Source organism: Eulemur rufifrons, chromosome 16 (assembly GCF_041146395.1).
Source record: "Eulemur rufifrons isolate Redbay chromosome 16, OSU_ERuf_1, whole genome shotgun sequence".
In the NCBI taxonomy this organism is placed as follows: Eukaryota; Metazoa; Chordata; class Mammalia; order Primates; family Lemuridae; genus Eulemur; species Eulemur rufifrons.
In genome coordinates this window covers 28,799,409-28,943,587 of record NC_090998.1, presented here as the reverse complement: position 1 = coordinate 28,943,587, position 144,179 = coordinate 28,799,409, and the positions used below count along the sequence as shown (strand labels likewise).

Below are 144,179 nucleotides of genomic sequence, written 5' to 3'. Positions count from 1 at the left end.
TTATTCAAGTAGAGAAGGTTTTATCAAACTGTGGGCTCTCATTCATTCCTAAATTTACCAATATTCATTCAACAAGCATCTATTTACTGAGAATTTGTTCCATGTGTAGCATTACAAGTTCTCTGAAAGATATATCTCATTATTATTCACCAAACCTTTCTGGCTCTCTGCTTTCAATATACATGGTGATTGTACTTGCTGCCCCCTTTTGAAGTTAAGTGTGGACATGTGACTTGTTTTGGCCAGTGGAATGTGAGTAGGAGGGAAGTGCATTACTTCCAAGCAGAAGTTTTAAGAGTTAATGTGCATGTTATCTCCCCACTGTTTCTGTGATCATGGAAGCACATATAAAAAATCTTCATCACCCTGGGTCCTTAAGTCACTCCACTGAGCCATCCTTCCTGCTGCCCCATGTTGGACATGAAATACAACAGATAAACTTCTGTGTTAAGTGTTGACACAGCATAAACTAGCCTTTTCTATCTGGTACGAAAAAAGATAGTAGCATTTTAGAGCACTAAGTATATGTATGGCACATTATATATTATCACATTTAGTCTTCACCACAATCCCATGACAAAGGTATCTTTACCTTCATTTAACAGAGACAGAAATTGGGTATCAGAGCGATTAAGTAAACTTTCCAAGACCAAGTAGTTGAAAAATGGCAGAGCCACAAATCAAAGCGGCTTCTGAATCCACCTTCTTTCTGCCACCTATGCAGCCTGCTCTTGAGGAAGTTAGATTCCAGTCAGACTAAATTTTTAAAAGATGAAACAATAATTCTGAGACAAAGCAAGTATGTAATATACATAACTGACTAGGTAAAAAAAAAACTTTGCAGAAATAAAAACAGAAAAAGATCAATTTAGAGCAAATTTAACCAGTAATAGTGATATAAATGGGTCTTGAGCCAAATCTATAAGATTTAATGGTATTTTGATGAATAGAAAGGATGGGGAAAGAATAGAGGCTGAAGGCACTGCACAAGCAAAGGGACAGGAAGGAAAGGATTAGAAGACGGGTGCGGTTATAACAGGATTTTTATAGAAAAGAGTGAAAAAGGAGTAAGCAGGCCATAGATGCTTCTTATGGGCTTTTTCTTACAGAACTAATTCTAAAATATGGAGGTAAACCATAAAGTTCCAATCAGCTCTAAAAGGACACATTGAGAAATACATTTAGGGCGATTATAAACAGACTTGAAAATATTACAATCTAAATTTAGATTCTGCAGGACCATAATGTTTTACCTTAGGATTGGAATACGTAACATTCTGTCGCATCTTAAACTCAATTGTAAATTTTCCTCAGTTAAACACACATCAAGGGAGCCCTCTAGGCCAAAAAGATAGGAAGGCATAAAGCCAGGTGTGATGGTGAGCACTTGTAGTCCCAGCTACTAGGGAGGCTGAAGCATGAGGATCATTTGAGCCCAGGAGTTTGAGTCCATCCTGAGCAACATAGCAAGACTCCATTTCTTAAAAGATAAAAATTAAAATTAAAAAAAAACAGAAAAAAAAGAAAGAGGTTACTAAACAGGCAACAAGATCAGATGAACAACTCCATCCTCAACTGGGAGCAGGTGTCATTATCAGAACTCCTCAATCAGGCTTCATCCCAAAACTTGTAGCTTGAAATCTCACAACTTATAGTCTATTTAGAGTAAAAAGTAGGAAATTGAATTATTTCAAATGGAAGAAAGATGAATTTGAATATTTGAAAAAAATTAATTCATAAATGTGCCTTAATGGATGGTAGGTGTTGAATAAATGGACTTCAAATTATGAGAAGCTCCAAAGGCAGAGAGGTAGTGAAGTACAGAGCATGTTCAAATTGCAGCAAAGATTATGGAGGGTCAGAGCAGAAGAGAAAATAGGAAAGTATCTGGCATATATGTGAAAAGAATCAGCCAAGTAACCAATCAGTAAATTATTGTGTCAGAATTAGAATTGATTATGGACGGTTTAAAAGCTGGAAAAGATGTCCCAAAGGTATGGAGAGATACCAGAGGCTTTTGAACAGAGGAATAATATAATTTAATTCATTTATTTCTATACATTACATTTGCATAGTGATTTGTTTCCTTTTATGTTCCCTACAGTGCTAAAAGTTGGTGAAAATACTGAGAAGCAATTGTTTTGAGGTCTTTTTTTTTAATTTAATGAATCCCTTGTTTAAATAATGCTAAAATGTTTTGAATGAAAATAGTTTATTGCAATAAATATACTACAAATGCATTTACTATATTAGATTTAGAAAATGTAATTTATTTTATTTCCTAAGAAGTTATTGGAGTAGCCCCTTAGAGTAACTGTTTTTTTCTTGTTTATTTCAGAATACTATGGGGGTACAAATGTTTTGGTTACATGGATTACTTTTGTACTGCTTGAGTTAAAGTTATAAGCATGCCCATCACCCAGATAGTGTACATTGTACACATTAGATATGATTTCACCCATCCCCTCCTCCCCCCTCCCACTTGCTTGATTTCTGTTGAGTTTTACTTCCACTTGTGCAGATGAGTACTCTTTGGTTAGTTCCAATTTAATAGTGAGTACATGTAGTGGTTTTTGTTTTTTTTTTTTCATTCTTGTGATGATTCACTTAGGAGAATGGTCTCCAGTTCCATCCAGATTATTACAAAAGGTATTAATTCATTTTTTATGGCTAAGTAGTACTGCATGGTATACATATACCACATTTTATTAATCCACTCATGAACTGATGTACACTTGAATTGATTCCACATCTTTGGGACTGTGAATTGTGCTGCAATAAACATTCTAGTACAAGTGTCCTTTTAATAAAATGACTTTTTTTCCTTTGGGTAAATACCCAATAGTGGGATTGCTGAATCAAATGGTAGGTCTACTTTTAGTTCTTTGAGGAATTTCCATATTACTTTCCATAAAGGTTGTACTAGTTTGCAGTCCCACCAACAGTGTATGAGTGTTCTCTTCTTTCAGCATCCATGCCAGCATCTATTGTTTTGGGACTTTTTGATAAAAGCCATTCTCACTGGGGTTAGGTAATATCTCGTTGTGATTTTGATTTGCATTTCTCTGATGCTTAGTGATGCTGATCATTTTTTTCATGTTTATTGGCCATTAGTTCTATTCAACATAGTGCTGGAAGTCCTAGCCAGAGCCGTCAGGCAAGAGAAGGAAATTAAGGGTATCCAAATAGGGAAAGAAGAGGTCAAACTATCGCTCTTTGCTGATGATATGATCTTATATCTACAAAACCCCAAAGATTCTGCTAAGAGTCTCCTGGAATGGATAAATAAATTCAGCAATGTCTCAGGTTACAAAATCAATGTATACAAATCAGTAACGTTCCTATACACCAACAGCACTCAAGCTGAGAATCAAATCAAAGACTCAATACTTTTCACAATAGCTACAAAGAAAATAAAATACCTAGGAATATATTTAACCAAGGAGGTGAAAGATCTCTACAAAGAGAACTCGTAATCACTGAGGAAGGAAATTGCAGATGATGTAAACAAATGGAAAAAACATATTATGCTCATGGATCAGCAGAATCAACATTGATAAAATGTACATACTACCCAAAATGACTTGCAGATTTAATGCAATCCCCATCAAAATACCAATGTCATTTTTCACAGATCTAGAGAAGATAATTCTATGCTTCATTTGCAACCAGAAAAGAGCCTGAATAGTCAAAAGAACCTTAAGCAAAAGGAACAAATCTGGAGGCATCATTTTACCAGACTTTAAACTATATTACAAGGCAATAGTCACCAAAACAGCATGGTACTGGCACAAAAATAAAGACAGAGACCAATGGAACAGAACAGAGAACCGAGATATAAAACCATCTATATATTCCCATCTGATCTTTCACAAACTAGACAGCAATATACAGTGGGGAAAAGTAACCCTATTCAATAAATGGTACTGAGACAACTGGATAGCCACATGTATTAATAGAAGATTGAAACAGGATCCATACCTCTCACCACTCACAAAAATTAATTCAAGATGGATAACAGACTTGAATCTAAGACATGAAACCATAAGAATTCTAGAAGAAAATATTGGAAAAACTCTTCTAGATATCAGCCTAGGCAAAGAATTTATGAAGAAGACCCCAAGGGCAATCACAGCAACAAAAATAAATAAATAAATGGGAATTGATTAAATTAAAAAGCTTCTGAACAGCCAAGGAAACAATAGAGCAAAGAGACAACCTACACAATGGGAGAAAATATTCACATGCTATACCTCTGATAAAGGGCTAATAACCAGAATCTACAAAGAACTCAAGCAAATCAGCAAGAAAAAAATCAAACAACCCCATTAAAAAGTGGGCAAAAGGCATGAACAGAAGCTCTTCAATAGAAAATGTAATTTTAAAAAAGATCCCATTCACAATAATAAATAATAATAGCTTTATAATACCTCTGACTAAACCTAACAAAAGAAATATAAAGGTAACACACATATGAGAATTATATCCAATAAAGCTCTTATCCAAAAAATTAATACAGAAAATACATAGATTTAGAAATAATGTAATATTTTGATATATGTCCTTCAAGATATTTTTAAATAAAATGGAATTACATTACACATGCAATATGAAATCTGCTTTTTTTGGTTTGACATGCTATTTTTTTTTTTTTTTTTTTTTTGAGACAGAGTCTCACTCTATTGCCCAGGCTAGAGTGAGTGCCGTGGCGTCAGCCTAGCTCACAGCAACCTCAAACTCCTGAGCTCAAGCGATCCTCCTGTCTCAGCCTCCCGAGTAGCTGGGACTACAGGCACGCGCCACCATGCCCGGCTAATTTTTTCTATATAGATTTTTAGCTGTCCATATAATTTCTTTCTATTTTTAGTAGAGATGGGGTCTCGCTCTTGCTCAGGCTGGTCTCGAACTCCTGAGCTCAAACGATCCGCCCACCTCGGCCTCCCAGAGTGCTAGGATTACAGGCGTGAGCCACCACGCCCGGCCTTGACATGCTATTAAGACTATTTTTTTCAAATCAATGAACATTAACAGTCATATTAATACCAGGTGCAGTGGCTCATGCCTATAATCCTGTTAATAGCACTTTGGGAGGCTGATGCAGGAGAATCACTTGAGTTCAAGACCAGCCTGTGCAGAAAAGCGAGACCTTGTCTCTGTAAAAATTTAAAAAATTAGCCAGTCATGGTGGTGTGTACCTGTAGTCTCAGCTACTCAGGAGGCTGAGGCGGGAGGATGGCTTGAACCCAGGAGCTCGAGGCTGCAGTGGGCTATGATAGCACCACTGTACTCCAGTCTGGGTGACAGTGAGACCTTGTCTCAAAAAGAAAAATTAATTAATTAATGGTTAAATGGTATTTCTTGATATAGATATATCATAATTTATCAAATCTATTTCTGGGCATTTATGGCATTTTGAAATTTTTGATGTTAAAAGCAATGATGTAAGAATATGGTCAGATTGTTTCTACTGGATATAGTTCTAGAAGAAAAATTGTGGATCAAACGAAATATATATTTTAACATACGTTATGAAAAAAGTTATAGCAATTTAAATTCTAAAAATTCCCCTTTTCACACACATTTGTCTAAATTGGAAATTATGTTATGTCTTTGTCAAGTAAAAATTGGCAACTCATGGTAATGTTATATTGCATTTCCTTAATTACTAGCACATTTCAACAGTTTGGTATACATGTACTCACAGTATGAATTTTTTAATTGCCTATTTGTATCCCTTGCCCATTTTCCTGTTGATATGTTTGTTCAAGTGTTTTTGAAAGATAAATCTAGGTGGGATATGCTAAATAGATTGAGGCATGTGTACTGTCTGAATGCAACTGAAGAAAGATAAGATTTCAGAACATAAATCTGCATTTTATTTGTATTGCTATAAACTGTGGCTTGTTTTGTTTAGGCCCAGAGCCATGTTATAGTCAAAGAACAATACAACCAAAGTAATTTCAATTTTTAACTAAATGTAGTCATAATCATGATTCATGTAGGCTAAAATAATTTCAATTTTTAATCCAAGTCCTTTTCTTCTATATTCTTGAATGCTGTGAAGGAACGAGGATACATACAGTGCCTAACAATACTTGTTAGGGGACCCTCTTTTTCCTCTCCCACCAATGCTCTCACTTAAGAGCTTCTTGAGCCTATTTCTTTCTTTAAAGCCAACTAAAAACTCCTCTTCTCCTAGTCCAGGCAACTTTAATTCCTATCCACTCCCTCTGTCTCACTACTATTTATCATGTTTTGGAAAAATATAATTAAAAACAAAATCTGGCCAGGCACAGTGGCTCACACCTGTAATCCCAGCACTTTGGGGGGCCAAGGTAGGAGGATTGCTTGAGGCCAGGAATTCGAGACTGTCCTGGGCAATACAGCAAGACCCCATCTCTACAAAAAATAAAAGAAAAATTAGCCAGGCATGGTGGCACATGCCCATAGTCCCAGCTACTCAGGAGGCTGGGAGTGGGAGGTTGCAGTGAGCTATGATCATACCACTGCACTCTAGCCTGGATGACAGAACAAGACTCTGTCTCAAAAACCAAAACAAAACTCCTGCCACCTCAGAAAACTTCTCCACAAAAGTACAAGAGAAAGGAAACAGTTTTATTAGCATCAAAGCAGAATGTGACAGGCATCCCACTAAGAGATTGCAAAGATAGAAAGGATTCTCATCCTGTTATAAAGCTAAGCAGACACAATCCATTACCTGCATGTTCTCAAGATAAACAGTAACCACTCGAGTAAGAGGACTGAGAGCATCATTTGTTACACACATCTTAGTTTTACCTGGCAACTGGGCTGGCCATTTGTGTTTGCAAACTGACTTTATTTAAAGGAAAAATAAATTTCTTGTATCTTTGTAATCAGAAGTAGTTTGGGAGGAAAGGCATCCAAGAAGCTAGGCTCCTACCATCTCAAAGAAACTGGGAGATGGGGCACCATATTCCTTGACGATTTCATTTCAAAAAGATAGTGCCCGGGTCCTTTAAAAAAAAATTCCTGGGTTATAAAGCAGACAAGAGGCTTATTTAGATTTTTAAAAGTTTACATACGTCTAAAAGGGACAGAGATAGAATTTACAATTACAAATTTTCTAAAGAAAATGCTAGGAAAGAAAAGGTAGGATTCTCCGTCCCTTTTGCACTAGGGAAATTTTTTTTTTCTTTTTCGTTTTGCATGTTCTCCTATACAAGCAAATTGGCTTCCACTTACTCTGATTGGCAACACCTAAGCTTTCTGCTTGGGGGAGGGAAGAGCAGGCCAGAGTCCTCTATAGTTGAGAACGCAGTGGAAATGCTCCTAAGATGATTAAAGCACATTTAGACCAGCAGTCAGTGGTCTCAAATTCCAATCCTACCTCTCCAATTAACTTGCTGAGTGCTCTGGGGGCAAAGTAATATAACTTCTGCAAAGCTCAGTTTCCTCATCAGAAAACTGAGAGAATGATTATTTATGCTGTTTCTTACAACCACAAAAATTTGTTTTTTATAAGCTGCGCGTAACCCAGAAAACAAATGGCAATGGACTATTCAAACAGGTACTCTAGTAAGAGCTGAAACAGACAAATTTCCAGAAAATTGAAACATGACTTCAAATAATGAAGAGAAGAAGCTGAGGAGAGAAACAGAAGGACCAGGGCACCTCATCCAGAATATTGAGGAGCAATTCACATTAAACTGCCAATAGCCAAGAAGCAACAGGCACAGACTTCACTGGGAAATGTTTGCCAAATCTCTATGCACTGAGTTCTGCTAAGTTACCTCTTTGACTTTCCAGCCACAGCCTAAAGAATCATCATCAATTCAGTCATCTGGGCATCTGATGATAGTGATTCTTAATTACAAAACATTTCAAACACAAAAACTTAGAATGGTCAGCTTTTGCAGATTGACTGCTCTGCTCTTTATTTCCTAATTTGTCAATAAATCTAAATAATATTTCTATATGTTAAATAAAGGTATCTATTGCACAATAATACTGCAAAAAAAAACACACACAAAACCTTAACGTTGTGCAACAATAGACATTTATCTAGCTCAGGAATCTGTGGATTTCGGCTGATCTGGCTGAGCTCAGGTGTACCTGTGTGTTCCACTGAGGATCAGCTGATCTAGAACTCCTGGGCTTGGAGAATTAGGAGAAAACAACTCTGTTCCAAGTGTTTCTCATCATCTGGCAGGCTAGCCTGGCATCCTCCTCAAGACGAGAGCAACAGCAGCAAGTGAAAGTACATTTTCAGCCTTGCTTGGTCACTTTGCTAACTCTCAGGGTAACCTACCAGTCCTGGTTTTCCTGGTCTATCCCATATCAAGGAAACATCCTTGACTCCAGGCAAACCAGGGCAGTCCGTCGCCCTACACCATCCCACTAATCAAAGTAAGTCACTTGGCCAAGCGCAGAGTCACAGCAGGAGGGAACACAGTTACCTGGTAAAGAGCATGGCTAGAGGGAACTGAGAGAATGTGAGCCCTCAGGCGATCAGTCTACCGCACAGGTTTTTACCTTCTTGCTGCCTAAGTGTTCTAATCTTGGGATTCCAATAAAACAATCTGTAGGGGTGGTTTCAAGCCTATCCCAGGCTTGTGATTTCACCTCAGTTCCTACATATCTTAACTGGCTAAGGTATGGCTTTTGAATAGCAAAAGCAAAGATGTGCAAAACTCTCGACTTGATACAAAAGGTGTTTGACGCAGTACAATGGTTTCTAATCTTGGGACGTCAGACCTACAGTGATAGCACCCTTGACAGCTCCTCTTCAAGAACACAGATCAAATCCATCCTAGCTTAACCTATTGATAATTTTCTCGTTAACAAGAGATCTGCTAGAGCTCTACAGCATACTTCCCAATTAAAAAACTTCACATTTGACCTAAACTTCAGAACTATAAACAAAGGTATATGTGACCCTCCCTCCTCAAAAAACAAACAGACAAAAAAAGTTATTCTACCTATACAATCAAAGCACATAGACTTTCATGTGAAGTGTGTAGCATTAGGCACATATTAGCATTACAGAGCAAGAAAATTATTCCATGTTTCAAAAAACTTAAACCTGGCGGGGCATGGTGGCTCACACCTGTAATCCTAGCACTCTGGGAGACCGAGCTGGGAGGATTGCTTGAGGTCAGGAGTTCGAGACCAGCTTCAGCAAGAGTGAGAGCCCATCTCTACTAAAAATAGAAAGAAATTAGCCAGACAAATGAAAAAAAAAAAAAAAAAAACAGAAAAAATTAGCTGGGTGTGGTGGCACACACCTGTAGTCCCAGCTACTCGGGAGGCTGAGGCAGGAGGATTGCTTGAGCCCAGAAGTTTGAAGTTGCTGTGAGTTAGGCTGATGCCATAGCACTCTAGCCCAGGTAACAGAGCGAGACTCTGTCCAAAAAAAAAAAAAAAAAAACTTAAACCTGATATTCATTTTGATCCATCTAGTTGTATTTTATCAAATGGAAAAAAGTCTCACCAGCTCCATAAGAAAAAGGAATTTATTCTTTTCTATGTCCCTACTAAAGTCTCTATTGCACCAAAGATCACCAAGAACTTCTTTCAGGGAAGATGAAGGCCAGTCACAATGGCTCACACCTGTAATCTTAGTGTTTTGGGAGGCTGAGGCAGGGGGATCGCCTGAAACCAGGAGTTGGAGGCCAGCCTGGGCAGCATAGCAAGATGCCATCTCTACAAAAAAACTTTTTTTAATTAGCCAGACATAGTGGCATGTGCCTATAGTCCCAGCTACCCAGGAGCCTGAAGCAGAAGGATTGCTTGAACCCAGGAGCTCGAGGCTGCAGTGAGCTATGATTGCCTCACTAACATGACATTGTCATCTAATTGGGGCTGGATAACTTCTTGGTATCTCATTTAATCCTCATAATAACCTCACACTATTTACTATTATCCATGCTTAATTTTTTTTTTCTTGTTCCATTTCAGAAACTTGAGAATGAGAACATTTTGATCTTGTTCTTGAGGATCATTCTGGTCTTGCCTTCAACAGTTTTTAAATATGTAATGGTTATTCCTCCAGGAAAAGAGATAATGTATTCTCTAGAATAATTCTCGATGACTATGCTTCTCAAACATAGGTGAGACCTACCTGAGATATCTGTAAGAGCAGAGTGGAAAATTTGCAAACCTCTACTCAGCTCAGAGATTTTGTCACCACACAGTCCCTGGCCACCTCCCATAATCTCAAGCTTTTACAGAAATAAAAACTAGTTCTTCATCAGTCTGTCAATTCATACAATATTGATATTAAGTATACTGTTCACTTAGCTAATAATCTCCATATTGAATATTAACAATATTTATTAAATGTGCTTACCCCTCTGTTACAAAGAAAAAACATTAAGACATTCTATTCTTTCCACAATAAAAAGTCAGAGAAATAAACAGATAATTATGCAAAATATAATAAAATTTTAGAAACAGATCCAATCATATATTTTTTAAAAATCATGACAAATATAACACATCAAATCAGTGGGGAAAAGATAGATAAGTCAATAACTGGTGTTAGAAAACTACCTAAAAATAAAACCTAGCATGATTAAAGATTCAAAGGCCAATATGAAAAAAACGGTACAAGGGGAAAATATAAGGAAATGTTTGTAAATAGCAGAGTGAGGAAGAAGTTTATAAACATACAGAAGCCATAAGAGATATGAGATGGTGGAGGAGCAGCAATGTTGTCTGCAAAAGTTTACTGATAAAAGCAGGTGTTAAGGCAATGAAGGAGGGCTCTGAAGGTTTTGTCAGACTAACCTCCCCCCCACCTCCAGCACATCAGCACAGCTATTTGTCTGTAGTTTCTGTGATGATGAGGGGGTGGGTCAGAAGAGATTCATGAGATTATTGACCATGTGCTAGGCACCATGCCAGGCTCTGTGGCTGCAGAGATGATTCCATTCCACAATGCAAAAATTTAGAGTCTTGAGAATCGGATAGATGTCTGTTCATAATACAGGCAGCATGGAAGCAACAAGTTGTGGACAGGCAGCAAAAATCACAGTGTACCAGCCTTGAAATTGGGTTTTACTTCAGGGAAGAAAATATAGATCAGAGGTCCATGAAATGGTGAAAACCAGAATAATGATCTAAAGACACATCTGTTTAGATTTTACCCTGTTCATGTGTATTCTAGAGATCTTTCTGGGATCCTGAAAATTACTTGTTTTGCCCCATTTATGAAGTTCTCAAATAGCTAATCCTTAAGGTTGCTTCTTGTTGCAGCGCTACACACCAGCCTTTCAAACAGCTTCAAAATCATAAGACAGGCATCCAGGCCATAGATCATACCTTGTCCTAGAATGTATGCATTAATCATGTGTGCTACAATGGCTTTAGGTCTGCTCTGTAAGATTTTCCTGCAGCTAAACTGTTTCTAGAATAGACTCTCTCTCTCTCTCACCTTCCTGGGATCCAGGAACTCATAAAAATTTTTCATAAGGTTTCATGGATTTTTTGTGCTACCACTTTTAAATTCCCATAAAGAAATGTGCCTTCTTGTATAAACTCCTTAGAAAATTTTATTTTGCAAGTGCCTAAGTATATAGCTTTGCAAAGACTCTTGGCTAAGAAAACTGGGCAGTGCTTCCTTAAGTACATATGCCGTGTGCAATGGAAAGAGCATTGTCTGGGAAGGAAAAGGCCTGCATCCTTATTTCAGCAAAGTCACTGGCCTACTCAGTATTAGACAGTATCTTACATATAGTGGGCATTCAGTAAATACCTAAGGAATTGAATTGGAGCTGGTAGGCCAGTATTGTGAAGGATTTTGATGTTGTAACACTACCACCTAGTGGGAAATCTGATAGGAAAAAAAATTCAAGGTGTTCCTAAATACGTTCTTTTATTTTTTTTTATTTTATTTTTTTTTTTTTGAGACAGAGTCTCACTCTGTTGCCCAGGCTAGAGTGAGTGCCGTGGCGTCAGCCTAGCTCACAGCAACCTCAAACTCCTGGGCTCAAGCGATCCTCCTGTCTCAGCCTCCCGAGTAGCTGGGACTACAGGCATGCACCACCATGCCCGGCTAATTTTTTCTATATATATTTTTAGCTGTCCATATAATTTCTTTCTATTTTTAGAGGTGGGGTCTCGCTCTTGCTCAGGCTGGTCTCGAACTCCTGAGCTCAAACGATCCGCCCACCTCGGCCTCCCAGAGAGCTAGGATTACAGGCGTGAGCCACCGCGCCCGGCCAATACGTTCTTTTAAACACCTGTGAATCAAATGTCATGGATACATTACTAAACAATCAAATGATCAGCCAGCATTTCTTATGGTATGATCAATGGAGTCACATTATATGCATAGATGACATATGAAAAAAGACATTGTGGTCAAGTAATTTTTGATAACCCAAGGATAATAAAACAAAAATAAATAAACCTTTTTTTTTAATGGGGGGGGTTCTCAAAGGATTTAATATGCTACTTTGCACTTTGACTCTCCAAGAAAGAGAATATTGAAGATAGTCTCAATTCCATGGCATACTTTATTCATCTTGTAATCTTTTTGGAATCAGGATTTGCCTTATAATTAATGCATATATTTAATGTACCAATAGGCTTTGCTCCAAAAGTTATTAAATCAATGGCAAGACTTAAAATTAATTTCCCTTTTATTGAGGATAAATATAGTAATATGCATATTTTACACCTTTATTTGAATATTGGCTCATCTCCACACCACCATCCCCCAGATTAGTGTCTTCTGGATGTTTCTCCTTAAACATTTTATGCCAAAGTTAGCACGAATTATAAACAAAGAGTCACTGTAGATAAATTGGAAAATAAAAGCCATTCTCACTGGAGTTAAGTGATATCCCATTGTGGTTTTGATTTGCATTTCCCTGATGATTAGAGATGTTGAGCAATTTTCCATATGTTTGTTGGCCATTAGTCTTCTTGAACAGTTTCTATTCATGTCCTTGCCCACTTTTTAATAGGGTTGTTTAATTTTTTTTTCTTGTTAATTTTCCTGAGTTCTATACAGATTCTAGTTATTAGCCCTTTATCAGATGTGTAGCGTGCAAATATTTTCTCCCATCCTATAGGTTGTCTCTTCACGCCAGTGATAGTTTCCTTGGCTGTGCAGAGGCTTTTTAATTTGATCAGGTCCCATTTATTTATTTTCATCATTGCTGTGATTGCTTTTGGGGTCTTCCTCATAAATTCTTTGCCTAGTCCTGTGTCTATAAGAGTTTCTCCAACATTTTCTTCTAGAATTCTTATAGTTTCATGCCTTAGGTTTAAGTCTGCTATCCATTGTGAGCTGATTTTTGTGAGTGGTGAGAGGTGTGGATCCTGTTTCAGTCTTCAACATGTGACTATCCAATTTTCCTAGCATCATTTATTGAATAAGGATTCTTTTCCCCAGTGTATGTTTTTGTCTGCTTTGTCAAAGATCAGATGACATTATTATTTTTTCTATTACTTTATGAGATACTCATGAATGTGTGCCTCATGCCAATGTAATGAGACGACGAGTAATTCTATGATTTTTCATCAAAAAATGCATATGCACCATGATTTTAACTATTCACAAACTTAGCTGCCCATCACTTTCCACTAGACATGGATGTTCTTTTTTAAAAATCTCCTGATTGTGATGATTAAAAGTAAAATAAAATCTAAAAATTGATAGATAAGTACCCTGTGGTCTATCAATTATTGTTTAATATAGGCCCTAACTGGTTTCCACTGCCAGGCGACAAATTAAAGAATTAAAGGTCCTAATAAATAATCCATTTGAAGATGAAAATGAATGGAATAAATTGTTCTCAGAAAAAGACTTTGAGACAGAGAGGAAGTAACTTGCTTATTATCACTTTGGAAAACTTAAGTCCAGGCCAGGCATGGTGGCTCTCGCCTGTAATCTTAGCACTCTGGGAGGCCAAGGCAGGAGGATTACTTGAGCTCAGGAGTTCAAGACCAGCCTGAGTGAGAGCAAGGCCGCATCTCTATTTTTTTTCAATTTTTTAATAAAAATAATAATAATAAAAAAAGAAAACGTAAGTCCAACATTCTGCCAGTGCCTATGTCTAGAAAATGTTGTACTTTTCTAGCAATTTCTACACAGGGATTCTGTGCATAGATGTCATGACAGATCACGCCATGTATTCATTGACTGTTATATCTCTCACTGCCAACACCTCTACTAGAACATAAACTATAAATTAGGGGCCTTGTCTGACTTATTCTCCACTGTGTTCTAGTGCCTCTAATGTTGTCTAGCCTATAATAAGTACTCAATTAAAGAAGAAATCAAAGTAATCTTAGTTTGACACAGATTTTTTCCCAACACATATTAAAAAGAACAATGTCAGCCAGATGTAAAATATTAAGTAAACTTTTATAACATCCCTACCACAGTAAAAGCACCAGGTCTTACCAAAAATTGCTCATTTTAATAAGCAATTTTAAAAATAGTGCTATAGATTACCTAAAGACAAGTTAAAAACAAGTAAAATCCAAGAATTTTCTTTTTAAAACAATTTTAACTTCAGAAGTACATGTTTGTGTAACCCTAGCACTTTGGGAGCCTGAGGTGGGAGGATTGCTTGAGGCCAAGAGTTTGAGACCAGCCTGGACAACACAGGAAGACACCGTCTCTACAAAAAATAGAAAAATTCTCCAGGCATGGTGGCACATGCCTATAGTCCTAGGTACTTGGGAGGCTGAGGCAGGAGGACCACTTGAGCCCAGGAGTTTGAGGTTGCAGTGAGCTATGATGGTGCCACTGCACTCTAGCCTGGGCAGAGCAAGACCTTGTCTAAAAAAAAAAAAAAAAAATAGAGAATATGTTTGACTTTATTCAAAAGATTAAGATTTCCCTCCTTGGTACCACCCCACCATGCTTATTTGGAAGCACTTTTCCAGTGTCTAGACATAGGCACTAGGCAAGAATCTGGACTTACATATAAATGGAATCATCCTATACTGTTGCTCTGCAATTTTTTCTTTATGCTTAAAATGAGATGTATTTTGTACCTATTTTGGTTTCAAAACATATTGATCTTTTTTATCTTTTTATGCCCAAGCATCTCCTGAATAAGGGTAACAGCAGACCATAGACGTATCTTTACACTATTGACTGAAATTTGAGAACTCTGCTCTCAACGACCCTGTCCCTCATTTCCAACCTCGTCCCCCAAAACAGGAAAAAGTATACCTCTCCAGAGATAATAAATATCAATTTCTCTAGACTCTCCCATTCCTTCTCAGAGCAGCCATTTGAAACCTTATATTAGTTTGCTAGTACTCCCATAACAAATACCCCAGACGGGGTGGCTTGAACAACAGAAATTCATTCTCACACAGTTCTGGACGTTAGCAGTCCACAACCGAGGTGTCAGCAGGGTTATTTTTTGTGAGGCCTCCCTCATTGGCTAGCAGATGGCCATCCTTTCGCTATGTCGGGACACCATCTTCATTCTGTGCATATCTATGTCCTAATCTCCTCTTCTTATAAGGGCACCAGTCATGTTGGGCGAGAGTCTATCCTAATGACCTCATTTTACATCTTTTTTTAAATTTTTTTTATTTCAGCATATTACGGGGGTACAAATGTTTAGGTTACATATATTGCCTTTGCCCCACCCAAGTCAGAGCTTGAAGTGTGTTCATCCCCCAAACGGTGCACACTGCACCCATTAGGTGTGAATATACCCATCCCCTCCTCCCCCCCCACCACCTGCCCGACACTCAATGAATGTTATTACTATATGTGCACTTAAGTGTCTCTTCTTACATTTTTAAGGATCCTTTCTCCAAATATAGTCACATTCTGGGTAGTGGGAATTAGGATTTAAAAATACAAATTTGGAGGGGGAACACCATTCATCCCATAACCTATATTTAAGAGAACGTTCATGTTTCCATAACATATACATTGAAAGGTTAATTTTAGCAATAGGAACTATGAGACTACAGTACTTTACCAAAATTCTGAATTAAGTAACACATGCAGGAGAACTACAACTCTGACTGCAGTTTCCAGTTATAGGCAGAGATAGAGATGGTTTTGCCTAAGGTATTTATGTTTAATGTATTTATGTTTTTCCATTTGGATTTTAATGCTCATCTATACTTCTATTTATCAGAATGGATGCTTACTGGAAAACATACTTATCTATCATGTTAAATTTTTGTCAGAAAATAATGGCATCAATGCAAGCCAATAGCAGGTGAGGAGACATGATCATCCAACTTTCTGCACTTGATAAAAATGAAGTATTTTAAAAATGCTTAATGCAGCCACTTATCATTCTGTCATCCAGGCATTTCCATTTCCCAGTGAGACTCCAGCCTCAATTGCATCTTCAATTTATGCAATATCTATTACCCATGCCATCTGATATGGCACAACCTTTTCACGAAGCACCTACTGGGGAGTAATTTCTCTTTGCATAATTTCCACATTGATTTCCAAGACACCAACTGCCTGAATAACAATCAAGGTGCAGATTAATCCCCCACTCACCTGAATTCTTTAACTCGGGAATTATTCTCATTTATTAACCTTGGTGTGAACAATCTGAAACACCTAACCTGCAAAAGGTAATGACAGGGACAGAGCTCAGAGGCAGGTTTGAGCTGGTGGGAGCCTCTGTCACAGTGGGGTCACTGACCCACTGGTTTCAGTCTTTTCCTGTGAGCAAAAAGAAAAAGCGCCTGAGGAAATATTTGACTTATTCCATCTGAGAAATAATCTTCCTTTGATAAGGGAGATAAAACAATCCAGTTTATGATTGTCATTGTTTTTTAATTTCCTGGGTATGTGATAAACATAACTTAGGCTCAGGGTATAGAATATATTGGGAGAAAAAGTCCTGAGTAAATTTCTTTCTAGTATCAGAAGCAGAGGGCTGCATAGAGAAAGAGCTAAGAACCTTATGTTGGTGTCTTGTACTCTAATATCTCCTATGATGACCAGCAGTGCCAAGATCACATAAAATTGGAGCCCAGTTAACATGCAGGGACTATTAGAAACCATCGCAGGTGACTTCAGTACCTCAGCTATGTTAGCAGGTGGGAAAGAGGATATTTCAAATGTCTTCTATCCTGCAAAATAACCAAAAAGTAATATACTTGAGCTAAAGACTATAATCACCAGTACATATAAAAAATTCTCCAGGGCCCCCCATTCTGCAGTTGTAGATATTTTCTAAACACAAAGAACACAGTAGTTCAACACTCATGTGTACATATGGTAGTAAAACTCAACAGAAACCAAGCAGGTGGGAGGGGGAGGAAGAGATGGGTAAATTCACACCTAACAGGTACAAGGCACTCTATCTTGGTGATGTGCACACTTATAACATTGACTCAAATGGCACAAAAGTAATTCATGTAACCAAAACATTTGTACCCCCATAATACTCTGAAATAAAAAAAAATAACACAGTAGAATGCAACATCATCAATATTTCAAGAATTAGTTGATTTATAAGCAAAGCACTTCTACAACCAGGAAAATCCATTTCGTTAATGTGGGTGGAAGAAAGTGGGCAGGGGATAGACTCATGTTTGTCTTTTCAAAATTACATAAGCCCTAAAACTTGTATTAAAATCTGGGGACAAAACCTGAAAAACCACAAACTTAAAATGATCGGATCACTAAGACATGACCTTTATCCAACACAAACACATACACACACACACACACACACACACACACACTTCATGTTTACAGATCTTTGCCTTGTTATTCCTGAAACTTCCAAGGCAGAGCTGAGTCTCTGGGCTCTATTTACCAAATGATGACAGACTTTGCACCATACTCCTCTTCTGGTCCTAGACAGACAAAGGAGCACCTGTTAAGTGTGACGTCCTCCTGCTTCGCTCTCCCTCTAACCCAGGAGGACCAGGCATGTGCCTTTTGGCCCAGCCCTGCACCCTAGATCCATGGCCTGCAACAGGTCATGTCCCCCACCCTTCATTTCACTATAAAGAAGCACCTTCAACACTCTGCCTGGGAGTCTCCTTAACTAGATCACCTAGTTCATTAGATATATTTTCTACATTCTGCATTACCTCAGATGACAGCGTTGTTCCATTTTCTATGACTACACAACATGGACCCCCTTTTATCCAGTCTCCAAAGGACATTTTCCACAATTTCCAGTAAGCTCTCACTGCTAGTGGAGTGGCCACTGAATGGCCTTCAAGCTTCTACTAATTAGTCTTTTCAAGACACCTTAGGCTTTCACTTATACTCTCCTCAAACTCCTTCCAGCTTCTGCCCACTGCCAATTGCCAAAGCCACTCCCACATTTTTAATTTTTGTTATGACAGCACTCTACTTCTAGCTACCAAAACCTGTAACAGCTAACTAATGCTGCATAACAAATTATTCCAAAAGTTAGCAACTTAAAATAATGACCAACATTTATTATGTCACATAGTTTCCATGGGTCAGAAAATTAGAAGTGACTTAACTAGGTGCTCCTGGCTCAGAGTCTCTCAGGAGGTTGCAATGCAGATATCAGATAGAGCTGCAGTCATCTGAAACCTTCACTGGGACTGGAATATCTGCTTCCAACGTGGCTCGATTACATAGCTGGCAATTTCATGCCTGTTTGGGCAAGAGGCCTCAGTTCCTTACCACAATAGACCTCTCCATACATCTGCTTGAAAGTCCTCATGACTAGATCTACTCTCCTATCTAAAATAACTGAAAAACAAGACAATATATGTAAAATAATAGTTTTCAGACATTGGACATTAGGCAACATAAGACAGTAATCCTTGAGAGAGGGAGAGCAAATGAAATGAACCCTGCAATTCCTGCCTGCAGAGTTGCCAGATTATAACAGAGGACAAAGAAACCCGAAGCAGGCTGGGGATCACCGGAAGTTGAAGAGACAGAGCTGGGATCCCAGGGAGGCTACGGCAGCTACAGTTCACAGGGAGAGTAGCAGACAAGAGAGCACTGTGTAGAGGAAGATCTGCAGAGATCCACAGAGGGATCCCCTCAAGTCTTGACTGCCAAGTACTGACCAGCACATGTCTGTGAAGAAACTACCTGAGGTCAGGGAAAAAATAACCAGAAGAAAGCAGAAGGAATAATTTCCATAGCTTATGCAGGGCTGGAAAATGTTTATGTTCTCACCCAGTAACATGGCATCAGCAATGGGACAAATTAGCCCTAGACTATGGGCTGCTCTGGTCCTGCCCAGCAAAGGCTAAAATCAAGCCTCAAAATAATTAAACTGCTCCAGATAACTTAACTAAATACCAGAATGAAGCTCGAGAATATTAATAGGAATATAAAATATCCAGTGCTCAACAGATAAAATTACAATGTCTATATCAAAAAATCCAAAAATCACCAGGCATGCAAAGAAGCAGGAAAATGACACCAACAGTGGAGATCAATCATTAGAAAGACTCGGAAAGACCAAAGTGATAGAACCAGTAGACAAGAATATTAAAACATAGGCCGGGCGCGGTGGCTCACGCCTGTAATCCTAGCACTCTGGGAGGCCGAGGCGGGTGGATCGCTCGAGGTCAGGAGTTCGAGACCAGCCTGAGCAAGAGCGAGACCCCGTTTCTACTAAAAATAGAAAGAAATTATATGGACAACTAAAATATATATATACAAAAAATTAGCCGGGCATGGTGGCGCATGCCTGTAGTCCCAGCTACTCAGGAGGCTGAGGCAGTAGGATCGCTTAAGCCCAGGAGTTTGAGGTTGCTGTGAGCTAGACTGACGCCACGGCACTCACTCTAGCCCGGGCAACAGAGTGAGACTCTGTCTCGAAAAAAAAAAAAAAAAGGAATATTAAAACATATATTCTAAATATTACATATTCCTTATGTTCAAGGAGGCAGAGTGAGAAGTATAAAAATGAAAGATATATATATAAAAATGATCAAACTTTAAGACATAAAATACAGTGTCATAAATAAAAAATATATCAACAGAGATTAACAGCAGATTAGATGCCCCCAAAGGAAACATTAATAAACTTGATCATAACAATAGAAACTATTAATATTAAAATGAAATATGGAGAGAAAAAGACTGAAAAATAATTGAAACAGCATCAGTGAACTGCAGGACAACTTCAAGTAGCCTAATATACATGTAATTGAAGTTTTTAAAGGAGGTGAACAGAAAGATTATTTAAATAATGGCTAAGATTTTTTCAGATCTGGTGAAACCTATAAGTTCATACACCCAAGAAACTCAACAGGAAACATGAAGAAAAGTACAGCAAGGAACCACGAAATTCTTAAAATAAATAAAATAGCAATGTTGGCATTCCCAATTCCTGCTGTATTTTCTTCACAGCTCTTATCACTACTGAGCACCATATTTCATTTATTTATATAGTTATTGGGTTACTATCTCTTTCACCCCCTAGATATGAGCTTCACGGATAACAAAAAAAAAGTTTATCTTGTTTATTATAATATATCTACTATTAAGAGCCATGCCTAGCATACAGTAGATAATAAATATATGATAAATATTTATTCAGAGAAGTGAGTTTAATGATTATCTACCCAGTTATGTTAACATGCTTACAGAGACAGAGTTTAGTTTTAGAAATAAAAACATTATTCTAACCAGCATTAATTAAATGTACTGACCAAATTATCTGTAATTCATTATTCATTATAAATCAAAATATACTGAATGCCTAACCCAATTTTACTCAGTATGATCTTGCTTTTTACAATATACTTTGAAACTTCCCACATTTATGGTGACACTTATTTTCTTCTGTCTTCGACTTTACTCCAAATCTGGTCCCCTCTCTATAGGCATACAGACACCACCCTGGGACAAATAGAAACATATTCAGACATACTTATGTACATGTGTGCACACACACACGCTCAGATAGACACAGGGAGACAAAGGCACACAGGGAGAAATACACGCAAGGCAGACACATACAGACCTGATCAAAGATATATAGACACACGATACTGGTTATTATTGTGCTGGGCCTTTTTATACATTATTACCTCATTAATTCTTAAAAAAAATCTTGTGAGATAGTTATTATTTGCTTCCTTTTCCTAGAGATCTGAAAATCGAAACTTAGAGTTCAAAAGACTTAGCTAAGGCTGGGTGCGGTGGCTCATGCCTATAATCCTAGCACTCTGGGAGACCAAGGCAGGAGGATCGCTCAAGGTCAGGGAGTTCGAGACCAGCCTTAGCAAGAGAGAGACCCCGTCTCTACTAAAAATAGAAAAAATTAGCAGGTGTGGTGGCCTGTGCCTGTGGTCCCAGCTACTTGGGAGGCTGAGGCAAGAGGATCACTTGAGGCCAAGAGTTGAAGACCAGCCTGAACAAGATCTATGATGAGGCTACTGCACTCCAGCCTGGATGACAGATCAAAATTTTTTCTCAAAAAAAAAATCCATCTCAAATGTCACCACCTCTTAATTTTTTGATTCACCCAAATAAAAACCCTTCCTACTTCTGAATTCTATAGTCCTTTATCTGTACCTCTTATTTATCTTCTACAGTGCGTTATATTTGTATGCATATTTTATCTCCCCTAAAAGATGAGATTTCTTTGATTGTCTAACTGTGATTACTAACTATGGTTAGTAATTGTGGTTATTTTAGTATCCTATGCCAGTGGTCCCCAACCTTTTGGGCACCAGGGACCAGTTTCATGGAAGACAATTTTTCTGGGGAAGGGGAGTGAGGCAGAGTTCAGGTAGTGATGCAAGTGATTGGGAGCAGCTGTAAATACAGATGAAGCTTTGCTTGCTCTCTGCTCAGCTCCTGCTGTGCATCCGGTTTCCTAAGTAGTTTCATGGAAGATAATTTATCCAGGAGGGTAGGGGAGGGATGGGCAAGTGGGGAGGGAGGTGGAGCTCAGGAAGTGATGTGCGGCCCAGTTCCTAACAGGCCATAGACTGGTTGGCCCAGGGGTTGGGGACCGCAGTCCTATGCCTTCCCCAATGCCTCACACCATGTTAGGACTGTCTGGATGTTCCTTCATCCCTCTGTTCCCAGTGTCAACAATGAGTACTGGCACTAAGTCCAGCCGACGATGGGCTGATCACAAACACAGAACAATTTTATACAAATAGTGTATCACATAAAAGAAAGAATGAGAGTAAAGAAGGAAGCTACACAAAGTAAAAAGATGTTCCAGAGAGAGCAGAACGGGTCAGTGTCCACAAATCGAGAAAGGCCCTGAAGTCTGGGCACCCACTGCCTTTTATAAGCTCTCCAGTTTGTTCTGCCTTTCCTCTGCCAGAATTGGTTGTCATTTCCCGCCTTTTGGGGTGATTGACAGATTGGGGTCATATAACAGGTTAGTTATGTAACAGTTTCCCTTTCTGCGCATGCTCTTCCCCAGAATCCTTCACTAAGCTCCACCCATGTTATGCTAATTAATGTTAATGAGCTCTAGGTCAGTTAAAGTTTACTAACTTTTTACTATGTATGTTCCCACCAGGGAACAATTCTGCAATTTATTTCCTAGCTACAATTTGGTTCCCACTCTCCACCCTGAGCCACTTTACCCCACATACACACCAGACCTAACAACCAGAATCCATGTAAACCTTAATTCCTACCCTGACCATTGTTAAAAATGCATTTCACCCAGCACTTTATCTTCCTAGCCTCTGACTTTCCTTACCCTTGTCAAATATGTTAATATTGACACTCAGCACTGTCCCTCAATCAGCATGTCATAGGTATTTATTATGATCCTGCATGCTAGACATTGGCTAGACCTTAGGGGCACTCCCTCTGTCCCATCATTTGTAGTCCCCAATAATAATTCATATCCTTCCCCTATCTGCAATATTTCAAACTTTCCCCAGTAAACAACCTCTCTGAATTGACTCCACTTTGGAACTCCCCTTTTCCCCACCTAGATACCCTTCTCTTAGACACAGTTTCAATTAGGATACTTTCAGATGCAAGTAACCATAAAAAGAAAAAAATCTAATTAATGGAAGCTTAAACCATAAAGACATAATTTATCATTAACAAAAAGTCTAGAGGTAAGTGGCCCCAAGCAGTTCAGGGTACAGGTGCTGAGAGTCACAGGATTGCTACCATAGAACCAACCAGTACTTTCTCCCACTGGTATACTCAGCACAAAGGAAAGGGAGGCACAAAGTACCTCCTTTCAAAGGTTTTCTCTGTTAACAAGGGGAAAAAATGTTTCTCAGATACCCTCAAGAGGTTTGCCTTCCGTTCCATTGCCATAACTGGAACCAAGCCTACCCTTTTCCCACCACCAAAGAAGAATGAGATTAATGTGACTCACTTTATAAGCCACAGGTTATCTCTTGCACCAAAAGGCAGGCCTCACTTTCCTGAGCCCACTGCTGCCTGTCCAATACCCCAGCAAAAGCAAGGTTCGCTTAGCAAAAAGGCAGAGAGGCAACAGCTGTTAGGTAGATGAATAGCTACATCTGCTGCAAAGCCGTCTGAGCCTCCGGGAGCAGAAATCGGCCCCACGCCAGCCAGTCATATTTGGCTCAGTTAGTTTCCATCACTTTGTCACATAGGGTGCTCAGTCACATTTCAAATGGATGAAAGGCTTAAATATGCCTTGAAGAGGATGGCAAAAAACAAGAACAATGTTTTAGTGCCCAGATGTAGGAGTGAAGAGTAGGAGGTGTGGGAGAGGGGTAGAGGGGGAGTGTGTGTAGCAAGAGGTATTAGGGTTGGATGCAGCAAACATGAGTCACACTGATCTCTGAAAGACTGAATTTTTAAAAACTGAACAAAAGTACATAACACATAACAGATATATAATAATTACTACTCATGTTTCTAAAAAGTCATATATGGTATACACAGTGGTATATGAAATGATGGTTATTTTTAGGAAAAACTTCAAAAGGATAGTAAATTTCCAAAGGGAGTCTGAAGGAAGGAAACAATAAATAAGAAAATGAGTTAGAAGGGAACCCAGGAAGGGGACTGAACTGGAATAAGAAATGTCCAGTAAAGAATGTGTTTTTTTACACCTTCCATTTTTCCTCCTTAATTGCATTATCTTCCACACCTAGCAACCTCTGGCGTTCTCTGTCAAACTTATTTTACAAATAGTCAACGCAACACTACCTCCACTCCTCACTTCCTAGTGGATGCCCAACCCTGGGCAATTTAGCTTTTACCCTCATCATTCTACTAGACAAAAGTAGAAAAGGAAACACCCTTGGAAGTTACTGAGTCTACAAGCCATTTCTTCTCCTCCCACTTATCTATCTCGAAACATGGTAACCTCATCCCAGTGATAAGATGTACAGAAGAAACTTCCTCTGGATGAAGGGTGACATCAGAAGAAATTCTGAGCTCTAAAAAAAATGCAAACCTTGTTATATCCAAAACCATACTGCGAGTAATGTTGTGCTCCTTCAACTCCCAGTGCCAGTTTTGCTTATCAAAATTAGCCCAGTAGACTTTCACTTTCCCTAAATTGATGTGATTAGGAAAGTAGATTAACTCAGAAGAGTCTTCATGAAAAATAATAATAAAAATAGAAGAATACAAGACAAAAGCCTGAGACCAAAAGAAATGCATTAGTGTTCCTAGAGATTGGGCAAATCCCTCAAATTCTTGGGTTTCAGTTTTCCCACACTTAAAACTGGAAGGAGAAAGGGAGTTTGAAGATCTCTGTAGGATTTTTTCAGCCCCAGAGGTTTATAATTTCATGAAAATTTCTGTCTCAAAAAAATCACCAATGATGTTTTTGTTACATGTCATATCCTTTAGTCTCTTTTCATTTTTCTTTGCCTCTGCGGCATTTAGCACTCTTGACCACATTTTCTTCCTTCCCTTGACTTAAATGAAATGTGATTTCCTCAAGAGCAAGCAACACTTAAGACCACTGTATATGGTAGAGCAGGATGGTCATTGCCTAACCCACCACATCCAAAGGGCACTCTTGAAATCAAAGCCATCACATTTATGCATTCACTATAAAACTTTTCCGCTGATGACTGTAAGGACCTTGTCCTTTTGAAAAAGATAACCTTGTATAATTCACACAAAGGATCTCATAGACTGGCAGTAGCATAGGGAGCAAGGCTCATTCTTTTCATGTGCTTCTGCCTCAGCAACTCATCTGCCACCTAGCAGGTCACCAATGATGGATGTTTGGATAAATGAGAATGGAGAGTGTTAAAGAGTTATCGGAAATGAGGTTGAAATCATGGAAGCCTTATATGCTAGTCAATGAGTTCATATTTAAACTATTAAGCAAATGGGGAACCAATGAAACTATTTAAACAGAGCTTTTAAAATTTTTTTCCAAGTTATAATTTTAAGATTATAAACGAACTTGTGTGAGAAAAGTTGAAGGCAAGATAAAACCCTGTGTCGGCTCTAACCATTAGAAGGCCATTGCGATTGCCCCAGCAAGAGAATAAAACTCGGGAAGTGGTTGCAGAAGACAAAAAAGGGAGAAAAGAAATGAAGCATTGCACCATGATTTTCAGCCTGAGTTTCCCTGAGAAACTGAGGGAAGCATGAACCATGGACAATTTTGGCAAAGTCAAGAGGAGGACCAAACACTGATGGAAACAGAATGAGTTCAGTCTTAACACAGCAATCAGGACTTGAAACTTCACCATCATCTTTGATTGTTTCCTCAACAAATGACCAGTATGTCTTCAACTTATTTTGAGCATTCATTTTTTCCAAATTAAAAAATGAAAAGACACAGTATTGGTTCACATAAGCCAACTCTGTTAATTCTATCCTCCTCTCAATTTCATCGGCCATGGCACTGCTGGTCTCCCTACCTTGGGTCTCATCCTCCACTGGTACCTCTTACACAGCACTGCCAGTTATATCTTCCCAAAGCACAGACCTGATCATGTCTTTTCTTTTCTTGACAACTTCCATTTATTGCTGAAGAAAATATAGAGCCATCCATGCCATGCCCCCTAAGTCTATTCTTCCTGCTTTATCTCATGCTTAGTGGAATGCTTTATACATATGCATTTGGGGGTGCTGTATAGAATGACTTGGCAAAGGACAATTATTATTGGCTACAATATAAATCATTATGCTCCAGTCTGTAGTCCCAGAAGACATAATCTTCTTCAATCCCTTTTAGCATCTAATTGGGTAAAAGTGAAGATTCAGTCTTCTTATATGGGACCTTTAGACAATTTCATAGAGATTTATAAAGTTCCCAGAGTTTTGATCCAGGGATACTCTCAGTTTAAGACAAAGCATTCTTTCTACATCTTGGAACTGTTTATTACTCAGAATCTAAATACAAATACTCATTAATCCCTCCCAATTATTCACATATGAATGTGCAATGCAGAGGCATTATAGATTGATGCCTCATCACTTAGTCACAAATGTTAGAACATTTAGCTCAAAAATAGATGATAACTCATAGAAGTTCTCTCCCTGTTTATTATTTCCGATCATTAAATTGTCTATAGCAGCAAGTCCGTGACCCACCAGATCAGCTGGCTGCTGTTTTTAGTTTTAATCTGAATTTTTCTCCTGACAATTTCTAAATGTATCTGCCAACTATGAGTGACTTAAAATTAGTAAGCATTAAGGAGCTAATTGAAGACCAATTCTTTACCCCCACATAGGAGGTGGTAAAAACTACAATTTAAAATGAAACATATTTCCTTTTATTTTCAGATTTCAGAAGCACAGGACAGATATAATGAGTAAAAGATAAGTAAAATGACATTTGAGAAACACAAGGAGGAAAAGCAAAGATGACTTCCTGTGAATTGGTGAATTCGTTCTCAGTTCTCACACTAGCTTAGCTGGCTAATTGTGGCTAATCTAGTTGCATACAGATTGTATTTAACCAAATCTGTTGGTTCCATCTACAACACCATGGTCCCTGGGATCCAGAGTAATCCCATTTCCTCTATTTTTTTTCCTTTATAATTGGGTATTGTTCCTCTGCCAGTGTTTTGGGGTACCACAGGCCAGAGTAACTAAATATACTTCTCTTGTATATTTAGTACATTTATACATGCCAATTAATTGCCTAACTTCCTCTTCTATCCTTTGTTACTGTACTTAGCAAATGCATTCCTAAAAAGTTTGTTTATCAAATGTTTATAAATTTACTTGTAGTAAAAATGCACTGTTGAGGTCATTGTTTAAGGAAATCATTGATGAAAGCTACTATAAGGTAAAAATCCTGAAGGTAACCTCTTAATTTCTCCCCTATAAAATCTGATTTCCACTTATTGAGTTACATAAAGTGGTATGTATCTAGAAACATTTTTGGTCTTTGGAGTAAACAAGCTGCAATGGACAAAATGTATATGTCCCGCCAAAATTGACATGTTGAAATCCTAACAAGGTGACAGTATTAGGAGGTAGGGCCCTCGGGATGAGTGCTGTCATCAAAGAGACCCCAGAGAACTCGTCACCCTGTCTGCCCTGTCTATGAGGAAGTGGGTCCTCACCAAACACCAATCCTTTGATCTCAGGCTTTCAGCTCCAGATCTGTGAGAAATAAATTTCTGTTTTTTATACACCACCTAGTCTATGACCATTTATTGTAGCAGTCTGAACTAAGAAAGACACAAACTTTCCAAATCTACTTTTACTTTGTTGGGTGTTTTTATAAATCAAGACATTTTGAAGGTTGTAATTCTTTGGGTACCTAAGTTTAGCTCACCACAGATGAAGGAGCCTTGACCTTTGTCTTAGTCTCACTGAGCTTTCTTGGCATCAGCCCTCAGTATTCTACCTTTTGTTAAATTCATAGTACCTGTTTATGAGTCAGATCATTTTAAATGCACTGACAGTTTCATCATCATTATCATAGTTTTTGCATGTAGAGTATAATTTAGACTTTCTTTCACTTCACTGGAACCACCTGGCTCTAGAAACAACGAGACAAAGGTGTTTACATTGGATAGCACTCAAAGGATCACATGTCAGGGTCAAATTTTGTTTGTTGTTTTTTCATTCTTTTAGCATTTCTGGCGAGTGAGGTGTACAAGAACAAAGGAATACATTGTCTAACTGATGGGAGAGGGCAAGAAGAAAAATAACACTTTATTTAAGTTAAGTTATATATTAATAAATATCAAGGCCGGGCGCGGTGGCTCACGCCTGTAATCCTAGCACTCTGGGAGGCCGAGGTGGGCGGATCGTTTGAGCTCAGGAGTTCGAGACCAGCCTGAGCAAGATCGAGACCCCATCTCTACTAAAAATAGAAAGAAATTATATAGACAGCTAAATATATATATAGAAAAAATTAGCCGGGCATGGTGGCACATGCCTGTAGTCCCAGCTACTCGGGAGGCTGAGGCAGGAGGATTGCTTGAGCCCAGGAGTTTGAGGTTGCTGTGAGCTAGGCTGACGCCACGGCACTCACTCTAGCCCGGGCAACAGAGTGAGACTCTGTCTCAAAAAAAAAAAAATATCAAAGTCCCAATTGAAAAGGAAAATGCCGTAAACAACCACTTGGTGTCACTGTTGTGTCTCGACTCCTGCTCCGGAGAAGAAAAGTTGGCTCCTTCCTAAGTCAGTCATGGAAAAGAAAAATGAAACGAATACAATTATACTCTATATTACACATTTTATAAAGGTAATGATGTTTCCGTTTTAAATTGAATTATTCCATCGTGTTTCTTTTTCTCGCTCTGCAGAGAGAAGGCAATTAAATGAAGGGACTGAGCAGATACTACTGGACAAAGGCAAATATTTAATGCCCATTTCAGCCATCTCAAATATAGACATGCTACAAAATTCATCTGGAAATCTTTTTAAAAACACAGATCACTGGACTCCACCCAGAGCTGCAGAGAAGAATCTCTGGAGTAGGGTACAGGCACTGCTATTTTCATAAGGTTCTCAACGTGATTCTGAAATTATCAATAGTTAGGTTTAGAAATCTCTGTTCTACTTCACCCTGTGCTTCTCCTGATTTATAATGTTAGAGAACTTAAGCTGACCTGACATTCTATATAATTCAACAATTTTATATTTCACATCTTCATATGTCATGCAAAATGAACCTTTTGCGTTGTCCTCTCTCACTCAACCCTTCTTCCTTCGTGTCACCTCTTTATTTTTCTCTTCTCTAAACATTATACAGTGTACACTCCCTTAATAGCAATAATTATAAGTTTTGCTTTACTTATATATTTTCCAATTGAAGGAAAGCTGAGCTGGTCCTACCTCCCTTCACTGTTTGGTCCTGTCTTCTATGAGGAGCACTGTCTTACTTCCAGCATTATTCCTAATTAAAAATAAAAACAAAAAAAAGAACTCCTTTTGTTCACCAACTATATGCCTGATCTTATATAAGACATTTCACATACATGCATTCTTTCACAAAACCCTATGTGAATAGTACCATTAACATACCTTTACAGATGGAGAAATCGAAGCCAAAATATTTCCTCTCCACCCTTACAACTCAGTCTCAAAGTCAGAAATATTAATACTAACACAAATACCTCGTCTGGTTTTTGCTCTCCCCTCTAGGTGCTGCTTTGTCTTATCAGAAGTATCACCTTGCTACTGACCGATTTCTTAAGAGTCCAGTGCACAGACTTCAAGGAAAATCAGAGTAAAAGCTAAACATAAAAAGCTCTACATGATGACATAATATGACTTCTTGATGAGTCATATTGTTTCTGGTTACTAGGGAAGAAAAGCCGATGGCAAACCACAGAACTGAGAGCCAACTGCTCTTCGATAATACACTAAACTTAGGACATTTCCCAAAATTTTGCTGGAAGTAAGAGAAAGAATATACCTTTGGGCAAAGAACCCAGTTAGTGACCCCCACCTTTGGTTGATAAATTGATGATGTTAATATATTTTTGGTTGATAAATCTGTGTTCTTTCAATAACAGTACATTTCAGCTCTTCTGTAGTAAATGTCAACAATCTCAAGTTTCTGGCTTGCTTTTAGACTTCAAAGGAGATTTATGACTAAAAACAGACTCACCTAACCAATCATTTGTGTAAGAAATACTGATTTGATTTGAGCATACTGCCTAATTCTGCCTTCTTCCTGACACAACAACTGGGAAGAATATCAAAGCAAAAACTGCATTGCTAAGTCTGATAATAGCCAAAATAATGATTATACTAGCACCAGATACTCGAAACACTGCCAACAGAAAGAAAACGGATATTGTTCATTTTGCTTACTTGAGTAAAATCAAAAAAGAAATTCTGAATCCCTGCCGAGTGCCAGGGCCTGTATCTGGTGATCATCTAGCTGTGATATTTTTTTAATTGAGGTGAAATTCACATAAAATTAACAATTTTAAAGTGAACAATTCAGTGGCATTAATTATACTCACAATGTTGTACAACCACCACATCTAGCTAGTTCCAAAGTATTTTCATCACCCCAAAAGGAAACCTATTCCCTAGTTCCTTCTCCCCCCAGCCCCTGACAACCACCAATCTGCTCTCTGTGTCTATGGATTTACCTGTCCTGGATATTTCATATGCATGAAATCATATAATATGGGAACTTTTGTGTCTGGCTTATTCACTTAGCATAATGTTTTCAAGGTTCATCCATGTTATGGCATATATCAGTATTTTATTCCTTTTTATGGCTGAATAACATTCTAACACATGTATATATCATAATTTATTTATTCATCTGTTGATGGATAGTTGGATTATTTCCACCTTTTGGCTATTGTGAATAGTGCTGCTACGAACATGGGTTCACATATATTTATCAGTTTTCAATTCTTTTTGTTATATACCTGCTATGGTCCATATGTTTGTGTGCCCTTAAAATTCATATGTGTGATAATCCCCAGTTCGACAGCATGAGAGGTAATTGGAAAAGAAAGGAATTAGCCTTTTCAGATAACATTGGCATTTGCTTTCATATTACATGAAAATTCAACAAATGGCAGAATCGTAAAGGTTAGTTGGAATCTGAAACTATATTAATTATTCTTTCTTTCTCAGTTATATTAAAATCCATTTGTCTATTTTGCATTTTGAATAGATCTTTCAATCACATAATTGCAACATTATATAAATGTTGGTTCCTTAAGTTATGTGTCTTCTCCTCATGTTGATACATCTTATTATACAATAACAAGAAAATCATATTTGTTAATATCACCATCAGTATCATTAGAAAACTATGGGAAGCTAAGCTTTTTTAAATCTGTTTATTTATTTATTTTATTTCAGCATATTAGGAATGTTTAGGTTACATATATTGCCTTTGCCCTGCCTGAGTCAGAGCTTCAAGCATGTCCATCCCCAAGATGGAGTGCACTGCACCCACTAGGTGTGAATATACCCAAGGGACGGATAGATATTGCTATGGTTTGTCCCCACAGAAACTCACGTTGAAATTTGCCCACCAGCATGGCAGTGTTGGGAGGTGGGTCCTAGTGGGAGGTGTTTGGGGCATGGAAAAGGCTACTTTATGAACGGCTTGGTGCTGTTCTTGAGGTAGTTTGTTCTCATTCTTGAGAGATTAGATTGCTTCTCTCAGGAAGTAATGCCTCCGAGAGTGGGTTGTTAGAAAACGAGGACACCACTCAGGTTTTCCCCTCCTCAAAAGTGTCCGGTTCCTCTTTAACCTTCTCTGCCACGTTTTGATGCAACATGAAAGCCCTTGCCAGAAGCCAGGGCCATGCCCTTGGTCTTCTCAGCCTGCAGATCCATGAACTGAATAAACCTCTTTTCTTTATGGATTGCCCAGGTTCCAGGAGTCTTTTATAGCAACCTAAAATAGACTAAGATACTTGTTTTCCAAAATTCTAATTTTTTACCTAAAAGCTTAAATCTTGTCATTTGCAACAAATACTTGTAGTTGGTATCCTTGAATTAGTATGCTTACTTCATTTATTTTCAAGAATATACCTGCCAGTTACCCATGTCTCAATAATTATATTTTGTCAGTCATTCATACAAGTAAAAATTGATACCACATGAAAAAAGAGGCTGGTTTCACTCACAGCTCAAACAGTTGCACAATTGCTTTTCCTCAAGACAAACTTCATACTTCTATATACCACAGAAGGTCTTTTTTTTTTTTTTTTTTTTTTTTTGAGACAGAGTCTGGTTCTGTTGCCCAGGCTAGAGTGCCGTGGTGTCAACCTAGCTCAAAGCAACCTCAAACTCCTGGGCTCAGGTGATCCTCCTGCCTCAGCCTCCCGAGTAACTGGGACTACGGGCATGTGCCACCACACCCAGCTAATTTTTTCTATTTTTAGTTGTCTGGGTAATTTCTTTCTATTTTTAGTAGAGACAGGGTCTCACTCTTGCTGAGGCTGGTCTTGAACTCCTGACCTCAAGAGATCTTCCTACCTTGGCCTCCCAGAGTGCTGAGATTACAGGCGTGAGCCACTGTGCCTGGCCTACAGCAGAAGGTCTTTATGTGTACATTTTTTTTTTTTTTTTTGGAGACAGGGACTCACTGTGTTGTCCAGGCTGGAGTACAATGTGTGATCAATCATAGTTCATGGCAACTTGAAACTCCTGGGCTCAAGCAATCCTCTTGCCTCAGCCTCCCAAGTAACTAGGACTACGGGTGTGCCACCATACCTAGCTAGTTTTTATTTCTTTCTTTCTTTCTTTTTCTTTTCTTTTCTTTTTTTTTTTTTTTTTTTTTGAGACTCAGGTTCTCTCTATGTTGCCCAGGCTGGTTTTGAACCGCTGGCCTCAAGCAATCCTCCCACCCCAGCCTCCCAAAGTACTAGGATTATAGGCATGAGCTACCACCGAGCCTTTACGTGTACTTCTAAATTTTTCATACAGAATTTTAAAAAGGTATACGCTCAAGGGTCAAGATTTAATAAAATTAGTAGTTTTTACTTTTCCATTGAGGACATTTCTAAATGAAATCAGTAGTTTCTTTTTTACTGAAAGGATGTGGCAATGAAGAATACAGTGACTATTGGTCCATTGCAGGACGACTGCCTTGCCGGCAACTTTACCCCCCATTGCTTCTCACTCTCAGTGCAAATGCCAACATAGTGAAAAAGGGATGATGACATTCCAATAATATTATGAAAATAGTTTTACTTTGCAGAACTCTCTGAAAGGGTCACCGGAACCCCTAAGTATTTGTGGACCATGCTTAAAAAAAAATAATTTAAACTTATAGGCTGGCAGAGAAAAGTATACAGGAATAGCTTTTTAAGGACAAGGCTAGAAATTTGGGTTTCCCAAGCAAATCCGTTGAAAAAGTGTCCCCTTTCAGTTAATTTACATACATTACGTATATCCACAGCTCTTAGGTGTTGCAAGAGTTGCTTGTAGTAAGAGCCATGGGAGACAGAGAAAAGAAAAGAAGCAGCCCTGACCTCCTAAACAATCACTTTTCAAGGTTCTTTTGAATGGTGCGGAACATCCACTCTATACAACAGATGTTTCTGCTACCATTCCCTCTTCTGCGTCTGGCTGAGAAAACACATGCTCTCAACCTCTGAATTCTCTTTATGATCCCATAATTCCTACACGGCACCTGTGGCCTCTTAGTTTATCAACCACTTTCTTTTCTCTCCCAGGCCACTCCAGAGAGGATGAAGATCGGTGTCTCAGAATCATAGCTCTGAGCACTGTCACTCCCCAACACTTTCTATGACTCTCCACTGACTTCTGTAGTTTTCTCATAGGGTCCCTAGAGACATTTTTCCCTTTAAATAATACCCATATATATTCCTCAAGTTTGAGAAATGTTGCTGGATAAAGTCCACGATCTTAACATTCAAGGCCTTTGGAGATTGGACTTCAGTGAAATTTCTTGCTTATGAACCACTAGGAAAAAAGATTTTTACCTGTGGTTCCCAAAATGGGCTATTCATTAGAATCACCTTGAAAGCTTTTTCAAGCTACAAATTCCAGACCCCACCCCTTAGAGATTCTGATTTAATTGGTCTACAATGGAGCTCAGGAATCTGGAGAATTTTTTAAAGTTTCTTCTTTGATTCTAATGTTCAACGGAGCCTGGGAACACCAGGCTGCATTACTCTAGTCAGACCGGTTTGCTTATCAGCCTTCCAACCATCACCATCTTCCACCTCCACACCTCTGCTGTCCACCCGCTTGTACCCTGTACCCACTTTCCACCTTTCAAATCCTCCCCACCCTCCAGACCCAGCTCATTAAACACCCAACCAGTCTCTACAAATATCCTCCCCGACCACAACCACCTGACAGCAACCTCTTACTTCTGGGACTTCAGAAATGCTGTTTATCTTTCCAATGTATTTGGCAGATCATCCTGTAGCTTTCTTTATTGTTGCTTTGAATCATTTTTGACATGCTATTGTTATTTAACTTTTGTCATATTTTTATTTTATAGGAAGACAGATTTTGTCTCCCTAACTACAAAGAGAGTTCCCCAGGGCAACAATGTGCCTTATCCTCTTTGGATGACAGGTTCCTAGCTATTGTGCTGCATGTTGCTGGCTTTAAAATAATCTGTTACTTTGATGGCACATATATAAAAGTTCTAAAACATGCAAGATAAGATTTAACATTCACATAGTGCTTTATGATTTATAAAGAATTTTCACATCTGTGACTTCACTTGTTTGTCACATTAACCCTATTAAATGTGTGTTATGTACTATCCCTATCTTCCCAGGATACTAAGGCTTAGATAAGTTTAACAACCTGACCAAGGTTAAACAAGTATTAAGTAGCGGAATAAGGAAAATAATTCAGGTTTATCTAACCCTAGAGGTTATGCTTTGAACCATTATGCTGTATTTCTTTATATATCATGCATTTATTATTCATTTTAAATCCCTCAGTTTTTATTTTCAGTATGTTATATGTGCAAGCAAACATAGAAGAGGCAACTTTCTTCAGGACACAAAGCTGAGCTCTTTTAAAACGTTATCTCATCTGATTCTCAGGAGGCAAAAGCAAATGGTTCTAAGAAGTTTAGGGTGTGGGACAAGGAGGAACCAGTGAAGTCAGTCTGCTAAGTAGAGGGAGCATGAATTGGACCTTAAAAATGGGTAGAAATACACTAGGTAGCCCCTGAAAATAAAAGGAAGAGAGCACCAACAATTTAGGGTATGATAAGAATTTTGGCCTGGCCCTTCAGAATGTTTATGCTGAAGAGTTCCATACTGTGAGATAAAATCAGCTTGGTAGGGTGAGGCCGAGGAGGAAGATCTTGGAATGCCAGGATAATTACTGCTGTCTTGATCCCTCAGGCAATGGAGAATTAATGGGGTCATTTCCTCATTTAAGTACTTTCCTGATAACATCCTTGAAATTTGGTTTCTTGAGTCAATAACTGCCTTGTTATTCATGGCCCAAAAGCTTGATTTTTTTTCCTGCTGAAATCCACAAAACTGAAATATTATCAGGGTTAATTAAAATACCTAGCAAATCATCCGAACCATTTTCAGAGGCGCTGTTGCCACAGTCACAACTTCAAAAGAACTTTCTTATATCCTCTTCGTATCACAAGACAACCCTCTAGAATTCCTTCTTCACTGTGGTTCTATGGCCAGAGTATTTCTTCAAAAAGTGTCCTGCTACTGGAGATGGAACACTTTAAGCCTAAAATGAGCAGAACTGAACAGGTTCTAAATCTGAACTAGTTTAGTTCAATCCAGTGGTGTTATTGAGGAATTCCAGTTGTTGCAGTTGTTGCTTGAGCTGTACAGATAAAACAAGTGACCTCAGAGGTTCAGAATTATGTCTTGTCTAGACCTATCCCTGAAACCATGAAAACCCAAAGTTTTCCAAAAGGCCTTTGCCCCTTAGAGGATTGCCACAGAAGCCTGAACTAAAAGGGGGTGGGGCTCAGGGAGATTTGCCAGAACTCAGCAGTAAGCTCTAGGTCTCAGGTTCCAGGATCAAAACGAATTGTGAAAACAAGCAATTGCCCAACCTTACCTTCACCTAACACATTGTTACAGCATTAAGTTAAAAAATAATAACGAAATATAATATATAAGTCTCAGAATCTAATTTTTCATTATAAACCATCTTTCAGAAAAATATAAAAAGATTTGTCCTCACATTTAAACTCTATTTAAAATGAGAGGAGTAGGCCTGTGCAGTGCCTCATGCCTGTAATCCTAGCACCCTGGGGGGCCAAGGCAGGAGGATTGTTTGAGCTCAGGAGAACAGCCTGAGCAAGAGCGAAACTCTGTCTCTACTAGAAATATTAATAGAAAAAATTATCTGGGCATGGTGGTGCATGCCTGTAGTCACAGCTACTTGGGAGGCTGAGGCAGGAGGATTGCTTGAGCCCAGAAGTTTGAGGTTGCAGTGAGCTAGCATGATGCCACTGCACTCTAGCACCATGGTGACAGAGTGAGACCTTGCCTCAAAAAAAAAAAAAAAAAAAAAAAAGAAGAAGAAGAAGAGAAAACTAAAATTAAAATATTTTTCTGTTATTTACTTAACAAATCTTGTGAGTGTACTTATATGTATGGATTCTAAGCACAACAGATGAATTGGTGAAAAAGACAGTTTCTGCTTGTATGGATCTTACATTCTAGAACAAGAGATAACATGAACTTGTATACCTCTGTAAACAAGAAAATTATCAGGCTGTGGTGAGTACTTTGCAGAGTGTGACAAGGTGGCTACTTCAGACTGGTTGGCCAGGGAAATTCTTTCTGAGGAAGAGATATTTAAACAAATCTAAATGACAGGAGGAAGTCAATCCCATGAAGATATGGGGAAAGCATCTACCACAAAGAGGAAATAATTAATGCACAGGCATATTTCATGAAGAAATAAAAAAGGCCACTCCTGCCCCCCAACCTCATCTGGACAATTTTTAAATTAGGGTCTTACTGTAGACCTAATAAAAGACCATAGAACATAATGGGATGACAATGTAAAATAATGGGATTGAACTCATAAATTGCTCTTATTCTAAAATATAATAACTATAGTCCAAGTGAATAGCACATTTTCCTTCTTACTATTGTAAAGGTGTCATGTATTTTTCTCTTACCATAAGTAGAAATATCACGATGAAAGTAAATTATACTATTAGTCACTTTTGAGGTTCAATTGTGCATTTTATTAATATTGTTACTTATTAATGAGTGTACTCTGAATAAAATCCAGGATGATGATTGTTCAAGCACCAGTGACATCACTGAGATGGACAAACTGGAACTCCACTCACTTTTGAGCCAGTGGAGGACCAGCAGGGACTGCCTCTCGTCCAGTGAAATATGTCATGACTTCTAAAGACATCTAAGGTTCCTCTGAATAGAGCTTCAGCTCCACTGATAGGCAGAGAACTACGTTCCTAAACATATCTAAACATGTGTAAATCAAGATTGCCTTCCTTTGGCTTATTTCCTCTAGCCATTAAAGGTAATAATTATCCTTCCAACCTCTGAGAGATATGCCAATTCTAAATAGTAATAATAGCTACCACTTATTGAGCACTAAGGTGTTAAGATGGTTTGCAAAGATGGCCACATAACTCCTCCCATCTCTGTATGCATAGTCCTAGTAACACAACTTTGTGCTTTTTCCCTTAACAGGTGGTATCTCCTTCCCTGCCCCTTGAATCTGGGCTGGTCTTGTGACTTCCTGTAACCAGTAAAATGTGGTCAAAATGACATTTTGGCCAGAGCCTAGGCCTAAATAGGCCTATTGCTTCTGGTTTTGCTCTCTTAGAGTGCTGCTCAAGACCTCCTTGTAAAGAAGCCCAAACTAGCCTACTGAACATGAGAGGCCACATGGAAAGAGAAGCTCAATCATCCTAGCTGTTCCAGCCACACCAGCTACAGTCCTGCACGTGGCTGTCTTAGACTATTCAGGCCTAGCCAAGGCACCAGCTGACCTTAGCCACATGAGTGAATTGAGATCAGACCCAAAAAAGAACTGGGTCAACCACAAAATTATGAAAAGGAAATTGTTTTCAAGCTCTTAAATGTTGGGATGGGTTTTTGTTTTTGACAACTATAGATAACTGATACATTATTAACTAGGAGATCTAAGTGATTTATATTTTATATCTAGGTGAATCTTCTACCAACCCTCTGAGGCCAATACTATTAATGACACATTACAAATAAAGAACTTGAAGCTCAGTGAATTTATGTAACTTGCGCAAGATCACATAGCAAAGCAACAAATCAAACCCAGTTCTTTTTGGCCTCAAGAATATATTTATATCACTCTATCATTCTATGATGATGTTTTAAATTTGTGAAAGAAAAAAGGGGGGCCAGGCACAGTGACTCATGCCTTTAATCATAGCACTTCTGGAGGCTGAAGTGGGAGGATTGCTTGAAGTCAGGAGTTCGAGACCTGAGCAAGATTGAGACCCCCATCTCTATTAAAAAAAAAAAAATAGAAAAATTAGCTGGGCATGGTGGCATGTGCCTATAGTCCCAGCTACTCAGGAGGCTGAGGTGGGAGGATCACGTGAGCCCGGGAGTTTGAGGTTGCTGTGAGCTCTGATGATGCCACTGCACTCTAGCCTGGGCAACAGAGTGAGAAACCCTGTCTCAGGAAAAAAGAAAAAAGAAAAGAAAAAAGGAAGTTGTGTCTGTGTGTAGATGGGGCTTTTAAAATCCAATCCAGATTAATAGTGTTATTTTTCTATATGAAATATATTACCTTAGTTTTTAGAATTTCAAGGAAACAATAGTGTATACAGGGGAAAAAAGGAGACAAATTTAAAATGCAAATAATTTATTTGTGAATGAACATACAGGTATATCAATCAATAGCTTATATTCAGATAATATCCAAACAATTCAAAAAACATAGTACAATAATTTTTAAACAATGCATGACACTGAGGTGTAAGATTCTCTACAAAGTTATAAAAATCCATCCTACTAAATTTCTCTGATACCTTCACAAACTTAGAAATCACTAAACATTGTGCTCCCATAGCCACCCAAGTCACTTTGGCATTTTGTTTCAAGCCAGGGGACTTCCTTCAGGATGGTTCCTTTTGCTTGGCTGCACCTGGGCCCACTCAGGCAAATTAATTAATTGAATACCTATAGGTGAGAGGTTACACTCAATCCACTATCTATTGAGCACCTGCTAGCTTTATCTCCATGCACGGTTCTATGGCAGAGACAAGTGTGGACCATGGTCTCTAATAAAGCCAAGAATGTATGATAGGACTCGGCCATGTTCCCTTCCTTCAGCTTCTGTGGACATCAGGTGAAAGATCTGACAACCATTAAGGTAGCAGCTGCGGTCATCCATCCAGAAGGTAATCACTTTAACTGATAGGCCATGCTCAGACGTGCCCATGAGTCATGATTAAAGGGACTGTTTTGAAGCCTTCCCGTGACTGTGAGCAAATTGCTCATTGCCAGCCCTCAGACCTGCCCACCTGATTTCCACCTCCCACACCGTACGTACGGGGATTTTTTAAAAGAATAGGTTTCACACACTCACAATATATCCAAAATTGCAGGCAAAACGAACATCTGAATTAGAGATAAATACCTTAACCCTCACAGCTACTGAACATCCCCATCAGAGAGTTGTTTACAGCACCTACATGCTCATAGCTTCTCTTTCTAATCCTGATCCGGTTTCATTATATGTGCCTAATGATAAAACTGCTACTGATTGCCTTGGCAACATATCTATTTGCTAAAAGAGGAAATAAATTCTGAGATTTATTTTAGATTTTCTGCCAGTTCCCTTATACTAATGTGGTAAATATTTCTAAAAAGCAATAGACATTAATAGCCTAGAAATAGTAGCAGAAGATATTTCATGTGAGTCGAACTTTATGAAGATGTTAGTTTATTTTTTTAATACGAATCAAAGAGTTTTGGTGTCATCAATGTTCTTTAATATTCTTCATTAAAATACTATTTCTGCTCTAACACTTAGACTATATTTAGTCTCCTAGTAATATCCTGAATTTTTGCATATTGGAATTTCCCACATAGGAATGTATATATGGTTAAGTAAAGATTACTCTGAGGAAGACTTAACTGTAGATTTGAAAACAAATGATTAGTGCTCCAAGGCAATACAGTATGTAAATCAGATAAAAATGAAAGTTTAAAACACAAGAATTTCTGAATCCTTATTATAGGTTCACAGCAAAAGGAACTGTAGCCTTATAATTTGGTTATCTGTTATTTCCATTTCACTTCAACATTTCTCTGATTTTGTTTTATCAGATTCTGTTGGTAAATGAAAAACAAAACAAATGGTCATGTTTTAAAAACTGAACACAAATACTAAAAGATAGCAAATCATGGAACAGCCAAATACCACAAAAGGATTTATAGCATTTTATTTCCATGCTTCAATTTGCTGGCTAGAAGCTACCTCAGGATTTACCCACAATTTAGGAAGTTAGGTAGGCAGCTTTCCCAAGAAACAAGAAGAACGTGACAGGGCCTGCATTCTGTTGGAATATAAGCATATCTAGACTACCTTTGGGGGCATAATGCCAGAGCACCAGAGTCTGCATAATTCCTCACCCTGTAATTAACGTTTGCAATAGGAGTCTCACCTCCAAAAGGATCCTTTTAAGGAGTTTGTGTGTTTACCTTATTTTCAAAGGGATTGTTCTACTGAATCATTAAATTATGTGAGTATTCAAAAACTAAGAACTTTATCTTGGTTTAGTTTGGTTTTTATTTATACGGAATATCACACAGCTAATTAGTAGACTACCTAGAATACATAATATCTATGTGACTTGTTAAAACATAAGTTATCGAAAGTTTGAAAGCCTAAGTATTACTAACAGTTGTGGAGCACTCATTATATGCCATGTAATGTTCTAAGTGCTTCTATGCATGATTCATTCATTCATTCATTCAATATATTGCTATTGTCTACCTATTCTAGGTCCCAGAGAACAGTGGTGAACAAAACAAAATCCTTGCTTTTGTGGTGTTTATATTCCAGTAGGGAAACAACAATTAAATAAGTAAAACATAAAGTATGTGTGATGAAGATAAATGCTATGGAGAAAAATTAAGGAGAGAAGGGAGATAGTGAGTGACTCTGTGTGTGGGGGGGAAAGGGTCTCATTTAAATGATAGGTTGATATAAGCAGAGACTTGAAGGAAGTGAGGGGGTCCAAAACTAGATTTCTGGGGAAGCTGAATACTTCTTAAGTACTACTCATTGTTTAATCTTTACAACAACAACACTATGTGATAGATACTTTTATTGCTCCCATTTTACAGATAAGAAAATGTAAAGAGGTGTAAAAATATAAAAAAACTTGCTTATGGCCACACTAATTACAAACAGCAAGCTAAGGTTTGCACCTAGATCTTCCTCATTCACAAGTTATGCTTTTAATAACCCTTCTCTCATCAAATCATGCAACTATCCAATAACAAGATTTCTATGTGCCCAATTACTGGTACCTCCTCAATAGGGTAATCAATTACAACATCACACTTCAAAAGAAAAAAATTGATTTGAGAGGAAAAAAGTATTTGAAATTTGGCTCATTAAAATAAATAAATGAGAGACATGCCTCTCCACTACCCTGGGAAGTGCTCTAGGTGGAGGCAAACCTGAACTTTAAGTCATGGTTCTCCAGGCACAAAAAACAAGGGTTGCCCCAGCTCACCCTGTAGGGGTAGATACTGAAATTGTCTTTCAAAGCAGACTCTGATCTGCCGGAAGAGGCCATGAAAAGCGAAAGACTGACAGGAAGGAGGGACCAGGAATGGAGTTTGTTGTTGGAAGTCTCTATCCTCACTTCACTTTCAGTTCCCCCCTCTCTTTTAAATTAAATCTCAGCATTAGGGTTGGTTGTTTCTATCTGGCTATGTAACTGAGCTTTACACAAGGTGTAATTTACCTCAAGACTGGCCCTGCTGGGGTGGGAGGAATTGCTTCCAGGAACCTACCTCCATATGGCGCCCATTGAAGCACTACATTTCACAGGGCCTTAGCCATGTGGCCTGCTGACACAGGGTGGCAGAACTATCACCACTCTGTTGTCCAGGCTTTTAGTCTTTTGATTTCCTCCCTACTCCCTGGATGCTCACATAAAAAGGGAGGCCATAGGCCTGTGCATGAAGTGTGTGTGTAAGGGCAGAAGGGTATTTGTAGGAAAATGGGGAAGAGGGAAGCCGTGTTCTCCAACCACTCCAGACCTAGGAATAAGTAGGGTTTTGCAGCAATGGACTGATTTGAGGGAAAGTGAACATACAAACCCAAGCTATCAAAGGGAAGCTTATCTTGCTTAATACCAGGGACAGATGGTTTTCTTTCTGCCTCTCAAGTTCAAAGAGGAAAATCGGGACAAGTGGCTTAGGCTGTAAACTTTAAGGTGAAGAATCCTTTCTGTTGAGCTTAGCCCTCAGGTTCTCAGTAGTCAATTGCGTGTGAAATATAATTAATAGCATGATAAATACAAGTTGTGGACGATTCGATTGAAAGTCGTAGGCCCCTTCCATGGGTCCCCCTACAAACAGTCTGTCATAAAGAGGACTTAATCAACGATGGCAGGACTATTAAAAAGAAAGTATCACCTATTAAAACCCAGCTCTTCTCTAGCGCCTCTTACTGGAGTTTCTCTGTGTGGGTGTGTTCGTAAGAGAGGAGTGGGTGAGCACGCCTGCACTGGGTACAATTTGTGTATCTGCAAGAGAAAACAGAAGCTCTCAATGAGGAAGAACATATGTTGCTGGGACCGCATCTGTGCAAAAAGTACACAGTCCTGAAGTTATACTAAGAAAAAAGCTCTTTTCAAAAGTCTTTTATTTCGCGCATGTCATCTTCTTGGCACATGTGCCTCATACTGCCAGGTATGAAAGCCTGACCTTTCTCACCCACAGGTCCAAGAAAACCACAAAACGTTTCGAACAGTCCGACAGAGCCTGACTAACCAGATACACCACTCACTCGGGGATTCCAGAGGCGAACCTCAGTCCAGGAACAGAAGTGACTCCAGGGCGCACCTGCCTGGAGGGCAGCCCCTCCCGCAACCGAGCGGAAATCACATCCTTTCCGAGAGCCGGGCAGCGGCAGAGCAAGGCACCCGAGCTGGGTTCCGCCCTGCCACGCAGTATCCGAGGTGCCTCCGACGATGTGTGCGACCCCGGACGGACCGCGCACCTGTCCTCACTTCCCCGTGGGCGGGCCCAGCTCGCCAGGTGTCCGCGCGCAAATTGGGCCCCGCCCCCGCCCGCGGGCCTGAGTGCGCGTGCCCGGCCGGAGCCGCGCCCCCGCCCCCGGGGAGGCCGCGCTCCCCCGGGTCCGGGCCTCTCACCGGCGCGGGGGCGGGGCCGGGGGCGGGGCCGAGGGCGGGGCGGGGCTCGCGCTAGCGCCCCCAGCTCCGCAGCGGCTTCGCCCGCAGGTTCCGCGGCAGGCGAGCGGCTCGGTCGCCCCCACCGGCCCCATGGCAGACCCCGGCTCCTCAGCTGAGTACGGCTACATCCGGACCGTCCTGGGCCAGCAGATCCTGGGACAACTAGACAGCTCCAGCCTGGCTCTGCCCTCCGAGGCCAAGCTGAAGCTGGCGGGGAGCAGCGGCCGCAGCAGCCAGGCGGCCAAGAGCCTGCGGATCCAGGAGCAGGTGCAGCAGACCCTGGCCCGGAAGGGCCGGAGCTTCGTGGGCAACGGTGAGTGGAGCCCCGCCTCTCGCCCGCACCGCCCGACCCTGCCCGTGGCCCCTCTCCTGCCCCTCCTTCACCCTCGTCGCCCGGCTCGCTGCGTTCCGGGCGTGAGGACCTGGTGTTCTGCCCACCTGTTGCTCGCAGTCCCTTTGTGTGACCTGTCCGCGCCGCTACGCTCAGACCAGCTTTCTTGGAGAAAGCACTCTTTTGGCCATAACCTCTTACTCAGCTTTGTCATATATGTATCTATCTATATTAAATACACATATTATCTATGTTAAAGAATTTAGTCCAGAATTTCGCCCCTTTCTTTGCTTACTCCGCCCATGTCCACCCCCACCCGTACCAGGGACTTACTCTGGGGGTCCAGAGAGTCTATGAACACTTTGAGACTCCATGCAGAATTTTGTTGTACATGATCATTTTTCTGGGAGAAAGTGCCCTTAGCTTTTATTAGATATTGCAAAGAGTCTATGACCTCCATAAATAGTTTGAAAAAGGAAAAGCTGAAAGCACTGGCGCTCCTACAACCTGTAAATTGAGATTACGTTGCCTCGCCCAACTACTTTGGAGCCCTCCACCCAGTCAGTGTACACGAGGGGTTGATCTAGGAAAAGAACAAATTGGGTAGGAGGCTTTGGTCCAGAGAACAACCACCAGCCGAGGAGGAAGAGGAAGGGGACTTTGGCCCGGCTGGCAATAGTCCTGCTCGCCTAGCTGCTCCAGGCTCTTGAGCGCCGGCTGCACTCTCCCATCCCCCAGTGCAGGCGTGGGTGCAAAGCTGGTGTCTCCAAAAAATTAAATTCCGAGATGAAAGAGACTTAAACACACACATGCACACACACGCGTATTATATTAGTGATTGATAGGGGAGGTGGAAGGGGAAGATGACAAACCAGATGTGAAAATTAGAGAACATGATGTATCCTTTTCTCCCCTGTTAAAACTGGGTGATCAAAACTACACAATAACTCTTGTATTAGTTGTTTAGTGTGTGTTTGTATATGTGTGTGTTTCCATTGTGAAAGTACTATATAGGCTTATTAGAGCAAAAAGAAGTGGAAAGAAATTGAACAATTAAATTGGGATATCGGTTTGTTTCCTGCAATGTTGAACTGTTTCTGTAGGAAGTAATTCGTGCAATGTCGAATGTAGAACCCATTAGGAAAATAGAAAAATGCTAACAGACCAGACCACAGATTTAAAACAGAAGAGTCTGGGAGGCTGCACTGTTTTTAATTTGTGTAAAAGAATCCTAAGAGATCAGGCAGTCAATGTTTATATACTCCAAAGGTAAAGAGATGATGTTCAATGATTGTATCTAATGTAACTGAGTACCTACTGTGTGCCGAAAATTGGGCAATGTCACTTGCATTTATTATATTACTTATGTATTTTTTAAAAAAACTTATAAGCTAGGTATTTTAATCACCATTTTATATATGAGGAAAATAAGCAGTTGAGTAACACTTGAGTCCTCACAGACAGTAAGTGGCAGCGCTTACAGTCTCCCAAACCTGAATTTATAAACCTCTCACCAGTTTTATCATTAAGTTTTTTTGGTTTTTTTTTTGAGACAGAGTCTCGCTTTGTTGCCCGGGCTAGAGTGAGTGCCGTGGCGTCAGCCTAGCTCACAGCAACCTCAAACTCCTGGGCTTAAGCGATCCTACTGCCTCAGCCTCCCGAGTAGCTGGGACTACAGGCATGCGCCACCATGCCCGGCTAATTTTTTCTATATATATTTTAGTTGGCCAGATAATTTCTTTCTATTTTTAGTAGAGACGGGGTCTCGCTCTTGCTCAGGCTGGTCTCGAACTCCTGACCTTGAGCGATCCACCCGCCTCGGCCTCCCAGAGTGCTAGGATTACAGGCGTGAGCTACCGCGCCCGGCCTAAGTTTTTTGATTATTAATACAAAGTGGGATTTATTAAACCCTAAGCCTCTCTGTGGCCCCCTCCTGTTTTTCTCTAAATAAAATTGAGGAAGTTCAGAGAGTGTGGAGAGGTCTGGACAACACAGAACTGCCACAGTACATTGGGAAAAAGACCTTAATTTTTTTTTTTTTTTTTTTGAGAGAGTCTCATTCTGTCACCCTGGGTAGAGTGCCATGGCATCAGCCTAGCTCACAGCAACCTCAAAGTCCTGGGCTCAAGCAATCCTCCTGCCTCAGCCTCCCGAGAAGTTGGGACTACAGCCACACACCACCAAGCCCGGCTAATTTTTTCTATTTTAGTAGAGATGGGTCTCGCTCTTGCTCAGGCTGGTCTTGAACTCCTGAACTCAAGCGATCCTCCCACCTCAGCTTCCCAGAGTGCTAGGATTAAATTTTGATTTAGGAGTCTGACTAAAGACTCCATGATAACTACGGTCATTCCTTAACCAGCAGAATCATTATCCCCTTTCATTCTGTGTACCCATAGGTCCAGTGCTAAATTGAAACCAAACAAGCTTCCTCTGTTTGTGGGATGCACTGGATGCATATTAGATATTTTTTCTTATCCTATGGGAATGGCCAGCCAGGAAGAGCAACCAGATATCAATTCAATAAATGGGGGGAAGAGAGCCATGAACATAAGGAAAAGGAGCATTGCTAAGCATATACTATGTACTTGACCTTGTTCTAGAATCTTCATGTGATTGCATTTCATTATATCCTTAAAATAAGTAGATCTGAGAATCCATTTCATCTATGAAGTACGGTTCTGTCCAACATTTCTTGAAAGTTTAGTCTCAACCCCATACATGATCTGTCTTCTCTACAACATAGTACATCAACTACTTGGTGACTTCAATAACCGTCAAATGAGTATGTACTTTGTGCAGGTGCTGAATTAGGCACACAGACTCTACTTGCTTTAAAGCAAGAAATTAAAAGTCTGAAGAAGGAAGCCTACCTCTAGAAAAATACATACCAAATAAAAAGTAGTAAGTGACTCAAAAGAAGAACAGTTAACAAATTATGGAGTTTTGAAGTGTAGGTTGCTCCTAGCTAAAGGAAACGTTGAAAAGCTTCATGGAGGAATTGGGATTTTAGATCTCAAAAATTCAGTGGGATTAACATAGGGAGGTGATTGGAGAAAAAGCATTCTAGGAGGGAGCAGAATGAATATTTCATAGTTCACAGAGTTGATATGGTAGAACAAAGGGAACTATCTTGGTACTTCTGCAATAATACTTAGGACAACTACTTGAGTGGCTCTTCCAACTAAGGAACAAAGCCTTTGAAATATTTTGATTACAACTGCAGCTTCCCCGCAAGCTGAAATACACTCTGCAACCTACACAGAAGTGCAAATCAAGCAGAGAGATAAGGCAGCAAACAACACCTACTTACTTTAAAGCCTCAGCTTTCTGAGACTCAAAAAGGAAATCGGCTTCAAAGGAATGTAACATTAGCATGCCATGGAACAATTACCAGGGGTGGTTCATATAAGTTGTTTAATTAAAGTTCTTTGAATAGGTCTGGGGGTTCATGATGCTTGTATTATTTTTATTTCCTTATTACTATCCTGTCTCTAAAGTTGAAACAGACAAGCAATTGTTGAAACAGTTCTTGTCTGGAAAGAATCCTGTATCAACACAAGAAATTCCAGAAAGAAAAGCCCCTGACATTAACTGCTGTTAGTGCCAGAGCCCCGGAGAATTCTGAATTGTTGACAAACCTATAAGGTTGAGGCAGCAGATAATCTGCTGCAGAGATGAGATAAATTTGACTGTTTTATTGATAAAATACCTTGCAAGTGTCTTTAACTCTCTGACTTCTTTTTAATACCTTAATATAGTTGGGTAGTTGTCATTGTAAATCACTCAGTGGCTTTTGGTGTTATTTTAAATTGTGCTGAATATTTTAAAGTTGGCTGTAACTCTTTGTGCAGGGCAGTCAGAAGTACATAGCAGCATTGTGAAATGAGTTTGTATTATAGCTAATATTTAAAATCCTTTTCTAAAAGTCACAGAGAAGACATTTAAAAATTGCAAGTATTAGCAAAGGGAAAAATTAAGTGTCCATATCCTATTTATTATGCTTGTCATGCAAGTAAGTACTACTTTACTTGTTACACAGTTTCTCTTGAGTGCCTAAGTAGAAAGAAAGTCATGTTTTAAACCGTCCTATGTCCTACTTATAAAGTGCAATGAACAATCTCCTAATGCAATTTACAGCATCTTTGGAAAGCTATTATAAAACTTGGGGCGTACTATTTATCTAGAAGATTTCTCTGGTAAAGCTGTTTTGAATATCTCCGATCAGAGTGAATTCTGAAGAGGAGACTGAAAATTGGCTCAGGGTAGCAAAAAAAGGCAGTCATAGGTGCCACTGTAAAAAGAAAAGAAAAAGTTAGACATTGTTTAAATTCTGTATGAATTGTTTGTTTGCCAAAAAGGAATTCCTTGGGATGAAGCAATTCTGGGAGCAAGGTGACTAGTCATTCAGAAAGTAGGAGGGATCAGAAACGGAGGGGAAAAAAAGAGTGAGATGGTGGGATGGCAGGGATATGGCCTTGCTGCTCTGAATGTAAGTAGGTGTCAGTAGCACGACTGGATCTAATGTTCCTCCATGTCTGCCTAACGTAGCACATGGGCCACTTTTTGTTCAGGGTTTAGCAGATTGAGTGTGCAGTAAGTAAAAAAAAAAAAAAGTGAGGTTTTCTTTTTTTTTTTTAGAAATACTTCTGATTATAATTAGTCAAATGAAATAGAATGTTAACAAAACGGTGATTAGAAAAAAATAAACTTCACACCCCTAGAAAGGGTGAGGACACATCTTTTATGGGTGAAGTTTTGAGTGAGGGTGTGGTATGGATGCTTCAGAATCAGTGGAACTGGAAGAAACCACAAAGGGCCAGAGAAACAGTTTGATTGTAAAAGTATATTGTTCTATGCGTCACAGATAAGATGCAGGAAATTACCTGCAGAACAGGTAATAAGAACAGAAAATAAGACTGTTCACTTAGATTTTTTAAAAGACTGTTAATGTTATCGTTATTGTTCACACTGACTCATTGTCCTGAAGTGTGTCATTTTAGATGTCAGCTTTAAATTTTTTTCTCATTTATTAAAATAAGGCCATACATACATTATTTTATCTTCACATAAATTTAACATTGATTTTACACTAAAATTGAATTTCTGGTCTGATCAATAAAAATTATTAAAAGTTTTTATTTATTTTTCTTCTCTTAAAGAACAAACATCTTATTGGCAACCTATCCATAATAATGAAATAAAATATGTTGCTAAAACCTCTGGAGTTTATAAATCAATCTTGATTAATGTGGCCTATCATGAGATCATTTAGTTCCATTTCAGATGATGCTCAAGAATTTTAAATTATACAATCTGAGGCAAATATTAGACTCGAGCTATTTTGTGCATGTATACAAATGTATGAAGACAAATACCATATTCCTCCTAGAGAAGTAAATAAGCAGTAAAAGGGAGCACGGCAATTGGGAACAGACAGTAAATTAGGAGAAAACTTAATCTTTCCATTAGAGTAAGCCACCTTGCTCTCCTGACTCATTAGAGTAAGAATAATAAACTATCGGCCGGGCGCGGTGGCTCACGCCTGTAATCCTAGCTCTCTGGGAGGCCGAGGTGGGCGGATCGTTTGAGCTCAGGAGTTCGAGACCAGCCTGAGCAAGAGCGAGACCCCATCTCTACTAAAAATAGAAAGAAATTATATGGACAGCTAAAAATACATATAGAAAAAATTAGCCGGGCATGGTGGTGCATGCCTGTAGTCCCAGCTACTCGGGAGGCTGAGACAGGAGGATCGCTTGAGCCCAGGAGTTTGAGGTTGCTGTGAGCTAGGCTGACGCCACGGCACTCACACTAGCCCGGGCAACAGAGTGAGACTCTGTCTCAAAAAAAAAAAAATAAATAAAAAAATAAACTATCAAGTTCTCATATAATAGAAATATTAAAAATCTATCGTGTATCTTGTATGTAATGCCGTTAATGGTGATTAGATATGGTACATAAAAACAGTTGTAATGTTCTTGCAGTAAAGTTCTTTTTTTTTTTTTTTTTTTTTGACAGAGTCTCACTCTGTTGCCCCGGCTAGAGTGAGTGCCGTGGCGTCAGCCTAGCTCACAGCAACCTCAAACTCCTGGGCTCAAGCGATCCTACTGCCTCAGCCTCCCGAGTAGCTGGGACTACAGGCATGCACCACCATGCCCGGCTAATTTTTTCTATATAGATTTTTAGCTGTCCATATAATTTCTTTCTATTTTTAGTAGAGATGGGGTCTCGCTCTTGCTCAGGCTGGTCTCGAACTCCTGAGCTCAAACGATCCGCCCACCTCGGCCTCCCAGAGAGCTAGGATTACAGGCGTGAGCCACCGCGCCCGGCCTAGTAAAGTTCTTAAAGACAGGCTTGGGAGCTCAATATGTAGACCTAGATGAAAATGCACACTTGGAAAAGAGAACCTTGAGCATCTGAAAACACAACCCACCATTACCATTAAGAGAATCCACATATTTATATTCTTGGAATAATCATCTTTAGTAGGCTTAACAATATTAGTTAGCCAACATGCTCCTTAATTTCCAGAATTTCCAGAAGAAAACATTGCTCATTAGAAGTTTGATAGATTATTTCCCCTGAATCTTTTTTTTTTTTTTTTTTTTGAGACAGAGTCTCACTCTGTTGCCTGGGCTAGAGTGAGTGCCGTGGCATCAGTCTAGCTCACAGCAACCTCAAACTCCTGGGCTCAAGCAATCCTTCTGCCTCAGCCTCCCGAGTATCTGGGACTACAGGAATGCGCCACCATACCCGGCTAATTTTTTTGTCTATATGTTTTTAGCTGTCCGGATCATTTCTTTTCTATTTTTAGTAGAGATAAGGTCTCGCTTTTGCTCAGGCTGGTCTTGAACTCCTGACCTCGAGCGATCCTCTCGCCTCAGCCTCCCAGAGTGTCAGGATTACAGGCGTGAGCCACGGCGCCCGGCCTCCCCTGAATCTTAAATCTCACTAATGTGTCCACGGGCTGGGGACGGGGAGGATCACATTAAGATTATTGGATCTTGATTACCTTTTTTCACTCAAGGACAAAAACAAATGAGAACTTTCCTTGAGAGAGAATATGAACTTATTTTAGACCACCAAAATATTACAGATAAATGTACAAGCAATACAGATAAAAGAATGATGGTAAATATATATTATCCAAATATAAAATCAACAATGCCAAAATGAACAAATTCAGCTTCTCTGTTAACTTAGAAAGTCTGCCTATATTTTAGGGGAAGCAACTTTTCTTCCTCTTCATATACCCAGAATGACAGAGGAACAATAGAAAATATTTGAGCACCTTCCATCCACCGCAAGGTAAAAGCAAATATGCCACTACTGTCTTCACATTTGGCTCCACTCTGGTGAGCCACAGAATAGATCTGCAGGATTCAGTGCAAACTGAATTTGTGTAACTAGGGTATTTCGAATGTTAAGCATTCTGACTAATCAACAATTAACTTGTCAAGTGCTGAAGCTGGCTTATGCTAGAAGTGGCAATGTAAGATAGGATTCTTTCTGTCAAAGAGGTAAACATCTCCATGGAAGATAATATAACCTCTTCCTGCTTTCATCTGGCCCCACTCCAGTCCGTTCTCCACAGAGCTCCTGGCGAATGAACTTTCTAAAATCTCATCGCATCATTTCCCGATTAAAATTCCTTCAGTTCCTCCATGTTATCTGCAGGAGAAAATTCTTATTCAGCATGGCATTCCAAGTCCTGCATGATCTGATGCCTGCAGCTTCTCAAACTTCATCCCTATCTCAGCTACCCCTGCTCTCCCGAAAACACACGCTGCAGTTTATCTTGCTTGGTTCTCCTCCCCTCCCCGACCCCCTCCCTTCTCTTGGGCCTGTTAACTCCTACATGCCCCTCAAAACTCAGTTCAGTTGTGTCACCTTATAGGCAGCCTTCCCCTACCCCTCTCCTCTGCCTCATATTGTAGAGGGAGATCTTGAATGCAAGTTAAAGAATTTGATAATTGTGAGTCACGGGTGTTTCAGCACGGGAGAAACGAGAAAAGTGCAGAGGTTTTGTGAAAATACATTTGGCACATTTGGTGGATTTGAAGTAGGAACAGTAGTTTTGAATCAGTTGGGAGTAGTTAGCCCTGGCAAGTGAGAGACTGGGCCCCATGTGGCCTTCTGGATCCTTGAGTGCAGCCTTTTGACTGAATCCAAACTTCACAGAACAAATCCTTTTAATAACAAATCCTTTTAATAAACGGATTTGTTCTGTGAAGTTTGGATTCGGTTGAGGGGCTGCACTTGGGGATCTGGAGGGTCACATGCGGCCTTGAGGCCACAGGTTCCCCACCCCGGGTTGCTGGGTGAATGAAAGGACTTTAGAGTCATTACAAAGAAAACCTATTGTGAGTTTCTTAAAGCAAAAAGTAATTTGTGAGCTCTATAAATTTATCTTTTTGACATCATTTTGAATATAATGTGATGTTTGTCATTGCCGTTCTAAAGTCTTATAAGTAATCATTGTGGGCTCAGCACATGAATTGGCAGGAATGCCAAAGCAAGCAGACAATGTTGCAGGAATTAATAGATTTGGACACTTCCAGGATATATCTACTCAATACTTCACCAGGATGCTAAATTACCAGTTTATAATCACAAATTCTGACACCTCAAACAAAATATGACATAGACACCTGTGCCATAAAAGGGCCTTTTAAAATGTATTTTTTTGGTTATCTAGAGCAGTATTTTGAGGATTATCCCCAAAATGCCATAAACTGGTTAATATCTAAAGGATAGTTCTCAGACTGCTTAGGGAGCTTCTGGAAAATGAGGACTTCTAGTCGCTGGTATATTATGTGAGTGATAACAGTGAGTAGTCAGCCACACACTGGCACTTAGAGTATGTGGCCCACTCCCCAGGAGAGCTAGTCAACTTTGTAAGCACTCATAGCTAGTACTTCCCAGTATATACCCCAACACTGTGTTGTGTCTCCTAGTTGATTATATGAACTATGTTAACTCATCACAAAGTACAGCACTGCACAACTTTTTGTTAAATTTTCAATTATACAAAACATATTAGACTTTGATCTGCGTTAAAACAATTCTTCACCATAGTTTTCTAAACCAACAAAGTCCACTCATTTTTCAGCCTAAGCAAATGCTTACCCGGGCTGTATGCAAGATGTAGAATTGTGGTTTTTATAAGTATCTAGTCGTTTTTTTTGGAAAGTAAGGAATAGAAGATAAAAGAAGCATTTTAAAAAATATATAAATCCAGGTAAATGAATCCTATGTTATATGCCAACACATGCAAAAAAATCCTTCACCAACTCAGGAGTACTAATATATTGATGAATCTTGACATATTTCATGCTTTCTTTTAAACTCTTACTTTTGTTAGTAAATGACTGTAAGGAGCCATTCAAATATGAATTGCTATAAAAATGCCTCCTATTAAGTTTCAAGATGCCATGTCTCACCTGAAATAACATGCCCCCAACTTTAATGAAGAAGTTAAATCTTCTTAAGGTTTACAGAGAAGAAGAGCTATTCCTATCCAGAGATTACTGTAGAAAGACCAACTACAGGAAGATGATAAGCTTTTAGACTTTTAGGCTCTCTTTCCATCCAAAATACCATCGTGAATCCACACTGTGAGGACAATTGCTTGTAGTTGTTAGCACTATTAAATGTAGCATTTAAATCAATACCAGGAGTGAACACCTGCTGATTCCTATGGGTACGTTTATCCACACCTGTTTTTCTGGGAACCTCTTCACATATCTTTATCTCTAGGAATCTTCTTTTAGAGCTCAAGGTGAATCAAATCACTTTTTTAAGCAAGCTCAGAGAGTGCTAGAAGATTGGGAAAAAAAGATGGTTTCCTGAATATGAGTTTTCGTCTCTTCTCTCTAATAGAAGCAGGTTATATATATATAAAGGTTTTGTTCGTTTAACCATTCTCTAGCACCTGCTTACCATAAGGGAAGCTGTAGTTGAATTTTTAAAAAATATTCCCAGATACAGGTAATGGAGCCACGGTAGAGGCTTGTCAATTTGATTTCATAAATGTATTTAACCAATTCGGTAATAAAGCTGTTCACAAAACTGGGATTATGGAAATCAGTTTAGTGTTTTTAACCCTAACAATAATCCATTATTTTGTCAATATTAGCATAGATGACCAAAAACAAAGATATTTTTCCCTTAACAGCTGCTTAGGTATCATATCATTCTGATGAACATTCAGACCAGCAAAGAGAGAAAATTCCATTATCCTGTGAGATCTACATCTCTGCAATCTTTGGAGCAATTCGCAATCTTTCCACCATCACAACTAACCCCCTTCACCATTCCCCTCACTCCTACAATTGCTTTGACCTGAATTGCTTGTTATTTGAGAAGGGTGGAGCTCCTCTGCGAATTACCTACTTTATTTCCCTTTAAAGTGGAGCTCCATAAAATGGGAGAAAAGATTTAGATAATGTTGCCTGAGTCATTATTATTTTGAAATACTCCCTAGTAAACCATCACCTTCTTTAAGAAACATCAAAAGCACATTATGCACTGTGCACTTAAAACGAATGGCTGAAAAACTCACAATCATGTCATTGTGATCCTCAGTAGCCGGGTCAATCAAAAACAACCAGAAAAAGTCAAATTTAGCACCAATGGTAAACTTAGCAAGAAAGAAAACTTCTGAGCTACAACACAGTGTAAACTAAAGCTTGCACACTAGTTTATCCCTCTTTCTAGAACAGATTAATTCATGAAAAATTGTGAAAAAGAAATTTTTATGATTCAAATTCTATTTAAAAAACCGTATCTCCTTTTAGCATATTGCTTTTGTAGAGGAGAAAAGATTTCTTTGCCCAATGGTCTCTAGATTTATGGCTGACACCCCTATAACAAACAACAGATTAACAAGAGAAAAGCATACAAATGTATTTAATATAAGTTTTACATGACATGTGAGCCTTCAGAAATGAAGACCCAAAGAAACAAAGAAAGCTGTATATTTTCATGGACAGTCATGCAGAAGTATGATTGGACAAAGTGGGGGCATGATCCAATGGTAATAAACTGGGGGAACTTAGCAAGGCCTGTTTGTTCAGATTCTTCCCTGTGTGACATTCTTTTCCTCCAGGTATAGGGAGGACCCCTCTGGAATGAGAGTTTTATGACCTAATTCAAGGGAAAGTCAGTTTGACTTTATATGATCTGCTTCAGAGGAAAGGGTGTGAGAGCAAGGTGAGGGTGAACCTCCTGCTTCTGTTTCCTCAGATGCCAAGGTGCCATGTTTTAGGATGGCCTGTCCTGAAACCCATCGCTTTACAATTTTGAGAGTATTTGAATGTATGCTTTCTCAAGTAAACCTCTTTCTCAGAAATTTTGTTAGTAGCTGGAATTATGGGAAACAGGCATCTAAGTGCTCTGTCCAGACACACAAAAAGGAGTGGAGTGGAGGCTGCAGAGCGAGTCTACAGATTTCTTCCATTTAGAGAAGATACCTGCCACCTTTTCTGAAGTAAACAAATCCTTTGAAATAGAGTCACACCTTAATTTTCAGTGTAAGAAAATCTGGATTTTCATGTTAGATTTATTTAAAGCAGGATGCACCTGTATGTATAATTTGTTTTTGTTTGCTTTCTTGCTTCTGTTGGCTGAAAAGGACATGGCCAAGTTATTTTACATGCTCAACAGACATATTATTCTCTGATTGAACAAAAAATAGCGGCTTCCCTTAAAGAAGTTAGTTTCCATCCTCATTAATATTTACCTTTTTTTAAAATCTATCCAGTCTAAAATTTCTTTAAAATCTTAGGACACAGCTCTTAATTCACCTTTAATCCACCATACTGATCTCAAACTCATGACTGCCGAGGCAAATTAATCGGCATCATTTGTTGTTTGAGATTGGTCGTTTAACCAGAGAAGCCAGACTGCAGGTTGAATGTCAGGAATCACATCTTGCATGTGTATTCCACAGGAGAGTCTATGGTTTAAAAAAAAAAAAAATCAATCTCATTTATTTCCCTGTTTCCATCTGCCGTGTAGTTATTTTGAGAATCAATCCGGTCTCAGTTCATTCATCTGAAAACTGAGGAAGCAGCTTGCTTGTAAGAACTTATGTTGGCAAATGTAAAGGATTAATATTTACAGAGTATTTCGAGTTGTCCAGGTGAAGATTCTAAAGGAAAGAGAGAATAATTGTTTTTGGTCCTCATATAAAAAACTATGATAATAATCCCTCCAGGGTGGAACCCGGAGTTCAAACCCGACTATTAAATCTCTTTGCAATTTAAAGCAAGTAATTTAAGTTTCCCTATTTATAAATAGAGATGATAATAGCTGGCTCTGCATCACAGAATACTGTAAAGAAACATAAAATAATTAGAGCTACTTAAAGGAAAAGTATTGAAATGTGAGGAATTCATATAAAGTGCTTTGAAAAACCTTAAAACTCACAGCAACAGTGTGAATGTTTAATATGTGAGTTAAACATATTAGTTCAACAAGCCAGACTATAAAACTCACTGATTAATTAGCTATTTGATAGGATATACTGTTTCACTGGGTCCTGTCCAAAGATTCTTATATATTCTAAACATCTTTGCAGGAATGTCAGCGTACAGATGGAAGTAGTCCCCTGTTAACTGTTCCTGAATATCTACCTACTCCTAGAAGTAGGGCAAGAGTAATATTGCAGGTGATGGTGGGCTACAGGGGCCCCATTTGCAAAAATTTTTTTTGGTTTCCTAAAATTACATGCTTTCCTCATCAGCCATTTTATTGTAGAGTAACAGGAATTAATGGTTCCAGCCTCCATGTATATGTGACCATTAGTATTTTCCCATTCTAGATTGTCCCTGACTTTCATATATTCAGTTTTCATGTGGTCTGAAATTTTGAACATGGATAACCCTAAACTAATTTTTGAAAAGATGGTAAATTTGGTTTCTTATGTGTCAGCCAACCATTTTGCTGCCTGGCCACAGCCTCTGTAGAGAAGGCTTGTTTTATTGGGGGTTGGGTAGTTTGAGCACCCTCCCCCACCCTTTCCCTTTCTCCACATTCCCAGGGCTAAGGGCACCCTGGTCCCCAGAACCTTCAGGATTAGAACCTTTTTGTCCTTGTACCTGTCCTGCTAGCCTCCTTTCCCACACCAGCAGGGCCCTTGGTAGCCTGGGGATGTGGATGGGGGAAGAGAGAAGGAACAGTGGGTGCAGAGTTGAGGATTAAGGGTTAGCACGTGCCTGAGCCTCACAGCCAGGCATTAAGAGTGGAGTCCTAAATTCTCACCTAACATTTGCTGTGGGGTCATGGCAAAGAATCCTTTCCATCTGGGTGCTGTGGTGCACACCAGTAGCCCCAGCTACTCAGAAGGATCACTTGAGCCCAGGAGTTGGAGTCCAGCCTGGGCAACAAACTGAGACCCCCATCTCTACAAAAAGAATTAAAAAAAAAAAAAAAAAAAAAAGAAAGATTCCTTTCCCTCATTCAAGGTCCAGGTTTCCAAGCATTCTTTGTCATAGAGGTTAAAAATTAAGGGGCTGCCTGACCTTTTGCCAACCCTTGTGGAGAAAACAGGAGATGCCTGGCTTATCTCAACTTCCCTTGTCTTTAGGATGACAGTTACAATCCTGTCACTGCCTCCCTGAAGTCCTCCTTAAGGCTTGGAAATTGTTTATCAGCCAGACTGTTTGGCTGCAGGAAATAAGGACACATGTACAAACAAAATTTGGGATGGATGCAGACTTTTTAGCTCTCTGCCAACAACAATTTCCATTCTTCCTCCCCCTCAGAATATCTTGTGACTGTATTGTTAGCCTTTTGAAATTTTTACTTTATAACAATTTGTTGGAAAAGTAGGTTATGTTCCCATTGTATCGGAAAGGGACTGCCTGTGTTTTATTCTCAGCATCTTTCATGAGTCTCTGAAGCCTAGAAGAGTTCATTATTCTTCTTCCCTCAGATTTCTAAAAGAATGCTACGTGACAGAAAAAGGAATTTTGGTTAGGATTAGGGAACTAGAAATTACCCAGGTTTTGGAGATCTTTGATTATTTTGATTAGCCTTTTTTTTTTGATAAGGCAGTAAGAGATTACGAAAGAGGGGGGGAAGGCTGAGAGAAGGATAAAGGAGGCAGAAGAGGGGCACGATGCTGCCTTCCATGGCCCTCCTCTCAAAGAGATGTATTTTAAGATGGTTGTCTCCTGGCAGTGGCAGCGTTTTCGGGAGAGTGGGCTGGCTGCTGGACCCCCAAACAAAGGGTGAGCCAGGTAATTCCACAAAAGCAGTCATTTGTAGAATAGGGGTTGACTTCCTCTCCTGCCTAACTCTCAGATTGCCAAATACCTCAACCCCAGCCTTGGCCGTAAGTGGATTCATGTTTTCTTTGACTGCACTGATCCACCTTGTTGTTTACACAAGCCGTCTTATCTAGTAATGTTGAGTCACCATTATATTTATTGCCTGCACCTACCTATTACAAAAAGCTTCTGCGTTCCTGCCCCAGGAACAGAGTTCTCTGACTTGAGAAACTGAACTTTATAGTACAGACCACCTAAATGAAAGAGCGATTCCCAAATTCCTCAGTATGGTGACAGCTAAACATTTTTGGATTTTTGTGAATCCCTTCTCCCTTTATCTTTTTTTTAATTTTTGTTTTTTAATTCAACTTTCATTTTTAAAAACTTGTAGAGAATGTTTTGCTAACCTTTGATCATTTGCCATATCCAAGGGTGGTGGTAAACCAGCATTTAAAAACATTAATATAAACTTAATACTTGTTATTGGCCTTAATTGATTAAATTTAAAAGTTCAATATACAGTTGTTATACAGTCTGTAAGTATTGATTGGCCCACGTATATTCTGAGTTGTTTTAATATTTGCTTGACTGCAGGAAATCTCCACCGAACCAGTAGTGTTCCCGAGTACGTCTACAACCTACACTTGGTTGAAAATGATTTTGCTGGAGGACGTTCCCCTGTTACTAAAACCTATGATGTGCTAAAGGTAGGAGGAGATCAAAGAACGTAACCCTAGTTATCAGATTACTGTGAAAACATTTCCAGACTTCCTTAGATTGTTTTTTAAGGTTTGCCTTTCCCCCAAGTATTATATTTCCTAAGTGAATTTTGAGAAAATTGATTTTGTAAGGACACCATGGAAAACTGGGGACTTTAAACACAGTCCCCAGTGCCACGTCCTAGTGCAAATAAATATGACTCATGTCAACCAAGTCTTGTTTGAAAAGTGACTACCCAGAAAGGGGCCACCTTCTTATCTGATTCAGAGAAACGGACACCTTCTGTAACAGTCTTCAACAGAGATGAAAACTGATTTGTGCCTCATTGAAACTATTTCTGTCCTGCGCAGGCTGGCACAACTGCCACTTACGAAGGTCGCTGGGGGAGAGGAAAGGCGCAGTACAGTTCTCAGAAGTCGGTGGAAGAAAGGTCCTTGAGGCAGCCTCTGAGGAGACTTGAGATTTCCCCGGACAGCAGCCCGGAGAGGGCTCGTTACTCGCTCAGCGATTACCATTACAGCCAGAGGAGCCAGGCCGGGCCTGCCCTGCATCACCAAGAAAGCCGTCGGGCCACCCTGCTCATGCCACCGAGATACGCTCGCTCAGAAATCGTGGGGTTCAGCCATGGCGGTGCCGCAAACAGGCAGCGCCACTATGACACTTACCACAGACAGTACCAGTATGGATCTGTTAGTGACACCGTTTTTGACAGTGCCCCTGCCAACCCAGTGGTGCTCACGTACCCCCGGCCGGGGACCAGTCACAGCCTGGGCAACCTCCTGGAGAAGGAGAACTACCTGATGTCAGGGCCTGCCGCCGGGCAGGTGCGGCCGCTGGTGCCCCTGCAGCCCGTCCCTCAGAACAGGGCCGCCAGGTCCTCCTGGCATCAGAGCTCCTTCCACAGCACCCGCACGCTCAGGGAAGCCGGGCCCAGCGTCGCCGTGGATTCCAGCGGGAGGAGGGCGCACATGACCGTGGCCCAGGCCGCGGCAGGGGCAAGTGGGAATCTGCTCTCAGCGGAGAGAAGCACTTTCACTGACTCCCAGCTCGGGTGAGTCCCCTTCTGAATCTGCAGCTCAGTCGGTGCCAGCACATTCTGTTCCCACAGCCCTGACAGCGTAAGCTGGCACTTCTGGGGCTGGAGAGAAAGGCTTCCAGAGATAAGTGATTAAAATAATGACCTTTCAGGCAGCTGCCTAATTGACAGATCAGCCTATTTACCTCGGGGACAGGGGCCAAGCTACCTGCTCACATGGCAGCTTTGTGGGGAAGTGTGACATTGAGTCCAGCGGTTCCAGGTTAGATGCTGGCTGAAGGGATCCCTCTCCTGCATGAAAATCTGCTCTGAACAAGAGCAAACTCCACAGTAGACCAAGAATGTGCATTTTCTTAGTCATTCCTTGAAATAAAGAAAGGAAAAGGAAAAATGCTTATTCTTAGTGCTAAGCGTGGACGTCAGATGCTGTAACTACTACCATAAAGAGACTGTGAGAACTATGGAAAGGCAGCGATTTCTAGATGTCTCTTTCCTTCCTTTGATACTTGGTACCTTCACTTTTTAATTTCCATCATTGGTGATTTGGAGGGTATTTTTTTGGAATATTGAATGATAAAAGTAATTTTTGAAGCCGTTCCTTTGCCTTTCCTATTTACTTTATGGCTTAATTAAATTAGTTTTGGGAATTAACCTTTATCAAGTTTAATACTAGAGGACAAATTTTGTAAACTGAGAAGGTCACTAAGAGAAAGGTTGAGAAATGAATGAATGATTAAATCAGTAACTCTTGAAATAATGATCTTCTAGTGTCATTAGAGTAAAACGTTAAATATGTCATCGTTGTTTGATTGCTAAAGTTGCCTAATGGTACTTGTTACCTCTGAGCGTCCCTTTAAGTGAAACTGCAGCGTACCCATTGACTGGGCAGGCACTGGCGATAAGCTACTTCTCAAGATGTTGGGGCTAATCTAATCTTGAAGCAGGAAATATTTTTTATAAAGTAAAATTCAGCATGAGACTTCTAATATTTCTTGTAGTAAGATCTTTGGCAATATGAACACACTTATAAAGAGGAAAAAATGTATCAGGTAAGTATTTATGGAGGAGAAAGTTGATAAAGTCTTTTAAATGGATAGTTTAAAATTTATAGAATGCCTACTGTAGTCTAGGATTTGTGATAGGCGCAGTTTTTTTGGTTGGTTTTTTTTTTTTTTTGAGAGAGGGTCTGACTCTATCACCTGGCTACAGTGCAATGGTGTCAGCATAGCTCACTACAACCTTAAACTCATGGGCTCAAGTGATCCTCCTGCCTCAGCCTCTCGAGTAGCTGGGATTACAGGCACACACCACGATTCCTGACTAATTTTTCTATTTTTAGTAGAGACAGGGTCTCACTCTTGCTCACACTGGTCTTGAACTCTTGACTTCAAGCAATCCTCCCACTTTAGCCTCCCAAAGTGCTAGGATTACAGGCATGAGCCACTGTACCCAGCCACCCCCATGCTTCTTAAACTACCCTGTCACGTCCCAGTCTCTCAGCCCACTGCAGTAGTGCTTTCACCACACTTTAAAATCATCGTCAGGGTAAGGGAATTTGAACTTACCATGCATCTGACACTTGGCAGGAGCTCTCCATTTATTACTTTATGTTTGCTTGGCCTTCAGAGGTGTAGCTGAATTCTAACATCAGGGAAACCCGCCTGGGGCAGGGCTGTGTTGTTAGTAGCAGGAATGCTGGTTACTAGGGGATTGTACACACAAAAAAACTACTGTTTTCTATTTTTATTTTTTACTTTTTTTGTAATGTCTCATTATAAGACATGGTAATATCAAATTCCATTACCTGACCAATGGTATTTTACACTGCTTCCTCTTACATTATTTTCATTTACCTGGACACTAGTTTAACATATTATTTAATAACTGAAGTTAAAAAGATTCATTCTGGAGTATATGTTCAGGGGACAGTGAGGCCAGGGAACAAATGTTCTTCCTTATCCTCCAGCCCCAGCCCCAATCCCATCTCTCAGGCCACATTCATGCTGGCTTCACGAAGTGTTTTATAAAGTGAGTGGGAAAGGAAGCAGGAACGAAGGAGGAGGGAGAAGGAAGAAAAGGAGGAAAGACGAAGAGAGAGAGAAAGGGTTGGAGGAGAGGAACACTGCAAGAGAATAGAGGAAAAGAATAGCACTAGCTGGGGATGGGGCAAAGAGAAGGTTTTACAGAAGTCATGATATTTGAATTGAGTCTTGAAGAATGGGTAAGAATTAGGTAGAATGATAAGCTTCCTAGAAAAATGCAAGAAAATGGCTTGTGAAGGGACGGTGTTTAAGAAGGATTAAGGCCAGGCGCGGTGGCTCACGCCTGTAATCCTAGCACTCTGGTAGGCCGCGGTGGGCGGATCGTTTGAGCTCAGGAGTTCGAGACCAGCCTGAGCAAGAGCGAGACCCCATCTCTACTAAAAATAGAAAGAAATTATATGGACAGCTAAAAATATATATATAGAAAAAAAAATTAGCTGGGCATGGTGGTGCATGCCTGTAGTCCCAGCTACTCGGGAGGCTGAGACAGGAGGATCGCTTGAGCTCAGGAGTTTGAGGTTGCTGTGAGCTAGGCTGACGCCACGGCACTCACTCTAGCCTGGGCAACAGAGTGAGACTCTGTCTCAAAAAAAAAAAAAAAAAAGAGAAGAAGGATTAAAAGTCCCATGTGATTGAAGGGTGGTACAGATGATCTGGGAAGGGGAAGAAAAGGAGTTGAGAATGGCAGGAAATGGGACCAGACTGGGGTCAGACAGAATGTATGCCATGTTATGGAGTTGGATTTTTTTTTTTTTTTTGAGACAGAGTCTCATCTCACTCTGTTGCCCAGGCTAGAGTGCCATGGCGTCAGCCTAGCTCACAGCAACCTCAGACTCCTGGACTCAAGCGATCCTCCTGCCTCAGCCTCCCAAGTAGTTGGGACTACAGGCACACGCCATGATTCCTGGCTAATTTTTCTATTTTTAGTAGAGACAGGGTCTCAGTCTTGCTCAGGCTGGTCTCAAACTCCTGAACTCAGGCAGTCCTCCTGCCTCGGCCTCCCAGAGTGTTAGGATTACAGGCGTGAGCCACCGTGCCCAGCCTGGAGTTGGATTTTATAGACAGTAACAAAATAAAATTTATGCCCTGACAAATATAGCAAACCTTATTGAGGAAGTAAGTCTTCATTTAGTTTAGGAATTGTTTTTAGTGATAAAGTGAAGTAGCTTTGGGTCATCTGGGAATAAATGCAAGGCTTCTTTGTGAATCACATTTAGGAAAATAAAGGATTAGAGTAATGGAATTATTTGTGGGTGTTGGAGACAGGAAATTCAAACTTTCCTGAGTCATTTATGGCTTATAAAATGGATTAATTGCTGAATCATTTTTTTAAAGCTGCATTAAACAGAAGGCTATTCTTATATTATGAACAATCTTTCATCAGTTAAATCACCTATAGTGATGGTTGATAATGACTTAACTTTGCCATTGAGCTTGAGACTTGGAGAATTTTGATTTCTCTCCAAGGCATCAGAGTCATGCATCCAAAGTATTTCCATCTCTTTTAAAAGCGATGTTTATAATATATTAAATAAAAATGACTCAACGTCTAGTTTTAATGGTTAATAGCCTGCATTTTTTTTTGCCAGTTAAAATTAACTCCTGAGGCACAACATTTTAAAATATGAGATCATTATATAATTCACAGTATAGATGACAGAAGTGTTCTGCTTCCTTTTTAATATCCTTATACTCATGAGCTAACACTTCTATGTTTGAACAAGTGTTTCAAAAGCATAGGTATTAGTTTTTAGTCATGAGGTCCATTACTCCTTATCCTCTCACCTGCGTCACACCCACCCACACGCAGACACACCCTTTACAGCACTACTCACATCTGTACACTACACATATGTTAGTGGGTTTGCCTGATGGAAAAAAGAGTTTAATTTACTCACTGTGCTTCCTAGCAAATATAAGAAAACACTTTCCCAGGATGTCTTCAGTGTCTCCATTAACTGGAATGAATCAAATGTAACCCTCTTGGAGCCAAAGAAGCGTCCTAGATTACTTTTTAACCATGATCTTAAGATGTTGCCATCCTGATTAGGCTTCTCTGAGGCATTGCCTACAGGAGCACTAATGTGCTAGCGTCCACCTTGACAAAAGACTGCCTAACTCAGTCACCTTCCACGTAGAAATAAAAGGGGAGGAAAAAACATAGTTCAATGAGGCATTTGGGAGTTATCATTTTTTACAAGTGGCAATTTTATTTGTCCTCTATAAATTATCCTCTCTGTGTCAAACTGCATCAGACTTCATCATCACTTGCAATAGTAAAGGACAAAAAAAGTCTGCTATTAGGATAGACAAACTGAATGTCATTGTAGCGGCAAAGCAAATGGTAACAGAATGTGTATAAATTTGTTTTCCTTAAGAAAGAGCATATTTATAATTGCATGTAATTATTATTTTTCCTGATGTATTCTAGCAAGCCAGCATGACTTATTTTAACAAAACAAAACTCAGTTTTCCTGGCTTTCACTGTTTACATACTATTACATGTATTAAATAAGAACATTTTAGAATGCTTATATTTTTAACTCATTTTCAGGTGAAATAACAGATTCTGAGCAGCTTTGAGAAAAATCTAATGACTTTTGAGAGGAGATGTTTCCTCTGTATGTGTGATGTTATCAGGGTAGAAATAATTTTTAGTTTCTGTGAACAAATTTCTTTTAAATTCCATCTAAAAAGTTTTATTGTGCCTTTAAAGACACTTTTTAAGGTGTAATTATCATGCTATACACATTTATCTTAAAAAAAGAGTTCAGTATTTTTCTTTGGTATATGTTATGATTCTGTTTTAGTCAGTGACATCTTCAGAGGCTAGTCTGATCAGAGCTGGAGTATTTCTGCCACTGTCTTCCTTATACTATCTGACCTCCGGTGCTGGTTTTTCTTTTGGCTGAAGAAAAGCCAAAGCTCAGATGTTCTAGGTGCTACCCAATGTTAGCCGAGTCATCTCTGGAGGATCAAGTTGGTAGGCAGGAGGGAGCAGGTTTGGCATCTTGCTGAATCTGTGACTCTTTGTCCAGGAATGCAGACGTGGAGATGACCCTGGAGCGAGCAGTAAACATGCTTGATGCAGACCATACGCCACCATCCAGGATTTGTGCTGCAGCGACTTTCATCCAGCACGAGTGCTTCCAGAAATCTGAAGCTCGGAAAAGGGTGAGTGTCTTCTGAAGTCCAGTGTAAAACCCAGTATAGTTTCACATCTATTGTGGTGACCCGGCAAACTGAAACCAATAATCTGAATATTTAAAAACCTTCATTGAATTAGCCGGGCTTGGTCCCAGCTACTCAGGAGGCTGAGGCAGGAGGATCGCTTGAGCCCAGGAGTTTGAGGTTGCTGTGAGCTAGGCTGACACCATGGCACTCAATCACTCTATCCCCAGCAACAGAGCAAGACTCTGTCTCAAAAAAAAAAAAAAAACTTCATTGACTTTTTTCATTTAAAAGGAAATATACACTCATTGCCAAAAATACTTCCTGCAATTCAGCAATTTAGAAGGTAAGTCACTACACAGACCTCCCCCTTCGTTGCCTGTCCCCCAACTCTCCATTTAGAACTATCCCTAGAGGCAATTGTTGTCAATAGTCTATGTACTTAGAGATTTTTGTGAGAGAGAGTGAATTAGTTTTAGGCTATTGTTTTCTATATTTACAAAAACATATTAAATATAGCAATGTTTTGCAACTTTTTTCCATTAAATTATTTCATTAACATGTAGTAACAATTGTTCAGTGAATAGTTTTGTACATGTATCTTTTGACACTTCCCCAAGTGTTCCTATAGGACAGATCCCTAGAGATGGAATCAATAGGTTACTTTACATTTGTTTTTAAAAATGATACATTTGGGGTGTGTGTGTGTGTGTGTGTGTGTGTAGTGGGGAATCATAGTTCCAAAAGGTATTCAGTGAAAAGTAAGTTTCTCCCACCCCACACTCTAGCCTATACCTTCCTTCTCTCCCTCCCCGCCAAGCAATTCTGGGGTATCTTTCTGCACATAGAAATAATTGTTGGAAGAGTTGGTTGAGTGTCCTTTTTTGTTTAAAACAAAATCACAAATGGTAGTATATTGCTTATAGTACTTTATTTTTTAACATTGTGTCTTGGAAATCTTCAATATATATTAGCCCTATCTCATTCTTTAAAATTGCTGCATAGATTTCTATCATCTAAATGTACCAGCTTTGTTGGTTCAGTTTTAAGCAGCTTTATTGAGGGAAAAATTGACAGTTTTGACATACCTTTTGATACTGCGAAGCCATTAAGATAATGACCAGATCCATTACCTCCAAAGTTTTCTTGTGCCCCTTGGTAATCTGTATATTCACCTCTCCCTAGTCTACTTTCATCTTGCCAACAGAACCCGTGATCTGCTTTCTGTCACTATACATTAGATTGAATTTTCTAGATTTTTTTTTTTTTCCCAGAGACAAAGTCTCGCTCTGCTGCGCAGGCTGGAGTGCAGATCATAGCCCACTGCAGCCTTGAACTCTTAGGCTCGGGTGATCCTCCTGTCACAGCCAGGGACTACAGGCACACACTGCCATACCCAGCTAATTTTTTTATTTTTTGTAGAGATGGGATCTAGGCTGTTCTCAAACAACTGCCTCAAGCAATTCTCCTGCCTTGGCCTCCTAAAGTGCTGGGATCATATGTGTGGGCCATTACACCTGGCTGAATTTTCTAGAATTTTATGTATGTGGAATCATATAGTATATATGCTTTTTTTGTCTGGTCTCTTTTACTCAGCTTAACTCTTTTGAGACTCATCCATGTTGTATGTATCAAAAGTTTTGGCTCTTACAAATAAAACAAGTGGACATTTGTGTACAAGTCTTTGTGTAGACATGCTTTCATTTCTTCTGGGTAAATACCTAGGAGTGGAATACCTGGATGATATGGTAGATGTACATTTGACTTTTTAAGAAACTGCCAAACCATTTTATGCATTAGCTATGCCATTTTATATCCCCACCAGCAATTTATGAGAGTTCCAGTCTCTCTACGTCCTAACACTTGATATGATCAGCCTTAATTTTAGCCTGTAAGTTTGTAGTGATATTTCATTGTGGTTTTAATTTGCATTTCCTCAATGACTAATGAAAGTTGAACATCTTCTTATGTGTTTATTTGCCATCTATTTGTTGTCTTTGGTGAAATGTGTGTTCAATTCTTTCACCCATTTTTCATTTCATTTTTTGTTTTTTATTGAATTATGAAAGTTCTTTATGTATTCTGGATTCAAGCCTTTTTTCACACTTATGATTTGGAAATATTTTCTTCCATTTGTGCTTTGTCTTTTTATTCTCTTAATAGTTTTTCATTTTAATGGAGTCTTAATTTATTACTTTTTTTCTGTATGAATCATGCTTTCCATGGTGTATCCAAGAAATCTTTCCCAACTCCAGGGTTAGAAAATAATCTCCTATATTTTCTTCTAGAAGCTTTGTAAGTGTTATAGTTGGCCTCTGGTCCATTTGGGGTTAATTTTTTTATATATTATGAGATGTGGACTGAAGTTTCTTTTTGTTGTATATGTAAATTCCATTGTTCAGGTTCCATTTCTTTTTTTTTTTTTTGAGAATAGATGCATGTGTGTGTGAGATTTCCCTTTTTGATTTTTTTTTTTTAATTTTTTGTTTGTTTTTCAGCTCATTATGGGGGTACAAAAGATCAGGCTATATACATTGCCCATGCCTCCCCATCCCCCCGAGTCTGAGCTTCAGTTGTGTCCATTCCCTAGACAGTGCACATCACACTCATCATGTAGGTGTGCACCCTTCCCCTCCCCCCACCCCATCCCCCCAGTCAGAACTTCAAGTGTGTCCATTCCCCAGACAGTGCGCATCGCACTCATCAGGTAGGTATACACCCATCCCTTCCACCCAGCCCCGACCTCTGTCCAACACCCAATTGGTGTTATTCCCAAATGTGCACTCAGGGAAACCAGTTTGCTGGTGAGTACATGTGGTGCTTCAGGTTCCATTTCTTTTTTTTTTTTTTTTTTTTTTTTTTTTTTTTTTTGAGACAGAGTCTCACTCTGTTGCCCAGGCTAGAGTGAGTGCCGTGGCGTCAGCCTAGCTCACAGCAACCTCAGACTCCTGAGCTCAAGGGATCCTCCTGTCTCAGCCTCCCGAGTAGCTGGGACTACAGGCATGCACCACCATGCCCGGCTAATTTTTTCTATATATATTTTTAGCTGTCCATATAATTTCTTTCTATTTTTAGTAGAGATGGGGTCTCGCTCTTGCTCAGGCTGGTCTCGAACTCCTGAGCTCAAACAATCCGCCCACCTCGGCCTCCCAGAGTGCTAGGATTACAGGCGTGAGCCACCGCGCCCAGCCCTGGGTTCCATTTCTTAAACAGACTTTACTTTCACTACTCAATTGTCTTTGTACCTTTGTTGAAAAGGAATTGATTGTGTATGTGTGAGTCTATTTCTGGACTGTTTATTCTATTCCATTTATCTATTTGTCTATTTTTATGCAAATAACACACTGTCTTGATTACTATAGTTTTATAATAATTCCTGCAATTAGGTAATATTAGTCCTCCTATTTTATTTATTTATTTATTTATTTTGAGGCAGAGTCTCGCTTTGTTGCCCGGGCTAGAGTGAGTGCCGTGGTGTCAGCCTCGCTCACAGCAAACTCAAACTCCTGGGCTCAAGCAATCCTACTGCCTCAGCCTCCCGAGTGGCTGGGACTACAGGCATGCACCACCATGCCCAGCTAATTTTTTCTATATATATTTTTAGTTGGCTAGATAATTTCTTTCTATTTTAGTAGAGACGGGGTCTTGCTCTTGCTCAGGCTGGTCTCGAACTCCTGAGCTCAAACAATCCACCCGCCTTGGCCTCCCAGAGTGCTAGGATTACAGGCGTGAGCCACCGCACCCAGCCTTATTTTATTCTTTTTCAAAGTTGTTTTGGCTCTTCTATGACTTTTGCAGTTACATTTGAATTTAGAATCAGCCCATCAATTTCCAAAAAAAAAAAGAGAAAGAGACTGCTAGGAATTGTTTGAGTAACATTGCATCGAATCTATAGGTCTCAACATAGACTTGACACCTAAACAACGTCGAGTCTTCTGACCCATGACCATGGTATAGCTCACCATTTATTTAGGTCTTCTTTAATTTCTCTCAGCAGTATTTGTAGTTTTTACTCTTGAGGTTTTTTTATGTCTTTTGTCAGATTTATCCCTATTTATATTTCTAGATGCTTTTACAAATGGTACTTTTTTAATTTCAATTTTTAATTATTCATTGCTAGTATATAGAAAGACAATTGATTTTTCTGTATTGATCTTGCATCCTAAGATAATACTAAATTCACTTATTAGCTCTGGGAGCATTTTTGAACATTCCATTAGATTTTCTGCACAAAAGATCGTGCCATCTGTGAATAAAGACATTTGGTTTCTTCCTTCCAAATCTGGGTGCCTTATGTATCTTTTAGTCTTTCTTTTTATTTTTTTCTTTTTGTACTGACTAGCACCTCCCCTACAATCTTGAAAAGAAATAGTGAGAGTAAGCATGTTATCCTGTTCCTGATCTTAAAGGGAAAGTATTTAGTCTCTCTTTCACCATTAAATATGGTGCTACCTGTAGGTTTTTTATAAATGACCATATCAAGTTGAAGAATTTCCCTTCTACTTTTAATTTAATGGAGTTTTTTTCTTAAATCAGGAATGGATGTGGATTTTGTCAATTGCTTTTTATGCATTGAAATGTTTCTGTGGTTTTTTATTTTAATTTTGCTATTATGGTAAATAACCTTGATTGATTTTTTTTTTTTTTTTTTTTTTTTGAGACAGAGTCTCGTTCTGTTGCCCGGGCTAGAGTGAGTGCCGTGGCGTCAGTCTAGCTCACAGCAACCTCAAACTCCTGGGCTTAAGCGATCCTACTGCCTCAGCCTCCCGAGTAGCTGGGACTACAGGCATGCGCCACCATGCCCGGCTAATTTTTTGTATATATATTTTAGTTGTCCATATAATTTCTTTCTATTTTTAGTAGAGACGGGGTCTCGCTCTTGCTCAGGCTGGTCTCGAACTCCTGACCTCGAGCGATCCACCCGCCTCGGCCTCCCAGAGTGCTAGGATTATAGGCGTGAGCCACCGCGCCCGGCCCCTTGATTGATTTTAAAATGTTATCCTATTCCTGGGATAAACCTCACTTGATTATGATGTACTGTCACATTTTTATTTTTGAATTATATTTGCAAAATTTTGTTAAGAAATTTTGTACCTATATTTATAAAAGATATAATCTGTGATTTTCTTTTTCTGTAATGTCTTTCTGTGATTTGGGGATGAGGGTAATGCTAGCCTCATAGAATGAATTGGGAAGTATACCCTCCTCTTCAATTTTCTGAAAGTGTCTGGTTAGAATTAGCATTATTTCTTCCTTAAATGTTTGGTAGAGTTCACCATTGAAGCCATGTGGATCTGAGGTTGATTTTTGTGAGAAAATTCTTAACTACAAATTCGATTTCATTAATTGATAAGGGGCTATTTGGGCTAACAATTTCTTCATTAGTGAGCTTTGGTAGTTTGTGTCTTTCAAGAGATTTGTCCATTTCATCTAAGCTGTTACAGTGTATCTTCATTTCTTTGTGTAGATGCCATCAGTTAACCATTTCCCTTTCCTTGAAGAATTTTATTTGACATTTATTTTAGTGCAGAATTGCTGGTGATGAACTATTTCAGCTTTTGCATGTCTGAAACAGAATTTCATTCTTTGCTTTTGAAAGGTATTTTCACTGGTTATAGAATTCTAGGTTGACAATTTTTAAATATCAGTATTTGAAAGTTGTTGCTCTACTGTCTCTCGGTTTCATTGTTTCAGACAAGAAATCTCCTGTCATTTTTGTCTTTGTTCCTCGGTACATAATGTGCCTTTTCCTCCCACTTCTGCCTTTAAGATTTTCTGTTTATCACTAGTGTTGAGTAATTTGGTCACATGTGCCTTAGTGTAGTTTTTCTTATGTTTCTTGTGCTTGGGAGTTCATTGACTTGCTTAGATTTGTGAATTTCTACATTTCATCAAATTTAGAAATTTTTCAACCGTTAGTTCTTCACATATTTTTTTTCTGTTCCTCCTTTGGGAACTACAGTTACACACACATATTAGATTGCTTGAGATGTCTTTTTTTTTTTTTAGTCTTTTTTCTCTGTGTTTCTTTTTGGATAAGTTCAATTGCTATGCTTTAAATTTGCTAATCTTTTCTTCAGCAATGTTTAATATATCATTAATCTCAGTGTATTTTTTAATTTCATGCGTTATAGTTTTCATCATTAAAAGTTAGATTTGAGTATTTTTTCATATATTCTGTGTTTCTACTTAACATGTTCCATTTTTGCTCAAGATTTTTGAACATATGGAAGACAGTTAAAATTGCTGCCTTAATGTCTTTGTCTACTAATTCTAATATCTGTTTCTATTCTGGGTAGCTTTTGATTGATTGGTATTTCTCCACATCATGGGTGATATTTTTCTTCTTCTTTGGCAGTTTTTATTGGATCTCAGGCATTGTGAATTTTATCTTGTTGTAGGCTGGATATTTTTTTATTTCTGTAAATATTGTGCTTTGCTCTGGGATGCAGTTAAGTTACTTGGAAACAGTTTGATCCTTTCAAATCCTACTTTGAAAATTTGTTAGGTGGGACCAGAGCAGCAAGTATTCTAGAGTTAATTAGTCCCTGCTTTTTAAAGCAAGACACTTCTGAGAACTCTACCCTAATGTACTATGAATTTTGAGCTTTTTCTGGCTCTTCAGGCTCACTGGTGAGAATAGTCACTATTCCTGGACCTGTGTGAACATGAGGAGCTGTTCCCTTAAATCCTTTTGGGTGGTTATTTCCTGGGCCTCAGGCAGTTTCCTTACACACATGCACTAATTAATACCCTACTGAATACTAGAGGGAGACCCTCTGCAGATTTCAGGTGTTCTCTTTCTATGCAGCTCTTCTCTTTGGTACTCTTTTCTGCAAACACTAGCCCCTTTGGTCTCTCAGACTCTGAGCTCTGTGTCCTCAGCTCTGCCTGCTGGTTCCACTTAGATTTTCTCTCTCTGCCCCATAGCCTGGGAACTCTATCAAGGCAGTGATCTGAGGCAGTAGCAGGACTCACCTTGCTTGTTTTCTATCTCTAAGGAATCGTTATCCATCATTTACTCATATCCAGTTCTTGAAACCATTGTATCTTTTGTTCAGTTTTTTAATTGTTTCAGGCAGTAGGTAGTAGTTGACTGCTTATTACTATTGAGTCATTTTTAATTTTAATAAATAACTTCCTGATAAATCCTCCCCAAAATTGTTCAGATTTACACTCCTAATATCAAAGTGCCCATTTATATGTACCATTACTACCACAAGATATTATTCTTTTGTTTGTGTTTGTTTTTGTTTTTCTGATAAACAAAAAATGGCATCTCATGATAGTAGAAATTTTCCTCTATTTTGAAATCAAGGCCATTAGTTGTTGAGTTTACTCAGAGTTAGAGAGAAAAATCTTTTTAAAAATTATATAAACATACTTATAGACTCTTTTATAAAGTTTTTCATCATCTTTCACGCATAAACTATGCCTATTATATATCATCTGCCATTTTAGTTAAAGTAGAACGAGAACTTAATGGCACTAATTGATTGGATTAAATGATTCTAGATTTTACATTTTCCCTAGTCTCATACATTAATTTCATCCAGAACTGATTACAGAGTGTTTTTAAGCTTTTTACCTTTATCTGTTTTTTTCCAAAGCATTCAGATTAATTTCCAGAGAAATACAAACTCTTTCCATACTGATATTTTATCCATTTACAGAATAGGTAAACAAATTACATTAGTATAACAACAAATGCAGTTGACATAAATGCATTGGGAAACCAACCTAAGTTACTGTTGGTAAACACGTAACTCAGCTGGTAGAAACAGAAGTGCAGAGGCCCACATGGAATAACCTACCAGCTTTAATGGTGCTCTGGGAATCGAGTAGGTTTCACAGAGGGTAAAGAGAATGTGGTTGGTTAACCCTGTAGATCAGTTAAGTAGAGGTCAAACAAGAGAGCTTGTACTGATGTTTTTCACCTCTATTTCTTCAATCGATCATGAAGTGGAGCACCTTTTGGTATATTTCTTGAGCTTGTATTTCTTCAGTTAATTGTCATTTTTTTTATCCATTGTATATTTTTCCTACTAAGACGTGTGTCTCTTTCTTAATGATTTGTAGGAGTTCTTTCCCTGTTATGTATATTAATCCGTTGTTACGTGTGTGGCAAATATTTTCTCCTGCTTTATTTTTGTTGTTGTTCTTTAACTTTGCTTATGGTGTCTTTCATCATGAAGGATTTAAAAATTATTTTGAAGTCAAATTAGTCAATATTTTTCTTTATGGCATCTGTATTTGAAGTGTTGCTTTGAAAGACCTATCCCCACATCTAGATTGCTTTTGGTTTCAAAAGTTATATAATTACTGAGTATTTCTCACGGATCCTTTCCCTATCTGTTTGTTCCATGGGAACAATAAGTAAGGATTTTTAAAGATATTTGCTAATAATGAACCTTCTTTTATATCTATTGGTGAAGTGAACTGAGCTAAAAATTGGTCCTTTAGAGATAGTGAGATAAAGGTTTAAATCTTATTTTTTTTCCCCCCAGTTTTCAAAAACTTGGTGTTACTACATGCATTTCCGTTTTGTAATATGGAATTACTTGAATCTTTCTTTTGTTACCCAAGTTGGGCTAGATTTCCACTATATCTTAAATTACTAATTTGATTACAAATATCATTTGGCTTACACATAGAATTGAAGCTGTGCTTGCCAGCTTTTATTCAGACATAAGTTAGACAAAGACTGGTTTTGAGAATAGTGAAACATGAAAATTATATACAAAGCTAAAAACAGATATGCTTCATAGAGAATCTAAGAATTATAATGTTGTAACCCAAGAACGTTCACAAAATTCCACTTATATTAAGCATGGTGCTATAGTTTTTGAATTTATGTATGAAAGACAATTATAGACATAAAGATCAAAACTTTAAATCATAAAGCCAGTGGCAGATTTTCAGTTCTCATTTTATTTGAGTAGAACTCTTAGTGTTTGACATTGTTGATCGCTCCCTCCTTTTTCAACACTTTCTTCTTTTGCCCCACAGTCTCCTGGTTCTTTGTCCATCTCTCTGGCTCCTCCAAGTTTCCTCTGTGAAGAATTTATCCTCTACCTGTCCCATAAACATTCACATTCCTTAGATGCTTTCCCCAGGACTTTTCTTATGCGACACCATCTCCTGACCTGCCTCATCCACCCCCCTGGTTTCATTTGTCATCTAGATACTAATGACTCACAATCTCCAGCCCATACCTCTCCCCTGGGTTCCAAACCACATGCCCATCAATTTCCTGGATGTCTCCACTGAACTTAACATCAGCTTATCTAAAAACAAACACATTGTCTTCTTTTATTCTCTACCCCCCAAACTTTCATCTAAACTTGTTCTTCCTGCTGGGTTGGGAGAAAGGATGCTGGTGGTTTGAGCACAGACTCAAAAGTCACTTGGAGCTGAGTTTGAATGTGACCACCCTAATTACACGAGTGCCCTTGGGCACGATATTTTATCTCTCTCAGCCTCAGCTTTCTTATCTATAAAGTAGAAATGGTAGTCCTACTACAGTTGTAAGAATGCAATCAGATAATTGTACACCACCTACCCCAAGGTAATAACTCAGAGCATATCATTTCTTCTGTCAGCGAATGGTAGTTTACGCAGGTAGTTTGATGCCAAAACTTGAACAGAGTCTTTGAACTTTCTGTTTTCCTTATCTCATATTCACTCAGTCTTCAAGTCCTATTAATACTACTCCTAAAAGTGTCTTGAATCTACCCATGTCTTTCCCTCTCTACTCAGTGCCACTATCCTGGTCGTGTCACCATTATCTGTTAATATAGCTGTCCCCTGATTAACATCCCTGACTCCATTCTTATCCATTCCTAATACAGTCTCCTCACAGCCCCCAGGGAGAACTGTTCAATAACTGCCTCTCTTGCCTGCAGGATAAAAGACAAGTCCCTTAATTTAGTCTATAAGACCCGTCTTAAAATGGTCTCATTTCTGAGTATTCTTCGTATCTCATCACCAAAGTAACGACTGCCATAAATGCTTGCAGAATCTTATTATGAAACTAATTCAAGCTGGACGTGGTAGCCCACCTGTGGTCCCAGCTACTTGGGAGGCTAAGGCGAGAGAATCGCTTGAGCCCAGGAGTTTGAATCCAGCCTGGGCAACATCACAAGACCCCCATCTCTAAAAAACAAACTAAGTTCATTATAAGAAATTTGAGAAATTAAAACAAAAATAAAATGCAGCCATAATTCATAATCCCACCATTGTCAGCACTTGGGTATTGTTCTCTAATTTTTGTATGTGTATGTGCATGTGTGTGTAAAGAGATAGGGTTTCTCTCTGTTGCCCAAGCTGGAGTGCAATGGTGCAATCATAGCTTACCGCAGCCTTGAACTCATGGTCCAGCAGTCCTCCTGCCCTCAGCCTCCTTTGTAGCTGGGACTACAGGTGCATGCCACTGCACCCAGCTAATTTATTTATTTTTTTAGAGATGGGGGGGATCTCACTATGTTGCCCATGCTGGTCTTGAACTCCTGGTCTCAAGCAACCCTCTCACCTGAGTCTCCCAAAGTGCTGGGATTATAGTTGTAAGCCACCACACCTGGCATTGTTCTCTAATTTGTTTTGTTTTGTTTTGTTTTTGAGACAGAGTCTCTGTTGCCTGGGCTAAAGTGTCATGGCATTAGCCTAGCTCACAGTAACCTCAAACTCCTGGGCTCAAGAGATCCTCCTACCTCAGCCTCCCAAGTAGCTGGGACTACAGGTGTGCACCACCACGCCTGGCTAATTTTTTCTATTTTTTTAGTTGCCTGGCTAATTTCTTTCTATATTTTTTTTTTTTTTTTTTGCTAGTAGAGACAGGGTCTTGCTCTTGCTGAGGCTGATCTCGAACTCCTGACCTCGAGCAATCCTCCTGCCCCGGCCTCCCAGAGTGCTAGGATTACAGGCGTGAGCCACCACGCCTGGCTTGTTCTCTAATTTTTAATGCATACATTGACATATGTGCAATCAAATTTAATATTCAGCTTTGTGGAGATTTTTTTTGTTTTGATTTTTAAAAGCATGCAGAAATGTAGGCTTGTTTAACAATATAGAAAATGGCAGGTCCTGTTCACGACTCAGACCTTCACCACTTCTCCCAAATCCCCTAACCTCATTCCCTTTATGCCTGTGTTTATGAATAGAAATGCATAGATATTTTATTCCATTTTTCCAAAAACAAATCATGAGAATTTTCTTATAACATTAACAATATTTTGTAAATTTCAGCTTAATGGTAACATGTTAATGGTGATAATAGTAGCTACCATGTGTTGAGTAACTACTATGTGCCTGGCATGTAATTGCTAATTTTACACAATAATTCCCATTCGACTGATGAGGGAACTGTATGACTGATAAAATGTCTATGCATTCAAACACTGCTCTGCCTCGTCCATGGATACCTTAACGTGTGGATATGTGACAATTAACCATCCACGAATTTTTCCCCCTTGTTGGATATTTATGGTTTCTTATTTTCCACTGTTATACATGATAGTTACTATTTTTATATGTTAGTCTGTGTCTGCATTTCAAATTATTTCCTAAGAAAGGTTACGAGAAGTGAGTATTTTAGAAGTTTTGACACAGTGCCACTTGCCTTCCTGAAAGGTTATGCCAATTTACAGGGAGTGATTAATTCTAATGGGAGGGAAAGGAGAGAAAGGGAGTGACATTTCACAGAGGAGTTGACATTTGAGCTGGATCACACAGGATGCATAAGGCTTTGTCAGAAGAGAGGCAGAACCTTCCAGATGGGAGGGAGTGAGAGCAAAGGCTCTGCGGCATGAGAGAGCCTTTGCATCAACAGAGTCAGTTTGTTCCCTGTGCTTATTTGCAGCCAGAAATCCTCATCATTTCCTTATTTTATAGTTAGCAGGGAAGAGAATCAGAATAAAGCCAGAGAGAAAGTTAGAATTCTAACATGTGATTCTGCCCTTGCGTATATTTAGAAACCATCTCAAATGAAAGCTTTTTTGAAGTTCTGAGATGGTCATATTAGTCTTTCTTTTTTCCTTTCCCCAAAGTGGGGAAAAATCTGGTGAGGATTCAGTATAACTGGGAAACCCATTAGCCCTCTCTGGTCCCAACTGCTTTCCTGAATTTTAAAGGACAGGAGCAGCATATTTGACATTGGTCCTCCTGTATGTAGGATTGATCACTTACCGTCTTCTAGTTAAATGCAAGGAGGAGTGTCTTCAATTTCTTACATGGAACAGGATTTTTAGTCACTTGCTTGATAAAATGGATAAAAGTAACTAAAGTCTATTTTAAAATTTAGGACACGTGCCAGACACTAGGGAGTCAAGGTATACAGTAAGGAGAGCTGTAGCCAGATTTCAGCCTTTATCTGGCGCTGGTGTGTCTGCAGTTCCCTCTTTCCGGGTTGCAGCAAGTGCTGAAAGCCAAGGGGATAAAAGGGACAGGGTAAGAGAGCAGGGCAGAGCCAGGAAGGCTTCCTCATGCCACTGTATGCTAATCCTGTCATCGCAGCTCAAAATGCAATATGGCCAGTGAGCCATTTCACATCAGATTCTGAAGAAGGCAACTTATAAATTATATTATAAATTAATAAAATATTTCTAAAGCTGCCAAAGTACCCCGGGACAAATAGGATTCTCTTTTTGCACCTGACGTATATACCGCTACTATGAAGATTTGGTCTAGCGGGAATTCATGAAGTTTGTAAAGTATGAATTTAAGCCCCTTAAAACCTAACTATGAAATAAAAATTGAGGGAATTAGGGAAACATGAATGACTGGCTGTTTTAAAATAAACTTTGGGTTTTTTTGCTTTTAAGGAAGGTTAATACAGTTTGAATATTCCTAATCTGCAATGCTTGGGTCCAAAAGTGTTTTGAATTTCAGGTTTTTTCAGATTTTGGAATATTTGCATTATACCGGTTGAGCGTGCTCAATCTGAAAATCTAAAATCTGAAATGCTTCCTTGGAGCATCATGTTAGCACTCAAAAAATTTCAGATTTTAGAGCATTTCAGATTTTCAGATTAGGGGTACTCAACCTTTAATGGGAATAGATGATCTGTTGAACCACATTTAATCGATAGCTAAGAAATATTTATCATTGTCGTTGTCATTGTCATGCAACTACATTCAAATGGTTTTAGACATAGTCCAACAAAATTGCGGTGGCCAGTCTCCCATCTGTCTGCTGTGCTGCAAGCATCTCCTCAGAAGGGAGCCAGTATGTGCTAGTGTCACCTCTCAGTACTACTAGTGAAGCCGTAATGGTATCAAAACGGTATTTTATTCCTAAGGTTCTTGCAAGCTGGTAGATAATGTATATAAAACTCTTAATCCTAGCTGGCACTTCTTAATGACAGAAGTAGGAGGAGGAAGAGTTGATATTTTTGCTTTACTATTATTATTGTGGGTTGTTGTTATGGTTATTATTTTTATTATTTAGGTTATTTTACAACCTTGACTTTTAAAATTCCTGCCTTGCTAGTCTTCTCCCCAGTCCTAACAAAGAAAGATGTAAGATTGGAAGTCTCTGTTCTCAATTCCATTTGTCTGTCTGTGAAAGGGAAGCTGAGCTTGATACACAGAGAATATGCACAGTGTCCCTGGGCCAGGTGTGCAGCTCTCCCCTGAGCACACACTGCTGCCAGTTAGGGAGTCAGTCCTTCATGACTGATGAACTTCGTCTGAGAGGGAAGCTCCTGCCCATCCATGAAAAGCTGTTTCTTCAAAATTTCTACATTAAGATGGTAAAAATAACAGATCTTTATCAACTTCAAAATTCCAAAATCAGATGCAAATAGAAGCCTATAAGAAGGAAATCCTTCAGTTCACAACTTAAGATTTCATTTCCCCAACCCTGTGTCTACCTCTTAATTTATTGAGTTCACATTTGCAGCCTAAAGCACAAGATCACCTCACTCAGATTGGCATTATTTGGCCTCTTCTTTTTTTTTTTTTTTTTTTTTTGAGACAGAGTCTCACTCTGTTGCCCAGGCTAGAGTGAGTGCCGTGGCGTCAGCCTAGCTCACAGCAACCTCAAACTCCTGAGCTGAAGCGATCCTCCTGTCTCAGCCTCCCAAGTAGCTGGGACTACAGGCATGCACCACCATGCCCGGCTAATTTTTTCTATATATATTTTTAGCTGTCCATATAATTTCTTTCTATTTTTAGTAGAGATGGGGTCTCGCTCTTGCTCAGGCTGGTCTCGAACTCCTGAGCTCAAACGATCCGCCCACCTCGGCCTCCCAGAGTGCTAGGATTACAGGCGTGAGCCACCACGCCCGGCCGAATTTGGCCTATTCTTACATAAATAACCATAAGTGTCAGAATCTAAACCATCTATTTTTTCCTCCCATTCCTAATTCTGCCCTTTCTCTAACAGCATGCTCTTTCTTGCATATTTGAATAGAAGAAATCTTTTTAAAATAGCACATTAAAAAGTGAAAAATTGGCTGGGCGAGGTGGCCCATAATCCTAACACTCTGGGAATCCAAGGTGGGAGGATCGCTTGAGCTCAGGAGTTTGAGACCTGAGCAAGAGCAAGAGTGTGACCCTGTCTCTACTAAAAATATGAAAACATTAGCTGGGCATGGTGGTGCATACCTATAGTCCCATCTACTTGGAAGGCTGAGACAAGAGGATTGCTTGAGCCCAGGAGTTTGAGGTTGCTGTGAGCTATGAGGATGCCACTGTACTGTAGCCCGGGTGACAGGGTGAAACTCTCTCTCTCAAAAAAAAAAAAATTTGCAAAATTACATTATTTACTTAAATTAAGATGCTTGCATTTTATATAAATCTACTTAAATACTCAAAGTAATTGATTATAAAAATACCCTCATTTATGATTAGCTTGCATTGCTACTGAGGTTGCCATGGTAAAAGAATTTTTATTTCTACTATTGATGAAGGCAATTTCTATAATATTTTATATTGACTATAAAGTTTTGTCCTACAAAAAAACTTATATATTAAATAATTTGGGGTTCTCCCATAAAACTTTCTTTGTTCCCCAGATTCCTAGTTCTCTTCATTTTTATTGTGCTCCAGGCTTTTATCACCCAACTCTCTCTATTTAGCTGGCACCTATGCACTCTTTATCACTTAATTTTCCCCTTCAGTTATTTCATAGGTTTCAGTCTTAACTTCCCAAATGTATTGTATGCTTCTTGATCACAGCTACTGCCTTATCGTGGGGGTATATTCTACGCTGTGAGTCTCAATTGTGTCACAGGCAGTTGTTGACTAAGAAGAGTTATAATCAGCACAGTGAACTTCATCTGTTCTTATGACGTTGAATGTCCTGATGCCACATCAAAATTAATAAATATCTGAAATATGCGTCTGCTTCTTCCCTAGGTGAATCAGCTTCGTGGCATCCCCAAGCTTCTGCAGCTCCTAAAAGTTCAGAATGAAGATGTTCAGCGAGCCGTATGCGGGGCCTTGAGAAATTTGGTATTTGAAGACAATGACAACAAGCTGGAGGTGGCTGAACTAAATGGGGTCCCTCGGCTGCTCCAGGTGCTGAAGCAAACCAGAGACTTGGAGACTAAAAAACAAATAACAGGTAGTGCATACGGAATGTCAGAGCATAACCCAGTGCACCCCAGCCAGATGTTATGTCATCTGCTCTACTTCAGTTTCCTGGGACAAATGCTTGATGGGCTCATTGTTACCCAAGAGATGGCTTTAAAAGAACATTGTTACCTGCTACTGGCTTAGACCCCAGATTTGAGCCCTGTTTGAATTCCTTTTTCGAAGGGGAAAATACTCTGAGGCTTTTGCTTAATATTTTTAACTAGAAACTGTATGCACCTTTGACTAAATGTCTTTAAAACAACTTCCTGACAAGACTAACTGCATGCAAATTCTACATAAATTCACTCACTGATAGCCCGCTTTGTAGTTTGAGAACATGTGAGGTTTCAATATCATGCCAGGTGTCCAAAACATTCTGAAGAAATGACAAAGAACCACACCCAGTTCTTTTTATTATTTACTCAACAATCAGCTTGCTGGATCTATGCAAAGAAAGTGAAATGGAGAATCAAATAGTTAGTTTCCCAATGTAGAGGATCAATTTGATCAAATTAGTCAAAATATCAGAAACTATTTTTCTCAATATTTTCACCACCTGGACTCCTCTCAGTACCACCTACCTAGCTCACCTGCCTCTCAGTCCCCCCCCCCACCAAAAAAGAGAAAATTAAAAGAGTGGCTGGATATATATTTTTAGTTCTCTGCTTCATATTTCTGTTCAAATACTGATTTGAACAAATATATCTTCTCTGCCCAATGAACTGGAAAGATGAAATAAACGCGTAGAATTAAAGCAACAATTTTAGTGGTATGTCTTCAAAGGGTGAAGAAAGGGGACTAGTTTCCTTTAAATGAGTAGTGCATAGTATTGGAGTAGAGGAGAAACCCTCCCTTCATTACTGTCAGCTCCCTGCTCATGTTCTCTGGACGCAGGACAAAGAGTGCAGGAAGCATTACTGAGTGCAATCATGAGGAAACTGTTATTAAATATTGTCAGTGTCTCAAGTGATATACATACATTTTTAAATTTAATTATGACAAAAATCTTAGGTTTCTGGATATCACTGGGTATTAATCAGAATGTTACAGATGAGGAAACCAAGGCTCAGAGAAGTAAGCACTTTGCCAATATTGCATATAAAAGTTTTTTTAAAAAAATAACAATAATAGTTTTTTTTTTTTTTTTGAGACAGAGTCTCACTTTGTTGCCCAGGCTAGAGTGAGTGCCATGGTGTCAGCCTAGCTCACAGCAACCTCAAACTCCTGAGCTCAAGGGATCCTCCTGTCTCAGCCTTCCGAGTAGTTGGGACTACAGGCATGCACCACCATGCCCGGCTAATTTTTTCTATATATATTTTTAGCTGTCCATATAATTTCTTTCTATTTTTAGTAGAGATGAGGTCTCGCTCTTGCTCAGGCTGGTCTCGAACTCCTGAGCTCAAACGATCCGCCCACCTCGGCCTCCCAGAGTGCTAGGATTACAGGCGTGAGCCACCGCGCCCGGCCAACAATAATAGTTGACTGTGTTCTGGTAAATACTTTAAAAAGAATATTGTTTTGAATTGAATGTATTTTGCATTTCTGCCTTCCTCACTTTGTTATACAATAGTTTTCATTTTTTTCTATAAAAATTTTGTCATATCATCTCTACCTATTTACATCTTAAAATATCACATTTTACATTTGGATACATTTTAATTTTTATGAAATTATATGAAGGGTCGTATCATGCTACCCTTCTGCCAGCATGCCGTCATATCCCATGGGAGAGTTCTTTTCATATGCTTGACTTATATAAGAATACCTGCAAAACTTAAGAGTGATTGCATTCATTTAACCAACTTTTGCAGAGCAACTTTCAGGTGTCAGGCACTGAGAATCACAGCCTAGGGAGGGTGTGGATTTTGTTCTTCCATCTGCTAAAAACATGAAAGATTATGTGATGGTTGGCATTAAAATAGACCAAACCTCACTCTTCGAACCTAACCTTTTCTTCATTAAGAGGTAGTAATGAACCACAAGAGAGAATCAGATTGTCTTGTTTTACAGCCAGAAAAAACTTCACGAAGGAGGTATATTTCATAGTGGGCCTTAAAAGAGGGATGGCCTTGGATTGGTGTTTTGAAAGAAAGAATGAAAGTTATTCCTGGCAAAGTGAGCATCGCTAACAAGCAAAGAGGCAGAGAGAAGCTGCTGGTCATTTAGAAGAGACTTGGAAAATAGAGTGATTAGAGTTGGATGCATGGTGGTTGGAAAGCTTGGGAGGGCGTGTGTGGGAGGGTATCAAGGGAATGATCCATTGAACCACGCTGTCTCTTCTCTTGCATAGGCAACAGCAGGCTAAAGTCCAGGAACGTTCTGTGAGATTGATGCCATAGAAACCATCTGGGCATCATTAGATAATCTATAGAGCTGATAAACAGGAGTTGATTGTATAGTACCCAGGATTTCTAGTGCAAGCCAAACATCCCTACTGGAAGGTGTTCATTACATGCCAACTAAACTGAACTGACACTTGAACATGTGATACAAATCCCTCTAAATTACTCCCTTTAGCTCTGCTAATAGAAGAACTATGTAAGTGCTTTCTGGGTTTTGGAATTAAATTGTTGACCTAATATGGACCTATTTATATCTTTGCTTAGAAACACAAAACAAGTAAGCATATATGTGAATCTTTTCCTATTGGTCTATTTCTTAGACTTTTTTGGAGCCCTATTATGTGTTAGTTACTAAGCTAGGGCTTTCCGTTTTTCATCTGTTTCTCCTGACAACTCCATAAGGGGTGGCAGCATAATTGACGATTTACATGTGATCAGTGTGAGGCTCACAGGGGTAAGTAGATTGTCCAAGGTTACACAACCAGTAAAGAAAAAAGCCCAGCTTGGAACCCAGTTTTATCTGGATGTTTTGCTATATCATCCCACCGGCTCCTGTTGGGGTGACTCATTTGTGTACATCTTTGGGAAGGGGCTTGTCTTTGAGAGCTCTACCTCACTCCCTTTTTGACCCTTCCCCTCTCTCTCCTGTCCTCCGCCTTGATTCAAACCATCTTCATCTCTGTGCTCTCCTCACTCCTGCAGTAGTGAGTAGAGGCCTCTTACCTGGCCTCAGTGATTCAGCATTGCACATTGCCAGTCTGTCCTCTGCTCTGCTTCTAGTGATCTTTATAATAAGTACTGTCCCAGCATGCTCCCTGTTACCTGTAAGATTAAGTCTATACCCTGTAGTATCCCCCCACACAAAGATGTTATGATGTGAGCCCGATGGCCGCTGACAGCAGAGTCACCTCTCATACCCTTCTAGCCCAGGTTCTGAAATCCTGAAGACCTGCTAGTTTGCTCCATGTCTATTTTCTGTCTTGGTATCTTTGTCTCCGCTCTTATTTTGGACTGGAATCCTTTCCCACACCTAGACTGTTTGGTGAACCTGCTCATTCTTCAATAGCTGACTCAGCTTCACTTCTCTGAATGCAGCATTTCCAGTGCTGTCTTCCTTTCTCTCCCATCAGCAGAGTTTTGAAGGAAGGGGCTTCTCTAAACTACTTTTTTTTTTTTTTTTGAGTCGGAGTCTCACTCTGTCACCTGGGCTAGAGTGCCATGTCGTCAGCCTAGCTCACAGCAACCTCAAACTCCTGGGCTCAAGCGATCCTCCTGCCTCAGCCTCCCGAGTAGCTGGGACTATAGGCGCACGCCACCACTCCCAACTAATTTTTTCTATTTTTAGTAGAGACAGGGGTCTCACTCTTGTTCAGGCTGGTCTTGAACTCCTGACCTCAAGCACTCCTCCCACCTAGGCCTCCCAGAGTGCTAGGATTACAGGTGTGAGCCGCTGTGCCCAGCCCTCTAAACTACTTTTGCATCCTTTAATATTAGGTTGCCACTTGTGTCCTGCCTGTATATTTAATTGCAGTACCAACTGCGGTGTTCATGTAAGTTTCTCAACAACTACAGATGTCTAACCAAATGTGAAAAAGAGGCTTGTGGCCTAAGAATATCTACATTACATACAAATAAGAGAATAGGGTGTGTTTTGAGATAAAATCCTGATTTTTCTGGCCGAAACATAAAAAATGAACCATCTGTTTTTATGTATAATGAGAAGTGCAGCATCAGAACTTTGTGTACTGAGAAAGAACGTAAACTCACTGACCTTTCTGGCATTTTCAGTACCAGCCTAAAAGGGAAGCTCTTCTCTCTTCTAATGAAAGGACTTCAGAATCAAAGACTTTCCCCCATGAAATTGTTCTCTCTCCTCTACCAAGTGAGTGTGATAGTGTCACTTTAATTGAAATGAGAACAGCACATCCTAGTCTCAGAAATTCATCTTCAAGGTCACAGAATGGTTAGCGTTTGCTGGAGTGAGCAGGGCAATGCCTTGGGTTAAAACTAGTCATTATAAGAAAGAGGCCTGGGTTCTTGTCCCTCCGAGGCATATTACATAAGGACGAGTCAGGGGGTGATTGTCTGTGTCATTTGTTTAAAATGCATATTGACCTCTGCATATTTTATGGAAACACTTAATTGGATTGCTGCATTTTAATAAAATATTTAAAGTATTTTGCTATAAAATATTCATTATCCATCTTCTTTGGGCAATTGTATATTATTTTATTTTGCATTCATGATGTACAACAAGATATCCTGGGTTTATGTATAACTTGGAATAAATGGCCTTTCCAATAATCTGATATTCTAGGTAAGATCTGCAAAATTTAGGTAAAGAGGGAGTATATCTATGGAAGGAAGTTGTAAAAACATATTCCTCCTGCTCTGTGACCACTTTGAAAAACAAGGTTAAAAAGAACCAGTTCTCTTTCTTGTTGTCCTTGTTGTATTTGTCATTGCCGTCATTTTTTCCTCCTCCTCCTCATTCTTTTTCACTGAAGATAGGGATTTATTTAGTCATAAGATTTGTAAGTTTTGCTACCTAAGTGTTAATGCAGATTCAGTTAAACGACTATATTTCCTGTCCTAAAAGGGCAATATTATTAAATGTGGATTTTAATATTTGAGACCCCTTTACTAGTTAGCTATTTTTTTTTTTTTGAGACAGAGTCTCACTCTGTTGCCTAGGCTAGAGTGAGTGCCGTGGCGTCAGCCTAGCTCACAGCAACCTCAAACTCCTGAGCTCAAGGGATCCTCCTGTCTCAGCCTCCCGAGTAGCTGGGACTACAGGCATGTGCCACCATGCCCAGCTAGTTTTTTCTATATATTTTTAGCTGTCTATATAATTTCTTTCTATTTTTAGTAGAGATGGGGTCTCGCTCTTGCTCAGGCTGGTCTCGAACTCCTGAGCTCAAACGATCCGCCCACCTCGGCCTCCCAGAGTGCTAGGATTACAGGCGTGAGCCACCTCGCCCGGCCTAGTTAGCTATTTTTTGCAAACATCACATTTGGCAGTATATTTCTGGATAATGTAGCTATTATTTCTCTTATAATTGATAATTATTCAAATTATGTCCCTTAACCCAGTGGTCCCCAGCCTTTTTGGCACCAGGTACTGTTTTCATGGAAGACAATTTTTCTACAGGGACTGGGAGGTGGGGTGGGGGATGGTTTTGGGATGATTCAAGTACATTACATTTATTGTGTACTTTATTCCTATTACTACATTGTAGTATATAATGAAATAATTATACAACTCACCATAGGTTGGGGACCCCTGTGTTAAAAGAATCCAGTTCCCTTTCGTTTTGGCTAGAATGAAAGCCTCATGGTAGAAAATTACAGGCAGACCAGCTGCAACAAAGAACTATAATAATAGGTATTTAGGTACAATGAATAAATTGACTAAAAGTTAAAGGTGAGAAATGAAAACTTAATATTTAGGGAACGTAGAATCTGATCATTGAATGAGACATCTATTTAGAGTCACCTAGTACCTTGGTTTCCTAATGTCAGAAATTGGAATCATTTTTTAAAATAAAAATTCCTAGAATCCAACCTGAGATTCTGGCTCAGTAAATTTGAGGTGTGGCCCAAGACTATGTGACTCTGATTTGTCACTGGGCTCATTTGGAAACCGTTCATCCAGTCTAACGCTCTAATTTCAGGATAAAACCCCTTGTCAACATTTTGATAAAGGATAAGCTAATTTTTATTTGCTTCAGTGACAGAGCTGGATCTTGCAAGTTAAATCTTTCAGTTTTCTTCAAAGCTCTCTTAGAAGTTTATCCTTTCAGCCAGCCAAAATCTCCTTCCTTGTAATTTTCACTTGTTGGTTCTGGTTTTGCCTTCTATAGTCACTGAAACTTACATCCAGCTGTTTAAGTTTGTGTTTCTAAGTTACTAGAGAACATGCATTCCTACGTACATTAGCCCCTAATATCTTTTGGTTTTGTTTGTTTTTTTTTTTTTTTTTCTTGAGACAGAGTCTCACTCTGTTGCCCAGGCTACAGTGAGTGCCGTGGCGTTAGCCTAGCTCACAGCAACCTCAAACTCCTGAGCTCAAGCGATCCTCCTGTCTCAGCCTCCCGAGTAGCTGGGACTACAGGCATGCACCACCATGCCCGGCTAATTTTTTTTTCTATATATATATTTTTAGCTGTCCATATAATTTCTTTCTATTTTTAGTAGAGATGGGGTCTCGCTCTTGCTCAGGCTGGTCTCGAACTCCTGAGCTCAAACGATCCGCCCACCTCGGCCTCCCAGAGTGCTAGGATTACAGGCGTGAGCCACCGCGCCCGGCCATCTTTTGGTTTTGTATTAAGTATTTTCCCAATTTTTCTACTGATGTTTCATTTTTTAATGATATATAAGAACTCTATATATTAAGAGTATAAACCCTTTGTCTCATATTATTGTACACATTTTCCCAATGTATAGTTGGTTACTACTGATTTTGTATGAGTATGTGAGGGTGTATGCATATATACCGTGTATAATCCCAAATCTCTGTTGAACATTTTAGTTTTTTTCCCAGATTCTTGCCACCCAGAAGTTTGACAGGCATGACATTTCTATGCAATATCCTACATCAAAAATTATGGTAAAACTACCCAAACCATATACTTATGTAGAAATAATACAGCATGCCAAGCTCTAAAGGATATTGACTGTTGACAGAAAACTCCACTCCCTTTGTTCAAATTAATCCTCTCTGCTTTTTATTGTAAGGTGTACTTTTCCTTTGAGGCCCTGTGTGGTCCTTTTTAAAAAGAGTTGAAACATCATTATGCTTCCCATTTTTAAGCTTCTGGAAGGCGGAGGCTGTTAATTTGTTTACTTATTTAGAACTCAGGAAGCTTTTCTTTCTAACTTTCTTTTGTAGCTTAGTAACCAAAACTCAACCTCAGACCTGCCTTTAAATTGTTTTCAACCACCTTCTGAGTTTTATTCTCTCTGTCCCACTTCCAGGGCCTCTTCAAAAGAAGTGGAAGGAATGAAGTCATTGTGTTGCAAAACCTGTAGCTGAGGGATGCTGCTCATGACTAACCCCCAAGGCTAGTTTGATCGGGGAAAAGACCTTCCCATAAGCCAGAAATCTAGTCCTCACAGATACCAGACCCAGGGGCACTGTGTGTAATGGAAGCTGTGTGTACACTGCAGTGGAGATGTGGTTACTCTTTCAAAAATAAGTTACTTACACACAGCCAAAGCAAACCATTGAAGCCCAAAAGACTGCTTTAGGCCTGACGTGTTCTAATTGATTGGGCCAGACATAACTATGGTTGAATAATTACCAAGCTCTAACTATACAGACTATTATTTCAGTCATTAAAATCAGAAGAGATTATAATCACCACATAATTCCACCAAGACCACCATGTTTGCTTTTTTCATAAAGTAGACTTCCCTTTGTATCTGTGTGTCCTCTTTCCATCGTACAGACAACGCAATTTCAGAAGTGGGAATTATCCACCAGGCAGTGAGGAGGACAGGGTAGAAAGGGAAGAGTCATCCCTTCTTTCTGTCTTTCCTCTTTTCACCTGTCCTGGGTGATAGTGAGTTAGGGTAACCTACTGAGGTACGAAAGATGGCAAGGTGACTGTACACCTGCTGGGAGTCACCAGAATAACAAGCCATAGGTATATAGCCTTTCTTCCACCGCATCAGAAGTAATTGAAGGGAAAACAAATACTGAATGCATATGCCAGGGCTGGCTTTAGCTCAACAGTTCCTTCGCCAGTGCTTTGGTAATCTCTGAATGTATATGCCACTGCCTGTTTTCCCTCAGTACCCAGCTTCACTCTCTATGTCACAAATGTCCTGGAAAGTACAGTATGCTATTATCTCGATTTCTTCCACATTGGCTTATATGGTCTTTCTCTTTAATGTAGGAGGTTCAAGAGGAAAGGGAAAGTGAAATGAGTAAATGTGCTACTAGTCTTAGATTAGTACTTAGACCATGCAAGTTGGCAGACAGATAAAATACTCGTCTGTCTTTTGCTGCCAAACTATAACACAAAAAATACATGAGGAAGCCGGCATAATTTGCTGGAGGACATAAGCTCTGTCATTGGGTAGGAGTCAATAAACATTAATGGGTGATGTTGATCCGCCTCCTGTAGACAGACATAGGAAAGGCTTTCTGCAGGCCCTTCCTGCTGTTATTGGGAGAAAAAATGTCAGGTGAAAGCTCCAGGTAGTGAGGAAAAAGGTGTGGGAGAAGATATTTCTACAGGAGATGACTTTTAAAATGCTGAAGTCTTAGTTACAATAAGACCATTTCAAGACTCCCTGTTGGTAAACCCAGAGTTTATTATCCCAGTGAGGTCAGCTTTGTGGAAGGGCTTTTTGAGAGAAACAATAATAAATGTTTAAGTATTTCTGCCTTTCATTGACATTCCTGATTCACTTACGCCTGCACGATTTTGTAGCATAAGCTATATATTTACCATTTTTATAGATCAGCCTTTACGGCCATCCAATGAGCTCTAGGTAGGCTCTTTCAGTTGAGGAAGGTGCCATCGCCACCCTCCCCCCCCCTTTTAATAACTAGTTGTAGTTCTGGAGGTGATGGCCTAAACTGGACTTTTTAGCCGTTGTTTTGACCCCACCCTGCACTGTTTTCATGGTAACTCTGTGCTTTTCTAGGTTTGTTGTGGAATTTGTCCTCTAACGACAAACTCAAGAATCTCATGATCACAGAAGCCTTGCTCACCCTGAATGAGAATATCATCATCCCCTACTCGGGGTGGCCTGAAGGAGACTACCCCAAAGCAAATGGTTTGCTTGATTTTGATATATTCTACAACGTCACCGGATGCCTAAGGTAACGCCACCCTATACCTCGCCCAGGTAGAAGATGTCATCAAAATTAGGCAGCCCAGAGGAAGGCGGGATATATTCTGCCTTTGGATCCTTTCTCTAGTTACACAGTTCATTTTTTGAGAAACTCTGTTTGGATGGTAACTGAGAGAATGTGTTATGATAAGGTGTTTATTTTATCTCCACACCTGATCACACAGTGTAAAGCATTGTGTTAGCTATTGAGGTTTGTACAAAGATAAACAAGAAAATCCTTAAGGAATATTTAATCTAGCAAGGGATACACGTAGGCAAACAAACTGGAATACAGCTACAAGAAATGGGTGAGAGCAGTGGTTCTCAAAGCGTGGCCACTAGACCAGCGGCATCAGCATCACCTGGAACTTGTTAGAATTCTCAGGCCCCAGCCCAGACCTGCTGAATCAGAAACTCTCAGGGTATCTAGTTTTAACAAGACCTCGAGGTGATGCTGATGGACGCTGAAGTTTGAGAACCAGGATGTCAGAGGTACAAGTGCGGCGCTGCGGAAATGCAGAACAAAGGGCTATTGATGCCATCTGAGTGAGATCAGAATGGCACTAGGGAAGAGGTGCCAAGTGAACTGGGCCTTGTCGGACTATTTTGGTAGTCAGAAATTCTCTAAAGGTAAAAGACCAAATTCTTAAAATGCATAAAAATGAAATGCTAACTGGTCTCCCTTGAGTCCATGGGAACTGCTTTTCTAGTGCACTTCATTTTTTTTTTTTAAACATGGGTGGGTTTTTTTAAATTTATTTCAGAATATTACTGGGGTACAAATGATTTGGTTATATAAATTGCTTTTGTCCATGCCTGTCCCCCAGATGGTGTGCATTGTACCTGTTAGGTGTGATTTTACCCATCTCTTCCTCCCCCCTCCCACCTGCTTGATTGCCATTGAATTAATTATTTCCATATGTGCACATAGGTGTTGATCAATTAGTTCCAATTTAATGGTGAGTACGTGTGGTGTTTGTTTTTCCATTCTTGTGATACTTTAATAGAAGAATGGGCTCTAGCTCCATCCAGATTAATACAAGAGGTGTTAGCTCACCATTTTTTTTATGGATGAGTAGTACTCCGTGGTATACATATACCACATTTTATTAATCCACTCAGGTATTGATGGGCACTTGGGTTGTTTCTACATCTTTGCAATTGTGAATTGTGCTGCTATAAACATTCAAGTACAGGTGTCTTTTTTATAGAATGTCTTTTTTTCTAGTGCACTTTGATCTATCACTCACCTGTTGTAAACCTTTTGTGTCTTAAAATTTTTCTGTAGTGGTTCCTACTGCCTTACCGTGTTAAACAGACGTGTTTGTTTGTTTGTGGGTTTTTGGAGACAGAGTCTTACTCTGTCACCCCAGGTAGAGTGCAATGGCATGGTCATAGCTCACTGCAACCTCAAACTCCTGGGCTCAATGATCCCCCTGCCTCAGCCTCCAGAGTAGCTGGGACTACAGGTGTGCGCCACCACGCCCAGCTAATTTTTTCTATTTTTGGTAGAGACGGGGGGTCTCACTCTTGTTCAGGCTGGTCTCGAACTCCTGACCTCAAGTGATCCTCCCACTTCGGCCTCCTGGAGTGTTAGGATTACAGGCGTGAGCCACTGCACCGGCCTTAAACAGAGTTCTTAATATGGCTGATGTGTCAATCAAGACTCTTTCCATTGAAAATGGCAAAAACTGAATTCAAACTCACTGAAACTAAGTAGAGACTCACTGGCCCATGTGTCTGAGTTGTTGAAAGTCACTTATGGAAGTAAAGGAAGCATACCAGGGCCTCATCCCCTTTCTGGAACAGAAATCCAGCATCCGTGGGACTCACTCTATTTCTATTTTTATCTCGTCTCTGCTTGCCCTTCTTTTTGCATGTTGGGCTCATTCCCTACAAATGCAAACGAGCCTTCTCTACTGAGCAGATAACTTCATCACAGGCAGCCCTTGCTTACCCACGAACAGAAAAAGTGCACATCTTTCTTCAAATGACTGTGCCAGTCTCAGGGAGGGTTTATTCCTGGCTCTGCTTCAGAAAGGTGCACATGATTTGAGCCACCGTTGCCTGGATTGGCCAATCCTGGATCAGATACCTGCTTTATAGCAAGGGTGGAAAGGTCTGTTCTAAAACAAGAGGGGTGGAAATACTTGCTAGGCAAACAAAGCAAAAATGGAAGACATCTTGGTCCATCACAGCATACACACTGTTTTCAGTTTATCCACAACCTTTTTTACCATCTTTTTCCCCATAGGTATACTTCATACCCACTAAAGTATTTGCTTTTCCTTAGATGTTATAGGTACTTTTCATGTAGTCGAGGTTTTATTTAAATTTTATTTGCCTGGTAAACATTTTCTATTATCTACCTATTGAATAATACTTAATCTCCTAATTGTTTAACACCAAAGATAAAGTTCACCTTTTCTGTGAAACATTGTCCAGATTCCCCAGCAGAAGTCATTGCTTCTTCCTAAGGGTTCAAAAGGAATTTACAGGCGAGTCACCATTGTTACAGATTTTATCACATTGCTGGTTTATGATGAGTTGTTTACACACCTTTTCTACTAGATTGTGAGCTCCTTTAAAGCTAAGCCCATGCATTTTTTTTAATCTTTAATCTCTAACACCTAGCAGCGTTTCTGGCATATAGTAAGTAAGCATGAAGTATTTGAATGAAACGAACAAATGAATGAGTGAGCAAATGAAAATACATGGTGAATTAGGTGAATAATCAAGTCTGGCAAGAATATGGAGCTTTGGGTAGAAAGACATCAAACCAAAATTGGAAACATAGGCTAAGGCCAGATTGTGGGGGCCTTGAGGATCATGTCGAGTTCTTTTTTTTCTCCTATAAGCAAAATTAGCTAGTGTGGAGGAAAGAAATAAGATCATTTTTGTGTGAAAAGAAGGATAGTATCAACGGGAAAGGTGTATTGTGAGGATGAAAACCTAAAGGCAAAGATGTTAGTTACAGTCTCTTCCTGTAGTCTCCCGTTACGTTGAGGAGAGAAGATGGACATAGTTTGAGTGAAGCAATGCCCTGGTTGGCACATAGTTTTCAGAACATGCAATAGCTGAATACGCTCATTCAGCCAGTCAGAATGACACCATTCTAAACTGTTTCCAAAACAATCCAAACCACTCATTTGAACTGCTTTCAAAAGCAGAATATAGCAAAAACCTGGGAAACTACATGCCATAGTATATCTACTTACTAAAATATCCATTCTTATTTCATCTGTGTATCTAATTCATAATAATAATAGCTAACATTTATTGTGTATTATGTTCTAGAAACTGTTCTAAATGCTTTATGAGGATTTTCTCAGTTTCTTCTCAGCAGCAGCCTTCATAAAGTAGGTTTTCCCCACTTTATTGATGAGGAAACTGGCTCAGAAGGTGAAGTGATTTCCCAGTCATGTAGCTAGTAATAGAGCTGGAATTCAAATCCAGGAACCCTGTCTCCAAAGCCAAAGCTCTGTTAATATAGCAGCGTGCTGGATACATTAATGTTTGTCACATGTCCACGGACTGTGCTCATGTGCATAAAACCTCTGCCCTTCACAATCTCCCGGCATCAGAGGGTCAGAAAGACCAATCTACAGCCATATTCATTTCTCGTTATGGGCATTGCATCTGCATCTCAGTGCTTTTGTTCTGGAAGTTGTGGGCATGTGGAACTCTGTGCCACATTTCATATAGTCAAGAAAGACACAAAGAAGCAGCATATGAAGTGGAATGTCTTTCTGAGAGAGGAGATGGCAGTGCAGACAGCTTCAGGCTAGATGTCACAATGTGTGAGAATGTCACCAGGTGAATATTCAGGATATGAGTCAGAATGTAAGAAAAGACCTCTAGGGAACCTACAGTCAAATAGTGTCCATTTCCAATAGAGGTATTTGCTCAGTAGTTGCTTATTTATGTCTCCAGCTTGCTCTAGAAAACTTTTAAAACAGATTATTGACTGGTTCGTAAGAGTTACTCTTAGCTGAATAAAATGATCATAAATGTTAGCAAATACCTTAATTGCTACAAATTCATTTGAGGTATTTCCTCTCCTAATGGGTTCAGAGCCAACAGTGAACTGAATTGGCAACATGAATAGTGTAGTATTTTTGACATTGTGTTTGACTTCGATTACTGCAATGAATTCTTTCAATCTACTTTGGAGAAAAACTTCTGTATGGTTTTCCCCTTTACTAGAGTTGACTTTTCCCCTTTCCTAGAGTTGACAATTGAGATCATTTCTGGTCTGCACATGGCAATGGTGCTGAGTAAATCTGCTCTGCAGGTGCAGTGTTTGCTTTAGTAATGAACTTGTGGCAGTGATGCCAGTTCTGCCCACCTGGGGCTGCTACGGTGAGATCAGATTCATACAGGAGAACATGTACAGCTTATCCTTCAAGAAAACTTAACACTTGTCAGGTACACCGTCTTTGTCAGGTATCAGATCATTTATCTATAGGATTAGCCTCTGCCTGCAGCAGCATTTACCTTGGGCCTTGGTGGTTTCTTTAGGTCCCTTTGGAATTGTATTATTTTCATGATTGAAGTCCCTCACTGAAAGATCATAAAATTTTGTAATCGAGGCCGGGCGTGGTGGCTCATGCCTGTAATCCTAGCACTCTGGGAGGCCAAGGTGGGCAGATTGTTTGAGCTCAGGAGTTTGATACCAGCCTGAGCAAGAGTGAGACACTGTCTCTACTAAAAATAGAAAGAAATTAGCTGGACAGCTAAATATATATATAGAAAAATTAGCCGGGCATGGTGGCGCATGCCTGTAGTCCCAGCTACTTGGGAGTCTGAGGCAGAAGGATTGCTTGAGCCCAGGAGTTTGAGGTTGCTGTGAGCTATGGCACTCTAGCCCAGGCAACAGAGTGAGACTCTGTTTCAAAAAAAAATTTGTAATCGAGATAACAATGTGCTCATGCAAGTTTCAACTTTTTTTCTTAAATGATATTATATTAGTATAATGAGTAATAACATCCAGGTTAGGAGAGGAAAAATAAATTGCACACTCCAGTGTGTGCTGGAGCCAGCAAGTAAGAATGATTGTTATAATCTCATCATAACTCCATATTCAGTGACATCATGTTAGTAGCTTGAAACCAGTCACGATGGGAGTATTTTCACTAAGAAATTAGCAAATGCAAACCAGGCACGGTGGTGTGCACCAGTAGTCTCAGCTACTTGGGAGCCTGAGTTGGGAGGATTGCTTGAGCCCAGGAGTCCAGCCTGAGCAATGTAGTGAGACCCATCTCTAAAAAAAAGAAAGAAGAAGAAAAATTGGCAAACACTACAAATCAGATATCTCCCCTTACCCCTGGCTCTAGAAGACTGGTCATTAAACATTTACCAGCACACCACTGGCACTGAATTTCCACTAATTGATTAACATCAAAATGAAGGTAGTTAAATAGGCATAATTCTCCATAAACATCTCTTTTCAAAGTAGAAATAGTCACTTTGTTACTTTGTTTTCTTGGAAGCTATTATGAAACTTCAACATTTTTCTTTCAAGTGGAGAAAACCTGCTAAAATATCTCATTCTTTTTGCAATATTGTCTTTATTTACTTGGAATAAGAAATATAACATAGTTAAAATATTTATCGCAATTAGTGGGATACTCTTCCAAATATTTCAAATTCCAAAAGATTTATGTGTCAATCTTAAAATTGTAAATTACTGAAAAGGCAATACCTGTCTTCCTTGAATCTATATCCCTACTCCCGCCCACCCACATCAATTTTGAGCCCTTTTTTTCTATTTAGTATGAATTCATACTATGATTCATAGTACCAGTTCCCTGGGAATTGGTATGTCCTGTTAAATCCGTATGTTCCACGTTACTGGTTGGAAAACGTTGGGATGTAGCATAATTTAAACCAATGGTTATTGTTAGGGATAAGTCTGAAATTTCTGCATTCTTATACCTTCTTTCCTCCTCTTCCTTCCTTTCCATCTTTCTTTCTTTCTTTCCTTTCTTCCCTACTCCCCTAGTCCTCTTTGTTCTCTTAAAGGACAAGAAGTGGGAGCAATTTAGAGGTTAGGAGTTAAAATGCCTCAGGGCTCAGGCAGACACTTAAGTGTGAAGGTGTAAGATCTTGAGAAATGGTCGGGGCTCTGTGAGACTAGGGAATGGAAAAATGCTTGCCCAAGAGCAGTGAGAGTCAGTGTTTTAGAAAACACTTCAGGCCAAACACAACCCGTCTGGGCTGCTAGCGGTCTCCTCCTTCAGGTGAAGAAATTAGGTGCCAGAGACTCTTCTACAATTGTAGAGTCAGTTATCAGAAATTTGAAAATAGCAACTAGTCTGGCCTCCTTGTGTTTGACACTGATCTGACCTTACTCTTGCTCTTGTGCAACCCAGTGGTGGTTCCTTGAGTGCTTACTGAATGCCTGCTGTATCCAAACCACTGTTCACATTTCTGAGATGTGAAAAGAGAATGGGACCCACCGTTGCCCTGGAGGATCCCAAGGTTTAGTGGAGGAAATAGACACCTGAACAGATAATGACAATACATTTGATAAGAAATGTGAGAGAGGTATGAAGAGACTGTTAGGGAGGTATCCTTACCTAACATTGCCTGGGGGGTTGGGAAATTTTTCTGGAGAAAGTCACACTTAAGGAGCTGTTAAAGGATGAATAGGTGTTTGAACGTCCTTCTTAGTCTTCTAGCTCATCATTCTATCACTAGTTCATCTCCATCATTTTTAAATACCTTAGTCATATTAGAAATACACATTCATGAAGCCTGGAAAAGTCATTTTCCTGAGTTATAGTTCGTTAACTGTTTACTTAGGAGAAAGTCTTATAAAATTGCCACCTTAATCCTACTGACATATCTGTTTCTGCATTGTGAAGGCCACCCCAGAATTTGATTCATGACACATTATAAAACATATTCCTTTTTCTCATTTATATTTTATGCCTATATGTGCCACTTAAAGGGGAGAAGCAATTGGTAATGCATTTCTCTTACAAATGCCTTAAACTTCACTTTTTTCCATGAGTCATAGTGTAGTAAATGTGTTTTGATGATTATATGATACCCTTTTATGTACTAAAATTTGTAACTGTCTTAAAAGAAACTTGCCCTATCACTTATCACTGGAACTTTTAACTGGGGTGGGGAGTGGTCAGAGGAAGCAAACGGTACCTTTAGAAAGAAAGACTATCACTATTAGTCTAGTCCGTTAGCCACAGCGTTAAGGGCAGTTTTTTTTTGGAATATCAATACCAGCTGCTCTCTGGAAAAAGAATGTCTCCATGTAAATTTTTAATGTATCCAATCATATCTATCTTCTCCAGCACACACACACACAAATATACTGAATTTAATTTTTATATATGTCTAAATACCAAACTTTGGAAATTTACTGCATCTACATTTTTTAAGTTATAATATTTTCATTCTATCCCTTATTCTGAATATTCATGACAGAAAAGGACTTATTTGGTCTAGCTTTGTGCATAATCCCGGGTAATTTAGAAGATTCTTAATTAAATGAGGGTGTAATTTTTTTTTTTTTTTTTTTTTTTTTTTTTGAGACTAGGGTCTCACTCTGTCACCTGTGCTAGAGTGCCATGGCGTCAACCTAGCTCACAGCAACCTCAAACTCCTGGGCTCAAGCAATCCTCCTGCCTCAGCCTTCCAAATATCTGGAATTACAGGCACATGCCACTATACCCAGCTAATTTTTCTATTTTTAGTAGAGACAGGGTCTCACTCTTGCTCAGGCTGGTTTCAAACTCCTGACCTCAAGCAGTCCTCCCACCTCAGCCTCCCAGAGTGCTAGGATTACAGGTGTGAGCCACAGTGCCCAGCCAGGGTCTAATTTTCTTGATTATCACATAACTACTTTTCTATAAGAATGTAGATCCCAAAACAGACCAGAACTTACTTTTTAAGATAATCTAAATATAGTTACTTCTGGGAAATAATTTACTATAAAACTGAGACAGTGTAAGCAAAACAGAAACTTCGTAAAAGTATCTAGAATCAGGGGTGGGGAACCTGCAGCCTTGAGGCCACATGTAGCTTTCTAGGTCCTTAAGTGCAGCCTTTTCACTGAATCGAAATTTTACAGGACAAATCCTTCTATTGAAAGCAGCGCAACAGAGAAAGATGAAGCTTTTCCTGCCTCTTTTGGTGCTTAAAAAAATCTTGAAATCAAAAGGCTGCTCTAGATAGTTCAACGCAGAGACTGACTTTTCTAGAAATAGAGAAATTTCAACCTCAGTTATTTGGCTAATTATTTAAACTCTTCATGTTTGATGTGCAAACATAAGCAAGATGAAGTTCATAAATAATAAAATTGACAATACTTCTAATATTATACTGCCACCTTTTATGTTGGTTATTTTAGATATACAAACAAATATGTGCTTTAATGAATTAAATTACCTTGTAAATTTTTCTTTTAGTAAATTTAAAAGGTATAAATGATATTTAATGGGTAAATAAGATCCTGATTTTTTTTTAATGATTTTTTTATAAACTAAGCCTGGGGTGGGGTTAGGTCATTATTTTGAAATCTCTCAACAAATCTTAAGTTGTTAAAGCAAACAAGTCAATCAATCAATCCAAACAAATATGGCATGCTTACCTGACCACTCTTCTCTGGTCTCCTTGAACCCAGTGTGTTTAAGAATAAATATCTTATGAAAATTGTCAAGCAGCACATCTGCAACCAAACAACCCCCTTGCAAAGGTCCCTACTCTTTCGACTAAAATTTTCCACTCTCCTATTTATGTCTTTACTAGATCGGCCCAGATTAAAAGTTGTACTTCACAGAAATTACATAACATTTCTCTAAGCTAAAGACACTCTTTATTCTTATCAATCAGTGCATAAATACTGACTGCCTAAAAATAGGGACAATATGAAGGAAGAAGAATCAGCAAAGGAAGCAAAAGAATAATTTTTATTTATTATATCAAGAGAACTGTTTTTGCTGGTCTTTCTGCATCAGTTAGTTTATAACTGAGTTGAGTCTTAGAAAAAGAAATTCTGAAAAATGTCTTTGTCAGAGATTTTTAATAGCAACCCTCATGTTTAAAGAAAAATATCTATGTATAGCTCAAATTAGAGGTGGTATTTTATGAAGTGTATCTTATGACACTGAAAGTCTTTTTCCCAAAAAGTTAAGGCTCTCATCATAGAATTACTACTAAAATTTTTAAATTAATTATTATTAAAAAAATGAGCAGGTTGATATTGTCTGGATGAAGCAACTGCTGATGTTTTTTACTATCCTGTGGTTGAAATCTGTGCTTATCTTAGAGGTACAAACTATCTGAGCAATAAATTTTTCTAGTCTAAGCCTTAAACATCTTCATTAATCCTAGTCTGTCATTCCAGACATCTTCTGTAGATGCCAAGAATGCTTATTCAAGTTGCAGTGGCTCCTAGATATATTTCTAAAATTACAGTTTGCCGTTTATAATTGATGTTAAATGAAATTTGGCACCCTGCCTTGAACAACCTGTTCCAGCTAAATTAAGAGGAAATGAATGTAGCCTACCAACCAGATGATTACTTCCTGAATTGCCTATTCAGAATGCTTTTGAAAGACCCAAAAATGCAGGAAAGCAGAGCTAAAGGATTTTTAAGGTTAGATTTTCTCCACCACCTTCTAGTTTCTTGGTATGTAATAGATGCTGATGTACTCTTGTTCGGCTAGTTTTCCTTGTCCTGAAAGGAACAAAATGCATAGGTTGTAGGTCTTGTTCTACCTCCCACTGTTGCTCTGTTTGCAGTTGACTTTGGCTGGTGTTTGCTGATACCTTCAGGAACTAATGTTGACTTCAGGGTAACAAGCAAGCCCTTCTTTTGGCATAGAGGTTTTGTTCCTCTGCCGGTTCAAATGAGGCTCCCCTTTTGTTGTGTGGAACCACAAGCTGCCTCTGCTGCTTCTCTTGGTTAATCACAGACAAGACCCAACTGTTTGATATGTATCAGCTGAGAGTTCAACAAAAGCCCAGACCTAAATCTCAAATACCAAGAGGAAGAAGGATGTCTCCTTATCACCCAGTGTCTTATCAAGTACCTACTCAGTCTTGGAATGAATTCTGACTCTGCCTACCAAATACTTAATTGACTGGTACCACTTGGGGCCTTACCCCACAATTTACATCACACAGTATTAGGAAGCCTTTAATTGTTGGTGAACATAAAGGTGAATCCACAATTTTTAAAACCACTGGGGTGAGGTGATCACTAGTTCAGTATGCTGGTTAGACCTCTAAGACTAGTCCCACAGCCACCAGGCCTTGTATAAGATGCGCACTAGAAACTGTGTGTTAGTAAACCATACCCATTATCAAGTAGAAATAGCTCCCATTAAAAAAAAATTATGCTTCTTAGAATTACTTGTTTTGTTGGGGAAAGTGCCTTGAAAAGATGCACCACAACCCTGTTGTTTGCCATTCTCGTGTCCTGGAAACTTCAGTGTAGCCTTTTACTATAAACATCCCCCCTCAGCTCGTTGTTTCCAAAGGCCAGTTGAGCATATGCTATACACTGAGCTTGTAGCAAATTTCCTTTCAGTGCTGGTAAACTAGGCCTATTTGACAGCACGTCTCAATGTAGCCACACACAGACAACCTTATGTGGAGGGGCCAGTAAAAATCCTATTAGAAGCAGTTAATTCTGATTTTCAGTGAGAGGCACTCGTCAGAATTTCCCAGAATGCAGTACTAGGGTACCCCAATATTAGGAATTTTACAAAAATTACAGATCATGATATTTGTAAACTGCCTACCATAATGTCTAGTACAAACACTAAATTGCAGCAGTTTTTATCATTTAACATTGCCCATTCTTTGGTTACCATATGAATTTATGGGTTGGTCATACTGTCATTAATCTTAACAAAGACATACCATTCTTCCTTTTAGTTTTAGCAAAGTCCGGGGGCGTTTTGTTTTCTTTTCTCTTTTTCATTGTGACACTCAGGAATGTGCGAGATAAGTGGTCCAGGAGAGAGTCAAGAGCCACAGATTTGCTTTCAGATAAAACACCTGAATCCTCCTAAATATGTGAAGCTCTGTTATCATTTCAGAGACTTACAGAGGTTCAGATTCTATTTCTTTGCCTCCCCACCCCAATACACATCATATTGCTAAAAAGAAATTCTCCCTAATAGCAAGCACTGGCTACAGGTCAGGCTGGTGTCCTCCCATCTGAGCCCACTGTAGGTGAAGAAGCCAAAACAGTCCTGCCTTCATGTGTAAAGGGGCTCATCTCCTTCACTTCCCTCTCTCCTGCCCCTTCCTTGTCTTCAACCCCCAGTCCAAGGAACTGGTTTTTAAATTTCAGTACACAACAGTATACAGTTTTAGTATACTTAAATGTACTCATGTGTTTACTCAGATGTGGGCTAGATTACACCAGGGGAAATAAACCCATCATTTAATCATATTCAAACCATTAAACATTGTCAATATAGTGTATTGGTAACTTTGATAATCAATTTTTATTGAGTACTATGTGTGCTTATTGTCTTTTAATTTTCAATAAGATAATTGTTTCAGTATATTTAATTTCTAGTTTTGAGGTATTTTTCTATCAAACCTCCTTTGGGTTACATATAAGAAACAGTAATCAATACATATTTCTCAGTATTCAGGAGATACTTATAAAAAGATCAATTCTGTCTAAGTATAGTCATGTTAATTTTCTGATTCCTACAAGCTTAAGTATTAGCTGTTGAAAAAATACTTTAAGATGGATATATATATCATTTTCTGTAAAAATTAATTATTTTCAGAGTGGTACAATAACAAATTACTTTCTGTGTAATGATTTCTATTCATGGGTGCAGTGGTATAAAACAATCTACCCTTATTCATATTTCTGGGTAGTTGAGTAAGGTGGGAACTATTTTTGATATGCAGGAGCAAATACTGAAGCAGTGGGGTTCCATGTACTTTCTGTCAACAAAGGTATCAACTGCCAGAAACCACTGATAAGTCCCATTTCAAGCAAGTAGAGTCTGGATAATACCAAATGACAAGACAACAGTTAGTGCATGTGAACTGGCAGTGCTGCCAAATTGAATTACCATTCTGACCCAAAATAAACACCCTGAAGTTAAACAAAGCTAAGTCATCCATCTGCAAGGTATGTGGTGGGTTTAACCAGTAAGAAAGACAGACCTTTTGATTTGTCAAAGCAATTGTAAACGACTGCCGTTTCTCCAGGCCAGAGGTTGAAAAGGTCAAAGGGAAGCTTTAAAACATGATAACAGTGTCTTGTTGTTGGGGACGTATGGTATTTGCTAAGCAAATGGTCTGGAGCCACCTGGGTACAGAATAAAGATCAGCCCTCTCTTCCTGAACTCACCACTAATTTGCTGTCATCAAGGAAAAGTAACTTAAATTCTTTGGATTTCATTTTCTTCCTGTGTAAAATAAGGAGAATGAAAAAATAGGCTTTTTCAGTCTCTACCAAGCTGCTTACGTTCCATGATTCTTAAAGGGCTCACAGGGTAGACACTCTTTGTTCAAATGATCATTTCTTGAGAAAAAGTGATAGTAAAAATGGTTTTATTTACAATTTATAAACACACATTCATTATCTTTTTTTAATGGACAAAGTCTCGAACTTTTTCAGGTGTAATAAAATAAGAACGATATTCTTGAATTAGAAGAGTAAAATGAGAACCCAAGTTACAGAATGGATTTTGTTAAAATCAAAAATTTCATTATGTCAATTCAGCAACCATTAAATTGTTAATATTCTTGGTTTTAAGGTGTTTTAGTGTTATCTCCTCCACTATTAAATTGAATAGTGAAACTGCCATTTTTGTAGGTTAAAAATAATCAAGTATTGTAAGTTTCCCAGAGTTCAACCTATAAATGTGATCTCCATGAAAGTAGGATACAATATTGTATACTCCCCCCATTCCCTTTAGCTAATGCTGGGCACATTTGTTTCTTTGCCAAGTATACATTGAAAGCAGATTTTGGGGCAGAAAGCCTTTTTGAAATCACTTACTACCATTATATTATTTAAAGATGAAAAAAATAAGACCCAAAAAGGTCTCGAAGTTATAGTTATTTTTGATGTTCAGAATGAAACTAAGACATTGTAAACAAAAAGTCTGGAATATGCTTTGGATAGTCTACCTACCAGTAAAAGAAACTGGTCTGATACATTTTATAAGAACATTTCTTAGCAACTAAAGTTGGCAAAAGGGGATAGGGGTAGTTCTCAAGTTCTAAAATACTGAAGGCAGTCTTCTTTTGCCATTCTTGTTGACTGATGTGTTAACATTTTTGGGGAAAAAAAATATTTTAAAATGGTTAATGCTAACAAGAAAAACTTAATCCAAAGGAAGGTAGTAATAGCAGAACATAAATGTGATCTGAATTTGCAATGTAAACCCCAAATGCATTACATTGCTATATTTGATAAACTTCATTTCTCTATAAGGAAGCAACTTCCAATTATAGATTCAGTTACTGTTTATAGAAAGGTATCATGCCTTAACAAAATTAGAAATAGACTAAGTGCAGAGATACTTATAGGTCAGGCTTTTGACTTAGGTCTTACACACTGGGAACTGTTTTCTGTAACATCTCTCTGCCATTTTAATTATAGAATCATCACATTTTAGAGCATCTGGTTTAATATTTGTCAATAACAGTTTATACGAAACCTACAAAACCCTAAAATAATGTAGTCCAATACACTGTCTTTAGAAATGAAGAAACTGAGGCCCAGAGCAACTTTAAGTTATTTAGAGTTAAGACATGGAGCAAATTGGGACTTGGACATCCAGTATATTGCTATGACTGATGTACCATTTATTCTCCTGTTAGTTGGAAACTAACTCATATCTATCCTCTCACAGCTACCCTCTCGTATCTACACTTCAAAAATGGGGTGAGGATTAAGTAAATAATAAGCTGACTTTGGTACTTGGAGTGAAGTAGACAGAAGACTTTTATGACATGGTTACACGTTGTATGGATGTATTTACAAGTTGCATCTAGATTTGGTAACCATTGGGCAGTTGATTTATTGACCGTAGGACAAGTCTGTCACACTTTTACAAGTTTGCCAGTTTCCAAACACCTGGAAGAAATATCAAGTAAAGCTCCAAAACAAAGGCCAGTTGGATACATGGCCTAAGATTATGGGGTTTCTTTGTTTTTCCTGACAGAAACATGAGTTCAGCTGGCCCTGATGGGAGGAAAGTGATAAGAAGATGTGATGGTCTCATTGACTCACTGGTCCATTATGTCAGAGGAACCATTGCAGATTACCAGCCAGATGACAAGGTAATCCAACAGTTAAATATCTCACACATTGAGTTACCTATTTTGTCTTCCTAAAATGCTTCAAAATATTCTTAAAGTAGCCGCTTGGGTTTAGATTTATTCACTGACTCATTTGCTGAGCATAAGATTTCCCATACATGCTTAAAAATATTAAAATATTAAAATTAAAATATTAAAATCTACCTTAGCCCTATTTTTCTAGACCCAAATTTCAAATTACCTGTTGTTTATTGATTCTGTGGATGTTTGAAAGGAGCTCAGATGCTACATGGTTAGCGGTGAACTTAAACTGATCTCTTCCTTCTTCCCCAAACTTGCTCCTTCTCTGTATAATCCTCTGTATAAACCATACACATGTTGCCTCTGGAAAGACTTTCAGCTCATCCACTCCACTCTAGTGCTATTGCTGTGGTCCCATTCTATGCATCTTCCACACTGATTATTGCAATAGCTTCCTAATTGGTTCCTGCAAACAGTATCTCTTCCTCTTCTCCAACTCGACATGGCTACCCCAAGTTACATATCTAAAATATAGACTCGTTCTGGACACACTCTCTATAAAGTAAACTAGAAAGGCTCTCCATTGTTTTAAGAAATTCAGCTTCTGCTTCTTAACATTGTATTCATGACCATTCATGATCTAACCTTAGCCTTTCTATCCATACTCATTCCACTTCTCCAAGGCAAGCCACAGTCCAAGCACCTAATTGCATCCAGTAATCCTTGTAAGAGCTAAAAGCTACGCCCTGTGATAACATACCTGCAAAGGATACCTATATGTGTGTGATCAATATGCATGTCCTGTTGTCGCAGGCCACAGAGAACTGTGTGTGCATTCTTCATAACCTCTCCTACCAGCTGGAGGCAGAGCTCCCAGAGAAATACTCTCAAAGTATCTATATTCAAAACCGGAATATCCAGACTGACAACAACAAAAGCATTGGGTGTTTTGGCAGTCGCAGCAGGAAAGTAAAAGAGGTATATTGGGAGGTCTTTGAAAGAATGAGAGAGAGAGTGCGTGTGTGTACGTGTGTTTCTGAGAACTTAGTATATGTTGGACACTATTTTAAGTTCTTTTAATCCTTATGTCAGCCCTTTGAAGTGTGTATTATTAATATCCTCATTTACCAGTGAGGAAACAGAGGTGCAGAAAGGTTAATTAACTTTCCCCAGAATAATTCAGCAAATAAGTGGAGGGGATCAAAGTCAATCCCAGGCAATCTGGCTCCAGATTTGCACTGTTAGTCATTGAACTATAGGGCTGCTGCATGCCCTTGTAGGTTAGGAAAAAATAAGCTTAATGCAACATGACCAATAGTATAGAAATTGTTTTAACATTAAAAGCAGCCCTGATATTTGGCTTTGGGCATTCTGAAAACAAACTTTGGACATACTAAAAGAAAATCTCATAGTAAAGAATACACATTTATTTCCATACTGATGTGAAAACTGAAAGAATGTGACTTCCTTACTCCTCTGAGCATCACAGTGTTTGTGAACTTGGAGAACAACTGATAAATTTAGAACCCTGATGTTATCCTGGACACCCTCCCTAGACTCCGGGAACAGGCCTGCTTTTCTTATCTTCAGGATGGTTGTGACTAATTTAGCTTTTATAATAACTCAACAGCAGCCTGAAAAGCACTCTAGAACGGCCTATACTTAATTCCCTGAATTCTCTCTCACTGTGAAATGTCAAGTTGGTGGTACCGGGGGGTGGGGAGTGTTAGTAGGAAGAAATGATCATCGTGGGCTAAAAGTTAATTGGAAATTATATATGTTTGCTTTTTAAGTTTCTATTTCAAGGGCTTCTTATGCAAATTATTAGTCTTTCTAGACAGTATTTCTGGTCTCTTGGTTTGGGTGTGGAATTATAGATACCACTTGCAGTGCATTAATTCTGGGTTCTGTTTGCATGTGGGGTCAGCAATACCAGGACGTGCCGATGCCAGAGGAAAAGAGCAACCCCAAGGGCGTGGAGTGGCTGTGGCACTCCATCGTGATAAGGATGTACTTGTCCTTGATCGCCAAGAGTGTCCGAAACTATACACAGGAAGCATCTCTAGGAGCTCTGCAGAATCTCACAGCAGGAAGTGGCCCAGTAAGTATCGTGCCCATCTTTCCACTTTTTAAAATAGTGACACTGTAGACAAACTACATTGGGTTCAGAGACGAAACAATGAGGTAAGGGCAAACGTTTTTTGACTTTAGTCAAGGCAGTTCTCAAGAATTATCAGAGAATGATTCAGTTTTCCAGGACTTTTGGCCTCAGTTTCTGCAAAGCCAAGTCATACTGCGGGGGAAAGACTTACGGATGGATATTGGTGTCAGTCAGTACTCTTGTCAGTAACAGGTTTCAGAATCCTGCCTTACACTGGTTTAAGCAAAAAGGAAGGTCTTGGCTCTTGGAACTGAAGAGTCCAGGGTGGGTCATCTTTGTGTCATGATCGTATGTAGGTGCTATAGTGACTATCATCATGATGGCTTCCATCTCTGGGCTTTGTTTTCCTCTGCTGGAAATAATAATAATTGGAGATTGGCCATATAGCAGGCAATTTTGGGGGAGTTTATTCTGATGATTTTATGATCACTGTTCTCAAAGGCTCTGCCCAGATGGTAACACAGAGAACCATGAATTGTTTCAGGCTTACATTTTTACCAGCCCGATGTCCCCACAAGAAAAAAACTACCGTTTTCCCAACAGTGCTGTGAAGAACTCAGAGAATGTGCCTCACTGGCCTGATTTGGGTCTCTTGCCCATTTTGAACCAGTGCCTCTGGCTGTGAGGCTGTGATGCTCTAACTGGCCAGGTCTGGGTGACATGCCCACATGGTGAACTTCAGGGACATGGGTTTGATTGGGCAAGGGTCACGCCACTTGTACCATATGCACTAAAATGGTGAAGGAGCAGTTCCCTGATGGAAAATCAGAGTGTTATTACCAGAGGAAGGAGGAATAAATGCTGGACAGGCAAAAACAGCAGATGTCTACTGCAATATGGAACAGGAAAGGACATCTGTGCCTTTGTGTCCTAGAAATTCAACTACAAAACAGTGAGCTGATTCTCTTTCTAGATGCACTGAATTATACCAGCAAAGTCAAAATATATAAAACACTAAAAGTTTATTCCATTCCCCATGTATTTCATATCATGCTACATATTTAGGTGTTCTATAAATTCTTAATTATAGAACTTATAGAATTCTTAGTTATATTAAATTCTTATTTAAACTAAGCTTGTATTCTTTGCCTTGATCATAAAATCATTAGAATAAACTCCCCCAAAATTGCCCGTTATATGGCCAATCTCCAATTATGTAGCCCCATAGAGGAAAGCACTCTTGTAGGTAACAAAAATATTACTTATTCTTTACTTGAGAATCCATATTTATTCTTTAATGTAAGTGTGTTTACACAGAAGCTTGCTCTCTGTTTTAAATAAAATTGTAAAATACTAAAACCAGTATTTCTCTTATCGTAGCACTGTGTTTAAGAATATAACCAAACTTTCATCTCTTTGAATTTCTGCAAAATGTCCGTGTGCACAAAGAGAAACAAAGTGGGAACTACCAGGGAGCCCTTAATGACACAAGGACATTAATCATCTTATGTCCCCTTTTCCTATGCTTGGTTTCCCCAAACAATTTCTTTTACTTTGCTGAACTACAGAAGCCCTCAGATGACTTAATACTCAACTGACTTAAAAGAAAATATTAAATATCAGAAATTAAATTGGGGGTGTGTGTGCATTTAAACTTGCTGTGCTCTGAGTATGGTTCAATAAAAGGTAACCCTTTAAGCTTAGATTTTGGCTTCTTCCATTGCAAGAGCCTCGCATGGAATCCAAATAGGCCAGGGGTGCTTTCATGTTCCTGAGGATACAGGGATGTATGTGCTACTTAAGCTCTGATTATGTAGTTTATTACATAGATCCTAAGTTCCTTCATTCATTTACTGAACAAACATTCTTCTGAGCACCTGTTACATAACAGACACTAGCGGTGTGATGCCTGTTACACAGTGGTAAATAAGACAAGTTCTTGTGTTAGTGTAATAATCTAACTAGGATAAAAAAAAAAAAAGAAAGAAATATAAAAATACTAGAAAAAATTTAAGGTGCTAGGTCCAAAAAGGGCCCAATCAAGGAAGGTATCTTTATAACTGTCCTAATTATGTCAAGGCATTTAGAATCCTTCATAACCTTAGATTAGTCCAGTCCCCTGAAGAGTCAGGCACAGTGGCTCACACCTATAATCTCAGCACTTTGGGAGGCCAAGGCGGAAGGATTGCTTGAGCCCAGGAGCTCGAGACCAGCCTGGGCAACATAGGCCCCATCTTTTCAAAAACATGAAAATGAAAAATTAGCCAGGCATGATGATGCGTGGCTATAGTCCTAGCTACCTGGGAAACCGAGCCAGGAGAATCACTTGAGCCTGGGAGTTGGAGGTTGCAGTGAGCTGTTGCACCACTCCACTCCAGTCTGGGTGGCAAAGCAAGACCTGGTCTCAAAAGAAAAATAAAGGGAAGCCTACACTAAACTGGTATTGATCCATACTCAAGTTTGCTAGAATTGAACTTGACTGGAGATTTATAGGAGAAAATCATTAGCAGTATGGGATAATGATTTGAGGACCCTTTATTCTTTTAAGTTATAAAATGCTTTTTATTAAAATTTTGACTTATATATATATGTCGTTTCTAATTATTATTAATACTTCATTACTTTCCTAATTTTTCATGCTTAGATGATGTAATAAAGATCCTTAGTTTATAATTTCTAAAAGGAATCACTGAATAGAAAAACATGAAAAGTAGGTCATTAAACATAGTGCCAGAAAATATCCAGTCCATTGACCATGTGATTATAACTGAGATAGGGCTAAGCGATTAATGACCACATGCCTTAAATGGTTAAGAACCTAAACTGAAATAAATAGCTTCCTAAAAGACAGATTACATAATTTAAGTATAAAATTATTTACTAAATAGTAATTATTGTACATTATTAGTTCAGCTATGTCATTTTAATAACAAGGAAAAAGGATGGATTGATAAAATTTGCCCATGTAGCAAGCTCTTCAAGTACAGTATAAATTAAAAGATTAAACATTGCATAGTGACAGTTAAAAGTCATTGAAATAAACAGTTTTCAAGTTTCTAAGGCACTTTAAAAGTGGTTAATTTGATATCCATTGGAAAAAAATGAAATGTATCTCCTGCCTTACTCCTTACCCCAAAATCAGTTCCATCAGGAATGAGATCTAAATATGAAAGGTAAAACAATAAAGATTCTAAACAATAACATGGAAGAATAGCTTCATGACCTGGACTAGGGAAAGATTTCTTAAAATGGACACAAAAGGTACTAGCCATAAAGTAAATATTTGTTAAATTGGATGCATAAAATTAACAACTTAGGTTATCAAAAGATACTGCTGAGACAGTAAAAGGGCAAACCAGACAGTAAAAGGGTAACAAAGTTGGGTATCCAGAAAATATAGAAGAGACATCAAGTTAACAATAAAAAAACAGATAACCCAATAGAAAAATGGACGAGAGACTTAAACAGACATTTCACAAAAAATATTGAAATGACCGGTAAACATTTGAAAACATTTGCTCAACCTCATTAGTAATCAGGGCAATATAAATTAGAAATGTTATTTGCAAACAGTTGACCAACTAATTAACAGTCATTCTCACATACTCCCAAAGCCGGAATACAGAATCTATTTAGTAAACTTGATAGTTTATTTTCCTTATTGAGCAAATTCTAAAGAACATCCCACATCAAACTTTCCTGTTTCCTTCCATGAATCAGAATTAATAAAACTTTGCTATGCTTTCCCCGAGCAGAACAAACATGTCACTCATCTAGAGTTCCAGGTTTTCGATGATCATTTTTGCAAACTAACATTAAAGCTCTTTATAATATCCAAGCATACATCATTAAATGGTATAGTATGATATATAAAGTAAGATTTTAATTCTCAAAGCATCTCATGTTTTAAAAGAAAAGAATTTTAAGAAATATCATGTGACTTTAATTTATCTTGATTCCTCATCTTGTCATCAAGCACCTTCTGTGATGCTAAATCTTTAGGGAAACTTGATAGAATATTATTCATACAGTTCAGTTCAATAAATATTTATATAGGATGCATCATGTGCAAGGCTCCATACAGGGCACTGAGGGTAGTAAAAAGATGGATAAGGGCCGGGTGCAGTGGCTCATGCCTATGATCCTAGCACTCTAGGAGGCCAAGACGGGAGGATCACTTGAGCTCAGGCGTTTGAGACCATCCTGAGCAAGAGCGAGACCCTGTCTCTACAAAAAATAGAAAAATTAGCCAGCGTGGTAGTGCATACCTGTAGTCCCAGCTACTCAGGAGGCTGAGGCAGGAGAATTGCTTGAGCCCAGGAGTTTGAAGTTGCTGTGAGCTATGGTGACACCACTATATTCTACCCAGGTCAACAGAACAAGACCCTGTCTCAAAAAAAGAAAAAATTTTTTTTTTCTCTTTTCAAGGAGCTTATAGTCTAGTAGGAAAGACAGACAGTTTAGGATAGTTGTAACCTAGAGTATTAGGGAGACATGGTAAGGAAAAGAAGGAAAAAAGGTGCCAGGCTGTGCAAGACTGTGTACGCCATACTAAGATGTCTGAACATCATTCTGAAGGCAATGGGGAGTCATTAAAGGGTTTAAACCTGAGATGGAACATAATTAGATTAAATTTTAAAAGGATGATTTTTGGTGTAAGGCTTTAAAACCCCCACTGATGTTTAAGAAACAGCAAGTTGACTAGCAACATTTGAGTCCCTAGTAGAAACTGGAGACCATATATTTGCTCTGGCAATATTTGGTAGCCAAGTATAAAATCAGAAAAGAGAAAAAGCTAAATGAACCCCTTATTGCAGTTTTGATGGATGGGTAGAAAATAAGCTTGAATGACAAGACTGTTGAGGATATTAGAAAGATAATATTTGATGTGATGGTTTGGGCACGCTAGTATAAATAAAAAAGTTAAGACAGGAGAGAACTGATAACTTAAAGTGTGGGGAGTAAAGGTTGGGGTAAAGGGACTGAAGTTCTTGATGAGGCTGAAGAGAAATATGGTAGGAGTAAAGGAGGGAGAGCAAGAACAAGATGCGTTCAGAGCTTGACACTGCTGAGTTTATGTTGTCATAGGAAACACTTCTCTGGGTGAACACAGGTTGTGTGCGACCACAGAAACAAGTGGCTAATGTATGGAAGAGATGAAAGTCAATGACTTTGGGAAGTCTAGGAACCGTGAAGTAATCAGTTTGGTGATCTATGTGGATAGGAGGTAGAGAAGGCTGTGAACCAAGCTCCAAGGCCTCCAGTGAATGTTGAGGAAGGAACAAATAGACCTTAAGGTCGCAAAGAAAATGCCATGGGGGTGATAGAGCTGGACGGCTGTAACTCAGGAGAGCAGGGCTTTGCATGTGAGGGAAGACATAATTGTCTAGAAGGGCCATTGGGAAGAGAGAGTAATGCCAAACTATTCCTCGACCCAAGATACAGGAGTTACAGAGAATAAATAGCCTCCTGTCTGGATGGGTACAGGGAAAGGATTCTTCTCAGAGGAGAAAACATAGCCCAACAGAATGTTCTGCAAGTTAATGAAGGATAAATTGTAATTTATTTATAGTAGAACAAACATTTTAAAAGAGTAAACTTCTTTGAGTCATGGACACTTTGAGAGTCTAATAAAAGTTATGGACTGTCTCCCTGGGAATGTTGACTTTAAACACAAAAATAGTTTTAGGGACCTCCCGTCCTCTCCCTGAAGCCTATCCTAGACCCCATATTAAGAACCCCCATTCTAGAAGGTAGAGTGGAGAAGTATGAGAAGGAGGGGAATACAGTGGAAAGTAAGAGGGCCAGAGGGTAAGCAGCATTTAGGTGAGATAAACAGAGAAGATAAATACTCCAAAGAATGGCTAAGAATTATAGGAATTTTTTGCGTTGTGGCCTTGAATTAGCTTTAAATAGAAATTTAATATAAAGTCACAGGCACAAGCTCTAAGGCCTCGGTGCTGGAGGATTATTGTTGCTAGGAAAGGCCTGGTTAGTGTTCAGACCCCAAATAAGATTTGCCTCTAGTGGACTTAGACCTAGACCAGCAACTTGCACGCCTAGCCTCTGATTCAGAGCATAGAATTACTAGCAATACTTTTTTTCTTAAAGAGCCCAGTGTCTCTTTCAGAATAAACTGGATTTTGTTTAGAAATAAATAAAGTTTATTGAAATATGTAAAAGGCCAAAACTTGAACAAGAAATAGAAATTGAAATGATAATCAAAGACATTGCCCTTTAAAATTTTTTTCTCAGCTCAGTTAGCTTTCTGGGTGAACACAGATTCCGTGTCACCAGGGAAATGAGTGGCTGATGTACAGCTATGTAGGTTGACCATCCCTAATCCAAAAATCTGAAATTCAAAAGGTTCCAAAATCCAAAACTTTTTTAGCACTGACATAATGCCACAAGGAAAATTTCACACCTGACCTCATGTGATGGGTCACAGTCAAAATACAGGTGCACAACACAGTTTAATGCAGCATCCCCAAGGGAAAAAAGACCCTCCCAGCCTCTTCAGCTGCAGTATGTCTTTTCCACTCATACCCAGATTCCCCCACACAAGCACGTGCACAGAGGGTAATAAAATGGCATGGGTGCAGGCCAGACGCACCTACGGCAGGTTCCCCGCCATGCCCCCTACAGGGGGCCAAGACCTACATCTGTTATTTACTGTGGTTTTTTTGCTTATTATCTATTTTGTGGTGTAAAGATATTGTTGAATATGTCAGAAACGTATGCAGTTAGTCTAATGGGTAACAGTAATAGGAAAAAGAGGGAACATTTATGTTTATAGCACAGAAAGTCAAGCTGTTAGAGAAACTGCACAGCAGTGTGAGTCTGAAACGTATTACAGAAGATTACAGTGTTGGAATGATCACCACGTATGACCTGAAGAAAGAGAAGGAATAAACTGTTGTAGTTCTGTGCTAAAATTGATGAACAGAAGTTAATGGAAATTAGAAAAACACTGCATAAAGCTAAACTTGAAGATCTCAATCATGCATTGAAAGAGTGAGTCTTCCAGCATCACCGTGAACACATGCCTCTTAATGGTATGCTGATCATGAAATAAGCAAAGATCTATCATGATGAACTGAAAATTGAAGGGAACTATGAATATTCAACAGGCTGGTTGCAGAAATTTAAGATAACATATGGCAATACATTTTTTAAGATTTGTGGCGATAAAACATCTACTGATCATGAAGCAGTGAAGAAATGCTTTGACACGTTTGCCAAGGTCATCACTGATGAAAATCTAATGCCAGAACAAGTCTATAATGCTGATGAAACATCACTGTTTTGTTGTCATTGCCCCAGAAAGACGCTGACTTCAGTTGATGAGACAGCCCCTACAGGAATTAAGAATGCCAAGGACGGAAAAGCTGTGCTGGCATGTGCTAATGCAACAGGCACGCAATCAGTGTAAACTTGCTGTGGTAGGCAAAAGTTTGCATCCTCATTGTTTTCAAGGGGTGAATTTCTTACCAGTCCGTTAATAGGCTAACAAAAAGGCCTGGACCACCAGGGACATCTTTTCTGATTGTTTTCACAAACATTTTGTACTAGTGGCTCATAAGCAGAAATAAATGAATTTGAAATAAAAAAATACTAAGATCAATGAAACAAAAATGTTTTTTCAAACAGATAAACAAAATTGACACACCTTTAGTCAGACTAAGAAAAGAGAGAAGACCCAAATAAATAAAAGCAGAGATGAAAAAGGACACATTACAACTGATTCTGCAGAAATTTGAAGGATCATTAGCGACTGCTATGAACAAATACATGCCAATAAATTGGAAAACCTACAAAAAATGGATAAATTCCTAGATACATATGGCCTACCAAGATTGAATCAGGAAGAAATCCAAAATCTGACTAAACCAATAACGAGTAACGAGATAGAAGCAATAATAAAATCTCCCACCAAAGAAAAGCCCAGGACCCAATGGCTTTATTGCTGAATTCTACAAAGCATTCAAAGAAGAATTAATACCAATCCTCCTTAAACTATTCTAAAATATCGAGGAGGGAGGAATACTCTCAAATTCATTCTCCAAGGTCTGCATCACCCTGATACCAAAACCAGACAAAGACACAGCAAAAAAAGAAAACGATAGACCAATATCTTTGATGAACATAGATGCAAAAATCCTCAACAAAATACTAGCAAACTGAATTCAGCAACTCATTAAAAAGATTGTTCAGGCTGGGCATGATGGCTCACGCCTGTAATCCTTGCACTCTGGGAGGCCGAGTCGGGTGGATTGTTTGAGCTGAGAAGTTCGAGACCAGCCTGAGCAAGAACAAGACTTCATCTCTACTAAAAAAATAGAAAGAAATTAGCTGGACAACTTGAAATATATATAAAAAATTAGCCGGGCACGGTGGCACACGCCTGTAGTCCTAGGGATGCAAGGATGGTTCAACATACAGAAATCAATCAATGTGATATATCCTATCAACAGAATGAAGGACAGAAACCATTTGATCATTTCAATTGATGCTGAAAAAGCATTCAATAAAATTTAACATCCCTTCATGATAAAAACTCTCAAAAAATGGTATAGAAGGTACTTACCTCAAGATGATAAAAGCCATATATGACAGACCCATGGTGAGTATCATGCTGAATGGGGAAAAACTGAAAGCCTTTCCACTAAGATCTGGAACAAGACAAAGATGCCCACGTTCACCACTGTTATTCAACACAGTACTGGAAGTTCTATCTAGAGCAATCAGGTAAGAGAAAGAAATAAAAGGCATCCAAATAGGAAGAAGTCACATCCTTGTTTGCAGATGATATAATCTTACATCTGGAGAAACCTAAAGACTCCGCAATAAAACTATTAGGACAATAAACAAATTCAGTAGGGTTGTAGGATACAAAATCAATATACAAAAATCAGTAGCATTTTTATATGCCAACAGTAAACAATCTGAAAAATAATCCCAGTTACAATAGCTACAAATAAAATAAAATGCCTAGGAAAAAACTGAACCAAAGAAGTGAAGGATCTCTATAATGAAAACTATAAGACATTGATGAAAGAAATTAAAAAGGACACTAAAAATGGAAAGATATTCCATGCTCATGGATTGGAAGAATCAATATTGTTAAAATGTTCATACTACCTAAAGCAATTCTAAAGCTTCAATGCAATCCTCATCAAAATACCAATGACATTCTTCGCAGTAATAGGAAAAATAATCCTAAAATTTATATGGAACCACAAAAGACTCTGAATAGGCAAAGCCATCCTAAGCAAAAAGAACAAAACTGGAGGAATCACATTACCTGACTTTAAATTATACTAGAGAGTTGTAGTAACCAAAACAGCATGGTACTAGCATAAATACAGACATATAGACCAACAGAACAAAATAGAGAACCCAGAAATAAATTCACATATCTGTATTGAATTTACCTTTGACAAAGGTGCCAAGAACATACAGTGGGGAAAGGACAGTCCCTTCAATAAATGATGTTGGGAAAACTGGATATCCACATGCAGAAGAATGAAACTAGACCCTTATCTCTTGCCGTATACAAAAATCAAATCTAAAGACTTAAATCTAAGACCTGAAACTATGAAACTACTAAAAGAAAACATTGGGGAAATACTTCAGGACATTGGTCTGGGCAAGGACTTCTTGAGTAATACCCCCAAAGCACAGGCAACCAAAGCAAAATTGGACAAACAGGATCACATCAAGCTAAAACACTTCTGCACAGCAAAGGAAGCTATCAACAAAGTGAAGAGACAGCCCACACAATGGGAGAAAATATTTGTAAACTACCTGTCTGACAAGGGATTAATAACTAGAATGTATAAGGACCTCCAACAACTCAATAGGAAAAAATGCAAATAATCCAATTAAAAATGGGCAAAGGACCTAAACAGACATTTCTCAAAAGAAGACAGGAACAGCCAACAGGTCTATGAAAAAATGCTCAACATTATTAGCCATCAGAAAAATGCAAATCAAAACCACAGTGAGATAGCGTTTCACCCCAGTTAAAATGGCTTTTTTCAAAAAGGCCATCACAAATGCTGGCAAGGATATGGAGAAAGGGGAACCCTCGTATACTGGTGGTACAAATGTAAATTAGTGCAACCATGATGGAAAACAGTGTGGAGATTTCTCAAAGAACTTAAAATAGAACTACCATATGACCCAGCAATCCCACTGCTGGTTATATATCCAAAGGATAGGAAATCAGTATATGGAAAAGATATCTGCACTCCCATGTTTATTGTAGCACTATCCACAATAGCCAAGATTTGGAATCAGCCTAGGTATACATCAACAGATGAATGGATAAAGAGATTCTGGTACATACACACAATGGAATACTATGTAGCCACAAAAAAAGAATGAAATCCTACCATTCGCAACAACATGGAGGGAACTGGAGAACATTATGGTAAGTGAAATAAGCCAAGCACAGAAAGACAAGTCTCACATGTTGACATTCTTATGTGGGAGCTGAATGTTAAAAACAATTGCTGTCATGGAGACAGAGTAGAATGACAGTTACCAGAGTCTGGGAAGGGTAGCAAGGTGGGGGCATGGGGGAATATTGGGGATGTAAATGGGTACAAAAACATAGTTAGTTAGATAGAATGAACAATATTTGATAGCACAACAAAGTGACTAAAATCAACAATAACTTAGGGTATACTTTAACTAAAAGAGTGGAATTGGAATGTTCCTAACACAAAGAAATGTAAAATGCCTGAGGTGATGGATACCCCAGTTACCCTAATTTGACTAATTTACATTGTATGCCTGTATCAGAACATTACATGTACCCCATAAAGATATACAACTATTATGTGCCCATTATAATTAAAAATATAAAAGAAAAAAGGAAAAAAATATATCATTTGGAAAATAATCAGCAGAACCCAAACCTCCTTCGGTGAGCAGTTTGCAAAATGTGGTCATTTCCCCACCCCGGCTAGACTTATGCATTAGTCTCATGCATAGTCTTTATGTAACTACAATGTGACACAGATTCATCTATTAATATTTCAAAGATATTTAAACTTCAGAATTTCACTAGGGCATTGAACAAGGTGAGTCACACTGGGCTGACTGTGAGATCAAAAATCCAGGACTCTAAAAATAAATGATGGACTCTTTGTGAGAAGACAGCATAAGAAGAGGGTGTGGGCTCTAAAACGGGTAAATGTTAACAGGTAAATCTGAGTCAAATATATGCTGTTCTTTGTACTTTTGGGGGGCAACTTTTTATAAATCTGAAGTTATTATCAAATAAAAAGTAAAAAGGAAAAAAAAAAAAAGACTTTGTTATTCCTTGACAACTGTCCTGCTCATCTTCCAGCTGAAATTCTGATCAAAATAATGTGCATGCCATGTACTTCCCCCCAAAATGTAACTTCATTCAGCCATATGACCAAGGTATCATAAATTTTAAAGACTCCTTATTGAATAGCATGCTAGCAGCAGTGAACAGTGAAAGAGAACTATGTCTGGAAGGCTCACAAAAGTTTAGCATGAAGGATGCCATACATGCTGTTGGCAGTGCTTGGAACAGAGTGACGAAAGACACAGTTTGCATGCCTGGCACAACTTCTGGCCTTGTGGCTCTGTTCAGTGATAATGATGAACAAGGTGGTGACTTTGAAGGACTCTGTATGTCACGTGAGAAAAAAAATGATGTCTGACCTCCTTACATGTACAAAAGATATACCTTCAGAGTCCATCAGTAAGCAGGAAGGAGTAGATGTTGAAGTTTTAAACATCGATAATGAGACTCCAGTTGTTCATTCACTGACAAATAAGTGAAGTAGCTGAAATGATTCTAGATCAAGGTGTTGGTGATAATAGTGATGATGAAGATGATGTTAGTAACCCTGCAGACAAAGTGCCTCTAGGTGACATGGTGAAAACGTGTGATGGGCTTAGTGAAAGACTAGAGCAGTTGTACATCAAGAACAGAACAAGAAATCATGTCAGTTTATAAAATCAAAGAGAGACTTCTAAGACAAAACCACTGTTAATGTGGCAGATGACTCTGGAGGAAACAGTTTAGCCATCCAGCAGCATGCCTCCTCATCCCTAGAGGACACACTTCCTGGTCCCTCAACTGCTTCTCATGTTTCTTGTCACCAAAAAATAAAATAAAAAGCAGTGTGCAGCAACCTTTTAATCACAACACAGCATCATAGAGACTAAAAGCCCACTGTTGCTTGTGGTTACTGTTGTTTAATAGCTGACACAGGTATCTGGTGATGCTACTATGCTTAGTTATCCTGAGCACAATTTTTACTGTATTAATGGTATGTCATTTTTTTCTTTTTTACTGATAAGTACTTATGTGTGAATAAGTGTAAGAAAATGATTGCTTATTGGTAGCATATGAATTCAGAGTCACGGATAATGGTGACGCTAAACAGCACAGATGGTCCACGTGGGTAGTGAGGTAGTGACACCTTTGCTTTCTGTGACAGTTCAATGTACACAAACTTTGTTCCATGCGCAAAATTATTACAAATATTGTATAAAATTACCCTCAGTCTATGTGTATAAGGTATATATGAAGCATACATGAATTTCATTTTTAGACTTGGGTCCCATCCCTAGACATTTTATTATGCATAAGCAAATATTCCAAAATCTGAAAAAATCCAAAATCCAAAACATTTCTGGTCCCAACCATTTCAGAATAAGGGTTATTCGATCTGTATGGCTAAATTCTACCCATCCCACAAAGATGAGATTATTCTTATTAAATATATTACACAAATAGTTCAAGGAGATGGAAAAAGAGAAAACACTACCCAACTAATTTTATGGTATTCATGTAACCTTGATTCTAACAGGAAAAGACAGACCTATTTTACTTACAAACATAGATCCAAAAAATACAGTAGCTCACCAAATCCAACATTGCATTTAAAAATACTGAATAAACTGTTTTTATCTAGTAATCAAATTGAAAACCTAGTAAGAAACTTAAAAAAAAATATCTTTAGACTGGTTTCATCACAGTTCTAGTTTTTAAAACATCTTCCTTAACCTCTAGTAATCTGCAGAAAACTCAATATTACCGTGAAACCAAATGCATTAGCACTTATAGGACATTGTCTCACAAAACAGATGCCGACGTCAGTAGCTCAGACGGTTGTTCAGAAGGAAAACGGCCTTCAGCACACCCGAAAGATGCTGCATGTCGGTGATCCAAGCGTGAGAAAGACTGCAGTCTCCCTGCTGAGGAATTTGTCTCGGAATCTTTCTCTGCAGAATGAAATTGGTGAGTCAGTCAAAGTAGCTCCATGTGATATGTACCTGTTGAAAATACAAATGCAATAAAACGTTGTCCGTATCATATTCTTTTCACAACAATAAACTGGAAATGTGAACAGAGAACAGAAGGTGACAGACACAGGCCTAGCCTCTGTGCAGCCGGATGTAAAGTGCAGGCTTTGCAACTGCATCTCAAATAGGACGTTTTTAATATCTAGCATTTAAAAAATGTCTACAGAAGACAAATTTCAGACCATACTGAATTAACAAGGTAAGCAATGTGTTTGGCATGTTTCATCCCTCAGCCACGCCAGCCAGCGAAGCCTTTCTGATCCGTATAGCCGTCCTGCAGAATGCTTTCTCTGGGGCCTGCGCCAGCCCCACTCTCTAGGATGTCGGAAATACACGTGCAGCAGTTGTTTGCCTTAGAAGCTTGGCAGTGTGTTGAACTAGAAAAAAGATGGGTAAACACATAATCACAAGAAAAAGACGAAAAGGAGTCACTAAATATAGATTTGGCATAGAGGGTTTTTAGAGTAAATATGATGAAACACATGTGCCTTTTGGGGGGGCCCCATATTATTGACAGAGAAGATAGCTGTGTTACATGATCAGATAACATAATTTTTCATTTATTTGATTATACCAAGAAGTGCCTGATAAATGTTTATTGAATCAAGTAAAAAACTATAAAATGAGATAAAAGGAAGAGAATGCTAAAATTGGGCAAGTTTTCTAATGTTCCATAAATCGGTCATTTCTAACAACCTAAATTCGGTTTTTCACAAAATCCCACTAAAGTTATAAACAAATTATTGTTTTTAGTGGATTAGATTTTGGGGTCTGCATACACACAGCATGAGGAATATTGAAGTCTGCATTTACATTTTAGAAATGTCATTTTCAAACATAGCCAGCGGCGTATTTGACAGGAGGTTTCAGACAATGCTTTCATGCCTATTATAAATTTAGAGCCTGGAAAACGTTTAGTGAAATCTAAAAGAAACTTTGCCATAGGCACTTTCAAAATTATTAAAATGTTCTCCTCATATTCTTTTGTGCTGAACTTCAATAGAGGCATATTATCCTTTAACTTTTTTTTTCTTCACCCAAATAAAACATTGACTCCATCTTTAAAACATTGCCAAGGTAAATATCTGCACTGCACACATCATGCACACACCTTCAGGACAGAAATACTGCCGGTGTCCGGTTTTGTGGCCCCCTAAATATTGGGAAGGTATAGCTGTGGCCCCATGGTTTGTATCAGATTATTCTGCTGAGGTTTAAGGACAACAGAGAGAAGAGGCATCAGCAAGGCAAGTGCAATTTTACAATTCCAAATTAGCTTCATGTCAAATACATAATTTAAATAAAAGGACCCATCTTGATTCAGAATTTTAACAGCCAAGAATAAATGAGAATCAGTTTGAATACATGCTTTGTGAGTGATTTCTAGGCCAAGTAACTTTCCATGTGCTCACCTGAAATAAAGTCACCACATTTTACCTACATTTACAGAAATAAACTTGAAACTTAAATTTTCTCAAAAACTTGAAGATAGGCAGTCTGGCATGGTGACAAAATAACCGATCTCACACAGAAGATATGGGTCTGCATCCCGTAATGCTACTTTGCCAATGCATGTTACCGTGTTCTCAAGGCCTTTCTTCCTATGGTTTAGCCTATAAAAGAGGAAGCCTTCTGATAATAACAAGCATCTACTGAGAGGTTCTACATGCAAGATGCTATGATGCAATTAACATGCATTGACTCCTTTATTCCCTCAAAACAACCCTGTGAAGTGGGTGCTATTATTACCACATGTTGCAAATTAGGGAACTGCAGCATAGAGAGATTAAATCGCTCATCCAGGCCGTTAAGAAACTAAAGGATCTTCAGAGGCTGAGCCCTGAGCTCGTAACACTATGCTGTGGTGTTTGAACAACGGTAAAAAGAGAGCGTGTTCAGGCCTGTGAGCAGAAGGTATGTCCAACCTGTGACTCAGGTCCAGGTATTATCAAAGGATGATATATCATTCAGTGCCTTTTATTGAGTACCTCTCTGTTTCAGGAATAATGATCAATGTTAGAAACACAGAAATAAGTAAGATCATTGGCTTCGGGGAGCCCATCACCCCATATGAAATTCAGACCAGCATGTAACTAATTGCAATCCAGTGTTAGAGATAAGTGTGGTTCAAGGTGCCACCTGAATCCAGATGAAGGAACAATAAAATTAATCAGTATTTGTTACACATCCATTATGAACACAACACGTATTAAGGAGCTGTGGGGAGCAACAGAAGCATACTTTCTATCTTTTAAGAAGAGTCCAAAGTAGTTAAAGCAAAGAAAAATAAAACATATGTGAAAATAATTATTACAACAAATCAAGTGAATATACCATAGGACAAGTTAAAGTGGAACTATCAAATATTTTCTTATTGATACAAAGAAAAGCCAAATTCAAACCTATAACCAAGTAGTTACATATGTAGTGGAAAAATACATTTAATATAGTTTATTTCTTTTTCCAATAGTAGTAGTATTAATGTATTGAAAAAAATTTGGGAAGTACAGATAATTTTTTAAATGTTTTTAGTTTATCATTAATGCTATTGTAGAAAAATCGCTCCTATTAACATTTTAGTTTATTTCTCCTTGTGTTTCTTATGTGTATTTTCTTTTATAATATTACAATATTATGTTCTTTATATAAATAAGTATACTCATTTTTCACATAGGATATTAAAAATATTTTTTATTATACATGCTTCATAGATATGTGTTCAGATGCACAATAATCTTTACAGGTGTCTTGTAGTTAATCATATTCTTATTGGTATATTTAGGCTTTTCACTTATATATCACATTATCATAAAGATCTCTGCAAAAAGCTTTTCCATTTTTAAAGTGATGTCTTTAAGGTGTATTCCCAGAAGTGGAATTACTGAATTGAAGAATATGAAAATGTTTTAAATTCTTGATATTTCTGTCAAATTGTATTTTGAAAAGATTTTCAACGTACTGAGCACAGAGTATCCTTTTTTTTTTTTTTTTTTTTTTTTTTTGAGACAGGGTCTTGCTCTGTCACCCCTGGTAAAGCACAGTGGCATCATCACAGCTCACAGCAACCTCAAACTCCTGGACTGAAGCGATCCTCCTGCCTCAGCCTCCTGAGTAGCTGGGACTACAGGCATGTGCCACCAGGCCCGGCTGATTTTTCTATTTTTTGTAGAGCTCGAACTCCTGAGCTCACATGAGTCTCCCACCCTGGCCTCCCAAAGTGCTAGGATTACAGATGTGAGCCACCACACCCGGCCTGAGTAACCTCTTTGTAAAAAATCTTATTTTTAATTTGATTATTACAGAGGTTATATCTTCCCATATATTTGTTAACCAACTGTGTTTCTTTTCAAAAATGTGTTTTTACCAAAAATGTATTGGGACCTTGGGATTAAGAAACAATCAATTTAATCAAGTGTTCTTTTTCTTTTATCTTGTAGCCAAAGAAACTCTGCCTGATTTGGTTTCCATAATTCCTGACACAGTCCCAAGTAGTGACCTTCTCATTGAAACTACAGCCTCTGCCTGTTACACGTTGAACAACATAGTGCAAAATAGTTACCAGAATGCACGGGACCTTCTACACACTGGTGGCCTGCAGAAAATCATGGCCATCAGCGCCGGCGACGCGTAAGTCCTTTAGCATCTGCCCATCAGCTGTGTCCCTTTCCCCACCACCACCCCTGTGTGTAATAATCTAGTTATGAATATGCAGTCATGAGCACCATGGGCAACACGGCCACGAACAAGCCATAAAGCCGAGCCAGATCATCTAGTCGGTCCTTGCTGATCAAGGCAGGAACTGAATCGGCCAAGCCATAGCTGTCCCTTCTCTTATGAAATATCAAGAGAGTCAAACTCCATAGCTTCTCGAGGTACTGCATCCCAGCATTTTATTGACCTAGTAAATTAGTTTCCCAGTGCCACCACTGTGATTGAAGAACCGCAGAATACAGGCAAACTGGGAGTCCTCTGGCCAGGGAAGGTCCTCGCTTACATCTGGGGAACAGATGGCAGCCAGGCGGCTCAGAGGACGCAGTGATAGCACAGCAGGAACAGGGGGATGTGGCCTGACGAGAACGTCTTGCTCTCTCAGTTTTTCTGTCTCGTCTCTTCCACCTCTCATTCCCTTTTGAGAACAGAAGTTCTAATGAACGTAAGTCATCCCACTTCCCTGTTCTTGTGTTTTTAACTTTTCCCCATTTAAAAGAAAAAGTGGGGAAGAGAATGAAAACCCTTGTGTAACCTAAGTATTGCCTTTAGTTAATTTAGAGTGATGGATTAGAAGGGGGCTTGAAGATTATTTTTTTTCCTCTTTATACAACTCTGAATTCCTTGATATGTTACAAATACAAGTTACTTTTGTAGATAGCCGGAAAAGAAATGCTATTATAGCCTAGTTGTGATGAGTTGCAAAGCAGACAGACCTCACCTCTAGCAGAGAAAGGTGCACCTGGCTGTACAGGGGTGGGCGGGGGCCCGTGGTGTCCCGGAATAAGCGCACATCACCTCCATCATGGCCCCTCGTGCCTGCAGCCCCCCTCTGCAAAGCACACAAGGAAGAAAAACTACACTCAGAGTCAGGTGATTAAAAAGAGCTGAAAGCACTGGCTAAAATGTCAGTTTCCCAAAAATATTCACCTGTTTCCCAGAGCCTGGCAGATAGCAGAGCAGTTTCTCATTCTCCATGGAAAGAATGAATTATTGCTGCAAAACTGAAATGACTCTCCAAAGTCGTCATCCAAACTTCTAAGCAAATCACTATAAGACAGTATGATTGTAATTATTCGAGTATTTGGACATAACAATTGTCTCACAGAAGACTATGCCATCATGTTTGGAAATTTCTTGTAGCTTAGCAAGATAGAGAGATGTGCCATTACTCTGTTACTTGCTTGTTGTCCCAAGTGTCTATTTGTGAGTTCGTCCTTACATGCCCTGTTTAAAAAAAAAAAAATAGAAATCAACAAGAAGCTTCTACCAGTTGTGCCTGCTGCTCTTTCCTTACTAGAGTGTTGTATATCTGACCTATAATTTATGGGCTAGCCTGGGAACTAATGATCGTTTACAGCAATTTAAGAACTTTTTACAATCTTGACTAGTAGAGACCCGTAGCTTTCGTGGATTTATTTTACTTTGGTGATTACCAGGTGACTCTGAAAAGTCCCTGAGGTGCTCAAATATCTGTGAGGTGCTAATTTGCCTTCCCCTCCCTGCCAGGCTGGTATGGGAGAGAAAGGCTTTCAGCTGGTGAATGAACCCACCGTGCTCCGCTTCATACCGCTCTGCACGCTTTGTTCATGGTTACATGTTTACAAATGCCTGTGATATGAGGGGGGAAAAATTCTACTCTCTGTTTTTTGTTTAAAAAACAATTCAGCCATGTGCTAGTCAGATGACAGAAGAAAAAAAGATTAAGAAGGCACTGATCTTGAGCTAGAGATGGGAAGTTTAGGACAAATTTAAAAACAGACTGCTAAAAACTAAGTACAGTGTCAAATTCAGTGGCAAGTTGGATTTATAACAGGAATAAGTTTTCCATTTGCTCTACACTAAAACATAAAGTGATTTTGAAACTGTTTTAACAGGGGCTGCCACAAGAATTTCTTTTATTGACTTTAAAATTTTCTTTACTCCTGCATTCATAATCACAAAGTCATATATATTTTTCAGTCATACTTTCCTGCATTTGTCGTCTCTAAATATACATCGTAAATATACAAATATAGATTGTATTCTGTAAATAAATTTGAAGCTTTGTAGCATATCTAAGGATGTATTCCTTATAAATATCCGGGATTTGCTCTATAAACAATTTATTAGCACTGTGTTCGTGGCTTAAAAAGATTAAAACAAAAGCAAATGTGGTCCCTGCCTTCCAAAGCTCACCATGTAATTGTCTTGTCATCGAGAGTGGCCTGAGAGGGCTACTGGGGAACAGCAGTTAAAGAAGATTTACAGAATGCTGAAAGGTGACGTCCAGAAGCCTCGCATGTTCTCCCTGATCCCGGAATGTCGTTTTCTTTTCAGCTATACCTCCAACAAAGCAAGCAAAGCCGCTTCTGTCCTCCTGTATTCTCTGTGGGTGCACACAGAACTCCACAACGCCTACAAGAAGGTAAGAACACAAACAAGGAGTGTGTTGTAGTTCACGGAGCCCGATAATAATAGCCCATGTGACTTGACCCTGGTGAGAAATCACGACAGAACTGCATTTTCTTGTGTGACAATTTTATTACCTTTCACATTTCTGTTTGCTTATTCCAAAGGCTCAGTTTAAGAAGACAGATTTTGTCAACAGCCGGACTGCCAAAGCCTACCACTCCCTTAAAGACTGAGGAAAATGAAAAAGTACTTGCAGAAGTATGGGCCTCACCAGTCTCAGCTACAAAAAGCCCCAAAGGAAAACACCTATTTTTCTACTACCCAGCCCAAGAAACCTCAAAAAGCATGCCTTGTTTCTATCCTTTTCTATTTCCATGGTCCCTGGCATCCAGAAAACAAATAATCAGAACATAATTTTGTTAGTCTTCCAGAAGACTTTTGCAAGTTTGCCATGAGTAGATACTGGCAACAGGCTCTATTTTACCCTCTGCAAATAGTGTTCTTTGTTATCAGGGTCCATGGCACACGGTCTCCTGGAACCAAAATGTGAACTCACGTAGAATGAACATTAACAAAATAAATAAGGAAAGAAGCTGTTGTATTACTAGGATTTTAAAAGTTTGATTGACTGTTATATTCCTTTTCTGGTTTCCATGTTTTGTCACTCCTGTGCACGTTGCTTCACCATTGAGCTACAAGTGTATTGTTCTGCAGTGTTGAAACAGAATGGAAATGACAAGAAATATTCGCGGGGTTATCCAGGAAAAAGTCTAATGGCAAAAATTGTGTGTTGGTTTACTTCATGTTTGTTTTTAATCCCCTTGGATTTTTTTTCTCTGATTTTAAATGAACATAAGAAATTTAGATTACAGAGCGTGCATAACTATAAGAAAAAGAAATGAGAGGACATGATCATAGCAAATTAAAAAACCTTTTCCACAGAGAAAGGCAATTATGGTTATAAAATTCAATATTTCCTGTAAACACTGAGTAAGTGGGATTGTTCCTCAAGGAAATTCTTTACCTATAACAATACCATTAAATGCAGATGTCTCCTAAACAGTGGAATGCAGTGTGATGTATTTCCTGGGCTTGTTCAGCCGCTGCATTGGACTAGTGGAAGAATAGACTCTAATCTTTAGCTACAAGAGGAACCACGGCCATGTCAGACTAATGGGCCAGCCCAGGGAACTAAAACCACAGCTCATTTTAATGAGTTACTTTATCAACCAGCCAACTTTGCCCAGCATTTAAAAAATAACATGGAGCCACTAAATTTCATGATTTTAAGTCAAGGAAACTCTAGAGAAGAAAAGTGAAGGAGTCATGTTGAGGAAGATGTAAGAAGCATCAAAGCCATCCAGGAATGATATGAGAAACACTGACTTTCAACAGGTGTCACCATCATCTAATGATTCTGTATTAAATGTTATTTTAACAGAGCCCTGATTAAAACCATTCATATAGAATTAGTCTTCTCAACTACAATTCTGTAGTGGTATTTTGCTTTTTAAAAAAAATCTGATGACGATTGTCATAAGAAAGTAAGATAAGGAAAAATCCTTCAACTCCCTTTTGGTCAGAAAAGTGTAACAGAAAATAAAGTTTGAATGTCTACTTCAGTCTTTATTGTATTTGGAACTTAACATTGTTTTCAATTTTAAAAGCTCAATGAAGACAACTTAGGTTACTAACCTAGGTCAAAATGAAATTATTTAGATACCAATTTTTAAAATATTGAAGAGAGAATTTCTACTCCTTTTCCAGAGTTCTGATGATAAGCATCTGAAGTATGTTTATTCTACCAGACAATAGCTGTATGTTCAAGAACGTTTTGTGATTTTTTAAGGAATAAATAGAGCCTTCAATAATATTAAACAGAAAATGAGGCAAACGTAGTGTTGGTTGCACTGATATCTGTGTATATCTGATTTATTTGTGTATCCTGGTATATGTGGTGTGATTGACATGAAATTTGAGGATCTGGCCTTGTAAACTTCAACTTCAATTACTAAGGGTTTAATATCTTGTAATTACTTATATTTCTCCCCTAACGTCGTATATTCTTTACCAAGAAACATTTCCTACAATAAAAATGGGACTAGCCAGTGACCAAGGCATATAAAAATGGGGAGACACACAAATATGGTAGCTATGGTTAGATTTAGCATATTGAGTGGGTCTGTGACCATGAAAAGACAGCCTATGTTTGACCCCCATGTCCTGCTTTGTCCACTCTGTTTGCAAACACCTCACTACTTTACTATTGTCACACCTCTGGGGGAGGTCCTTGTGTAGATGAACAGTTTTGATCACAGGTCTTTACACAAAGCTTTGTTTCCTTGTGTGTCCCAGACTCTGCCCATGTCATCAAAGGATCTGACAGGCCAACCTGGGCCATTTTGTTTATTTTGTGTGAAAGGTTCTTAAGGACCGCTGTCATGTCAAGAATTCTTAACGATCTTCTGGAATATGAGAGGTTGCTGCCCTAGATTTCCATCACTGGAAACATTTGTTTATACTTAATGACAGTAAGCAAAGGGTTATCTGGTAAGATAGAGAGGGGATTAACATGTCAAGTGGGAGAAGCAGCAGCAGGAGTAGATAAACCACTTTAAAACCAATTTAATCACCCTCCGAAGAAGCAATTCTTTAGATGAAAACAGGAGATGGGATTTACACATACACACACACACACACACGTAAATGTATACATACTAATATATACTATAGTTACAAATGAGATTTCCCCTAAATAAACTTTCTAATGGACTTACTGCATTGGAATGAGGAGAACTTCAGTATGTGTATACTTAGAATAAAATTGCAGAAGCCTCAAATCACATAATCTCAGGATTAGGAGGGAATTTAGAAAACATCTGGTCAAGTCCTCCTTAAAGTATCTTCTTGCATGAAAAAGACTCAGTTCTTATTAATGTGGCAGAGAAGGACGATAATCAATCATTCATTCAACTACTGCCCAGCATGACCCTCTAACTGGCTTAAGACTCCGTAACTGTTGCATTAAAGTATTTGTTGTGGGAGAGAAAATAGATTTAGAAAAAGAAACAAACTTTTCAAAATAAAATCCTGCTTTAAGTTTAATGTTTTGGTTTATAGCGGTACTGACAGTTTCATCATTTATGAACTAAACTTTAACCGTCCAAGGACTGTAAGAAAAACTCTTTGTGATATCACATTTAGGAAAAAGAGATCAAAATGCCACCCGTTGGCATAAGAGCTGTTTAAAATATGAAGGGAAAGCATCCGGAAAGCCACAGTCTGGGAGACTCAGGGAAAGAATCCAGCGATCTTTAGCCTGGAGAAGGGTGCTGTGTTACCTGTCTCTCCGTAGTTCAAAGCCCACTACATAGAAGTGGACAGACTTGTTCTGACAGAGGACAGAACCAAGGTCAGTAGGTGGAGGCTATTGTGAGACCAGGTTTGACTTTGTAGTAGGGGACATGTATTGAATACTCCTCACAGCCTCCTCAGCAAGTCTGCACCTTTTTCCCCCTTCTTTCTTCTTTTCTTTTCTACCCTACCCTTCCCTCCCTTCCCCTCCCCTCCCTTCCCCTTTTTCGTTTCTTCTTTTTTCTTTCTTTCTTTCTTTTCTTTCTTTTTTTAATTCTATGCATGAAAAAAACTTGAAGCAGAGAGAAGTTAAGTCACATTGCTAAAGTCACATAGCTAGAAAGTGCAGAGAAGCACAGGCGGTCTGGCTCCCGTTCCCCTGCGAACCAAGAGTAAACGACTGCGTGTCCACACTGGTGAACTGCGGGGGTCTCTTTGGCTTGGCTGTCTTTGGAGAGTGGAGGGTACAGTATGGCATTATGGTTAAGGGCTGCTTCAGCACCAGCCAGCCTGAACTCAAACTTGTAGCTTCCCTACTTATTAGCTGGGGTAAGTTTCTTATTCTCACCGAGCCTCAGCCTTCCTTATATGTACTATGTGAGTAATGGTAGTATTTATCTCGTTGGGTTGTTTTGAGGATTAACTGTTTTAAAAAATACAAAGCATTTAGAACAGTGTCTGACGGTATATACGCAAATGCTAACTAAATTATTTAAGTTCTCTGGTTTCGGGAGATTTTACTTTACAATTCATCTCTTTTGAATTTCTCTTTGCAGATATGACTGGTTCAATTAAAAGCCCCAACTTCCCCTAATCCCCCATTTTATACCACACACACACACACACACACACACACAGATCTAACCCTTAGAAGGCCGGGTAGAAATATGGAAAGCAAATTATGGCCAAGGCAAGTGATTCTGAATGTGTATTCCTTAGAACATGAGTCCTTTGTGTGTAGTTAAGTGTTATGTGAAATATCCATACTTAAAGAAGTTTAAGAAAGGCAGGTTCTTGACGGCACGACTTCTCAGAGTCCCTAATATGCCAGTGTGTGCCTTGCGTAATCGCCAAGGAGAGACAGAGTGTGCTGCATGTCACAAACCTTTTCTTTGACTCAGTAAGCCCTATTTTTTCTTAGATGACTCTTGTAGCTATGCCTCTGTTGTAAACACTTTGAGCAAAAGGGATCTAAGCCATAGGCAAGGAGACAAGAGGTGTTTATCTAGTTCGCAGTCTAGTTCATCAGGCTAAAACCTCGCCTGCTAATAAACCATGCTTCAGGTTAGTCCTGAGCAATCTTAGTAAAATCTGAAAGTCAGTGACTTCAGTAGATTGAGGACCATTTACTGAACATTTTGTGTCATGTCCACTTGGAGTGCTGCTGATCTACAGACAGGTAGATAACTCAGAAGGTAGTTATTAGTCCAGAAAAGCGGGTTGAGGCAGTGATGGGCATTCCTACATCTGGCTGCTCAGATAAATACATCTTACATCAAGAAGCAGTTAATCTCTCAGAAGCCTGAATTTCATGTGTAAGCTGCTGACCCACAATAAATCTGGCAAGGAATGTTCTTCCCAGTAGCATCTAATCCTTTGGGTGGTTTTAGGTGTTTTTATTTTTTAGGAAGAAGTCAGGGGGTTCTGTTTTTGATATACATGTATTGAACACCCACTCTTGGAGCTGAGGACTGGTGAGCTGTAACTTTGAATAAGTGCTCGTAGATCTTAGTGAGACTCACTGCACCATGATGGACACTTTCACAGTTCGCAGTATCCTTTGCTTCACCTGAGCAACGAAAGTCATCAGCTGCATGGTGAGGGTTAAGGAGCTCTAGACCCATACAGATCGCCCGGGTCTCTCTCATAAAACAAGAAATGGTTGGAGTGAGAAGCAGAGAATTATTAAGAAGGTGCCTTTATTTTTAGCCAGGAGTTAAATCAGAATTAATGATAGGCAACAAAAACAACCTAGACAACCTGTATAAGAGTGAGGAAAATTATAATATTTAGAAAATTGACAAAATTCCCCTCTTAGAAAATTTTCTTTTGTCCCTTGTTCTAATTGGAGATTGCACTTCTTAATTTAAAAAGTAGAAGTAATCTATTTTAGTGGTATTGCCTTAACAGCTTTATATAAGAATTATGTGTGAACATGTTAAGTAACAAGTTCCCTTTTCATTGGGTGGGAACTTTCATACCTAAAGTGACCCCATTCTTTATCTCATGTTCTAGTTCTTCCTCTTTAATTTATCACTTGGGATGCTTCATTTGCATTTGAGTAACAAAAAAAGTTCAAAATGGCTTAAGTGATAAATGTTTTTTTCTCATGTAACGGGGAGGCCAGGCTCAGTTATTTCTGCAGGTCATTGATAATATCAAGAATCCAGGTTCCTTCTGTCCTTCAGTTCTGCTGTCCTTGACATCTTGGCTTTTGCTCTCCGGCTGCTCTCTTCATATTTACAAAATGGTTACAGCAGCTCCACACATCCCATCCTCACAGGGCCACGTCCAAAGGCCAGAAGAATAAACATTCTTTTCTTGCATGCTTTTTTATAAATAAAGAACATTTTTCTAGAAGCCTCCAATCAGACATCTTTCATTTCTTATTGCCCAGAACTACGTCACGTGTCCATTCCTAAGCCAGTTTCTGAGGAGAAGAGTAACACCAGTCTTTCAAACCTATCACATTTCACCCAAGGCTGGGTCTACCTCTCCTGAGGCTCATGGATGGGAAATAAACAAAATCAGGGTGTTACTAAGACAAGAAAAAAGGCTGCAAAGTAGTCAACCAACATCGGTCGCTGCAAGTTTTTCTACTGTGGTTGTTGTGTTTTGTATTTAGGACAAAATTCGTGAAGATTTGTGAGTAAAGAGTGGCAGGAGATCTAGGAACGTTAACCCAATAATCACGATTTCAAGGAGAATAGTAACAGGATAATAAAAGTGATGCGCAGTTGAACAAAAAGGCGGTGGGATAAAATAGTTTGAGAAGCGACTGTGCTCTTTTTCATTGTCTGCTTTTCTCAACATCTACCATTCCTCACCTTTAAGAAGTAACTGTGGAATCCAGTTTTACCTCCAGTGACAGAATCATCCTGGAAAAAAGTTGGTCTGTGCCTGAGATTGTCTGAGGTTCCTCGCCGAGACGTCTGGGGGAGGCAGTTTGGCAGAAAGGACATGGATTTGAACCTTGGCTTTACCTCTGGCTCTGCGAGTCTGGGGAGTTGCTTTAGCTTTCTGGGTGTCGAGTGTACCTCATTGCTTCGTAGGACTGTCGAGGGAATGAAATGAGACTGTGTATTCACAGTGGCACCCAGGCACTCAATACAAGGTGGTGATTACTTCCTTCCTCTTGTAGATCCGGCTGCCACCCAGGGACCCCCCCAGTCTTCCTTCTGCCTCCTGCCCTCACCCCCATTTTATTCCCTTGCTTTTCCCCGTGTCCCAGGGATTATTTCAGAGCAGAAAGCAAATTCCACAGTGGTAAAACAGGAAGTGAGAAGAGCAAGGAGGGAAAACTTACCTGTTGAACCTCCTCATTCCAGCCAGCCCCTCCTCATGTTCCCAGGTTTTGATCACTTTTCTTCTGCTCACGTGTTCTCTGCAACACAGTTCCTAGACCTACCCGTTTCTACACCAAACCCCATCCTTCTGGAGAACTCAAATCAAGGGAAGCTTCCGGGGGCACAAAGTGAAAGAACTCCTGTTCTTGCTGCTCGGGTTGTAACAGGAGACAGTGTGTTCCTGCTAACCCAGGTGCAAATACTGAATGTGTTCTTTTTAAAAAATCACTTGTGCTACCCAGGCTAAATTATGGGTTAGGTCAGCCCAACAGTAATGATTAATTTCCTTTTCTGAAAAAAGACCGATTTGTTTTTTGAAGTGTATTTGGAGCCAGCAAATGTTTTATGTTTGTGTGAAAGTCAGATGTGGCACAGACTGCCCATTGCCCCCACCATATCCTTTCTCTCCTTTTCCAGCACAGTAGAAATTTTAACAGGACGCACGGTACCCAGAATGAAGACAGTAAAGACGACCTTTCCCGCCTCACTTGCAACTGAGGGAAGGCATATGACAGAGCTGGCCAGGAGGATGCAAGTGACATGTAATCCAACAGTTTCTCAAAGCCTTCCTTGAGAGACAGTGGACACGTGCCCTCGCCTTCCTTTCCCCCCTTTATCCATCCTGCCTGGAATTCTGATTCTGCCTTCCTGAGCCACAGGGGTGAAGGCCACACTCTTGTGTGGCAGTACAGTGACCTGAGAGGAGCCTGGTCACACCAGTTTTGGACCCCTTATCTCAGACATTGCACACATGAAAGAAATAAACTTTTATTGGATTTAAGCTATTTGGTTTTTTATAACTCACAATCAAACTTAATTGTAACCATGACTTTTTTTTTATGGCAGCCCTAGTAACTATTACTTCTTGACACCATTATCTAGAGCAAAATCAAATTAAAAAGAAGAAATTTCCAAACCCAGAAGATACAGTGCCGCTGTCCTAGATCAGAACACCGACCACAAGATTAAGCTGCTAGCAAGAAGCCACTGAGAGAGAACCGAATTCAGTGAGTTAATTTTGGACTTCAGATCCCTTTATCGTGTGGATAATCCTCTTTCCAAAGCAGTCTTTAGCCATGTTCTGAAATTAATTCCACTAACCAGACAATACAATTCCAAGAGGGAACTGGAAGGCACGAATATGACCTAATGGTGTAGAATTTCCCTTGGAAAGCACACCTATAAGAGAAAAAACTAGTGCCTGAAACACAATCTACAATACTAAGTGACTAGCCAGTAGCCAAGATAGGGAAACAACCTAAGTGTTTGTCGACAGATGAATGGATAAAGAAAATGTGTCTATATGTGGGCTATATATATGGGATATATATTAATATATATGGGAGATATATATGGAATATATATAGAGAGAGAATACTGTTTAGCCTTTAAAAAGAAGAAAGCCGTGTCATATGCTACAACATGGATGAACCTTAAGGACATTAGGCTAAGTGAAATAAGCCAGTCACAAAAAGACAAATACTGAGTGATCTCACTTATATGTGGAATCTAAAAAATCATACTTATAGAAACAGAGTAGAGGGTGGTTTTGGGGGGTCAGGAAGTAAAGGAAATTGGGAGATGTTGGTCAAAAAGTACAAACTTGCAGTTATAAGTTCTAGAGACCTAATGTAGGACATGGAGACTGTGGTTAATAATACTATATGGTATACCTGAAATTTACTAAAAGAATAGATCTTAAATATTTTCACCATAAAAAAGCAGTGAAAGGTTATGAATATGTTAATTAGCTTGATAGAGGCAATCATTTCACAGTGTATACATACATGAAAACATCACATTGTATACCTTGAATATATATTATTTTTATTTGTCAATTACACTCCAATAAAGCTAGAAAAAGATAACTGTGTGACCAGCAAAGTCTGTTTTCTACAGTGTATTTGCTGGCAAATGTTAAGAGGGAATAGTTTCTGTACAATGAAAAGAACCCTTAAGTAGACATCTAACTTAGGTCACAAACATTTTTTTGGAGGCCTGCAGGAAAACCATCTACAGTTGCCTAATATAACATCTCTGACAAGGGCTCTGCTTGACAAAAGCCATCTGATTTTTGAGTGCATGTTGTGGTGTTTAGGAAACATTACCAAGTCATAATGAATAGTCCTATGTTGATTTCCACCAATAGAATGCAGATGGGAGGATGGTGGAGGCCATTTTCCAGGAGCTGTGGTGGTTGGCAAGCAAGTATTACCATATCGGTCTCTAGTCACCAGTCACCAGCTTTGTTAGTGTTGGCATCCGTGCTGGTGGCAGATGTGGTGGTGATAACTGCAGCAGCTGGTCCCCCAGCTTCTGCTCCTCCAACTCTTCCTACAATTGTATAAACACTAAATCCATGTATTAAATAGGGATCTGCTTTCTGCTCAGATATCTAGAATGATTTCTGTTTTCTGCATGAAAACTTGATACAGTATTCCAACTGTTTTTATTTTCTAGGAATTAGGAAAATTAGCTTCCCAGAAAGGCCTAATTTTGTCAATTGAGTTTTTTATTGTTAAAATGGGATCTTTGGTGTATCATAAAGATTTTTGTTTCTTAAATATTAGGTTCAACTTAAATATCTGGTCATTTTCACATATGAATCTAATTTTTTATAGAACTTTTACTTGATCTTAGGTTAATATTCTAATAACTAATAACTAATGTGTTTAACAGAGTAATTTGCCCCAAATAATTAACACCTTAATTAATTAAATTCAGTTAAGCATGTTCAATTATAATTACAGAATTTCAGTGTAACTCAAGGCCTTCATACACGTAACAGGGTAGACTCAGACACTTAACAAACCAAACTTTCCTAAGCAGTTAAATGGTGCTTAAAAACCTGAGAAACCTGAGCATAGAGATTTAATACTTCTAATTCCTTTAAACATTCAAATACTATTTATAAACCAAATAAATACCTTCCTCATAAAGGTCACAAGAGTGATGTTAATTAAACATTTCAAATTAAAATCACAAGTACAAAATGTCAGATTGTCCTAAATGGACTAAATGTGTTAAATAACAGATGTAGCCAGATTATAGTGACGATTTTAAAACACTAAGTGTACATAGAAGTATTAAAATTATTATTTTGATTTCTGTCCTAACTCCTATGGTAGTTTCTAAGTCTTTGCAGGATTACAAAGTTGCTTATAACTAAGGAAAGCAGATGTATAATCTCAGGGTAGCTGAGTCCATTTGGTATGAAATCAAGCACCAAAAAGGCATCTGAGATCTGGGTATAGTCAGAGATTCCAGACCTGGACAAGGAGTCTGGGTGCTGATTCCATTGCATTATACCTAAGCCACAGATGATATCTCTCTCTGCCCTTTCCTGTAGATTATCCTTCTTAGAGTTATAGGACTTTTGAAGCACATGTTTTTTCCAGCTACCCAGTCCCCTTACCCAATGTCTTTCAACATTTTATTATCTTAGTTGGGGTGAATTCCTTGCTATACACACAAACACACACACACACACAACACACACACGAAAACTGAGATTGCAACTAATCTCTTTCCTGCCTTATTAGAGTTAATAGAATTCTGCAAGCACGAGCACACACATTGCAATTAATCTTTTTTATACTTTATTACCAATCTCATCAGCCATTTTTTAAAGAACATTATGTGGATATTGCTGGCTTTTGGCCCTGATTTTAGAAGGCTAAGAAAATTAAAATGTAGAGAACAATATTCCCTTAAAAAGGAAAAAAAAAACTACTTTTTTTTCCTCCTAGGAAAAAAGTGTTGCCCCTGAGAGCTTAATAGATTTCAGCTCGTGAGAAGTGAAAGGCACTTCCAGGTCTAGAATTTACATCCTACTTCAAAGAAATTTTCTTGGATCAAGAATACTTAGCAGTTTGAGATATTTTAAAATCATTTTTGAACAAGCCCCTACTGGGGCCTTTGCTTTCAAGAGTTTTACTTAAATTTTGGCAAGCAGATAATTAAAGCCATTGATTTGTTCTGTCTTTAGCTGCTGTAAATCATACTGAAGGCTGAGCTTTCTTGTAGGAATTTCTTCTGTATCAGGAAAACAATTAGAGAAAGGTCGTTTCCAGTAATGCTAAGCTTGGCAAATTAATCTTTTCTGAAAAACTATTCACAACATTAGTGCAATACAAAAACTCAAGCAATTAGTCCAACTTTTCATTCTGAGAGTTTTAGGCTAAAGTTCAGCATTTCTTGACTCACTGCCCTATGACTCATTATTTTGAAAAGGTGTGTTCGGGACTCAGACCCTGCCTTTGATAATCACAGCAATAAAACTCAAAGTGATGGTAGGAGTTATTCATGTGGTGCCCATATATAACATTTGTTTCTATAGTCCACAGTTATTTATTGATACTTATCCTTTTGAACTCATTGTTTTGTTTTAAGAAAGCATTCCATTATATAGTCTTACAGCTATAGAGTCACAATTTATCAAACAATTATAAAATATTTGAATTTTTGTGGCTTTTTTTGTTTTTTGTTTTTGAGACAGGGTCTCGATGTGTTGCTTGGGCTAGAGTGCAGTGGTATCATCACAGCTCACCGCAACCTCAAATTCCTGGGCTCAAGCGATCCTCCTGCCTCAGCCTCCCAAGTAGCTGGGACTACAGGGATGCACCACCACATCTGGCTAATTTTTTTAATTCTTTGTAGAGATGGGGTCTTGCTTTGTTGCTCAGGCTGGTCTCAAATTCCTGGCCTCAAGCAAGCCTCCTACCTCAGCCAAGTGCGGGCATTACAGGTGTGAGCCATTGCGCCTGGCCAAAATATTGAATCTTTTAATGTTACTGTGTTCTAACAAAAACCAACCATCCTTTGTGGGTAAATGGAATCTAAGTGGTATAAGAAAGACATTTCTATCCCCCCTTCCAAAAAAGTTCCTGTTTGAGTAAGATATTTATGTCTGGTATGTCATAGTGCCTGAAATTCAACAGTTAGAGATTAAGGCTTCCGTTAAATAGAAAACCTCTTTTAAAATACAAACTCTCGGCCGGGCGCGGTGGCTCACGCCTGTAATCCTAGCACTCTGGGAGGCCGAGGCGGGTGGATTGCTCAAGGTCAGGAGTTCGAGACCAGCCTGAGCGAGACTCCGTCTCTACTAAAAATAGAAAGACATTATATGGACAACTAAAAAAAAATCTATATAGAAAAAATTAGCCGGGCATAGTGGCGCATGCCTGTAGTCCCAGCTACTCGGGAGGCTGAGGCAGTAGGATCGCTTAAGCCGAGGAGTCTGAGGTTGCTGTGAGCTAAGCTGACGCCACGGCACTCACTCTAGCCTGGGCAACAAAGTGAGACTCTGTCTCAACAAAAAAAAAAAAAAAAAAAAAAAAAAAATACAAACTCTCTTAGACAAGTTACACCAAAAGTTCACCCATCATCAGAAGACCATAGAAAATAAATCAGTGACATTACATAATAAATTATTATACAATAGAATATATAGTAGAGAAAAAGAATGAGCCACAACTATAAGCATCAATGAAAATAAACCTAAATTAGCTTGTGTTAAACAGAAAAAGACAATATAAAGTGGGTATGATTCCAGTTATTTAAAGTTTAAAAACAAAACTAAACTAAAAAGAGTTAATAATATATATAATATTTATGTGTCTTTAAAAGGCTATAAAGAGTAGCCAGTGTCTGGGAACAGTGGCTCATGCCTATAATCCCAGCATTTTAGGAGGCCACGGCAGGAGGATGGCTTGAGGCCAGGAGTTCAAGACCAGCCTGGGAAACTTAGCAAGACCCTGTCTTTACAAAGAATTTTTAAAATTAGCCAGGCATAGTGCTGCATGCTGGTAGTTCAGCCACTCAGGAGACTGCGACGGGAGGATCACTTGAGCCCAGGAGTTTGAGGTTGCAGTGAGCTATGATGATGCCACTGCATTCCAGCTGGGATGACAGAAACCTGTCTCTAAAAATAAATAATAATCATAAATTGAACAAAGAATAACCAGTAAAAGATTAACACCAAACTTAGGTCAGCAGTAAGTAACCTCTGGGGAGGAGGATATAGTTGGGGAGATTCATCTGGGGGCTTCCAAGGTATTAAAGATGGTCTATTTCCTAATGCATATAATCATGTTCTCTAGTATATGACATTATTTAAAAGTTTCAAATTAATCTTATTTCATTTTAAAAAATAAATTTTAGGCCAGGCGCGGTGGCTCACGCCTGTAATCCTAGCACTCTGGGAGGCCGAGGTGGGCAGATCGTTTGAGCTCAGAAGTTCGAGACCAGCCTGAGCAAGAGCGAGACCCCATCTCTACTAAAAATAGAAAGACATTATATGGACAGCTAAAAATATATATAGAAAAAATTAGCCGGGCATGGTGGTGCATGCCTGTAGTCCCAGCTACTCGGGAGGCTGAGACAGGAGGATCGCTTGAGCTCAGGAGTTTGAGGTTGCTGTGAGCTAGGCTGACGCCACGGCACTCACTCTAGCCTGGGCAACAGAGTGAGACTCTGTCTCAAAAAAAAAAAAAGTAAAAAATAAATTTTATTGTGTATATTTAAGGTATACAACATGATATGGGATACATACAGATAGTAAAATGGTTACTACAGTGAAGCAAATTAACATATCCATCGTCTCATATAGTTACCCTTTTTTTTTTTGTTTTTTTGACAAGAGCTGATAAAAACTACTCATTTAGTAGGAATCCCAAATACAACACAATTTTATTACCTATATTCTTCAAGATCTCTAACTTTGTTCATCCTACATATCTGCTACTTGTATCCTCCGGCCAACATTTCCCCACTTCCTCCCCCTGCACCAAAACTAATTTTAAAAATTAAAGATGATTCATTGCCCTGATGTAAAATTTTAAAAAATTTAAATATGAGCTGCCCTGATTAAAAAGTGGAGGGGAGAAGAGGTTGAGGCAGACCCCGTACACCACCGCTTACCCCACCCCTGTCTCTACTGGAGGCCACGGTGCACCACCAAGATCCCCGTTCTTGGTTTGACGCACATATCCCTGGCTCCTGGGAGTGTCAGCGGCCACCATCTCTCAGCTGAGTCTCTCTTGGGGACCAGCCTTTGGCTGAAAATAGCCATAGCCTGAGTTCACACTCGCTTCCTGGGGAAAGCCCGTGTCCATAGTCAAAGTGTGAATAAAAAGGTACAGCCCTTGACCCCTGATAAGATTCAGGTGTGATGACATAAACATGCAAAATAACAGAAATATCTGGGGTTAATTGAGGAAAAAATGCCAGCTAGATAGATATCACTGAAAACAGATATCACTATAATATGGCACGTTATTATCAAAATTGTATGTTGTCAATAACCTCTTCAACTTGTTGAGATGTTTTTCACGAGTCCTCTTATAGTAACAGACAGATTTTAACATTTACAATACAAAAGTCCACGATGGAATTTTCAGTTTTGTTTTTGAGGATGTGAGGCATTCTTTCATAAATGTAATGAAAACAAAATATACAAGCCCAGGTTGTGCCTTTTAAAGAAATATGTGACTGATCCCACTTCCGTTTGTTGTGATGAGGCTTCCATTTAAGGGCTGATACGTGGAGATAAGGAATTCGAAGTCAAAGGGACAAAATACCTTGAGAGTGATGCCACCATTTATCTTTCAGTCTTGTTTGAGAATCAAATGGTAACTTCCAAGCTCTGGTTCAATAGAAAATATCACACTTTGGTTGGTTCTGCTTAACAACAAGGCGAGCTCTGAGGGGGACTCCCAAGTTATGCAACAAATGGGGAATTTTGAGAGAGGCAGAAAGTATCTATTTTGGCTGAAAATAGAAATGAGTACAAAAATCATCTTAGGGTTCCTGAGTTTCATCTTAAGAGAGGAATGTAAACCCTTGCTATTATTTTGTTTCCTTCCTTCAGTCTTTTTGAGTCACAACGTCTGTTTGGGTGTGAACTCTAGAGCCCTACCTACCTGGGATTTCTAGACACTCCAAGGCTGAGGGATTAATCTAGTGAAATCTCTTTCTAAAAAATGGCACCAAGGAACATTTAGTGGGATAGTATGACAGTTATTACCTCAATGTAAACATAAAGAAGCCAACATACCTCCAAAATGCTTAATCAACTTTCAGCTGGATTATATTAAGGCTCTGCCATCTTTCAACAAACCTAGACCTTTTCAATACTACTCATCCCTTCATTCATTCAACAAAAACTTATTTGGCACCTGTGATGTGTCAGACACAGTGCTTGCCACTAGTGATATGATGAACAAGATAAACATGATCCTTGCCCTTGTGGAGCTTACACTTTATAGGGTCTGTGGCTTCACTGAAAATTGGCAATCTCTATATAACACCGAATGGTAAAGAAAAAGTTTCACTTATAAATCATTCACTCAGAATTTTTGTCCTGTAACTATTTCCCATGAAAAACCATCTATTAGGCCTTTAAAATGGGCTCAGTACTGTTCTTAGTTTCTACCTGAAGAAACGGGCAGTCGTAGCTGGAGAGACAGAACTCGCACATTCGGACCAGCCACTAAGCCGTTCATTTGCTGTTTAGCCTAGAGGGCTACCGAAATTGAAACTCGAAAAGCCTACTCCCAAACTTACCCTAAACGAAGGATTTGGACTGACAGCGATGGTTCCAGGTGGCTGGAACATCACTCACAAAAGTGAAGTACGAGCAAATACCTGTAAAGGCCTTAGGTCAAAGCACTAATCAGCACTAAATGCCGATTTTCAGCAGATGTATTCATCTCAAACTCATTCACGGGTGCTCACCTATCCAGAGACCCACCAAACACAGCCCTCCCGCTCTGATGGTTCGTGGTGTGCACAGCTTATTCCAACGGGTTTAGAGTTGTTTTGAAGAAGGCAGCCACGTTAGTTATATGTTTGAAGCAATACCCCCGAGATCACAGCAATAATTCTCATTTGTGGGGTGCACACTGCATTGTCTCCACAAGGCATCTCTTACTGTCTCCGATTGCCACCAGCAGTCAGGGGCTCCCGGGGGTTAAGTTGCCCAAGGCCACATCGCTAGTAAATGGCAGAGCCAGAATTCAAACCGACTTCCAGACTTCAAATGCCATGCATGTACTTTGAAACAAAATCTAAGATGATTGCACAGATTTTTCTGTTTATTCATTCTGTCTATTCTATGATACTTGTTTCCACCTTCTCCAAGTTTCATCTGGTGTTCAAGGAAGCACGTACCACTGCTGTGTCGAGGTTAAATGGTCTGTTCAGCTATCTCTTTGCTTTAGAGACTTCCTGAAGCTCACGAAATGATAAGCTTGGTTATATTGTCCATCATTCCGATGTGACACTTCCCTTTATCTTATCTTTAATAACCTCTGACATATACAGAAACTTACTCTTAGACCTGGACTTTCTCAACCTACATTCCATTCTGGCATTAGCATAAATGGAACTAAATTGTAAGAATAACTATGAAAATTCCATTATAACTAGCTAATACAATACCCACCACCCTCAATCCTCTAACTAGAGCCACATTAACTTGCCACAGTTCTCCAGACCTTTCATAATTCTGTGTCTTTGGTTATACGGTACTGTTCACGTGAAATATCTTTCCCCCTGTTTCATCACCCAGAAAACTTCCTTTCATCCCTCAGGATGTAACTCAAAGGAAATTTTTGTGATGATATCTCAGATACTCCAAGCAGAGTAAGTTGTTCAAATGGTTGTTTTAAAGTTCTGTGGTCCTATAACCTTACCAGTCACTTACCCATCTATCTGCAGGGTGGTAAGATGATTGAGGTCAGGACTGGTGTCTCAGTCATCTGTGGATACTCAGCTTCTCATGCCAAGTTGGACACAGAATAGGTGCTCTACAAATTTTAATTATTGAGTAGGTAAATCAGTGAAGACAGCAGTCCTTGTATTTGGAAATAAATGTGTCCTCTGCAATGTTTCTTGTAGGGCCTCCTACTTGGGAAAACGAGTCCTTTTTCCTTTCGTAGTAGCATCCCTTGACTCAGCTGCTCAATTCAACTTACCTCCTTTACCAACATCATTTTCCAATTTTTCTACACTTTAAAGTGTGGCTAGCATTTTAGTCTGTTGTAAAGTGTGGGAAGTATTATTTTCAATGTCTTAATTTACTACAAGTATCCTTTGGTCATTGTTCTCCACGTTTTTTGGTAGGACCCTCAGTGTGGCTGTTCTATGCCCTTCCCTGACTCCCCGGTCCTTTCTCCTTAGCCAGTTCTGTCTCCTGGGATGCCATGGCACAGTGTAAAATTCTACATGGGGGAAAAGCACAAGCATTAATCCAAGTGTCTTAGACATAAGTGGATGTCTCCTTCTTACACTAAAACCACACGTGGGCAAAGCAACGGGGTAAATGCAGTCGCTCATTCTGAACAAGCAGAGCTGAATCAGTGCAAGAAAGGACCTCATAGACACACGTATATGAGATAGGACAAAGGCTAAAAACTTAGGCTCTGAAGCCACCTGAATCTAGGTTCGAATCCCAGATCTGCCACATAACATCTAAGTTACCTCAACTTCATCACCTGTAAAATTGTTATCAAAATTATACCCATGTCATAGAATTGTTATATTAATACCTGCCAATTTATAGCATCATGGCCTTGAATTGTCACCTATGAAGTGAAACACTTGGACCAGGAGATCAACAGGTTTACTCCAGCCCTCAAGTGTCCTGTGATTTCGTTGCCTCACGTGTCCCTCTATCTCTTCTGTTAATTCCTTCCTTAGATTTAGAAAAGAAAGGGAGTTAACTGTCATTGTTTAGCACCAGTCTTTTAGGTTTGCCATTAATTGACGGGTCCTTTTTCCCTAAACTCTAAATCCCCACAGGCACATACACAAGAACTAGTTAATAGACAACTCTCAGAGCAGCTGAACTGCTTTCTTTTGGACAGGGGAACTCTTGGCTCAAAGGTTAGATTGAAGATTGTTTTCAGTGCATCTGAAACATTCGTTTCTACTCTTCCAGGTCAGAAAGCATCAGACAAGAGAATTGTGATTATATTCGGCAATGGTTTAAATCTCACAAGAAAACTGTGATGAGTTCTAGATTATTCCACTTAAAAATATAGAGATTTTGAAGAGAATTCAAAGTGGAATTAAACAGTTGAAAAAACAAACGTGAAAACTTTTAAAAACTAGAATCATTTAGCTTAATAAAAAGCGGCAGAAGGCAAACTTAGTAATGGTCTTTAGGTCAGGTGTGGGGACTCACGCCTGTAATCCTAGCACTTTGGGAGGCCAAGGCAGGAGGATTGCTTGAGCCCAGGAGTTTGAGGTTGCAGTGAACTATGATGACACCACTGACTGCACTCTAGCCTGAGCCACAGAGCAAGAGGTTTACTCCAGCTCTTTTATTTAAAAAAAATATATAAAAATAAAAATAAAATAATGGTCTTTAGTCTTGAAAGACTTTAGCAAAAGAATAGTAACAAACAATTTTGAGTCTCTTTTGGGCACAGGACAAGAACATTCCCCTTGTGAGTGCTTGGTGTTAGCAAATACACTTTCACTTTTCCTTATGGCCTTGCATCCAGCTTTCCTGGTCTGTACATTAACCAACGTTTATTGGCCTTCTCAATGTAAGGATATCCATTATGAAAGAGCAGTTTCTAATCTGCATCCTCTTACACTGCTATGAAAGGCAAAGATAATTATAAGGGGTGTGGGTGTGTGAGCTCTATGCTGAAAGTCTGCATTTTCACAACCACCAGGGCCCTTGTCAAGGGCCTTCCTAGCACTCAGAGGAGAGCTGGGACCAAGACCCCCCCCAGAGCCCTCCCTCTCAGCTAGTGAGAGCACTGACTGCACCATGCCCACCTGGGGACTTGAGAACATGTCCATCTTTTTACTCAGGATCATGTCACGTGCCTCTCACATTGGAAAAGAAGAAAAAGGAATGCTTCCCTTTTGTCTTT

At 39.1% G+C, this 144,179-nt stretch overlaps 1 protein-coding gene across 2 annotated transcripts; it reads left to right on the top strand.

Annotated features, from left to right (window-relative positions):
• Window positions 1-43,235: 43,235 nt before the first annotated feature.
• Window positions 43,236-125,768, top strand: PKP2 (plakophilin 2). Of its 2 annotated transcripts, XM_069491650.1 has the most exons (13): window positions 43,236-43,488; window positions 58,374-58,486; window positions 58,850-59,550; window positions 64,616-64,751; window positions 80,105-80,312; window positions 89,323-89,500; window positions 103,692-103,809; window positions 104,623-104,787; window positions 105,737-105,910; window positions 119,048-119,201; window positions 122,704-122,893; window positions 125,294-125,381; window positions 125,533-125,768. In XM_069491650.1, the coding sequence occupies exons 1-13, from the start codon at window positions 43,266-43,268 to the stop codon at window positions 125,599-125,601; spliced, it is 2,517 nt and encodes an 838-aa protein (XP_069347751.1). In that variant the 5' UTR covers window positions 43,236-43,265; the 3' UTR covers window positions 125,602-125,768. The 2 variants fall into 2 exon arrangements, with proteins under 2 accessions (XP_069347751.1, XP_069347752.1); XM_069491651.1 differs by lacking the exon at window positions 104,623-104,787.
• Window positions 125,769-144,179: the final 18,411 nt, after the last annotated feature.

Excerpts from the sequence above, each read along its gene's own strand:
- PKP2 (XM_069491650.1), top strand. The coding sequence starts at position 43,266 with ATGGCAGACCCCGGCTCCTCAGCTGAGTACGGCTACATCCGGACCGTC. Across the intron at positions 58,487-58,849 it reads AAACCTATGATGTGCTAAAG|GCTGGCACAACTGCCACTTA; the intron begins GTAGGAGGAGAT and ends TGTCCTGCGCAG. Across the intron at positions 105,911-119,047 it reads TCACAGCAGGAAGTGGCCCA|ATGCCGACGTCAGTAGCTCA; the intron begins GTAAGTATCGTG and ends CTCACAAAACAG.